This window comes from Brachyistius frenatus, unplaced genomic scaffold, assembly GCF_029030835.1.
Source record: "Brachyistius frenatus isolate BFR_SWC_R1_liver_20210118 unplaced genomic scaffold, ASM2903083v1 Contig_3, whole genome shotgun sequence".
Lineage (NCBI taxonomy): Eukaryota > Metazoa > Chordata > Actinopteri > Embiotocidae > Brachyistius > Brachyistius frenatus.
Genome location: NW_027210602.1, coordinates 7,176,954 through 7,321,132, shown reverse-complemented (window position 1 = coordinate 7,321,132; position 144,179 = coordinate 7,176,954). Strand labels below are relative to the sequence as shown.

The following is a 144,179-nucleotide window of genomic DNA, read 5'->3' as shown; positions in this document are numbered from 1 at the left end:
CATCATGCTCCACTCGTGGATGTACCTATTGTGATGAATGATTGTGATTTCCAAGGTGCACATTGTATGAAATTCAACCAGTGATTGATTTCCCCTTGCACAAGGGGAATGACAGTTGGAAGATTATCGGTTTGTTTTTCCTCTCCCTCTCTCTCCACAGGTAATTTTCATGTTGTAAATGGAGGTATTGATTCAGGCTCCATTCTGTTCGTCCTCGGCTCAGTTTATCATCTAAGGAGAAAACAGGAACGGGAACTTGCACAAGTTTGACTTCATAGCATGGGGGAGTATGATCAATGGCTCCAAAATGACGTGCTGTTTTCAGAAGGATGCTTGTTACATAGTTGTGATTTGAATTTCACTCTTCTCTTTTGATTCACTCTTTCTAGATATACTTATTTTCCCTCAGTTCCCCAACAATCAAACATATGTTTCATCCTGATGTTTTTTTCATGTGCTTACACATATAGTTTGGGTTTGTCATCAGGTCATGGGAAGTTTGTCACTGATGATTGATAGTTTGGGGTTACATACAGACTGAGATCTAGGCTGACTTTGAGAGAAGGGTGAAGCAACTGATTCAGCAGCTCAGACAGGATCAGGATCAGGTGGAGGTCAATAGTGTTGATATTGCTGATGGTAATAGAGTTACTTGCAGTACTCACAGTTAAAATAGAGAGGAGTGCATTTTATTCACTCTTTAGTAATCAGTCATTTTCTCTAATAATGACGCACGATTTAGTTTTTTAGAAACATTGGAAAAATTATATTTAAACCTATATTTAAATATTATAGTCAAATGCTAATATATACATACCAGTTATAGAAGCTTTATTAAATCCAGTGGACTACATAACCAATCTCTGCTAACATACAGTACATCCACCTATTATTTGTACTGCCCACCTTTAAATGCAGAGGCAAAATGCCCATTCCACCAGCTCAGTTTCCAAAAGCAAAAGTACATGTTTGCTCTAGATAGATAGATAGATAGATAGATAGATAGATAGATAGATAGATAGATAGATAGATAGATAGATAGATAGATAGATAGATAGATAGATAGATAGATAGATAGATAGATAGATAGATAGATAGATAGATAGATAGATAGATAGATAGATAGATAGATAGATAGATAGATAGATAGATAGATAGATAGATAGATAGATAGACTTTATTAACTCCGCAAGGGTAAACAGCAGCATTTATAGATGCAGAGTAAAGCAATAAAAATAACAGAAAAATATTAAATATAAAAATGTAAAAATGCACAATATAGACAATAAAAATAAAAAAATAAACAAATGAAACAATAGTGCAAATATTTAAACAAACCAACAAACAACTAACAGTGCAATGATGTTATTGTTGTGCTATGTGATATGTTCATATTCATATTAAAATAGGGAAACAACGCTGCTGTCTTCTCTGTTGTTATGCTTTTGCATCTAACTGTCATATAAACACAAAAAATGTCCCCCGAAACTTAAATTTAACATCAGCGAGCATTGTAAAAAAAACTTGAATGGGAGTCTATGGAGCCAGAATCTCTTCTGGCGGCCCTCGAGTCAACCTCTAGTGGCCCTCGATACTTTAAATCACTGGTCTCATTTTTCAGACCCGGAAGCTGTGTCCACTTTTATATACAGTCGATGGTTTAGCCCCACCACTCCAGCATCCACCTGCAAGATATATATTCATTACTCTTCAATATCTCAATGTTATTCCATCTGCGGGGAGCAGTGAGGCCGGACTGTAGACGCCAAACTCTTAACTCGATTCTGCTACTGACTGAACTAATGTTTGTGGTTTTTTTTTTTGCTGTGGCCATAGTACAACTTTAACTGCTAACACAACATTGCTAGTAATGCTAATATGTAAGTTTCAGAACTTATTAGCCAGCAAGACTTATTTTAATAGCGTGTCTAAAGCTTTGGGCCATTTTCGTAAATTTTCTTAAATCTTACTGAATGCCACTACTCCTTACTCCCATGTTTTCTCCATCCTATCTGCTGTGTTAAACCAACACGACCCCTACCCTCTGCTTCTTTCTTGTGTCCCGTATTTGATCTGCTGCACATCCTTTTCGTCCATGTGCCCTACACTGATCAACAGCATCGCCCTGCAGCGTGACATTTCAATACGAGCTTGAAGTGACACAGGCTTTTGATTTATTGCAGAGCAAACACATGAAAAATATTTCTGCTGGGCTCTAGATATTTAACAGTTGGACTTCACTATAAAAGCCAGAGCCAGATAATCAGACAACTGGTCATGTCTGGCCCAGCGTGCCATTCAGGACTACTTGATTGTGTCGAACGTATGCATATATTTACTTAATTTCCTTCTGAATACAACATCAATTTTAATGGGTTCTCTTATATTGAAAGCAACTACTTCTGTTTGAAACACCCAAACCAAACCAAATACTCTGTGAAACACAAACTACATGTGCATTTTCACAGCACAGTTAGTAGCATTCTGTAAAAGGTCTCTATGCTGGAAGTGGCAAAACAACAGGTGGTAAAAGGTTAATGTCATTGTTATGTATCCCCTCACTCGTTACATCCTCGCTGAATCTTTGTTTTAATGAGTTTATGTAAGCCTTTGAGGGACATTTAGTTACACAAGATATATAATACTGGTAAGTGCTTAGTTTCTTCTTGCAACATTTGTGCACTTGAAATGAAGGAAAAAAAAAAGGTGAGAGACTGAATATCTTCAATGCACATCAGCTGCCTGCTACAAAATGTGTTAAAAATGTGTTCAAAAATGAAAAAGCGATGTCAAAAGCGCAGCGAACAATCCCAGAGCTGGTGTGAGTGGGGCAGAGTGGATACTCGCCGACTGTAATGTCATGCTTCAGTAAAGCTGCCGTGGCCGAAACACTCAGCAGAAGGACGAGAAAAGAAAGGCAGAGCTGGTGAAATTATTTGTTAAATCAGTGATGTCTGCGAGATCTTGTGAAGCGCTCCCCTTCGGAATGTACTGAACCATGCCTTTAAAAAACCTTCAGGGTGGTTTGTAACTGCATGCTCATTTCAAATTCAGTCCAAATAATAAACAAATGTAATGTTTTTTTAAAGTAAAGAGCCAGCAGCTGCAAAAAGTGGAACTGCCTGTTTCCCAAGGACACTGAGTTCTGCCTCTGAACATTTTTAGTATATTGATTCCTCCAATGAGTGAAATTAGAACTGACATGTGTCTCTTTACTCATTCAGTTTGTATTTAAAGACATGAAGGCTCATCTTGTGAAGTCAGCTGCATTAACTCTGTTGTCATATTTATGCCCAGGTGTTAAAATATTTTTAAAGTTATCTTCAATTCTAACTGATCTTGAAGCTTTACTTTGGCTCTATTAGATTTACTCTGTTAATGTGGGAACATACCGCAGCAACAAATACCCAATCCAGTGGTGTAACAACCTTTCAAGAAATGAGATTTAGTTTTGGTACCTTTTTTTTTTTTTTCACTTTTATTGTGCCTTTCACTAATGCACAGCAGAATTTAATTGGCTTCTTGCCCAGGCCATGACATAATCTTTATTACTGCAGCTACAGTGTGATGCAGCATGGAAAATAGCAGCTTTCCAACAGAATAAGAGACATGAAATCATTGTGTTCCATTTAACATTTTAATATTAGACACCCTGAACATCAAATTTGTCCAAAAACTAAAACTATTTTGGTGTCAGAGAGGGCAGCATTGTATTACACATCATTTGCATGGAAATGCTTGCATCTATGACAGTTGTTCTTGTTCTTAGTGACCTCATAAATCACAATACTTCCCGCAGCCCAGCCTCAGTACAGTACAAAAGATGTGCAGATATGAATGTGCTTAAATTCTGCAATCTGATACAAAGACTAGAACTAATTTTCTCCGATATATAATTTAATAACATGCTGATACGACACTGACGATGAAGTGGGAGATTATGTCGCCACAGGTGGTGTGATGTTAGACAGAAGTGAGTTTGATCTGTCATAATTCTGTCCATAGTGTCACTTAACTGTTAATATATGTAAACCAAAATGTATTTTTACACAAATACTTAGGACGTTATATATGAAGTCGGCACATGAATATTATACCTGTGCACACATATATGCATTAAATATATGTACAGTATATTTCCATTCATACTAAAGTCACTTTCACATTTGCAGCTGAACACACGCTCTATCACAGCTGCATTTAACTGATAAGGCACTTAAGGAACGAACCCGACGGCAGCACTGAGACCAAAGACTAGTAAAATAGATTGACTGTATAAATCCCATGTGGAGCTTTCCATATCTTAATAGACCAGAGAGAGGGCAATGATTTACAACACAACAAGCGATGGTGGTCGGTTGGTGCTATGTGTGTGTGCGCGCGCGTTGTGGTCGCTCGGTGCGTGTTTGTGTGTTTGGCAAGCTCAGGATGTTCCTGCGCAGGACGTCGCATTACTTTTCCCGAGTTAAGAAATACAGCTCCTGCTCGGCACATCTGCTCAGAGGCACAGAAGGGCCCGGCGAGAAACCAAAACGAAGCTGTCGGTTCAGCCACCGCTCGCCGCCCACTCACAGATTTCCAACTTTCAAGTTTTGACAAACTACTCAGTGTTTTTACCTTCTGATCCACTCCAAACACTGACGGTGAATCCAAAAGAAAGTTGCATTATAGTTGGCAGATCAACTCTCAAGTGAATTTGATGTGTTACAGCTTTAGGATTACACAGACAATGGAGTGGTACCGTTAAAGTAATCTGTAATCTAATACTGTCATTCCTAACCAGTGGGTTTAAAGCATCCCAGAGAGTCACACAATATATCTGAGGGCTCTAATGATGATGAAAATGATAATAAAGCAGAAAACTATATTTTTACGACATGGTTTACTTTTTACAGACACCATGTTGAAGGCATCACAATCCAGACATAGACCATCTTTGATAATAGGTCAATATATAGTGCATGGTGCTTTGTTTTAGGGGTTCACAGGCAAAAATATGCAACTGAGCTTTAACATTTGCGCAGGACGTCACATTACTTAAATGTTTGGCTATTTTTGGATCCTTCTATCGTACACTCTAATAACACTGATGGCTACAAATTCACTTAATTTCCAAAAAGTAATTCCATGGTCTGATTTCTTGCCTACTGACATGGACGTTCCCAGATTTTCCTCTCACATCACCAGGACGTAGAAGTGGTGTTGAATAAAGTAACTTGATTCGTTACAGACATTCATCTTCTCTTTAGAATAAACTGTGTAACGTTGGTGATTCCTTAACTTTTTATCCCATTCAATCATCAGGCCTTTAAAAAGAAAAAATCCAAACTAAGCAAATACCTGCAGAACTAATGATATCCTCATCAACCAGCTGTAGTTTGTACTTTTAACAGTAAAGGCAGATAACAGATTTTGACATAGTTGCTATAGCAATGATTTGATTCATCGATACACTGAAAACAGCTTGGGATCAACAAAATAGTCAAAGAAGTAAAATTAAGATAGCAAGATATATACATACAATAATAATAATAATAATAATAATAATAATAATAATAATAATAAATGCAGCTCCATGTCAGTCGTGTGGCTGTTACCCAAGAGAATCTGTCCTGATTTTCGGAGACCTTTGATCTGGGATTACACTGTGTCTGCTGAAGAGAGAACTAAGTGATTGACCTGGGAGAGTTCATGGTGCAGCCTGGAGTGGCCCAGGCCTCTGAAGTCAATGGTGCTGCTGAACCTACCGAAAAGACTGAAAAATGGTCCAAGTGTAAAAAAGTAATAATCTGAAAATGGTTTAATACCGCTTGCCTGGTTTAATATTAAAAAAAAAAAAAAAAAAATTTTTTTTTTTTTTTTTTTTAATTTAGCATTTTTTTAAACTTTTTTATTATCTCTTTCGATAATCAGCATTACATTCGAAATGTAGAAAAAAAAGAAGGCATTTTCAATGAAATAAATGCTCCTATGTTTCAATCCCATTTCAAGGATTATGGGGAGAAAAGCATTAAAACAGATGTAGCACCTATTCTCATACACAGCCTCAGGCTTGACAGCTCACTGTACTTTAAGGAGATGTCACCTCCCCTCAAACCAGAGGTGCTATGCAAAAAAACAGAACAATATGTGTGTCTCACAGCTCGCCTTGGGTCTTCAGCCTGAAAGGTGAGATGCCTGCTGAGATCACCTTACAACACTGCACTCGCCAGCCTCAGTGATTTTCCTCTTCAGAGAAAAAAAAAAAATCCTCCTTCTCTAATATGAATAAAGATATAAACGTCTCTCTTATTTTTTTTCCCCATTTTCTTTTCAATTCGCCTGAAATGAACTTATTTGATTCTATTTTACCTAGATGTTTCTTTCCTCTTCGTTTCCTCTCTTTCCCCATCAAAAAGCTTTGAATCAATTTCATGCCCTACAAATGCTGTTTACCCTCTTGGGTGTGAAACATCTGTAGCTCCACTGGCTTCTTGGGTTTTCCTTGCTCTCTCTCTCTCTCTTTCTCTATCTCTTTCTCTCTTTCTCTCTCTCTCTCTCTCTCTCTCTCTCTCTCTCTCTCTCTCTCTCTCTCTCTCTCTCTCTCTCTCCCTCTCTCTTTTTTTTGTTCTTTCTAAAGAAGGTTGTTGCAGTTCAGCCCCATTGTGAAAATGGTCAATTGTGCATAATGCAAACTGAAGAAGGGGAAGGTGCAGAATAATCCCCACCTGTATTGATATATGAGTGGCACTGCTACTTACAATTCAGCCAGCAGTGTATTTCATTCTGCAATATATTCTTTATACACAGTGGATCCTTAGTGCCATTATTATGAACCTCGCAGTTGCTGCTGAAAACTTATCTCTGAAGTCCAAAGAGCCTTTTACAGTCAATAAAAAAAATCTATCATATGGGGAAGTCTGTTATGAAACACTTTTAAAATATAAATTGTATTTATGAACATCCACTAAATTTTTCTCACACTGCAGGCTGTCAGATTTGGAGGGAATTTAAAAAGCGTATAATTACTGATGCACCCAGGCTTTCAATGCAGTGCCACACTAACAACTGAAAGGAAAATGCTCCTGCAGTGTGCAGTCTTAGAGGCGATTTGCACATCTATAGTAGATGGTTTAAATGTCCAGTAATCTATACCGACACAGGAAGAAGTGTATTATTTGTGTCACAGCCTGAGGATTTATTGGTAGGTTTTGTATGGCACAAAGACATGTAGCATTAAATCCTTTAATCCATATCTTCCCAGCGTGTTTTCACTCAAAAACATATTATTAAAAATGCTATTTTTAGAGCCTGTACCCACAGTTACACCCTCAATGGGCATTATGTGTGCAATACTGATAAACAAACAATTGAAAAATATATTAAAAACACAGAATCTAAATTGTGTTTCTCTGGAAAGGTGCAGTTCACCTTTTCAAATCACGATCTTCAGAGGTGATCTTTATTCTCAGTTTCTGCTTTATTGGTTCAAAGATGACTCTTGAGATGTTGAAAGGTGGAAGTTCTCAATTCACTTTCACAGTTTTTTTTTTTTTTTCTCCAAGGCTCAGACCGGGAAATGTCACTTTCTTTTCTCACCAAGACCTGACCTTTTATTCTCCCACCCTGTCTCTCCTCTGAGTTTTCTATTACCCAGCTGGAGATTACTGAGGTTTCAAACCCACAAGAAAAATATTTCTCCAACAAGTTTGTGTTACCATCGTGGGTTCCTCGGACACAAATCACACTCCAGGCACCGATCTCAGTTCAAGGAGTTTATTTGAACCGTAGAGCCACCTGCCACCGTGCCCGCGCTCTCCTGCCGTGCCTCCGAACTCTGGTCACGTCTCTTTGTCTCCACACCTGAGGAGCCTCCTTGTACCGCTCCGGTGTCTCACTGCTCACTTCATAGGAGAGAGACAATCGGTACAAATCCGGCTCAGCTGGGCTAATTACACCTTTCCCCGGCACCGTTCCCTGGACCACTCCCCCACTCTATCCCCCCTGCAGCTGAGCTAAACCACACCCCACCACCACGATTTCCACTGTCACCACAGCCATACAGAGAGGCTGCAACCAGGGTTGTATGACAGATTTGTTTCCAAAAGATTGAGGATCAAAGTTGCAAGATAAATCGGTGTTGTATTCTGTTAATAGAAGGAGATGGTAAAGAAGAAGAGGCAAGACAGTATCAGTCATTTCAGCAAGTGCTGGAAGTGTCTGAGGTATTTAAATGGATCAACCAAACAGCAGACTTTAACTTGGGGAAAAAACAATTTGTTTCATGTATTTTTTATTTATTTATTTGGAGGACTTCTTTCTTTAGTCACACTTCCTAAACTGTAACCCTTATATTCCACATACAGTGCATGTCAATGATGTCGCGTGTGTGATGCTATATTGTTCTTTCCTTCTCGTGGCTTCACATCCCGATGGGAAGTGTCAAAGAGGCATTCGCAGAGTGTTTTGGTCTGAGCTGATTTGGTCATTTTCTTCCCCCGATTTTTGAAAAGCTTTTCTGACCGATTGACTTCTGGCTGGGTGCCACCTGTTTTGACATTGACATAGTGTTCTGATGTACGATTAGGAGGCTTCACAAGGTGTTCTATTTAGACAATTGACCGACTCTTTGTTTTTCTCTGTCTGACTTCAGCTTGTTGCGATCTCCGGCCAAATGTTTTTATCAAAAATAGATTCTGCGCACTTGACTTGAACGGCGGCGATCAGCTCCGGTGGCTGTGTTGGGAATAGCCTTACCTTTTCAACTGCCATAGCCGTGGACGGAGACATCTTTCTTTTTTTTGTCTATTCGTTCCTACCGTCCTCTCTCCCATGTTAGTTAACAGGTCTAAAGAACATCTTCATGGAATTCTCTCAAATTTGGCACAAATGTTTATTTTGTCCGATAGGCTTTTGGGGTCAAAATTCAAAGGTCACAGCAACCTGTCATCATCCCATCATTATGATTTCAATATCTCAAGAACATGTTTTAGAACTTGTAACTTCTTTGCAGCAACATTCATAATTGAAGAAATTTCTACTGTCATGGCTACAAACTTTGTGTTCTATCAAAATCAGCTTTATAGGCCAAGCATGTGAACACATACGTTTTTCCTTTAAAACCTTCACCACAAATATTTCACGAGTCTGGACAGATATGGATGTAAACTGCAGGTTGAAGTTGAATTCTATCTTATTTTAACAGTTGGACTGACCTTAATAATTGCATGCTTGCATTTAAACCTGAAACAAAAGAAAAAAAAAGAAATCCCACCAGTCATTCCATGGCTTGTAGAATGTCAGGTCTCCAGACATTATCACTCAGAATTTTTAGGATCTCATTACAGTCTGAACTTCTCCATGACTTCATAGAGACAAAGACAAAAAAAAAAAAAAAAATCACATCGCTGTTGCTCTAATATTCAAGAGGATTTGGCCAACCTTAACAAAATATTGCTGATAAAAAAAATAAAAAAAATCATCCAGCTATACCACCCTTGCACACACATACTATCTTAAAGGATTTATTTGATATAAATGTTCACTGTAATCCCAGTGATCACAGCTGTAGTGTGAAGTACAGGCGATAATGCTCTTATCCAGTAGATTGAGGTCAGATTAATAGGCGTTAGAATGTACCAACACGCTAAAGTGGATATTCCAATAGTAACACATTTACCCAATGCAAACAATGTTACCGAAAAATAACCAACATAAAAACTGTTGTGCAACTTAAGTCTGTGAGCCTTGTGTTTGTCTAGAAGGAACAATTAACCTCTGAACTTCTAAACCTCACCGTATGTTCAAGGGTCCATGCACTTAATCTTCTCTTGTTTTACTCTTTTCGAAGAAGTATTTGACCACTTCTGTATTATTGATACAAACTGGTTCATTACAGAGGGCTGTGTGCTGTGAGTGTTGTGTTGATACATCTAAGGTGGGCTGTTTCTGTTAACCCTTACCTGTGCCTTAAACGGGTCACCACTCTGGGGAGGTGATTATTCTCTCGCCTGGTTAATGGTCCTTACTGACAGCACTTAATGAAAATTAATGGCCAGCTTCAGCACGCCATGCGCACAAATAGGGCAGCAACTGTATTTCCCCCTGCTTTAAAGCTCCCATATTCAGAAAACCAACCTCAGGATGAAGGTTGATAGATTGATACAGATAGTGGTGGCGCTATAGGGTTTACAAAATCTTCCCAGTGTGTTCGTGGACTGTGCCAATGTGTGCCTATGCATAAAAGATCGGCAGTAAATCAAACCACCTTGCGGTAATACCCCAAATTTACTTGATGAACCAAAGTCTGGGATGTATTTCTGTCTAATAATAACAAATTTGAGATGCTGGCCAAGCCGCTGATGAACTACCTTGGCAGTATTTTTGCTTCATCATCCACTCATTGGTCGGCCCAGCTGGCTGCTCAGAGAAAGCTACACCCACTAGAGGAGATCATCCTCAGCCTTAAGCCTGTGAGAATCCCATTAATGAGTATTAATGGATGTCTTGGAATGCCGTGATCCCCACAACATGGATTGGATCTGCAGCCTCTTAGCCTGACTCAGTCGCAAAGATTAGGTCTTACCGGATTTAAAGGTACAAACCTTTTACTTACTCCCTGTGACACTGTATTGCCTTCAGCATTGACAGGTCCCATGTACACAGCTGATACTAAGTTGCACAAAGGCTGTTACTGTTTTGGTTAGTAGATAAGTGTCCTACAATGTGTGGCATTTACTTAAGCTGAACAAGCTGCTTCTTGTCTTCCGGACAACATTGTTTTTGATGATTATTAGAATTGTAGCTGTTTACTGTAACAGCAAAATTAATATATATGTATATATAATATGTAATAACCTGTGTGCTACAACGATTCTCTGTAACTTTCCAGCAGACCTGAAGCACATTATATTTGTGTGAGAAGCTTGCTTAGCTGTGTCTAGTGAAGAGGGAAACAAAATATTCCAACGGTAGATCTCCCTCTTCTATGTTTTGACTACATGTTTTCAGTTACAAATGTGTGACTGTATCTGTATGTGGGGTGAGACTCACCATGCACACTCTGTGATACAGGTTCAAAATCACTAAAATAGCTTTGAACTATACTGGCATGTAAAACACGGGTTGGGGGAGGAGGGGTAATTTTGTTGTCTTATATCCTTTACTTTATTAATAAAATAATTTAAAAACTTCTCACACATCTCTTGTGAGGCATCAGTAAAATGACAGGGGGAGGGGTTTATGACCGAGTCTATGACCTTGAATAAAACTCTGGGGTTCGAGTGATTATTTAAGATTAAGCTGGAGAAGAAGGAAGCTCTTGCTTCTTTAACTGCCTTTTGATAATTCTTCATTGCATCTTTCCAGATCTCATAAAATACATGTAGGCCAGTTTTTTTTTGTTCATTTTCTTTCCTTTCTCCGACAGTCTCTCTTGAGTTCTTGGGTGGATTCATTTAGCCAGGGCTGTGGTGTTCTATTTGACTTTTTGACCTTGTAGGGGGCAACAGAGTCCAGGACAGTCTGACAGGTGTGATTAAAAAGGGAGACCAGCTCCTCTGTATCAGAATGTGGATTGAAAGCAGTTAAAGAAGCAGCAGTAAAACGCTCTGAGAATTTGCTACTAGACATGAAGTTAAAAACCCGGCAACGGGCAGGTGAACTGAGATTTGTGGGAGGTCGGGATAAGACCACATTAAATAAAACTGCTTTGTGATCAGACACACAGATATTCTTCATTTTTAAGTTTTCAGGGCTGAGATCATTTTACAGGACGAGGTCAAGGATGTGACCATTTGAATGTGTGGGTTGTTATATTGCCTGAGTGAGGTTAAAAGAGTCCAAAGTATCCATCAAATCTTTGACAAGAGTCTGAGATGGGCAGCAGAGGGGTGGAGGCAAGTGTCGCGAACCATGGAGCTGCCGATGACCAGGGTGGTAGAATCCACACAGGGTGGAAGAGGGCCATCTGGGTCAGACAGTCTGGGCCGAGGGGACTGAGATGGGTGAGAGGGGGTGGGGTGGGGTCTGGAGGGTCCAGGCCTATCTGGATGCACGGGGGCCAGGAGCAGGGTGAGGTGAGTGGGACAGAGAGCACCGGCCCTCATCTGAGGTCAGTACTTTGAACCGGTTTGAGGGCTGGAGAGAAGGGTGACGTGACGAATGTTGTCCTTGTGAACTTGTTCCGTGGCGCCAGGGTACCATCTTCCAGGAGGGGGGCCGGGGGGTGGAATTTGTGGGACCAGTCGGGGTAGGTGAACAAGGGAGATGTGGGGGAGCATTGGTGATGGCAGGAGGACCCTGTAGAGCAGCGTGAGAGGTGGTGCTGGTGGGGATGGCAGCAGGAGGGTCATGAGGAACGGTGTGTGTGGTACTGATGGCAGAAGGGTCCAGAAGTGGCAAGGTAGCAGCAAACAGAGCAGAATGAAGAGGTCCGAGCCCAGGAGAACCAACTAAAACAGTGCTGTTGAAATTGTCCTGTAATTTGGATTGCTCCTTTAAAATGGCATTTTGCCGGGTTAGCAGCTTGATGTGGCCTTTCAGTTCGATAAGGAGGTCTTGTAAGTGGTTGATCTTGGTACATTTGGAGCAGATAAAAGCACTAGTAGTAAAATCTTCTTCAGGAACGATGACAAACATGTCGCACAGATCACATTTCATAACCTTCGGGTTATCGCTCTCCGAAATTTTTACCTAAACAGGTGCTGTGTTGCTCTTCTAATTATGATTGATTTTTGTGTTGTGCATTCATTTAAAACACTGCATAAATGGCTTAACCGATCTACCAAACAGGTCTGCTATTAAGCGTTCCCCAGGGTTTTCCTGTTTTGCAGAGTCAGAGAGGCTTTGGTGAATAATTAGTAAAGTGTCGTAAAAGCGCAGAGAGAAATGTCACATTCAGCAGCATCAAGCCTTTCATTCACATAAAGTAGATGCAAGAACCAGAGCGTAGGGTATATATGTATGAACAAATACTGTACATATGTACATGGATGTGTTGCATCCATGAGATGTAAAGGTAAGCAGGCTTGTGTGCATTAGTATGTATGTATGTATGCATGTTCCACCTTCTGTCTCCTGTAGAATTACAGTGTCTTTCAGAAATAACAAATATTTCTATATGTCTGTTTTTTTCTTGTGCTATTCCATTGAGGCCCAGGCAAGATATTGGCAGTCAATACTTGCATGGAGCATCTGAAACCATTGCAATTTATAGGCCTTGTTTTTGCTGATACAGCCTGGCTGTCAAAATCATCAGTGTGTACACAAACAGCGGTCCTTCTGGAGGCACGGAAATGCATACAGAGCAGACACGCCGCACATCGCAAGAATGAGCTGAGGGAAGAATTGAATCCCTCTCTCCGTTTCTCTCGGCCTCTCTTTCTCTTTTTCTCTAGCTGTTTATCTTCCCGTCCCTCTTTCAACCCTCAATACTTCATGCCATTCAGAGATTATCTTGTTTTCCTCTTCTTCCACAGCAGCAAACTCCATCAAGCTGGGATTTGTGTGGAAAGCAGTCATTCAAAACCTTTCAGCTGTTTGTTTTGTTTTTTGTATTATTTTTTTTATAAATAATCTATTGCATTAAAGGAAAATAGATGAGATTATGTTGCATATTGCATGGCAGTACTAAAAGCATACAGAAAAAAATAAAAATAAAATAAAATAACATTCAAACCATGAAGGGAGAGTTTAGTGTTGCAAGATTCTTGCATCACAAGCAGTCCATTTTCCTGTCAAACTATGGCTTGTACTGATTAAACAAAACCATGTCAGTCACAAGGACTGACATGATTTAGTTTAATGGGTAAATTATTTTTGTTTAAATATATATTTTTCACCTGTTCCTGCCTATGGTGTGTTTATTAGCAAATGGGAAGTGGGAATGTTCCGACCTCCGAGTGGGAAAATACACCTGAACGCCTGTCGAACTGGAAATATCTGACATGGAATGTCAGAGGTTTTTTTGAGCTCAGAGAAGTAGGTTTGACGTCACTCGACATGACAACGTTTGTAGTGAAAGGAAGAGATACGAGGGTGGATCAATAAGTTCACAGACTGCTGCTGTTGTGTGAGCAGAGAGCGCACATCAAAGTTTGTGACAAATTATAGGGGAACAGAAAGAAGCACCAGGGAGACAAATCAGTTGCGTAGACGTGGTGTGGAGCGACAACTGTGTTTTCAACACGTTGTGAGCGGGCCCGTTGTCATGATAGAACCAAAGTGCAATCGTGACACAGTTCCGGTCATGTTTTTGCTCAGATGCCCCAGAACATCACAGTCGAACTCGGTGTTGACAGTCTGACCATTGGGGATGAATTCACAGTACACAGCCACCGCATGTAAAAGAAAACCCACCCGGTTGCAGGCCCGACCCGATGTGCCTTTTTCGGTTTTGGACAGTAAAGTTCCGCCCGTTAGAAATGCAACTGTCTCTCAAAACACTTCGCCTGGCTCATTGCTTAATTGCCGTAGGTTTCCTGAAACATTTTAAGGGTCCCCTTAGTCGATTTCCAGAGTTTGACATGAGATTTTAGTTGCGGCCTCAGACCAGTGCTCGCAAAAATGTGTGTAACTGAAGCTGATCAAGCAACACAATTTGTAACACTTACACATTAGGGTTATGCCTTCCTCTTGCTATGTTCACGTCACATTGTGCAGCACCGTGTGCACGCAAAGGCAGCATGTTTCGTAACTTACTGATCTACTCTCATACTTTCTCAGCGAAAGAATAAGTCACTTTGTGGTTAATTTAGGTAACATTAATTAGAGGTGGGCATTTTGACATTAAACGATACTTTGCAATTTAAAAGTGTGTTGTTGCTTAGCTAATGTTACTTTGTTGCAACTGACATACAGACAGAATACAAACAGGTAACTGATCAAACATGTCGTGAGCACTGTCAAATGGGAACTTTCCCAGCTGCCTGAATGCAGCACGACACATCACTTACTGTAAATTAATTTGGATTGCCACCATTCTTTTATTCTCACTTACGTATGCCTGTTGTGGATTACTGTAAGCAACATATCTCTTCCACATTTAGAAATCATATGTTTCAATTGGCCACAGTGGATATGCCAAAACTCCTACAGAGACAGATAAAATGGAGGTGTGAGATTTTAAAGCTATCAAGGACTGATAAGTCAAAGTGATAAACCCTGCAGTGGCTCCTCCAGTGGCCTGATCTAACATACCTGTTTGTATCAGGCTACACTGTCAATGGCACACAGTGATTTGATCTCTGCCTCTGGGTCCTGTGATAATTACACTCCTAGAGCATCAATGAGGATTTATTGAGCTTCGCTCCGCAGTGCACAAAAGAGCCTGTCCTTAATCTTTGTGGGGTGAGAGCCTTCGACTTGTTAGCAACGTGTGAAAAGCCCCATCGCTTCTTTATCCTTGACTAATCATTTGTGGAAATTAGCACAGAGTGGGTGCGGGTGCTGTGTGAAGAAAAATGTGAAAGTGAGAAGTGCTCGCAAAGTACACGGTCACTCTGCATAACAAACGAGTCGCGCGTGACCACGAGAGGCAAAGGGCAAGGCAGGCGTTGAGTATGGATGGAAACATTTCACTGATACACACAATCTCATTAGCTGAATTTTGAAAAATATTTTTGTGAGGTGTGTTAAGTGTGCATTGTTTTGCATCTCTCTCTCTCTCTCTCTCTCTGTGTGTGTGTGTGTGTGTGTGTGTGTGTGTGTGTGTGTGTGTGTGTGTGTGTGTGTGTGTGTGTGTGTGTGTGTGTGTGTGTGTGTGTGTGTGTGTGTGTGTGTATGTATGTGTGTGTGTGTGCTTCTGTCTACAGCAGCATGCTGATTTCACTTTCCACTTGAAGGAAGTTTCTTGCCTTCCTACACTGACCTAATATTTCACAATTGAACGTTTCATGTTACTGTGGATTTCAAGTTTTCCGACTTCTACGCGTGTTGGGTTGTGGACACTGCATACATGGATGGATGTATTGAGACTTTGACTCCAGGAGATTATGCTACAACATTTGTAAAACATCCAGAGGAAGTATATATAAAACATAGAGCATATGTCAGAGTACTGCTTCTAGTTGAATGGGCTGACTACCAGCACACATGAAGAGCATGTATGAAACTTAGAATTTTGTATTTTAATTGAACGTAAAGGTTCAGGTTATGTTTGGAAAGTGTTTTTCAGTGTTTGACAGTGCCCACTATGCCTGGAGGTGCCTTTAGAGTGTGGGACAACAACTTCAAGTGCAGCATCTGAATGAAAATTCTCCACAGCGAACAATCGGGATGTCACCTGAAATGCATAATGTGATTGGTTGATGCCTTTATTCACAGTGCAAGAGCTGAGAAAAATTGACCTCCTTCGGTAAAAATGTAAAATGTAGTTTTATTCAAAACAAAATAAAAACGCCTCCACTCCCTAAAAGCCTTAACTCTTAAGTGTTTTCTTCTCATCGTATTAAGTTAAATCATCATCTGACCTGCTTTACAACCTCAGTCAGTAAGACCGTAGTACACATCCAAGGTTCATTAACATTACCTCACAGCAATTCACAGGAGTTTGTATAGAGATTCATCCATCTGATAAAAAGTATTTGCTTTTCTTTAAAATGTAAATAGAGCAGTTATAGACCATGTTGTTTTTCTTAACATCTGTATTATTCAAAATCAGACAGTTGTAGTAATAAAGAGATAATTGTCACCCAACTTGGCAACTCCTTTCAGCTCCCCCGGGCATTTTAACATCTTTGTCTTCCTTTTCATCCCACAACTTACTTTGACTCACACTAACCACTTTCATCGGTGTTGTTTCCTGACACAGCAGGAAGTTGTTATTGTTTTTGGCAAAATGAAGGCTCAGATGTGTTGCCCAGCAGCAGACGGCAGACAGAAAAGGTTAGCAATTAACTTGCAAAAGGTGGTGGTGAGCAAGTGTGAGCTAAAGAGAGTGAATGATGGACATGTTCACCAGGTAACACGACTTAAAATGAAGGCGAACGTTGCTTCTCTGAGTAAGTAAATAAGCATGTGTGCAGCAAGTTCGGGTGATGGCATAGTTTGTTTGAAAGAAGGTGCAGGTTTAAGGTAAAGCTTAGGTTTAGGCACTGGTAGAGGTTAAAGTGGCCTCCAGGGAAATAATTTAAGTCAACAAAATTGCTCACTAATTAGGCTAAACTGTTTTGTATACTTGTGTCCTTGTGCATCTGCGTTGTTTACTCCCATGACGTCCAAATCTAGGTCAAAGAGAGCTTGTGTTTTGTGCCCTTGGCCTAAGCGTGTGAACTCCGAGGTCTGAGCAAGGTGACTCCCACAGTGTGTAATTAAACAGCAAACTGCCTCACTAAACACGGCGCTGCCCTACTGAGCGCCTCCTCGCTCTGGCATCTGTGCCTGACATCAGACTGGCCTCCTTCGCCCATTTTTCATGGCACTATTCACACTGTCAAAGAAGTCAACAAGCAAACAGGGGGAGACGAGCTGCTCTGTGCCAACAGCCTGACAGGTTATAAGTCAAGAACTCTGGAGCACACAAAGAAAAGTTTGTTTCACCTGAAGTAACACATCTCAAAGAGTCTCATTCCACTGCATCTGCCAGAACAAAGAGGTGCCAGTTATTAGATAGCAGCAAAGAGCACACTTTGAAGTGGGGGTTTATGTATTTATTATGAATAAAAATGTCATGAAATGCCAAAAACAACAGCACTGAAAGAGTGCAGAAAGAGGAAGTGGCCTTTCTCTCAGTTCTCCTAAGGTAAAGGTAGAATAAAAACCTTATATTATCTAAGCCAAATTGCCAACATGCAGTTGATATCTTAAAATCATACTGGAGAATACACACAATTCAGATTTTTGTAGCCTACAAATGTAAAGGTGCAATATGTAAGATGTGATAGTGCATTCATGTGAATTTTTGTGAAGTGGGAAATTATACCTGAACGCTCATCAAACTGACAATAAGAAAGTGGAAGATTTTCCGGAGCCCTGAGAAGTAGGTTTTAAGTCACTTAACACGGCATCGCTTGTGGTGATGGAAAGAAATGTACAGGTTACAACAGACAACTGTGTGTGTGTTAGCCGAGCATGCTCAGTTTAGTCGCTGGGTTCAATTCTAAAAACAACAGAGCATGAAAATGTGTAGAAATATAGTGTACAAATAATATTAACCTCCTACTTTCCATTTTTTTTTCTCCTGTGTTGGATGATCTGTCAATTTTCTGACTTCTGACAGCAGAAATAGAGTACATTTTCTGGGGTGGCCATGTTGCCTGTTTATGAACGCTCTAAACTAGGATTTGGGACATTCCTCCTTAAAAAAAACCCTTCCTAATTTTCAGCTGCTTGAATGCACATTAAACCCTGATTTGTACTACCACTGTATACGTTAAGAGGTGATAGTGAGTGACAGCGAGGTGGTGTTATTAGACAGAGCAGGACAAAGCTAGCTAGTCAGCACACTAACTTCTGCAGACATCTGTGCAAAACAACAGACATCTTTGGCATAATTCCACAACTGCCGTTTCTTCACACTCTCTAGATACTTTAAGTAAATTATTTAATGTTTTGAGTTAAAAACCTTCCATATAGAACATTTAAGTATGAATGGTGTGTCGAACTATGAGAGAGGCCGAGCAAAGTAAAGGTTTTATTGGTATATTTTGCCCGCTGGAGCTGAAGTTATTAACAGTTTTCAAAAAGCTTTTTAAAGGCAATTGAGTCCAAGAGTTGGGAATATACTTTCTATTTCTATTCATATTTCTACCACTACAAATATGTTTTTTTGTTGACTGTTTGACAGTACCATTTTATTTTCTTTAATGTTGGGAAACGGCGTGTGAGGAAATCCTGGCATGGATCTTTGTTCAGAAGCTTTCATGCTTAAAGGGAAAACAGTAACAAAGGCATTTAGAAAAACCTGAGATGTTCTGCATTCATCGATAGTTAATTAACCTCTGCAGAAATCTTCTTTGAAGCCCGGCCAGGAATCGGCAATGCAGCACATGCTACAAAGCAAACAGTGCAAATTTGAAAACAACAACAACAACAAAAAAAAAAGGCCATATAAAGTGAGTTTAAAATCAAATACCCTCTCACTGAGCTACAAGTAATGAAACCTTATATTTGTGTGAGTTTGAAAATGATTCTGTGCATTGGTGTTTAACCACAGTCACCCGTATGAAATAGCCTGAGACCATCTGCGATTTATGATTCGCTCCCAGCCTCTGGCAAGCCAGGCTGAATAATTTACATTGTGCTGAGGCCTACGTGCCCAGAATGTCTGATGCCAAAAATAGAGGAATGAGGGGAGAGAGCGGGATGAGGGGACGGAGTCGTACAAGCTACCGCCACTGCTGTTGGGACGTGGCATGGAGTGGGCGTGTCGGGGGGAAAGGGAGCAGGTAGCATACTGAGTAATTGGCCAAACATGCTGAGTCACATGGAAGCGCTCTCGTGTGAGCTTTGCTAATCTGTGCGCCTCCAGCGTGTCACCATGACACGATAAACACTATGCGCAGGAAACACTCTCCACTTCTTCTTTAACACTAGAAAGAGACACTCGCACTGTCTGTAATCCACAAGTCAACAATAAAGTTGGTGGAAAGAATGAAAAGCCTTTATTTTATTTATTTTTTTCTCCAACTGTCAAATACTGTTCATTCAGCTCAGATGGAAGTCGGAAAAGGGAATCATCAAACAAACAAATTATTTAACAGTACAAAAGCAAAATTGTGTTCGGGACTTTTCAGGAAATCTGTGAGGGTGTGTGTGTGTGTGTGTGTGTGTGTGTGTGTGTGTGTGTGTGTGTGTGTGTGTGTGTGTGTGTGTGTGTGTGTGTGTGTGTGTGTGTGTGTAGCCTGTGATATGTGTACATGATGACCAGAAGAAAAAAACCAGCCTGTTTTCTCACTCTTCTCTGCCTCCTGGCTATAACCTTGGATGGCACTGACTCTTTTACAGGTGAATGCACTTTAACAAAGGTGTAGCCCCCACAGCTCACTGCCCTCTCAACGGCCCCTGAAAACTGCAAGATGGGGAGAAACCAAAAACGCAACGATAACCTTCTCTTTTTTTTTAAAACATTTATAACATGTGTTCATTTAAAAAGGTCATGAGTAAAAGAGTCATTAACACAGCAAGAATTATAGGGAGCAATAAGATACAATATGATAATGGTTAAATAATATCACCTCTCCTGTAACACAATACTGTTTTCCGTTAACATAAATTGTGTCCTTGAGGATACTTTTCTTGTGTCTTTGAACACAAAAGTAAGCAGGCAAACAGCGATTTCATTCTGCGATAATCTTCAACTTGTGTCAATCAGCCGGCCCTAATCACGTTGGGGATTTAATGAAAGTAGAGGACCACAGGCAGCACAAAGTTAAACTGAAGCAGATAAGAAACTCCAGTGGCCTGTAATTGGACCTCATTGATCTGCTGGGTTTATAGATCCTTATCATCTCACATTATGTAAATTCTTCCCTCTCGCAAGAGCATTACCAGACATCCCCTGCATCTTTACTTTTGACCCCATATGGTTGTAAAATGCTCTTTGTACACAGGAAATAATGGTCACAGAAGTCATAATGTGAGACTGTGCTCATTCTGAGTATCATTTCCACCTGGTATTGCCAGTAGGAAATCACAGCACAGCTATGGAAGTTTGTCACCTCCATTTCTTCAAGAAAACAAAACTTGAGCACTTTTTATTTTTTGCTTTCTCTTGTTTTTTTTGGTAATTTCTATTATTTTATTCTCGACATTTGTGTTGAACTGGAGACTCTCTCTTTGCCTTCCTGTGTTCTACCCATGTGAGTTTATGTCCACAGAGACCCCATGGGCAGTTGACAGATGGCAAGGCACTGCCATACACAGATGCCCACCTCTTATCTCTCACATCTTTGCCAAGACAAAACACATGACGCAGGCATGGAATCAGGCGGTCAGGGGAACAGAATCTGGGGAGAGACTCTGAAGTAAGAAAGGCACGCTACAAAAATATAGTGTCGAATCAGCATAATAGCATATCTTCAGTATTGTCTGGCAGAGCAACATCATTTTTTTCTTGTGTGCAAGAATATATTTATTCTGTTTATAAAAATTCAATAGGCGCCATATTATTTAGATGTTCTGCTTATGGATTTGCAATAGAGAAATATAAAATAAAACTCTGAATTAAAATTCACTGAAATTAAGGACAAAATACACACATTTCTAAAACACTCTGCCATGGTTTGGTAAATGTTTTTTGGCAGGATATAGATTATGATAAATTTAGTTGCAAAACCTGCATTACAGTCTTTAAAAACCATAAAGAAATAATCCTGCTCCCTCCCTGTGAGGTCACTACAAATATAAGTCCTTTATCCTGCTTGTTTAACATGCTTTGAGCACTTTACCGGTATCATGTACATCCAAGCCCAAACACCTCAGCCCCAACCTGAGCTGCAGTGTGTGAAGCAGCACTCCAGATTGGAAGCCAGCTTGGGGTAAAGGTTAATGGAAGCAACGTGAAAAACAGAGATTTACAACTACCACATCTGCTGCGGCAACCGTGGCATCATAACATTATTTGCACTAAAAACATATTTAAACATAGATGAAAAAAATGTGGGGGGTTACGAGAAAAAAGTTTTATTTTCGCACGACTCAATGTACACCACATAAGCTGTCCCTGGATATTTGCTCGGTGATTCACATTCATAGGTGAACTCGCGAAAACTCGGTTTCAGGTTGAAAATTGCCTTGAGGCAAGTTAAGATTCTGCCAGGCTTAAGATCAGAGGAAATGGAAAAAGAAAAGAACACTAGAGAGAACAAGTCCCAGTCTAATGTGAACACGGGAAGGACAGAGCAGAGCTGTCTCTCACCCTGGAGATAACCTGAATATATCCTCTGTTGTCAGATTTGCTGAGACAGAACACTATTCATTTACACATACAGGTGGGTCATCCAACCATCCACAGCCGTTACATATTTGTATCTATCTTGTATTTATATATGTATTTTTTTTTTTTAGCTCTTTCACCCTCTTAAAACCCCAGAAATTAATTTGTAAAAGCATTTATTATCAAATATTTAAGTATCATAATAGTGCCTTGACAGTTAAAAGAAGCAGCATCAATAGGCCAGTACACATATTTCTGTTTGGTTCCCAGCAGATCTACAGTCCTTTAATCATACACATTGAGCCTATAAAGACTATCTCTATTTTGAGACTCTATTTCATGCATTCGGACATTTATTAGACATATAACGCAAGCCATTTCTTGCGATGAATATCACAGAACATGTATAATTCAATGTGCACATTGCACGTCTTAAAAAAAAAAGAAGAAAAATAATATCATGAACATAATGTGTATGTAAGCATGTGCAATATGTCTGTTTCAGTTGATCCTATTAATAGGCTGTGAGAGAGCTAAACAACAATGCCATTGAAATCACTGAAGGCCTCAACATCTGCAACCAGAGAGATTGTTCAACATGTGAACGTTGCTGGGCAACAAACGCAGTTTTAGCCGGGGGAAGAGTGTTTTCGCACATATTACCTTCAAAACTCGATTTTCTCTACTGCGACAAAAGTAGTCATGAGAGTGACCGGCTACTGTTGGTTGTATATTGTAAAAATAAAATAAAAAATAAAAGAAATCTATTTTACATGAGAACACGACATAAGAGATTTTTTTTTGTCCAAGCCTTTTTTTCCAATGTAAGTGTTAAATACTACCTCCTCCATAGACACTTAACTCAACAAGCGATTCATGGGAGAGGTAAAAAGGTGAAGGTAAACTATGCAGTTATATTTCTTGAGAAGAAAAATCCCTGTCTCCCTGTAGCCTGTGGGCTGGCTCTCTGTATCTCCATAACTTCACAGGGTATTAATTGTTTCAGCGCCGTCAGCAGAATGGCCTCTACTTGTTGAACTGAATCCAAAAGTAAAGTCATCAGCCAAATTGCATGGGAGCAGATACAGAGGCTGAGCCACAGAGCAGGTTGCTGAATTGTAAGATGGTGTTGAAGAATATCTGGCGTCTTTTAGTGGTGCTCTGAAATCTGGTAACCAACACTTATCAGATGAATGTGTGGTACAATACATGCTCAGTAGGTAGGTTTCAAGGCACATTTCTAATTATCAGGACAGGATTACTGTAAAATTATGAAAACAGTCTTCACTGGTGCAGTCCTAATTGACATTTATATCACAGCCACTCTTACCAACCCGGCTCTATAAAGTAGTCACGGCTTTTGAATACAATATACAATCAGATCAGTGGAGAGTGGTATTTGGTTGGAGTCACATATAAGTAATTAGCTGTGCATGAGTATACATAAATAAATAATATCCTGTACTAGATGAAAAAGCAATTGAGACAGATTTCTACAGTATTATTCTGAAACCCACTTAAAAGGAAGGATTATTTGACATATTTAGCAATATTATTTATTGTTTATCAAAACTAGTGATCAAAAACATTTATTGTAAGACTATATTTAATTATGCAGCATTTTAATTTTGTTGCTGACTCAAGTGGTCCTACGGTTGACCTCGACTTACTGTCTCAGAGTTTAAATAGTAGTGTGTATGTTTTTATTCTAATATATTTATTATATATATATATATATATATATATATATATACACACACATAGAAACAGTAACATGCATAGGTTTTCAGGTTGTCAGTCCATCCGTCCCATTCTTGTGAATGCCATATCTCAGGAATGCCTGGAGGGAATTTGCTCAGCCTTCCATCCTTATCATTGGATAACATGGTGAAATAATGATGTTTTATATCCAATAGGTCAAAGGTCAACACATTTGTAGCATCTTAATGTTCTGCAAAAGCACTTTTCGGGCTATTATTCAACACCATAAATCAGGGACAGAGAGGGAGACTGTGACCATATTTTACATTTGGTCAGATACTGAATTGGTGACACTAAAATTGGGTGTTGACAGTAAGGATTTCCGTTGCTGTTGGTTTGAAGATGTGTGTGAAGCACCCACGTTTTAAAAAGGGTTGCTTCTTTCCAGCAACATCCAAATTCGAAGCATTATCTATTGAGCTTCATTGGCCAAGTGTGTGAACACATAAAACAATGCTTTCAAAGTCTTCACTACATATTGTATGAGTCCAGACAGATATGGACGTAAACTATGACTTGACTGGTTGGGCAAGACATACCCTGAGGTGGTAATTCTATTTCTATTTTTGTTGTTGTTGTATTTCCAAAGAAATAAGTACAGCATTTTATATTTAAATCATACTTAAGTATGATGTTTTCAATAGACATAAAATAAGCCAACTTTATATTTATTTGTTTTAACCACATCATTGCATATGTTCAAAACCTATTCTTAGGTTACAGTCACTGACACAAACGTCATTTTGAATAGATAAAATTTGTATATTTTTTTTTGCCCATCAATCAACACTTAACGATCTATAATTACAAAGTGAAAACATTATTTTTTCGAAGTTTTAGAAGAAAATGTATGAAACATCTAAAAATTCAATGATTAACTTACGAAAGCCTTCTGACTCTAAACTCTTTGTATTTTGTAGAGGTCCTTTTGGAAGCAATTACAGCTTTGAGTCTTCTTTGGTGCTGTAAGTCTCAACAACCTTCTCACACCAGGATTTTATCCTATTCTTCCTGGCATATCCTGACAATCTGGGAAACATATGTGAACTGCCATCTTTAGGTCTCTTCATAGATGTTCCCTGAGGTTTCAGTCTGGACTCTGCCTTTGCCGCTCAAAGACTGTCAGAGATGTGTCCTGAAGCCACTTGAGTATTGCCCTAGCTATTCGGTTTAGTTCACTGTCATGCTAAAACGTGAACCACAGGTCTCTGATCACTGCATTCTGGAGTAGGTTTTGTTCAAGCTCTCCATGTCCCTGCCACTGAGAGTCACCACCACAGCATGATGCTGCAACCACCACGCTTCACTATAGAGATAGTATTAGCAAGTAATGAGCAGTGCCTGGAGTTCACCAGACACAGTGCTTGGGGTTCGGCCTATAGAGGACATTTTTTTGAAAACAAATCAGACAATGTTTTTCCTCAGACTCCCTAAATACAGTTTTATATGGCTCCAGTTTGGCTGTTATTTGACTTTTACTCAAAGTGGCTTTTGTCTAGCTGCTTTACCGTAAAGTGCCTGATTGAAAGTGAGCTGCTGAAATGGTCTTCTGTAGCTCTGTTAGTGACGGTTGAGTCCCTGGTAACCTTCCTGAACAAGGACCTACTTGCGTAATTTCTCAATTTGGCTGGACGGATAACTCTGGGAAGAGTCCTTGTGGTCTCAAACTTCTTCCATTTCCCAATTATTGAGGCCACTGTGCACCTGCTCAAAGGTTGAGAAATTGTTGTATACACTTTATGCCCTGATCTGAGCCTCACCAAAATGTATCCAGAGGTCTACAAAGAGTTCCTTGGACTTCATGGCTTGATGTTTGTCCTGAGATACAGTGCAAATTGTGGGACCTTTGTATACACAGGTGTTTGCAAACTGTGCTCCTTTTATTCAATTTGCCACAGATAGACTCCAGATAAGTTCTGGAAATATCTCAATAATAACTGAAGGAAACAGGATGAACCTAACTACATTTTAAAAATCAATTCCCTGCGACCATATGGCCAATTTAACTCCATGATCACAGACCTCCCAGACCAACTTCTAACTGTCTTAACTGTTTATATTGGTGCTTTGTCTGTATATTAGTATTTTTTTGTATCATGCCCACTGTGTTTGTTTTAACTAACATATTTAAGTCTATATTTTCCTATTTTTTATTGATTCAAATTTGCACACTTTGTTTTATTGTCAAGTTTTATTAAGCTTTAATGTATTAGTTTAATTTGCTGCTCATTGCAATCTTGGCACCACTGAAAATGAGGGTATGGGATTTAAATATAGGTTGAATGAATAAACAGTTTGGAGTGCCATAAGAAAGGGTCTTAATGTTTTTGTAAATGAGAGATTTAGATTTTTGATTAAAAAAGAACAAATAATTAAATCTGCAACACAGTAATATGTCTACTATCTAAAGCAGCTGTAGATGGCAGTGCATTATTATAGCCACCTATATTCAAAGACAGGGGCAACATAGATTAGTAACCCAGTGCAGATGCATTGCACATTTACAAATTCAGCTTCCTATTTCTTCCTTAAATACATTGAAGCTTTGAAAGGCACCTGGGGTGACGAAGAGGGATACCACTGTCAATTAAGATAACACTGCATTTTTTTTTCCCCCAATACAAGTTGGTGCAGAATGTTAAGTAGAATTGTTATTGAGACGGTTTTCATAACACAGAAAAAAGGATTCAGCACTGGACAGTACCAAGAATCAGCAGGCTTGATTTCATCCACGCAGATGTGCAATTTCAGCACCATGGACAGCACCCGGCAGAAGTTTGTATTGGTTCACAGTATGTGGCTTTGCAATAGGGCCCGCTGTCTCACATACGTCCGTGTATACGTGTTTCCAGCCACAAACAATCATAAGCAAACCCAAACTGTAATTCTAAACGTAAAACTAAAACAGACTTAATCCTCAAACGTTCCTTTATATCGTCCAAGATGCCGCCACTTTCCAAAATGACCCTCGTTCTGAAGGTCTAACTCTTAATTTGCTGTGCTCACAAATATGCACGCACACGTATATACATACACAAACAACAACGCCAAAAATAATTCCTGATCATCTACAAACGTATATGTTGCTTTCACTTTCTTTAATGCTGAATTGGGAAAATATTTCTAAAATCATATGTATATCCTTAAATTCAAGCCAATGTGTTAAATTAAGAGTCTCTTGTAATACTTGGTTTAGGATTCACTGTGATGATAAATTCCCTTCTTTTTTTTCTGCGGCAACCTTCCTTCAAAACCGTGCCACGATAACATTTAACTCGTGATGCACCCTTGGACGAGCTCCTGGATCGTAGTCTCACCAGAAGAGGGCATTCCGATTCTGCCTGACAAAGTTGCTTTGACATGTAGACGTGATTAACAACAGCGTCATGCTGTATTTCAAAGCGAGCAACAGCGAGAATGAAAGGAACATTGGGATAAAAACCAAAAAAAAAGGTGGATATTTGGATATTTGACTCTCCTGTGACACTCGTTGACAGCGTTCCACAGTGAGGGGGTAACCTAACGATACTTTCCTCTGTGCGCCATGCGCGGATCGGGACTGAGCATCCTTTAAAATAGAGACGCAGAGGTTTACTAGGAATCCAACGGCGGCTCGACTTCACTGGAAAATTACGTCCTGCTTCTTTTTATGCATCATGCCACCGCATTTGTGAAGTTTTGTGACCGGATTTTTGAGGAATATCGATGCGCATGTGAGACTGACATGACTTACTTGGATGTGGCTTCGTTATTGTCTGCGCCTACTGCAGTACTCTTTTTGGCTGTTACTTGAAAAAAAAAAAAAAAAAAAAAAAAAAAAAGAGAGAATGATCCTTTGCTGCGAAGACATGGATGGTGAGTTTTGAAGCCGGATTTCTACTATTTCAATCTGGAGTTGGAAGTAAATGACATTCGCCCCGGTTCACTTGCACGGTTATAGATGCAGAACTAAACCGGATAGCACATCCAGGTCCGGGAGTGTAAAGGGCAGGTGCGCTTTGGAGTCGGCGGCTGCGCGGAGAGACCGGGCTAGTGGATTAGGACGATACCTGTCTGTGGAAAGCGCGTCATGCGGACTCGGATGTCGCGCACTAGAAGCCATTAAAACCTGTAGGCTGGAGCTAACAGATAAGCGGATATGGGTAAGTTTGCTTCTGTTTCCATCTTTTTAATAGCGTAGGCTGTTGCGAAATCTACTACAGCTGTCCTCCCTTCTCATAACACACCACAAAATACATTGTTTCTTCCGCGCACAACCTGCTTTGAATCGCATGTATGCATAGAAATGATCCGTCTTTTTTAAAACGCGCTGTTGGAACATCAGCGCGTTGGTTGGTGTCTTGCATTAAGTGGTTCGAGGAGCTTGTAGAATGTGGCTGAAACCTGTGCTGTTGCCTGTTAGTCGCAGACCTGCAATGTGTTTTCCCTCCATTCCCTGGCGGTATGGCTTATTAGAGACTGAGGATACTTGTTTAGTCTTTTTTTTTTTTTCCAACATTGTGAGGTTAAAATATTCGATCTGGAAATCACGAGCAAAGGAAATCAGCCTGTTTGTCTGAGTGGGGACTATCCGCTGTTTTCTTGACTAGTTAAGAGTGGCTGGCTCATTGACATGGACAAGAATGCTAATCACGGTAAATGTTGGAAGCCAGTCAACTTTATAAAGCGTGGTCCTGCATAATCATTTGTCTCCTATCCGTACGCACGAAGCCTATTGTCCAGTTGCAGCGCGGTGCTAACGCCTCCCCAAAAACTCTTCTGTGCAGGTTTTGCTCAGCAGACTAATTCCCATTCAGGAAACCCGTCGTATTCTGCACCTGCTATCAAGAGGCACTCTCCGAACCGACCATTAAACTGTCCGTTAATGTATCGATACTCTGCGTGCGTGAGTGTGTGGTTGTGTGTGAGTGCGCGCCTCTCCTTCAATAACGCATGATCATATATCTGTGTCTGCGCGCATGCACGTTTTATCCCATCTTGTTCTCACTTCTAATTAAAATTTGCCATCCCCCCCCCGTTCTGTCTCCCGTACGCGTGCGCAGTCATCCACTCGTAACCCCCACCAACCACCTCGTCAGCCCCCCTTTCACTTTGCCCCCTTTCCTTAACTGTTTTGTGTTTTGTATTTTGTCACCCTCTTTTCCACACATTTTTCTAATTGTCCAATGCTTGTTCTATTGCTCCAATATTAGTGTGTTAGGTAGCCGAATCTTCTCAGCCATCCTTAACTAGTATACAGATGGCCAAGTTCACTGGTGGTGCTGTGCCATTAATTGTGAGACCGCATGATATATCGACCCACAGCAGGTTACTGCACCACATCAATATAAGCTACAATGGCACACAAAGCCATACAGCACACACTGTGGGAGCTCAGATGCATTTCAGGTGTACTGCAAAAAGAGTCAGATTTAGTTTCTTATTTCTGAATTTAATAATGGCATTTGTGTCAGTGACTGTTACCTAATAATAGGTTTTAAACATATTAAAGGATGTGGTTCAAACAAATAAATATAAGGTTGGCTTATGTGATGTCTATTGAAAACATTACATTTAAGTATGATTTAAATGTAAAATACTGTACTTATTACTCCGCTGTCTTTGGAAATTAATTTAATACCTGAACTGCAGTCATGCCTTCAAACCTGGTGCACAACCCCCTCTGCCCCCCCCTCCCCCTACATTTTTTTTTTTAAACTTCTCTAAACCACATAGCGTCGTGCTTTTGCTCACAATTTGCTGATTACACGGGGATGCAGTCTCAGTTGTCCACCAGTGTAGCTGAGTGCGATGCTCTTCATTAACAGCATGCAATGCACTTATGTTTCACGGACCATATCATTAGAGATCTGCTGCTCAGGAAGGGAACAGTGGGGTAAGGACGGTAAAAAGCTACAGCTGGAGATGCAGTTACAGAACCTTAGGATACATTTAGAGTGCAAATGGCATTTCGCACATCGTCTCTGCATCTGAAAAAAAAAAAAAATTGCTGGGGGAGGAAAAGAATGACCAGCTGTCTTCAAAAATAGGAACTAACATGGTGTGAATGTTAAACTCAGACTTATATTTCCATGTCTTGTCTGTGTGTTAAGAGTAGCTCAATATAGGCAACAGATGGCTTTCTGCTGGCCCAGCAGCATCCAACAGGCAGTGTTTTTTTTTTTTTTTTTTTTAAATGTCAGGTGAAACAGGTGAACAGAGGAGATTAAAGGGCTCTTTAAGGGCAATATCTATTTTGTTTTTTTATGAACATTTTCCTATTTTAAAAGTATAAAAAAAATTCAACAGCTTGTGAAGGAATTTGGATGTGGCATCCATTATTGCAGTACAGCCTGTAATAGTTAGTAACACTGCCAACTATTAATGCTGACTAAAAACATGTAATGTTTAGAACTGTCTGATTATAACCCTGGTCAGAGGATGATCATTTTTATTGTTTCACATGACACACTTAAAACTGGATTGAAGTACAGACCACATGTAGTTCAGTCTGACAGGTCGGGAAGATGGCACTCAAAGTGTCAGCTGATGGTAGAGAGCCAGTCAGCAGTACTACAGACCCCCCACTGACATTTTGAATTACTTAGTCTCTAACCTGAAGCTTTAACACCACAACTAACCCCGATTCTGACCTTAAACTAAGTCTAAAAGTAAATCCTAAAACCCAGTTTAAATCCCAAAGTCTGAAGTAGTGTGGAGCAGAAACAATATCCTTACGTTCCAAAAATGTCCCCACTTAATGAAACACACGTCCGCACACGCACAATGTGAATTTGTTCTCCTTTAAGGAGAAACATGTGTTTTTAGTGTTTCTGCACCTTTTTTTTTTTTTTTCTTTCCAGGGATGTGTTTCATCACTTTGGATTTAATGGGTCAACTTGACCAGAATGCTTGTTTTTTTCGGGGTATCTAAGAGATAACAGGATGACATGGTAGATGAAACAAAACACAGCTTTTAAAGTGATATATATATAAATAAGGCTACAACCCTGTTTGTATTGAGCCTAAACAGATTTTCCATTCCAGCAATATATTGTGTTTAGTCCAAAAGTACTTTAGTGAGTTCAGAGCTTAGTTTTTATAATAGACTGAAGTGAGAGAGCTGATTATTTATTCTCCATTCGCCTTCATGGAACTGTTGCCACCGAGGGAAATCAGCAATCAGACAAGGAGTAAAATGAAAACAGTCTCCCTCGCTCAATCTTGCTCTCTCTTTATGTATGTAGAGGGGGAGTATTTACAGTATATCCGTATGTACTGCATGTGTGTTTGTTTGTGCATAACATTCATAAAACATACTCCCCATGGTGCTTTTCCACCTAATCAGTGTAACAAATATACAACAGGCATACCAGAACCCACTGCTTTCCAACCACTGTTGAAATGGGTCTGACTTGGCAGGCCTTGCTATCATCCAAAAGATAATTGGAGACTAATAGGATGGCTTAGGCTGATTTGGGGGACGTCCTTCCTTATGTGTTAGGCTGCTGTCCAGCCTCTCTGCAGTCAAGACTGAGGAAGGTTGCAGTTTTGTCAATGACAGGCAGCAAATAGCAATGAGCCACTTGTGTGCACTCAAAGTGCACCAGTTAGCGAGTCCATTTGCCAAGTTATTAAGCTACATTTGGTTTTATTTTAGGTCAGCAGTAAAGTGCACTCACTCTCTCTATGTGTTAGGGTTGAGAGGCAGAAATAGCCATCTTCTCGTGCTGAGGACAGCAGGGCTGCCTGCTACATAACTAAACATGACACATATGCCTTTGGACAAACTTTAGCTTTGACTTGTCTATAGGCATTGTGTGACAAGGAAAACATGATAAGCACCGATTTATATGTTGTCATACCGAACAGTAAAAAGTAAGCAAGATGAATGTTGATCATAAAAAGGTGGATCTGAAAGCAAGAAAGGTGGAAAAAGAAAGCCAGATGGGGAGTGAAAATGGAAATCAACAAGGGGAGTAAAAGGGCAGCGGAGATGGTCGACCACATACATATAAATAGACTGCATATTATAAAAACAGCCTGATGGCTGCAGGGTTCAAGGGCACGCAAAACTAGCATTGTTTCAACGTGAGGGAGCACGAAGGAGAAAATGTTCATCTTTGTAGTTACGGCAGAGGAGCAGTAATGCGCAGAGGTGCATAAGGTACACGCTAATAGAGATGCAAACCCCGTGAGTGACACCTCGGAGGGTGACTCGTGTTCCTTTGTGAATAAGATTAGAAGAGTGGTGGGGAAGGAGATGGCTTACAAAGGCATTAGCGCACGGAACACTCATTAAACCACATACAGTGTCAGTAACGGGAGAGAGGTGTCTTGTGAAGCAGCCTCAATCTCTAAGAGATGGTGGAGCCACATGTCATGATGCATGCCTTCTATGCACAAGGGAAATGAAAGCAATTGGGGGGTTGTTTCTACAAGCCTCCCGGGATACGAGTCAAACACAAACTTTTGAAAACATGCATTCATGTTCAGCAGCCCACACATTTTGTTTCCCAATCAAAATGCACATGGAACTTTACACACAGGCATTCTTCTCCATCAGTAAGCTTCTGTTGTCTCTACCTGTGTTTTGTTTTCGTCGTATAAGCCTTCGAGCCTTGGAGATGTTGACTAATTAGTTAAAGGTACATCCAGAAACCTGAGAGCAAACAACAAATGGGGAGCGCTCAGAAATTCTGCATCTTGTGATCACCTTTCTGTCTCTGCAATATTTATGTTAAAGTATTGCATATGTTGGATTCAAGATGGAGAAACATGATTGATGTATCTGCTGGTATAATCAATAGCCAGCACAACTTATCTGCACAGTTCCACGGTTCCCTCCATCTGCAAGGAATGATGAAAGATTCCTACGAAAACAAACAGTAAGCGTGTCTCTCTCCATCACACTCCGAGATGCAGACAAACACACATATAATACCCATATGGGATCAGCAGATGCTTGGCAAGGAGTGAAATGGCTATGTTAGATACCATATGCTGTATGATGCCTCTCAGCCACTCTGTGTCAGGCACTTATTTCTGACAAATCCTGCAAAGATTACGGAAAATACTACAAAACTGAAGTCACGCTTAAGGGCCTCGACTGCACCTAGAGTATCCCAAAAGTCTGCAGCTTCCATGTTTGAAGGCTGAACTTAATCATCAGTGGAACACATACCCATATGACACATTCATTTTAATGAGTTGGTGAATTCAGCATGGCATCTGCCAACACATTATGCATTTTGTTGGCTAATTAAAGTATGGGCTACTTTCTCCCCAGACATATCAGTCTTATCTCACTGATGAAGGTACTAAAGTCCATACTTGATGATATTGCCACGAGAAACACGCACGTAAGAAGTGATTCCCTTCACACTACCTCCTCAAGGGGAAATCAATGTATCTTAATGACAGATCATTAGTGGCTCTGTAAAGGGGAACGATTTTAATGGAAACAACTCTGTCTCACCTCAGAACAAGGAGTGATATCGCAGGAAGCCACAGACCACTTTTCTTCACTTTCAAAATAGTATTTAAAACACATTAAACTCCACCCCCCTTCTAAAAAAAAAAAGTAAGAATTCTACATCACGTAGAACCATTCTCCACAGACACATTTGGCATTCAAGTAGTTGTTTTCTGCAGCAGAGGTAAGTTGTGTAATTCCATAAGGTCAGGGTTACATATATATATATATATATATGGACCTATTTGGAAATCCGATGCGATGATTCACACTGAATCTGTAGTGCATTTGGTTTGGTTAAACATGAAATGGCTGGAGATGAAATTGAAACGCCTCCAGGATTGTATACACAACCATCAGCTCTTGAATGTTAATTTGTTCTGTATGGGCTTCCTCTCATAACTTATCTGCCCCTGCAATTGGTGCAATGATTGCTTATGGGAGGACTGAATATAAATACAGTTACAGATATGATTGAGTAAATTGTGTGTTTTCTTTTTTTTTTTCTTCAGCATTGTTTGTCAGTGTGTATTCAATGTAGCCTTGCACCGCAAATGACATCAAACCACACAGTGTAAGATTGTGTAATTTGGGGTAAGGAGTCCACACAAGGGAAAAATACATGGCGCAGTTCCAGAATCCTGCTTTCTTTGACTTCTTAATCTATAGATGAAATAGTTCACTAGGATTAGAAGAGTTAAGTCATTCACAGTCAGCAGCTGTTGTCTACATGTTGTCAGACTTGAATCCAACAGTAAAAACTCAGATCGTGACCTGTTAATGCAGATGAGTCTCTCCCTCACAGAAGCTTAAGGAATCTTAAATCGTTTTTGGGCAATTGCTTTACTACAACCTACATAGAAGTCACACTCATGTACTGTAGACACACACTCACTTGATTATGGCACAGCATACCAATACTGAGTAAGGCCTCCTTTTTCTCTCAAAACAGCCTCAATTCTTTGAGGCATAGATTTAACAAGATTAACCAGTCCTTTGAGATCCCGGACCGTAGTGACAAGATTGCATCATATAATTTCTGATGATTTGTCAGCTGCACTTTCATGCTGTGATTCCCCATTCTGCCACATCTCAGTGATGCTCCACTGGATTAAAATCTGGTGACCGGGGAGGCCACTTAACTCACTGTCACTTTCATGAAACCAGTCTGATATGGCTTTTGCTTTGAGCATGCCTTAAAGACCAGGCTATGTTTTTCCAGTCTTCCACTGTCCGCTTTCAGGGAGCCAGTGCCCACTGCAGCCCTACCTACTGTCAGGTAGAGCTGACAGGAGTGGAAATCGATGTGCTCCTTTGCTTTTATAGCCCTTCCACCTCAAGGTCAGACGTGTGCATTCGGATATGCTTTTCTGCTCAGCATAGTTGTAAAGAGTGGTTATTTTAGTTAACGTAGCCTTTCTATCAGCTTGAAACAGTCTGGCCATTTTCCTTTGACCTCGCTCATCAACAAGGTTTTTTTTTATCCAGACTTGCCACTCACTGGACGTTTTTAATTTTTCGCAGCATTCTGAGTAAACTGTATTGACGTTTTTGCTTGAAAATCCCAGGAGATACGCCATTTCAGATGTACTCAAACCAGCTCATCTGCCACTAGTGATCGTGCCATGATGACTGAGATAATTAAAAAATGTTCCCTTTCTAATGATTAATGTGAACATTTGCTGAAACTTCTGACCAGAACCTATGTGTTTTTGTGCATTGCACTGCTCCCACGAGTGGCTGATTGGATGATTGTAAGAATAAGCAGGTGTACATGTGTTCCTAATAAGGTGCTTAGTGAATGAATCTCTATCTGCAAATACTGTAGGCTGGATGGTGGCTTGATGAATTACTGTCAAGCGCACTATCTTGCAAATGTGCCGTGTAATAAAACTATATGTGTTAATAGGTGTACAGTAGGAATGGTGAACATGGGCAGTTGTGAGGGGGAAATGTTGACAGTGGACGTGTTAACTTTGTAGCCTGGAAATTAAAGGAATGCATGACACCATTGCTGTTACCATTAAGAGGAGGGAGGAACCTGGACATTTTGGAATTGGAGCGCCATGCTATTTCTGGCGACTTGATGAATGAATTTGACAGCCTCAGATATAAACAAAGGGAAGGTATCTGTGTCTATGTTTAAGCAATGGAAATATAGGAAAGACCTAACCCCTGAACATTAAATATGAGTTGAAAATTCTGTGATGTTAGATTGGTCTCCGCCTGACTATTTCACACTGCTACAGTCCTTATTATAATTATAAACCCTGTTCGCGTTAAGGTTTGCTCAGCCGCTCTGAAAGCCACCCACACTGGTTGATGATTGGTCTGCCTAAGTGTGATGACATTAATGTCTTTCCAACAATGGTGCCAGTGTTAGTGTTTTGGTGCACAAGATGTGTCATATGGTGGTCAGTGATGGTCGATTAAAAATTAACCTGAGATCCACGCCCATTAGGATAAAACTACTATAAACAATCCTCAATGGAGCGTAGCCAGATTCATATATACATACAGTGAATTTGGGTCTGGTAATACCAGGTTAAGTAGGGTTGGGTATTGTTCAAACTTTTTTGTTACCAGCACCGATATCTTGACTTTGATACCAGCTACCTAAACAATACTTTTTTTTTTTCCGATAGGAATCATATAATGTCCATTTTAAGAAAAACAACGTTTCATTACACATTATGATACCCACTCCTAATGGAAGAAAAATTAGCCATTTAATTGCAACACATCTTGGCGGCAGTAACACCATTTTAAAGGAGGCGAAAGGAAATCCAACTATTTCAGGTTGTAAACACACAAACAAACCAAAAATCCTGAAGAAAAGGGTTTTAAAGACATCAATTCAGGATATGGCAGCAGTTGATTGTGATTTCCTTGACTTTCATATCTCAGTGGCTTTGATTTTAAGCTTTTTTAGATTAATTTATTAAAGGAATGAATGTAATTTCCATTTAGATGCACACACGTTAATCACCATATTGAATATGTAAATGAAGTGGTTCACTTTTTGTTTCAGTATTTTTACTTGACAATAGAAAGAAAACAATCCAAATGTAGAAAATACTTGCTGTTTGCCTCGGGACACCTCTACAGAAGTTGTAAGCAAAACTGCCAAGATTGTTGGGCCTCATCTTTTCTTTGGCAATAAATCATATCTGAGTGTGTATAAATATATATTCTATCTTCTCTATCCATTTTATCTGAAGAAGAAATGTTGTTGGACTCCATCATTTCCAATATTGAACAAGAACAGTAAACCACTCAGAGTGTAGAATGTATTTGTTTTCAAAATTAAAATAGTAGAATATTAATTCAGATGTATTGAGTTTGTAATAAGCTTATTTACTTAACATTTTTCTCCATTTTCTTTTGCTTCTCTCCCTTCCCCGAACTCTAGGCTCTGCTCTGCGGCGTCGCTGGCTAGTGGTCCAACTCTTGATGCAGGTATGGCTGGCGGCAAATCCATCTCTAAGTGAGCGCCCATGCCCCAAGAGTTGTCGCTGTGATGGAAAAATTGTCTACTGTGAGTCAAGCGCCTTTCGTGATGTCCCCAAGAATCTCTCGGGAGGCTGTGAGGGCCTGTCTTTAAGGTACAACAGCCTTGTCAGTCTTCGTGCAGGCCAGTTTGTAGGCCTAAACCACCTCATCTGGCTTTACTTGGACCATAATTACATTGCCTCTGTGGATGGAATGGCCTTCCAGGGGGTCCGAAGGCTAAAAGAGCTGATCCTGAGTTCCAACAAGATCACATCGCTCCACAACACCACATTCCACCCTGTCCCTAATTTGCGTAATCTGGACTTGTCATACAATAAACTGCAAGCCTTGCAGCCTGGGCAGTTCCAGGGCCTCCGGAAGCTCCTCAGCCTTCACATACGTTCAAACTCTCTAAAAATTATCCCAGTACGTCTGTTCCAAGATTGCAGAAATCTTGAGTTCCTCGATCTGGGTTACAACCGTCTGCGCAGTATCACTCGGAATGCATTTTCAGGCCTCGTCAAACTCACTGAGCTGCATCTGGAGCATAACCAGTTCTCAAAGATTAATTTCTCTCACTTTCCTCGCCTCTACAACCTGCGGGCTCTTTACCTGCAGTGGAATCGCATCCGCTCGATGAGCCAGGGCTTGACCTGGACCTGGGCCTCCATCCAGAAACTGGATCTGTCGGGGAATGATCTGACGGAGGTAGATGCTGTGGTTTACCAATGCCTACCCAACCTGCAGACCCTCAACCTGGACTCCAACAAACTGACCAATGTTTCTCAGGAGGTGGTTGATGCCTGGATCTCTTTGACTATGATTAGCTTAGCTGGGAATGTATGGGACTGTGGCCCTGCCATCTGTCCTCTGGTGGCCTGGCTGAGAAACTTTAGAGGGGCAAAGGAGACCACCATGATTTGCGCCTCCCCCAAGAAAGCCCAGGGTGAAAAAGTGATGGATGCTGTTGAAGCTTTTGGTGTTTGTCAATCAAACCCAGCAACAACGCTCACAGTGAGTATTCCTCCAAACCCATCCAGTGTCCCTGTTCAGACTGAGCATCGCCCGGCCATTCTGGCTTCACCTACTGGCTCTGGAAAGCGAGGTGAGGGATCTCTTAGGGGCTCCACGTCTTCAGTGGTTACCCCACCTGTGGCACTTCCCCCAGAGCAAGACTTGGAACCCGTGTCCTTCCATAAGATCGTGGCCGGCAGCGTTGCCCTTTTTCTCTCTGTTGCAATGATCCTGTTGGTGATCTACGTGTCTTGGAAGCGCTACCCGAGCAGTGTCAAGCAGCTGCAGGAGCATTCTGCAGCTTCCCGCAAACGTCGCAAGAAAGCTAGAGAGACGGAGCGCACCCTGAGCTCCCCCCTGCAGGAGTACTATGTGGACTACAAGCCCACCAACTCTGAGGCCATGGATGTGCTTGTCAATGGGACCGGACCCTGCACCTATACTATCTCAGGCTCCCGAGAATGCGAGGTATGACCCACACCACCGCCACTCCTCCTAAACAAAACTCTGCCCACAGCGAGGCAACCAGAGGTAATTATTTATACTGCTTTGGTGGAAAATAAGTCTGCTTCTTGATTACTTAGCCCTTAAAAGCAGGTTAGGTAGATTATATGTACCCACGGATTATTACTGAATGAAGCAGAGTTGGTTTGGCATCACTTTGTGTATAACAGGACATCACTTGTTGTCAGATGGGTGTTTGTGTATTCGCTTAAACCCTAATCTTCGCTGAGATGCAAATGTTTGTCTGGCAGCAGCATTGTGCAGAAAGATAGATAACTAAGACTGATTGCACATCCTTTTCTGCATAATCTTGAGATCAAGCTATGCTGTTTCTGATAAGACATTTGTTCTTGTTCAGGTAGTTGTTTGCTTTTTTTTGCTTGCATATCACACGTTTTCTGCTTTGTGTCTTTGCTCGACTTCTTTTCAGTTTTTGATGAGCAGTATTGTGGAGAATAGCTGAATGATGGGGAAATTCACTTCTGGACTCTGGATGTGAATGCTAATACAGACTCTTGTTACTGAATAGAGCTTCCCCTGAGCTGATGACTTCACCCTTTCCTTGACATAGCTATGACTCAAGATAGGTGGAAACTATTTAATCTCATATAGTCCCCCAACAGCACTTCCTTTCTGCATTTTGTCCATCATTTTGATACCAACTTGCTGCAGTTACTCATTTGTTTACTCACTCACTTAATTGATTAGTCACACATAAACCAAAATGCATACTTTCACTGGCCATTCACGCTTCAATCCAAACAGGGATTGGAAGAAAATACACATTTTCTGACACACAGACAGAAACACTCTTTGATAGTCCCAAAAGGAGTGGGAATCCTTTGATATGTTTTGTACACAGGCAAGTGAATTTCTTCAAAGCAGTATTTACAGACTACAACAGTATGGGAATACCACTTTTCTCCTCTGGCTGTCAGCTGCTACACTCTTGTGTACCTGACATGCTGTACTGTTCTTGGTTAAACCTTTTATTCTACTGCAGAGTTTCCCAAGGTTTTTCAAGCTAAGTGAGGCTTCTATAGAAATGTATTTTGGATTGGTGGTTAACTAGCCCATTTGTAACAGGGGGCTAAGGAAGATCAGGTAGCCCACAGTCCAAAGCTGTAACCCAACAGGTATAAAGCATATTTTGGCTCACCTCTCTATATATTTTCACATTACCAGCCCACTCATACACACTCTAGTTTCTAGATTTTTCAGCTTTTACATGGAATGAATTTCTAGCGGAATCTCTCTGGAGGAATGACTGTAAAATGCAGAGGTTTCAACAGCAAGAACTCGATCATCCACATTCTTTTCCATTTCCCTGACTGGCCATCTGGCTTCCCTGGAGGCAAGTCTCTTGGTAATATGTAATACTTGCAGGTATAGCTCTCCCTTGTTTGATTCTAAAAAAAGAGAGCACGAATCACAGCTGCCATTTTGTTGTTGTTGTTTGCCCTGCCTTCCCCCATCAAGATTTTGAGTGGCTTCTTTCAGCCTAAAGTTCTGTTTTAGGTGTGATTTTTTTTTAAAATGTAGTACTTGATTGTTAGGGTTGTTCTGATTGAAAAAATACACACCACTGTAGTTAACGATTTTCAGAAAATGTATTTCTATCTGTACAATGCCAGGCGACCTTCCATTTAAATTATGAGGTTTTCATTGTGATTCACCACTGTATGGCTTCAAACTAACTTGCTATACTGTGTGCAAAAACATGTTATAAAAATGTGTGCAATAACAACTTATTTTTAAATCAGACCAAGGCCATGAATACAGCATGATCTGGCTTTTAAAATACAGTCCATTTACCATTTACAGAGTCTGAATATGATTAAAAGAACATGTGTTAAACACAAGATTATCCAGTAAAAGAACCTTCCAAAGATGTCTTAAAAAAATACTGTAGAAATGTGTTGACTTTGATCAATTTGAAATTAGTTTCACAGAGTTAATATCAGTCATTAGGTTGCTTTAGATTTCATAAACCTGTAAAGGTGTTCATACACTTGTTGCTGCCCCCTATAATTTAAATTATTAGCTAGTTGATTTGCAAAGTACACAGCAGACAGCTGCCCACAGACATCGTATCAACATGAAAATGATGTACTGACACTTGAAGTGAAGATTCATTTTCAAAATAGCAGGCATGTTTTCAGTATTGACTCTTAGCTTGGTCAGTAAAACATTGTGTTCATTTTGGTGTTCAAGTCACTTCTTTTAAACCATATAGCTTGCAATTATGTTTTTGTCTCCAGGGTATTACAATTAGTTTACGCCTGCATGTGTTGTGCATATTCACATGGGCATTTTAAATCAGAGAACATAATACCATATACCACTGTTTATTAGGAAATTGTTCATGTCGGCAGTAATATACTGTCATATGATGCAAACATTGGAAAGCTTTTTGCACTGAGGATCGGAAGGAATTAACAACACTGGGGAGGAGGTGATATTGTCACAGTCGGTGAAGACAAACAAAAAAGCCATTGGTTGCATTCCAGTATGTCACATCATAGGGGACAAAATGGCAGAATTTAATTTCCGACACTCACTTTCATCCCTGATACCCCATGCCAGTTGGATATGAGACGTATGTTCCACGGTCTGGGAAGGCCCTGTGAGAGGTGGTATCTATAAAAAGGTGCCTTCCACCTCCACTCTTACAGGACCCCACGCAAAATAGCTCACAGGCTCTCCATCAGTGTAAGCTAGAAGCCAGTCTCGCATTTTACCACCGAAATTATTGCATCTATCATTAGCCTTTTATCTTGACTTGACAGAACTTGGCAATTAAGCTGACTCTTTTATCCTGTTAGCAAAATAAAGCAGGAATTAACCCATACTAAGAAGGACAGAGGCCAAATCAACATCAGAGAGCCAGCACAGTGTGACAACTTGGAGAAAAATAAATTGTGATTCAACAGCAAGCATATGAAGGAAATGTCAACAATTGAATTAGGAGGAAGCAAATACTTTTAGTTATTTTATGATTTGTGGCAAAACAGTAGTAAATCTAGTAAATAAAGGAGGGTGATAAGCAGGGAGTGAAGTGAGCCAATATATACTAGTATGGATTCAGGCTATAAACTAAATACATGTTAATCTTCAAAAGGGGTGGTATATTCCTATAAAGCTGGAATATACATGTGAATAAAGCTAGTCAATGCTTATTTTTAATGGAATAACAGTATTCTATTACATAAGGTCTTATACAATTTTATTAGGAGTCTTACAGCATGTTCTCTAAAAGGTATCTGGATGTCCACATCCTCACCTTTTTTTTTCTATTCCACAAATTTGTAAGAAGAGAATACTTCATTTGGAGTATTAAAGTAGAACATCTTATATTTAAATAGAAACAGACATATAATCCATTTTAATTCATATTTAATAAACATTAGAAGTAGCAGTAGTTGTGCACCTTCTGTTATGTTCTGTTATGTTCATAGGTTTCTTTTTTGCTCACCCCGTCACGGCTTACTCTGTTCCTCCTTCCCCTGATTCCTGCATATCTGTAAGGGATTATTATTTTATAAAGTATGACATTTTGGTCACAGTTTTTGTACAGCACAGCCTGTATAACTGCAGACATGTTATATATTGCAATTAAACTATTTCTGCAAACATAAGGCAAAAAAAGCAGTGAAGGCCCAAAATTCTGATAATTCTTCTCATATTAGCACTTTTCTTTGACCAAGCTTTCCTTTATTTCCCGACTGCCCTCCGGTTTGTTTTGTTTGTTTGAGATATCCTTGAAACTTAATTATCTCTGGCCTTATCTGTCCTTCCGTCTCATCTTAAAACATAGCTGAGTGGAGACAGGAACTATCAGTCAGCGGTCCACAAAGTCCCGAGTTCATCTCAGAATGTGCGCCGATCTTGTTTCTGCATTTTGTTGCCTGCGCACAGACATAAATCACTTGGCGGCACCTGCTGCACTCTGCCCACCTCACCGCCTCACTTCCTCTGCTCAGGCTTGAGGACATAGCCGCTCAGGTTTGTTCATCCCTCCTGAGTGTGAATTGCTTCCTCATATGTCACTCTTACCATTTCTTTCATTTGAATCCTGTGCTATTATCACTATATAGCAACCCTGAGCCTCTTCACGTGATTGTCCCCTATCATCTCCCAGGTCCACTTGACATGAATGGGCAACCATTTTAGTGAATTGCTTGAAGATGATGCAATCCTAATTTTTCTACGTCACTTCAACCATTCAACTGAGAGGATTCTTTCTGTCATTTCATTTTGATCTTCTTATGATCTCTTCCATTTTCGCTGTACTCCCTCGGTGGGCAGAGGACTTCACTCAATCTTTCTGATTTCTGATTTAATGTATCTGAAGATCATTTCTTGCTCCTTGCCATTTTCTCCGACCCATTGCTCTCCTCTCAACTCTCTTCACTTTGTAAGTTTCCCATATGTCTTGCAACCCTCTCATCATCATCATTTAACTTCTACCACATATGTCTGCATATTTGTTCGATGCTGCCCCTCAGCAGCCTAAAACCGAATGAGGTACACAGACGTTGCTTTTTGCAGGGGACACAAAGTGCCTCAGATGTTCTTCTTCAAAAGGATTTTGACTGCATGCCATGCCGACTATATCAGCTTACTTTATGCCTTCCTTTTCATAGCAAGTTCTGAAACTCATTTCTTCCAGCAGGCTCGCTACATGCCCTTTTGACTCCAACTCCTCATCCCTTCTTCTGATACCGTTGCTGACCTTTTCCAAACTACAAGCGTCCACTCACAATAATGTCACACTGTGTATGGCTGCCTTTGAATTAATTAATGTTGCTGCTATTTTTAAGAAACCTCGACTTGTCTGATGCAAAGAACCACAAACGTGTATGGCACCTATCTCTTTTGAACGTATCCTCAACCAAGTTTTTAAAGAGCAGGATTCTGTGGTTGTTCTCTTTGCTGTCATTACAATATATCAAAAACAGAACTGAATGCTGGCATTAAAAAAATACTGAAATGTAATTGTTCTTTGCTGACCTGTGGTCTTGCGCTCACTTCAATATCATTCTCCCAGGAATGTCACCAAAAAAAGTATAAAATGTTGACTGACAGAAAATGTATCAATAAGTCATTATAAAGGAAAACAACAATACAAAATGCTAGGCAAGACCTGTTTTACCAACAGTTTTAGCTTCCTAAATTCAATGGTTTTGGCAGAAAGGCCACCTGGAGATGTCCCTTTGGCAGCTGACGAAATTTGATGTCCATTTTTCATAACTATCTAAAAATTTACAGATGAAATAGTTAATTAAATAAAATAATATATCCAATAATGGCTCTATGCTAATTATCTGTAATGAATGCTTGACTATTTTTACAATATAACTGATACTATAGCTAGCATATTTTTTCCTTGTGCCTTTTCCAAGCAAACATACTGAAAATGAGAAACAAAGTAAACATTGATGTAGTTAAAAGAAACCAGCAACACGTTTGGTGGCTTTAGGGCAAGAGTCACAACCATCCCAACCTCTTCCTGAAGGCTTTTCACTAGATGTAGGGTAAAAAGTCACTGCGTGACTCATTTGGAAAATGTGAATATCGGTAGTTTTAAGCAGTTGAATGACCAACTAATGTTGATGTTTTTCTGGTGTGGACAGTTTGGAGATGAGGGTTGAAGGCTTGCTTTCTGAGTGTGGCTCTGCCCAACTACTGGTGACAGCATCAATCTTGGCTGTGATCGTAGTCTGGAAGCCCAGACTACGATCTGGAGGTTGGTGTCATGGCTAAGTGCAATGTCTTTAAATAACTTATAGTTCCAACTACCAATTTCAGTACTCAACATAATATGGCGGTTGTTGCCGACCAGTTAAAGGCTCCTCCAATAGTTTTAAAATTGACCCGAGGTCTACGTCCATTACAATACAATACTCAATTGACCGTGGCCATATTCACACATTCATGAAGAGAATTTGGCGTTCATATCAGTTTGCTGAATTTGCAGTATCCACAGTGTGAATACCTATTACAACAATTTGATTTATTTTTTCTTCAGCCATCCTGGCCTGTTTCAGATTTTTTTTTGTGCATTTTGTCATAGATGTATTCATTTGAGAAATAATTTTGTAGCGTTTGTTTTATTATTTATTTCTTTATTGCTTGTGTCACTTCTGGAATTTCAGACTTGCGTCACTCTTTTTGTAAAATGTCAAAATTCATGAGGTAAATTATATTGTTACTGCACTATTTTATCCTATACCTCTGAACAGCAGTAGATATATCTTAAATGCGTCAGGCAGATTCCCTCTCTCCCTCTCTCTGCAGTCCAAGGTCATGGTGTCAGATTGTTAATTGCTCAGAAAAAGAATCAACACAAACACTGGGAGGCTAGCCAAGGGCATAAGCTATCTGTAATTCAGTGGGGAGGCTGAACTTCTCGATGCTAGTGTCTTCAGTCCACAATTAGCCATGTGGGAGACTTCAAACATGCACTGCACGTGAGAGAACATCTCTCTCATCCGCTAATCCTGTCTGTTTCACACTGGTTCCATGCCGCTGCTTTCTGCACTGCTGTTTGATCCATGCTTAATGATGGTGTTAGATCACCAATAGCAATTACATTACCTAAAAAAGAAAAAAAGACTCCTTTCTTTTTCTCCCCGTTTTTACAAAGCAACCCAAGTGCATCATTAATGCTAAGCTTCCCGATGCACTGCCTCTGTTATCTCTCTTTCTCTTCGGTGATACTCATCTTAAAATCTTTTACACTTTGAACCTGGTGTACTTGCTTTGTACCGACTTGCTCGGCAATTATTATTATTTCCCCCCTACTGGTCTCTTCTCTTTCAAAGCCATTTTTCAAAGCTGTGCTCATTTGTTTTACATAGGTCTCTTGCCTGTTTTACTACGTTGTACTTGCTTCACTATCTACTGATGAAGTACTGCTGCTCTAAACAGCTACTTCTATTGAGCCCCCCATATTGATGATGAACATAGAATGACTTATTATAACTGTTGTAAGTGGACAAAGACAAAAATTACTGACAGAGAACAAATGCCAAAGGGTAATATATTATTAGAGGCACATCCAAGAGTGATTTGTGCTTGGCTGTCTACTCATTTTTGGCGCTGTATTTCCAGCAGCAGCAACTGAAAAAAAGAAGCTCTTTAAATTCTAAACTAGTGTCTATCCCACAGTGATTATTCAATGAAACAGCATTTACAGCGTGTTCCAGTGAAAACTATCCCTATTAGAGAAACTGTAGCAGAGGTGTGGCAAGCGCATAATATAACAAAATCAAATTGATTATAAAGTTGACTGAGTACTAAAATCACATTTTTGCATAACCTTTTAAAATTTGCTTTTTACCATCATACAGCAGTTAAAGCATCCTTAAGATCAGTCATTATCTGAACTGCCCTCTAGTGGTCCATTATTGCAATACAGAAAGTATTGCCCCCCTCCTCCTCCCCCCCCCCACACACACACAACCCACCCCTTCTTTAAAAACAAAAAAACATATTCAAGATGGCCACTTCAGCATTCCAACAGATGATTTACTAAACTATTAATTTGCCATTTTATACAGCCACAACAACACATTTGGCTCAAACTTATAACTGCAGATAGATAAAGGGAGACAAATTCACCATAGCCAAGGACCAGTAAGGCAAAAGTCATTTAATTTACAAACAGCATTAAATCCTTAACCGGAAACTGTCGGAGTCGAGAAGCCGCATGGTCAATAAGAAGAAAATGATGAGGGCGAGTCTGGGTTAGCCATGCAATGAGCCGTAGGACCCGGAGTATCAGACTCCCTAAACTAACCAAGATAAATGAACTAATCTAACGGATCTAAAACCCCAAAACTGGACAACCGGGCCGCCATCCTCAAATAAAGGCAAATAGTCAGAGGGCATTGGAGTGAGAGTGCCTTCTATTCCAACCTTAAACAGGCTAAAGTGGACAGCACCATCCACTAATCACAGACCAGAAACTCCTGAGGAGACACAGAATAACTCAAAGGAGAGCACATAACAGCCTCATTGAGAAATGTGTGATTCAAATAAATGTGTTTCTACTGATCTTTGAAGATTAAAACAAGCAGAACAATTACCAAAAATATCTATACTTTATCTTTCCATAATATTATGATGAAAATGAGTGCATCAAATAATCTTCAACGGGTATAAGAGTTGATATTTCTGTAAATCCCTAAAATATTATCATTGCACATTTTATGATTACATTTCACACAGTCGTACACGGCTTTCATTTTTAAATTAAACAAATTAAAGAATACACTGTCATCTCTATACGGCAGTTAAAGTTGAATTCTGGCAATTCTTAGACTTTATAACCTTATCTGCCAAAATGGGCGCTGAAAATAATATAATATGCATCTGTGTGATAGAAAATAATGAAAAATAGGTATATATTTTTATTTATAGTAATAATACCATTGAAATAGACAAACTGCCAAAACTTAACCCCCCCCCAAAACATGAAACATATCCTCTAACCATTTATTTTATTTAAATGTTCAATAAACACCTCAATTAAAAAAAAAACAAAAAAAAAACAATTCTGATAACCATTTTTTATGTGTCAGGCTCAGAGAGGATACATATTTTTATATTTGAATCTGCGTTTTAAAATAAATACATTGTCTTGTATCACTATAATCAAAGCAAGTGGGTGGAGATTTGACAAGACTTCAGCTTGCAAATTACCTAATGAAGCTCTCATTTTTCCTCATTAACTATATGATCATTTTCAGTAAGGTTGAACAGCCTCACCACCACCTTGCCCATTAGTCACAAAATTCCAGTAGTTGTGAATTAGTATGAGGGTATGAGGGAGAATGAAGATGAGTCATTTAGGACCTGTATCTAAGTACATTGCAAAGGACCCGCAGTCGTACGTCAGCTCAGGACTAAAGTGCTATAAAATGAAGAAGTAAAAGGCAACCAAGCTGTCCCTATGATGGGCATTTTTTTTTAATCATACGAACACTCACCATTGAATGAAGCACTTCTGTTGAAGTTCTGCGGACTTGTTCACTCTCAACATAAAATTATGTGCTATTTAATGAATTGACAATGAGTCAAGTATAATTAGCCCGTCATCCTTGCATAACGCTGCTGTCAGAAGGAAATATTTTAGCTTTCCAAAGTCAATTTTATATTTTGTTTTAATAGGTTTCATGGGGCCTAGTGTCAAGAATCTTACTTAGAATTAAAGACGGCATCTTTCAAGGAACTCGAGTCTCAATTCATTACTTCTAAAGGGAGTTTTTATGGGATTCTATAGTCCTAATTAACTAGCTGCTGTAATTAAAAGGAATTCTCTCCAAAAAGAGAGAGTCGAGGCTTTGTCTTTGCAGTTCAATGTGGGTGGACAGAGTATTAAGAGTCAAAAAGATCACACAGATCTGTGCCTTCATAGGATTTCTGCCTCCCTTTGATCTACTTCTCACTAAGTGACAATATTTGGGCGTTATTCAGTATCGCTTCTATGAAATTCTCCACCATTTCACTAATCGACTTGATTTTATATGTTCGAAATTCATTTTTGAATCATCTCAGGACCTCTTGTAGGGGTCAGCACTCCAGTGTATCCTTGGCACATCCCCTATTCCCACTTAACTGATAGGAGCTCTTGTCAGCACTGCGTGGGGGTGTGCACGGCATTTTTGATTGACAGTCTGCTGGTGGATTTCTTGCACCTGTTAGGATGTGAAAATGTACCTCTTTGTCATTTCAACTCATGGACCATTTATTGTCACCCTTATATGAAAGGTCACTATCCTCCCATACAATGAAAAGTGATTAAATGTTACTGGTAAGATGCAACAGAGGTAACATTGTTCAACACAGCAAAGTGCAGATTGGGGAAGATTGTTAGAATAATATATTTCACCATCTTGAATGTAGAGCATCAGTGTTTTGTATTAGCAGAGTTCACTTCACACAAAGGTTAATGCATTAGTTAGAATTAACCCAATGACTTAACAGTAAATTCAGTTTACCATAATTTGAGGTGATTTTAGGAATGGGCTGTGTTCAAATTGGATTAATTTTCAATACATTTTGTAATTGTATTAACACCAAGCAAATAGCCCCTCTTCCCCCAAAGCCGAGGAGCTGTTTGTGCTTTTATTGGTATTGACACTATTCAAGTCATCCTGTCCAACAAATTCAACAGGCAGGGAGGATGGGGCCTGCACTCGGAGTTGAAGTGTAGTAAGACAGGTGGGCAAGTGAACCTGGCAGAGGAGCACGTTCGACATGATGGAGCGCTCGACAGGCAGACAGGAGAAGCAGTTAGAAAGCCAGCGAAATCAGGCAGTCATCCAGACTCGACAGCTAGATTGGCAGGCGTCCGTCCGAAAAGACACACAGGCCTTTGTCCACGGACAGCTGTCCATCCTCTCAGTGATGGCTCAAAGCTTCTTTTTTTTTTTTTTCTTTCTTTTTGAAAGAAGATAATAAGTTCGAGGCACAACCGAGTAGATTGGCATGTTTTCCTCAGTGGAGATCACAAACCTACAGTATATGACTGAGGACAGAGCCTTGCCCTCACAATTAAAGGGTGTATTTGATCCAAAAGTTGTTTGGTTAATTAAACGACTTGGACTGAATAATAACTTCTGAAGTGAAAACACAAGCGTGCAATTGAATTAACTAAAGAGCCAGTAAATAACACTGACGTTGCCATATGACAGAATCCTCCCTGCAATGCCCAATAAACGTATTGCTTTTATTTATATTGAAATATTGATTGATTGAGTGAAGTTGATAGATAGAAAGTAATTAATAATAGTCAACAATAATTCATATAAGTGTTGTTAAATATCTTTGGTTTTGGCACTGTTGGTTCTCCTGAATATATTGCATACTGACAGTTTCTGGCATGCAGAATAGGAATTATAAACCAATTTTCAATCAAGCGGCTTCTTGACATATTTATTGCATTGATATTGAAAACTACTAGGCAAACACTGTAAATCTACTGACCAAAAAAATAACTGTTTGAGATCTATAAATCAGGATATCCCAGCTTCATAGTCCCAAAGTGCAATTATACATTCTATACTGATGCTTGTTTTAAGTTTCAGAAAAGTAAAAGAAAGTCTAATTAGCCCACATGATTTTGCTTGTTTCAGTTTCACGTCACTCAAATCATGTTACATGCATTATTTAAATCAAAGGGCAAGTGCACATGTAGGTGTGAATACATTTCTGCATGTTACACCAGACCACAAAAAATCGTAACATGTTAGCAAGGGCAATCAGGGATCAAACTTCCGATGCAGCTGCGGGTTGCTGTCGGTCTTTTATGCTGTATACTGTATATGAAATTTAAAAAAAAAAAAAAAAATCCTATGAAGGGATGTGGTTGAGTGAAATATATTGATGTGGAAATCTAATGAAATTTCCCATGCCTTTCAAGTTTGATCCCTCTCCAGAATGTAGGTGTCGGAGCAGGCTGCCTGCATGTGCTGTATCCACTCATGCCGGCATACAAAGTAACCTTCATCTCCTCTGCTCGCCTATTCTCAGAGGTTTCAATCTGTTGCGTCTCCTGTTCCTTTTAAAGCCCTTTTCCTGTGCTCTGTGAAGCACATATTATTTTTAGTTAATTACCTGTCTGTGTCAACCTCCAGCATCCCACACCCTGGCTTCACTGCATCATCCCCGATGCACGTTGTCTTATTCTGCAGGAGAACGTACACCTCTTATGATTGATGAATTATGTTCTCCCATAGCTTCACTCTAGTATTCTGGCCTCACATGTCCAAGCTGCAAATAACATAATATAAATACATTTTCAAAGAATAAGTCACTTTTTCTTGGTGTTCCAACACAAACAAAGTGACATCTTACGACATTTGGGAGAAGAGGAGAAGACGGGGAGGACAAGTGGCTCTAGTATTATTTCCCAATGCACAAGCTCAAGCAATATCTGCTTTTGGATGCAACACGGTCCATGTAACAAATGTCATATAATTTGAAGCCATCTTTAACAGTAAAATATAATGATCCCTCTTATCGATTGGATTAGCAAGGTAATAAAAGCCCCGTATTGACAAAACTGACAATGGATACGTTGGGGATTGATTGTGCCATAAAGCTAGTGAGGCTACTTAGGGACCAGGACTCTGCGCGGTATTCATTGACTGTCCCCTGAAATGTGAAAATGATCTCAGGTAATGATGATCATAAAATGATGAGATGAAGAGGGGTGCGAAACCCAACTGAGCCTTGTATCTGTTATAGATAATAGCATCTGTTACTTAGAATTTTTAAATCCTTAGACATCTTTTAAAAGAAATACCATTGTAATAGACTGTAATGCTTTGGGAATCACCATGTTCACATAATTCAATAGCTGCAAATTGCTGTCAAAGTCAGCATTATTTTTTATAATGATTTATTTGTAAGGATACAGGCAAAAATAAGCTTTGGGTGCTTCATGACCCTTTGCTCCTGATAAGGTCTGTGCTTTGACTTTGTATACTGTTGCGCTTTAAAGAATAATTGTATCTGCCATCATACTAGAGTGGGGTATCAGGGCTAGGTCAGTAGTAACTCGTGACTATATTAATTTCCAGTATCACACACAGCGCCACTCCCTCGATATCCGACAAGATTGTCAGGAGTCAATATACAATACATTGTGGGTAACGTAGGCAGCAAGAAGAATGAATGGAGAGACATTATGGTATCGCTGGTAGAGTTACATCTATTTTGGTAATTTTTTTTTCAAATGAACCTTGGTAGTTATGGGTCTGGGTCCCCGAGGCACGTCTCTTGTTTTGAGACACGCCCTCTCCAAAAAAATGACTTCACAGATCTTTCGTGCAAGCATCTTATTATGACCCACAGTTATGTTTTAAAGTTAAACTGGTGACAATAATCTGGTGTCTTGGAGCGGTGACACACATTACGTCTGTACAATGTAAGTATATTTTCCTCGTTAGGATGAAGCGTGTTGGTTGGAAGGTTTGATACAATAGCCAATGAGGCGGGTTGGGTGGATCGTCCGATACAACAGATGACTTAAGTGCAGGAGACTGTCCCAACTTGTTGGTTGGAGACAAGAAGCAAACAGCAGTTTTTTAAAAGTCCATTTGCTGTTGCCATGATGACAAAAGTTGCATAACTTTAAGGAAGTAGTAACTTTAATGTTAAACACAACTCAAGTCATAATTTTAACCAAAACCATTATCTTTCCCTTACCTTATGGTTTCTGGGTCTAAACCTAACCAGAGGTGTGAATCCAGAAAACACTCGTGGGTCGTATTTGAAGGTAGGCACAAACAACTTTAATTGTTGTGTGGGTTGGAGGAATTGTTCATTTTTTTCCCTGGAAGGTTTTGGTATATCAGATATTTGGTCGATATATTTTTCCTATAAGGATGCTTCTTTGAAGTCCCAGTCAATAAGATGCCTGAGTTCATGTAATGACCATCTGAGAGGATTAGTCCATTTAGTGTACGTACAATGGATAGAGCTATTACTTTTCAAAATGGATATTGGACCCGATGTTGCCACCTATTACCCTCAATGAATTGCATGGTGGAAGACCGGGGGCACTCTGTGTGCTCAAGGGCAGTTAGAAGTCTTATTTGTGCCACATAACCGATGGTCTTTGACTGGCCATCGTTCATGAATTAGAAAAAAAAATAATCACTCACACTGAGCATAATGTTCCAGCTCAATTAATGAAATGTGAGGATCTGCCATAGTTCTCAAAATAACCGTATCTAAAACATCTAAACATTTTTGGTTTTGAACTGTCACTTGGAAAATAAAAAAAAATAAAAAACGGATTCATCTCTACTGAAAATAGTCTTTGCTTCCTTAATTGCAACCATTTTTGAATTTTCCAAACTCAAACTGTTCTATAGCCTGTCTGTCTTTCATCACATGTATTCAGGAGGGGAAGCCATCAAAAGAAGGCCTTTTTCATTCCAGCTATTCATTTTACCTGATTTGAGATATGATCCTTACTGCTATTTCAACACAGTTTATAACCATTAACAAGGAGTCTGTGAACAGATGAGGTCAGTGCCCTCAGCTTCACTGCATTTATCATTGAATATGATTCTCGTGGTACTCTAACCAAGTGTGAGGATTATGCTCTTTGTGCTGTTGACGTTTAAATTGGAATGTATTCCAAAGCACATCACAATCAATGCAAATAGAAAGTTTTAATCACATCAGTTTCACTCCTTTAACTCAGTTCTGATCTATTGAACTGTTCACTTCTTCAGTAAATACGTGTCTGATCAGTTTCTCCCCTGTGACATGACCAAGCCTGGAGGTATCTAAAGAATGATTCCAACCTTTACCAATGTGCTATTTTCAGAACAGAGAACCATTACTGGAGTACTTGTGTACTTGACCCATGATAATGAAATTCTGAATTCTCATATTTTTTTTCTAAAGTGATTAACTACCCACAAATTAAACAGTTAAGCAGATTTTTTTTTTTTGTCCACTCTTTTTAATCAAGGCAGGTGGATTTATTTTTTAATTTTTTTTAATTTCCTAATTTCCTTATAATAAAGGCCAGTGCAGGGCAGTAATCAACATCAGGCTACCCAGATTTGCGTCAACAAATTGATGTTTTGGACCTATGACCGCTATAGTTGATGAAGGTAGAATAATCTGCACAGTGCACATGAGTGCTTGAGCAAGATTACAGCAGTGGGTGTCAATCTGGTTATCCATTCAACCCTGAATTAAATCACCTGCCCAAAGGATAAAAGTACATACAGAGCAATGCAGGGAATCATGACTAATACTGGAAAGGTACAATAACACACTCCCGGGGTACTGAGGGGCCTTACTCTATTTTTCTGACTTTTTGTTTTCCAGTGGAACATTTTACACTGTCACCTAAATGTATCAAGTCAGCTGCAAAGAAAGGTGCGCTACAGAAAGGGCACCACAGAGCAATGGAAAATTACAAGTTGAGCCAAAACATAGGAGTAGACAAAAGGACAGAGAATGGAGAAATGGGTAGGTGGACCAGGATTGATGTAGGATATAAGGATGGAGAGAAATTGATAGTTGGAAGGGAGAGCAGGGCACATACACAGCCACTCTCTCAGCTCCCTCTGACCTGAGAGGCGCAGCATGTTTGATTTAGTGCCAATCAGAGTTTTTAATGTCTGTGCAGCGCATCATAATTTATTAGGATTATCATAAACTTGCGCTGGGAGAAGGAGCGGGGCACTTGTGCCTCCCTCTCAGAATGAATTACTTGCTGCAAGCTGGAGCGTCAATCAGACCAGAAATGGCGACACCAGCTTTTTCCCCACTTTGTTTTTCCCCAGCCTTCCCATGCAGCCCTTCAGAGCTTGGACCTACAATACATATTCCACCCTAGAAGGAGCTGAAGATATAAGGTTAAGGAGAGCGAAAGGATAAAGGAGTGGGAATGTTTGGGTTGTATGAATGAACGTATTGGTGTTAATACAAAGAATCATTTTACAACTACACCCAACCATACGAGTCCTGTACTGATTTCAGAGGGTCTCTTTTGCGCTCCCTGCTTCATTTGAACTCTTTGTAAAGGAGACGCTCATCTCTTTGGCAGTTTTCATAGAGATTGAAATGAAGACACTGATCTCTCATCCTCCACTAAGCTTTTCCACTCCATCTTGATCACGCAGAAGTCAGAAAAAAGAATGGCGAGCAATGCATTGAATATGGTTCTAAAGCTCTAAATCTATACAAGGAGCCCTCTTTCACCTACTCTTCACCATGATGAACTGGTACTGAATTACTTTACTCAGGACAAAAAAAGGCGAGTTGTCAGAGGAACAGAGGTGATGACGTTGCTTCAAAAATATATTTGTAATTAGGAACACATTTTCTTTCACCAAATATATCAAAACATAATTCTTTTTTTTTACAGTTGTGTTCAGGCAGAACTTGTTAAGGTTATGGAAGGATCATGGCCTGCTTTATTACAGAAAAGTGTTGGTTCCATCCAACCACCCCCACATGTGGATGATTCCCCACATTGATTTGATCCCTCTTTGCACCCCTGTGAATGTGTGTACTTTTCACACGAGGCGAGGCAAAACGTGACACTGACAGGGTATCCACCAGTTGACTGACCAGTGTATTACATGCTTTGGCTTAAATTTCACAGTGATTTGATGCACATGATGTTTACTTAAATTGAACTAAAACCAAAATCTTTTCTGACCTCAGCCAAAGTTTTACTGCCAAAAGACAGAATTTTGCACATGAACGCTGGTGTCTGGTGTGAGAGTCAAGAGCTTTGTACACCCACCATCCACCTCAACCCCCTCCTGCTGACTCACTTCATAAATGTGGTGCCTTAATCACCCAGAAAGCTCCTCTGAATCTAATCCAGCCAGCAATACTTAGCTCCTAAATGTTACTGTGAAACCAATTTACAGTTTTGAAATTACACTTCCATTCCAAATATGAATATGAATGTATTAGAAGTTCTGCAACACAGAAACGTTATTTTTTTGTCGATAATCAAGCATTTAGTTTTTGATTTTTTAATAAAAAAAAGGATATTTATAACTGTTTCTAATCAATTTATTTGAAACATTCTCAAAGATCAGAGTACATTCTTATGAATTATAATACAGTAACTAGCCTAATCTGCTTTTGTTTTAAGTTAGACACACCCTTCCTAGCATTTTTAAATCATTTACTTTGGAAACATTTTTCTTTAACTGCATTGGCAGATTTTGTTGTTTTGTAAAAAAAATAGCTTTTTAACAGTTGAATAACTGACATAAATAACTTGAAAAGCATAGTGCTGCAGTGCACTTTACAATGTAAGTAGGTAACATCATGAGCACTGTGTTACAAAGTAAAGGTCATGTCCCTCAACTAGACAATATGTAACCTTGTTGGAAATTTAAGCACCGGTAACCAAATGTAGCTTGCAGCACATTTCATGCACAAGCGCAATCTCGATTAATTTCTTTTGTTTAGGTGTTTACTGTAATTTACCAAATATGCAGTGTAGCTTTAAACCCCGTGGTGGCCCGCATTGATAGTGAAAACACACATTCCAATGAATGGATGGAAAATCTGTGCAACAAAAGGAGGGCTGGCTTTTGGGAGATGGTTTGGGGCCTGTGCTGGCATGAAGCTCAGTGGGAGTATGAGAGGCAGGCAGACTGGAAGCCTAATTAATCCAGCCTTCCTTAATTAGTCCCTCTCCTATCCATGATGCACTCACCAATCTTCTGATGCTCCCTCTCCCTCCTCTGCTTTCCCAGTCTTCCTCATACGCTCTCTGTTCTTTTTTCCTCCATCTATATTTCCCTGCCCCTTCCTGTGATTCTCTCCTGCCCTCTGTCTGCTTTGCCATCTTTCCGGGCTTGACCGAATGGTGACAATATGTTCCGAGGTGATAAACAAGCACATGCTGCTGCAGAGGGCAGCTTAGGCAAAGCTGTGGTTGTCTCTGCTGTTGCCTGCGTTGCCACTAGAGGACCGGACAAAAGCCCAGCTGTATGCGGCAGAGACCGTCTGCACCGTATTGTCTTTAGAGATATATCGCGTCTCACAATGCAGGTGGTCACTGTATGGCTGGATGGTGATGCCCCGGGCGCTGCAGCTCCTGCTTGCAGATTACGGCAGTAATCTGCAAACACTGGCACAAGAAATCACTGGATGCATCCCTCCAGCATTGTTGGATAACAGACCGTGGCAGGAACTGTAACTAGGGCCAAGCCTGCTATGCTCAAAGATGCTGACTTTAATGACGCTGGGCGATGGGTCCCAGCCCTCACTCTCTGTGCCCAGAATAATGAGGCACGTATTCCACCAGTGGCCATGACCATTCAAAATTACTGTACTTTGAATACTGATCAAGACTAGCTGTTGACATTTTCATGCAGCATACTGGTTTTATAATGAGCTGCGTGATTAACTCATCAGGGTTTGTTTGTCTTTCTGGCATTAAAGATAATATACTTCACTTCAAATGTGGAGATTGGCAGCAATACAAAATTTAGTCATTGAAATATTTTAATAGCTAAAACATATTTAAGTCATTTATTTGCTGTGAAAACATTGAGTCATCTATTATTGGTTTCTTACCACTTCAAGATGCCACTGCGGATGACTAACTCAGTGTTGCACTCTATGGTAGTTTGCTACAGACAGCATATCAAGTGTTCCACCAGGAACAAAAAGACACTGGACCGCTGCTGTACCGCATTAAGGGATGCATATCCTTCTGTTCCTCCTGCAGCGGTGGGACTCTGTGATCACTGACTGATTCATCTTTTCTGAACTTACAGACAGAAACTAAAATCGGCAAAGCTTGTGCTTAATACTGAGAAGATGGGCTGACGAGTCAAAGCCAGAGCTACAGTCCTGCTTTGCCTGCATTGACTGGAGGCTTTTTGAGGCCGAACCCTAAGCAACTATACTGAGAATGTATATGTCATGTACCCTCTTCCTTCAAATGTTCTACAATCCTCCCGGTCCCAAAAAAAAAACACTTTAATGACAGGACTGAATGACTACAGGCTCATTGCCCTAACGTCTGTGGTAATGAAGTCTTTTGAGAGACTGGTGTTGACCAACCTGAAGCACATCACAGGCCCCAGTTTGTTGATAATGGATGATGCAGGGTAACATGGGATTGCACTACATCTTGCAACACCTCAACTCCCAAACAGCCCTCTTCTCCCTCGGCACCAATGACTGCACCTCAGGAGACCCGTCTGTTCAACTCCTGAAATTTGCAGATGAAACCACAGTCATCGGCCTCATGAGAGACGATGATGAATCTGCATGCAGACTAGAGGTTGAACAGCTGGCACTGTGGTACGAGCACAACAAACCGGAGCTGAACACACCCAAAGCGGTGGAGATGATAGTGGACTTTATAAGGAGACCCACAGCACAGCCCACCCTCATTATTCCCAATAGCATCTGTAGATCCCAGAAACCTGAAAAATCCCACAGTCAACAATCTCCCAGGGCCTGAAATGGGAGAAACAACACTAATCAAAAAGGTTGAGCAGAGGATGCACTTCCTCCGACAGCTCAAGAAGTCAAACCTGCTCAAGAGCTGCTGATCTCGTTCTACAAAGTAGTCATCGAGTCTGTTCTCCTCACATCCATCACGGTCTGGTTTGGATCGGCCACCAACCAGGACTTGAACAAACTGCAGCGGACAGTCAGGTCTGCAGAAAGGATTACTGGTGCCAACCTGCCCACCAACCATGACTTGTGCATGTCCAGAGTCAGGAAACTGTCGGGGAGAATCACTGCAGACCCCTCACTCCCTGGACATAACCTGATCCAACTTCCCCCATCCGGCAGGTGCTACAGAGCACTATATACCAAAGCTACCAGAAACAAGAAAATGTTTTTCCCTCTCGGCATCGACCCAATGACCCTTTCAGTCAGTCACTTGTCACTGTCAAATATACATTCAAGCAATATGTACACAGACAAGCATGCATGCATACACTTCTTATAACCACCGACCTATATCAGGTAAGGTAGTATTTATTTTAGCACCCCGTGCACACTCGCATCTTTTCTCAACTTAAAGAAAATCCATAGAAACCATTTGACCTGTTGTTTCAAATATGTCTATATAAATAAATCTGTTCGCATGTGCAGTAAATATCTCTCCTGTAAGTATTATTGTGTTGTGTGTAAGCACACAGAGGCTAGACCACAGAGTCCATTTCTTTCAAGGCCAATGAGGATTGAATTAAATTCTAAAAGTAGCATTAATTAAACAAACTAGTGTACTAACAATGTCCTTTTCGCCTCTTTTAGCTAAGCATTTATTTTCATTGAAAAATGTTCAGCTCAAAAATGTAATAAACCAACTGTATACAAATCACCCAGCACAAAACATTTAGCATATAGACACAAGGGAGGCATCAATCTTCTCAACTAAGTTTTAGTCTCCAATATGTTTTTATTGAAATTATCCGAAAAAACAAGATTAATTTGTAAGACAGCATATCAGTCAAAAGTTAATGAAGTAATCTTTGATAGGATTTGATTATGCACATGCATCCTAACAGTCTCTTCCTTCTCTATGTTTACTCCATCAGGTACATAAAAAAAATCAGATGAAAAATGACAGATTAAAAGGTGATAATTACCTGAAACAGATTTGTCGTACTGCCAGTGGACCATAATGTGATAAATATCTTAAGGGATGATTTTTCATCTTTTCCTCCTTTTTTTTTTTGCCTTTAAAGACAGGCTATTTGTGTATCAAGGTCATCTCACATCCCTGCTACACTTCCACAGAACTCTTGCCAGTTTTTTCTTCTCCTTCCTTTCATCGTCACCCTCCTCTATCGCTATAGCCTAAATCTCTACGTATTTTTTTTTTTCATTTCTGAACACTTATTTCCTTTGAGGGGAGGACACAGTTTGAAATAGAGACTGCGAAGGTTGAAGTGAAGTTGTCTTTTGCACTCCAGAAGCTACAAATCCCTTTTCCTCCATGCCCTCCTCTGTAATAATGCTTCAAATGTCAAGCCTTAGTCATGATTGCCTTCGCCATATTTGATGAGGCTCTGGCTGGCATTTTGCAGTGAACTTACTTGGAGATGAGATTAAAAAAAAAAAAAAAAAAAATCCTTCAGTTATTTATTTAGGTTGTGAGAGGAAATGTAAAGGTTTACGATTGAGAAATGAATATTTCCAGGAGTGTGGTCTATCTTTGTCGAAGTTAGAGCTCCAGCATTGGGAAACCCATGGATTGGGAGAATGCGGCCAAAAACACAAGCCGTAGTAGTTAGCTTCTTGTGCTGTTTCTGTTTGACAGCTTGGTGAGTCGGCCTCTAACTCCTTACCCCTGCCTGTAATCCCAGGCTACTCCAAGGCTGTGTGGGCCTGTGATCCAGGAGCTTCCAAGGTTCTGCACTCTTAACTGGTGTATAGTGACTCACCACTAAACCACAGTCTGTAGACTTAACCATCACAATCCTTGTGCAGCTAGCATAAATCTGTTCAGTCTGCTCCACTTTGCAGCTTCTCTCTCCCACATTTCTTGTTCCTTGAAGCTGTGATTCACTGGCTTTGCATCTCCTCTTTGAGGATAGCAGAATATTATCTTTGGCGTAAATGTTTTTTTATGACCTATTCATTGTGGCCCATTTTTTTGTGTGGGTTTTTGGCTCTCTGTGTGTGTGTCTTTCCTTCTATAGCTCGCTCTTTTCCAGGCCCTACTCGGCATCATTTGCATGGCCTACTTACTGGATGGGGTTTGGTTAATACCCACAAGTAGACACTTGAGCAGTAAACACTTCCCTTGCCATGTGGGCTTTCCAGAATGAACTGATCCACTTAACTCTTATGCCTGTTTTTACCATCCAAGACGACACTTCCCTTTCAGGAAGTGGACCAAGGAAATGCACACTTCTGCACAGTCAATTTAATTCACTTCTTTCCAAAAGTGAGACACTTATATATATGTCAGGTGTTTTGAGCAGTAACATATAATTTGTATGCACGCACTTATATTACTTCTAGTGCTGCTAATTTTAGTGAATAACCCTTGGCACTACGAAGATGCAAAGAGTAACAACTCTAAATCTTTGTGATCTTATCAGGGAATAATGGAAACCTGCCTTTTTTTTAATGCAATAATTCCTTCAGAGATAAAGACTAAATAATATCGGTCCATGACTGACACAATGTAAGTTTTACCAAAATACTCTATCCTTTAAAGGGGAAAAGAACCCTCCCTGAGGCATCTCCTGCTAATTGAGGGTATTGATTCTCAGTTTTTCACCAGAGGAGAACAATGTTCGAAGTGAGTTAAGGTCCCTGAAACTCTCGGAACAGTCGCTCCCATCCAGTCTGTGATCACACCTGTCACAGCCCTGTTCAAATTGAGTTTCAGATGTGCAACAGCTGAGTCTTTTCAACAACAGACAGCTGTGCCTCTTTCACTTGAGAGGAATCTGTGTTCCTGCTTGCAAATCCATGATTTGTTTTCACTTTTGCTGATTATGTAGTTAGAATTCCTTAAAACATACTCAGAATATGACGGTATCATATGATTTACAGGATAGCTCTGTTTCTAATTCCATATTCATTCAATAATAGTTCATACACAACAAAAGTAAATATAAAAACACATAATATAGTGTGTCAGCCTGAGTGCTAGTCTCCATATACCTCCAGGGCACTTGGGTATTTCTCCTTAAATGTTCCCTGCAGAGGTGGAAAACAATCCATGTGGAAGTGTCAAATGCATAACTTGATAGCAACATTCACACATTTCCATGCACTTCTTCAGTATTTTGGGGAGAGAGGAAAAAAAAAAAAAAAAGATGGAGAAAAAGACATCTCAGAAAGCTAATCTTCCACTGCATTTGCAAGGCTTTCTGGGACACCAGAACCCCAGGAGGAAGCTGACTGTGCACTATAAACAACTTCTCCAAGTTTGTGTTGGGGTTTCTTTGAGCAAACAGGGGATAGACGTGGAGGTTTGTCTTCCTAAGATGGGAGCAACAAATACAAGCAGGGAAATGGAGGAGGGATACAGAAGGGGAGAGCTCGGGTTCATATATAATGCCTGACTGGTAGAGAATGACAATTGGCTGTTTTTCATTTCCACCAGTCGTTGAAAAAAGAAGTACCTGTCACAATGAGGGCAATGTCACCAGGACAGTGGATGTTTCCATGACAACTAGGAATCCCCCCCACCCCCAAACCCTGCTATGCATTGAGCTGTTGCACAGGATAAGGTCTTTAAACAGGGACGTGTCCGCCTTACACGGAACATAAATGAGATGCACGCTTGTTCTGTCCATGCTGCAGGAACAATGTTGTATCTTTCATCTCTTCCTCTGCGCTGCTGTTTAATTCTGCTCATATCAAGCTGCGCCTTTTGATCGTCACTCTGCTTGTTCTACATAAAACACTGGCAGTGAGTAAATTTATAGTCTGTTGTACCGCGGCACCCCTAATGTCTTACATCTGTGTTTAACATCTTGGCTAAAGTCAAAACAATCAAGTTGTCATTCTCACATTCTCAGACACTCTGGGTTTTGCCAAGAGTGTTTGTTAAGTGCTGGAAAAAAGAGACTCTTGAGAGCCCACTCTGTCCAACAGAACAAAGAGTGCACAGGTTGACATCCAAAGGCTATCTATAAAGATAACAACATCCCATCATGTTTAGGACGTTTCCTGCGCTATCCATGAAATCCCCAGGATGAAATATATCAGCGCCGTGATCCGATATAAGACACTGCTGCATACTGGCACACAGAAGTGGTTCAGTCCATCTGAGTGGTTCAATAAGTGTTGCAGGAAAAAAAAGGAACACCCTACATCCTGTGCTCAAAGTTATCATTACTTAGTGTGTCTGTAAAGGGTCGGTTTACCCAAATCACAACATGTTTTCTCATTCACCTTTAGTGGTATCTAACCATGCAGACTGCAGTGCCTTTATATCCTTAGCTTTTGCGATATCCATCTCTGAGTTTTATGTCAGCACCTGAATACAATAGAGAGGACTCAGGTGTCTTTGTGGAGCTCAAAGCTCTAAGAAAATGCATTTAACAAATCTGTTTAACCCACAAAGACTCTATCTTATCATTCATTTTCAGAGGGACTTCTTAGTAAGTAGTCCCAGTGAAAATGCCTCACAGTGAGTTTCTTTGATAAGTCAGAGGAAACTAGACATTGTTAATGTGTACACAGGTTAAATTCAGTTTTTTCTAATGTAATTTTTTCAGTGCAGTAAAAACAAATGAAGAAAAAACGTATATGCTTCCACTATGATTGTGTTGTGACCAAAATCTCAGAAGCAGATCTCAAAAGAACCTCTGGAGATAAGCCCAACATCTTCAAACTGTAATCCAAGCAAACACTTGAGGTAAATAAGAAAATATGGTCCCTTTTTATGATTTGCGTCAACCAGTACTAAGTAAGGTCAGCATTTCCGTGAGGCATTTCTATTGGGAAGAATATCAAAGTCATGACACTGATTTGGCTATGATCTCCCATTAAACACCACACAAGGTGTTTTGTGGCTCGTATTGTTGATATGTTTTTAGATTGTGCACAATCAGAACCTGATGTAGAAAGAAGAAAAGGAGTTTCTAGCAAAATCAGAGGCTACTTTTCTATTGTCACGCAGTTGGAAAATGATGAGGCCAATTTGTTCCACGCAGGGAGAGACAGTCCCCTGTAGGCTTACAGATTCTGAGACATTGCATTTACGTTATGTTCCGCCATTTCTCATTTTAGAAGCTGCAGGTGGCCTTTTTTTTGTCCGGGGCAGAGATTCAACCTCTCCATTCTCCTCTGGCCCTCCTTCCCAAGGCGCGAACAGACCTGCAGGAGCCTGCATTGTTTTCAAGATGTATTTACTTTTGGGCATCTATTGTGATAGAGGTCAATTTCACTGTCAGTGAAGCGTGTGCTATGTTGATATATTGCATTTTGGTTTCAAGAGTCATTTTCTGGATAACATATATATTTATTTATTTCCAATAGTAAATAGCATTTCAAAATGTGAGGCAATTGAATAATGGTGAAGTTAATGGTATGAACCCAGATGTGAATGACATCTCATAGCTAGTTATAAGTGGAGTCATTGTGGAAAACAAGATGGTCGGAACAAATCAGGCTCATGAGCTGCACACTAATCCCCATATGAGCCAGATATTATTATTGTGACCGCAGAGTTTCATTAACATTCCAATGTGGTATCACGCCAAACTGTGTAATACACCTCCCGGTCCACTAGAGGACAGCATCATGGCTTTGCCTCATGAGATGTCAAAAACGATGTAGTGTAGGACAACAAGAACACATTGTGCAAATACGCAAACTTGGTGAGGGCTTGGAAAAAAACAAAGAAACTTGGTTATGCATTCAAATTACATTGCTTTAAAGAAAACCTGTTGCCTTCTCCCAGACACAAATCTTAGCCTCCTGCATGAAAGTCTATGGCTGTGTTTCAAATGGCGTACTTCCCTCAGCACACTTAGACAGAGTACTCTTACATGTTAGGACTCGTAATTCTTTACATCGGTGGTCTCTCCCTTTCTGCTATGTACCCAAGATGGCGACCATATTGAGTGCTTCATCCGGGTACTTGTGGTACACTGCATGTTTATGTACTTGGCGGTGTCAACGTACTGAATTGAGTGTTAGCCATTTGTAACACAACTTGTGACTTGACTGCCACCTCATACTTTGTGTCATGACCTCCGTTGCATGACGTTCGTTAGATGACCTCCGTCATATGATCTGTCTCTGGTGATGTGTGTATCGTTCTCACACAAAAGCGACATCAGGTGTTACACAGACTACCCTCTAGTGAACTGGTGGGTGTATTACATGTTTTTCCGTAATGCTGGGCTGGACATTTTGAAAAAGTGCGATTTTATAGTTATTCAAGTTGTTTTTATACAGAAATCACTGATATTATTCGCCAATAAACTTGACATATTATAGTTTCTCACAACAATCAAGCGTGGGTTAAATTAGGCCAAATCATTACCATTTCCAAAATCAATCAATTGTGGTCCTTTCGCTGTTGCAACTTTGTTGATCAGTTTCTATTTAAATCAAAACATATATGGATTTATACTTGAAGGAACATCACTTAATTGATTATATTGACTTTAATTGTCCATACTCATTCTTTTACTCATTATTATTTTACATGCACTCACTTTTAACTCAAACTGTGCAAACATTATTGAAAACATGAACGCTTGATGCCAATTAAGTGACTTGCGGCCCTCTGCATTCATATGGACTTTACTATGTCTGCCGAGTCAGCCATTTCAGTTCATCATGCTGTCCCTAAAGTGTATAAGCAAGATTAAACCACATGGGAACAACGCAAATAAGTTTAAGAACAGCTGTTTGCTTGTGCTCACAATGACAGTGCTGTATAACATTATGTTCAACCATGTGCTAGCTTTAGTACTGTTGCACTATTGTTGCTGTATCACCCTTGTAAGAACAAGCTGGGTGGAGATGGATGTGTTTTAAGCATATTTTACTGTTCATAACAATAACTCATCACTTCCTGTTTCTCTGTGATATGAGTCAACTGATCAGATTAAATGGGATTGTCTAAACTGCTGGTAAAATACTGAAATAGTTGAACAGTGCAAATACTATATGTACTTATAGTATTGACTCAACTACATGAGTGAACATTCATGAATAAACTCCTAACATCTCTAAATGTGACACAGGCATTAAAAGAGGGTGGAAGAGGAAGAAGAGGCTGCGGTTCATGCTTCATGTGCATATGGTCCAACTGATTCATTAGTGATATTCATGTTCTTTTTGGTGATGGTTGGGATGGAGTGATGCCTAACTAGTCAATTTACTGTAAAGTGCAGTGAGTGCAGGCACTTGGCTGTCATAAGAAACACTGGGTGTATCACCTCTCTGTGTCCCACATAGCCAGCCACGCTCGACTCAATCAGTCTCGAGCTGGGTTGTCACATCGGAGGGGTCAGAGTTGAAACAAAACTCTTAATGACTCCCAGCAGAGACACCATTAAACTGTTGTCTCTGAGTTCAGCATGATGCAAATACACTGGAACTGTGCATTGATTTTCTCATCATGTCAGGACCATTCAGCGGTTCCAAATCCTTTCCCAGTCTCTCCCAATTAGCTTTCGGCCCGGGGAGCACTGTCGATCCCCATCTGCCCATCTGCCCGTCAGTGGCTTCATTCCACGGAAGGAGAGATATAGGAAAGGGGAAGAAGGGAAGGAAATGAGGGTGAGGGCAAGCAAGCAATGGATAATTCTGTGTTTGGCGGCTACAGGCGAGAAGGCTTGGCAGATCTGTCCAAAGCCACAGCCAGTAGGGGTGGTTTGGAAACGGAAGGACTCCCTAAGAGAGATACTGTTGTTTGGATGATAGAGTGAGGCACAATGCCCACTCACTCTCTGCGCAGCCATTTATCAATGAAAACACAGGACTTGTACTCTATATAGCCTCTGCCAAGGAGGGGATGTAGATTTCTCATTTCTCTCTGAGTTTTATACGTCTCAGTTTCTGTCTATCTCCCCATCTCCCCTCGGGATGGAGCTATCACTGCATGGGCTGCCCTGAAGGTTAGGGAATCTGGTCCAGATAATGGCCTGTCGAAGAAGACTTCAGCTGAGTCTTTCACTCTCCCAGCAGACCTTGGCGCTTGAAGTTGGCAGAGGCAGATGGACGTTCTGTATGATTGCTGCCTCATCGTTCCCCTCTGGTTTCCTCTGCTCTTCCCTCCTGAAACAGAAAATAGTTCCCGTCTGAACTGCAATGACTGACAGGATATATCCTCGCAGTCGCCCCGGCGTACAATGTCTGTTCATATCTATGACTGCCAAAAATTGGCGACATGCCACAATTGTCAATTTAGGAGCTTGGACGAGGAATCTGTTCAGAGTAAATGAGATTAAAAAAAAATAGTCCTGTCTGTCAAATTTAATTTGACATCCAGTTTTCTCTTCATGGGGTCTTTTGCCTTGCCCACCTCCCACAGCTGAATAGTGTGTAATTGTATTTGTATGGAAGAGCTGTTACATTCCATTGGCTATGAGATGTTTCATCCTTTGGAGTCGGCTCCTTGCTCATGACAAGGGTTTGTTCACGCACAGCTAAATGAGAGTTCATGCTGTTGTGGTGGCTTTGTCGTCCTCACTCCCTTCAATCAATGGTATTCCTCTTCCCTCTTCGTCCTGATGGGTAGTGTAATTATTAGAGCCACAGGGAGGTGGCTGGAGTTTTTGAGTTTGTGGAGCGAGCCCGCTGGGTGCTGCCGACTAGTGGGCAGGTAGAGAAATACACGCCACTGTTCTGTAACCTCATCAACCAGCAGCCGACAAAAATACCAACAAAATGCATGTACACGCACTGATATGGACACATGCCTGGACATTATCAGCCATGCACACTGACAAACACTCATATAAATGCATCCTCACACAGCAGGGCATGTCGACACACATTGTGAAAATGTAGCTGTCCGCCCCCTGCACACTAACAGATAAACTCGCCATTGGTCCGGGGCTGCAGGACGATAACACTCCCCCACCCCCACCCCACCCCACGGCCCCGACCCTCCACACGCATATCCTCCTTTATGGGGTTGTGCTTTTTATTTTGCTGCTGGGGTTTTATCTGAGGCCAGTAGCGGCTGAATCCACATATCCTGGCCGTGGCACAATGACGACTTTGCCTGCAGTGCATTAGTTCTCATATGAGGAATGAGTTTTTTGATGAAATGCCCCACCATTCTCAGGCCTGATGGAACACCACTATGGGTTTACCCACGGTGATCTAATCCAGCTGGGGCCCAGACGCCAGCTGATATACTAGAGAGAGGGCAGAGAGACAGAGAGAGATTGGAGGAGCTGAACAGAGTAGATGTGGAGTGAGAGCATGGGATTGAACCAGAATGAAAAATATATAGTCTCTGAGGAGAAACAGCGTGAGAGGATCTTCCATTAGAGAGTCCATATTTGGTATGTGAATGTGTGTATCTCACCCATCTTGCTGCCAGATAAACAACCATTACTGCAGGCTTACTGGTCAGTCAGTATGGTGTGTTTGAAGGGGGGGTAGAATACGAGAATAATACCAGTAACAACAACAGTGGCGGCGGCTGTAGTGTTGTTATGGAGATACCCAGGGCAGCTGAGCCTGTATTCAGGAGCGTGGGTATGACTCATTGGTGGGCTATAATGACCGCACATGGCCCTTAGCAAGGTGTGAGATGAACAGCGTAGGCCCCGGGCCCCTAGCGCCGCAGAGGTATACACCACTCAGGTATGACAGGCTCAAACTTGATGTGCGTCTAACGAGCCTCCTGGTAAATTGAGCTCGTGGAAAGAGCGCCTCTCCTTTCTTCACCTGCCGGAGGAAACAACACGGTCACTGCTCGCAGATTCCACACGCTGGCATCATTTACTAACCTGACACCTCCAGACTTTATTTGCAAACTGATCATCTGGCTTAGAATTACAAACTGAGTTTGTCACCATAGTCGAGTGTCTAAAAAAAATTGAATTTGAGAGAGATATTAGCGGGATAAGCACTTCTACCGGCTACACAGTAATCCATCACTTACACATTTCGAAGTACGTCACATACTTCAGGGCATTCTTGTGTCAATTTGGTGCTGCTGTTAGCATGTGAGAAATTTCAAGTTTTTCCTCCTCGCTGTAAAGAAATACAATTTACACCTATTTCCATTGAGTAAATGACATGTACCATGTAACAAAATGCCATTTAAAAAAAAAAAAAAAAAAGTCCAAGAGGATTCTAATTTAGTAGCATTTTTTCAAAGATGGTGAATTTATTTTTTTTTAAATAAATTCTGGATTCGGCAGAGAAATATAAATAAACTCTACTCTGGGGAACCTACAGAACAACAGCAATATGCTTTCCTTCTAGCTTTTCTTTTCCAACTGGCTCCTTAAATTTTAGACATCTTGAATGACCCTCCTTCTCCTTCCTCCTTCCCTCCCCGTTAGTATCATCTGCTGGGCACGGAGTGCATCAGTATGCCCCTCACCTCAGTTATGGACTCTTATTCCCCAGGTGTCTTCGGTGTAGCTGTACGGGAGGTTCTAAGCCCCTCTCCTGGGGAATGGGGGCTCGAATACTTGGAGGAGTTCTGGTGAATGTGTGTGTGTGTGTGTGTGTGTGTGTGTGTGTGTGTGTGTGTGTGTGTGTGTGTGTGTGTGTGTGTGTGTGTGTGTGTGTTGCTGCCCCCTCCATCGTTAGTGACATGTCCCACATTCCTCCCTTCTCCTCTTCTCCCTCTTCTTCTCTGTGCTTGTTGAAAATACCCACCATGTTCAGTCGGGGCTAAGCTGAACAAATCCCCGCGTATTTTCCAGAAAATTGCTTGATGGAAGTCGGGCTGAGAAAATTGGGTTTTATTTCTTTTAAAAAGAGTTGTTGAGGGAGAAGAGGGGAACAGTGCTATAATTGGATCTAACGGCGTATTGGCATACTAACATTCCATACGTGCATAAAAATCACTTTTTTTTTCTAAGTCTCTCGGTCTACCTGTTGAAATATTCTGCAACAGTGCCAGAATTGAATTGTGTTTCTACTGCTGACACTTTGCGTGGTCACATGACTTCAATGAGAGTATAACTCACACAAATTGGGAGGCCACCTTACACTGTGAACACCGCTCTGTTTCCTGTCAAATACTGGGTGAGCCGATGTAATATTAATAAGTCTGGGACAGACCTGGCCAGAAAGTGAGATGTTACAAGTCCAAAGCAAGGGCACAGACTGTAACGCATTCCGGTGTACTCCTCTTATTCAGCTTTTCAGCAATCTGAGCATTTATGTGGGCATCTTTCAAAAGATGGGCTAAGTCTATGACATACATAAGGTAGATATTAGGAGAATATAGGCATAGAACTGTGTACACTGACTCATTAGACTGAATGGGGCTAAATATACAGTATATATGTATGAATGCTCAGCAGCAACAGAAACAACAAACAAACAAAAATAGTGTTCAGATTTACTATATGTGCAATATTTATACGATGCTTGTGCTAGATTATATATAAATATAATAATTCTATGTTATAGAACACAATTTAGATTCTAGGTTTGAGATCATTTGGAGATGTTTTGCTCCAAACACAATACAATTCAACACACTGTTTCTGTTCAGGGAAACTGTAGGTTGCAGAAGTGAATGAAAAACAGTCTCACCAATCCAGGAAGCTACACTACTTAGTGTGTGTCCTCCTGACCAAGTCACTTACTCAGAAAGTATTGCCACTTTTAGAGCAGTTCAGTTACCAGAAATAGAAGACAGTGGTTAAACTGGGCAGCACGGAGGTAGGAAGGTTCAACGATATACTTCATAGCTGTGAAGTGGTACTGTTAGAAAAGAACAAGCATGTCCATTCAGCTGCCATTGCTTACTGTCTGTTATTTTTTGCCAGTGTGCCTCTATAAAGGCACAGACATTTCTAATTTTTCAGGTTAGTTAAAAGAGTCTTTCAAAACTCTTTTCCATTAGTGTCGAACATGACTAAACCTAGTTTGCACCTCGCAGGGATCAAACGCTTCTCATCTGCTGCATACGTTCTCCTGAAGCTCAAAACTTCTTCAAAGAAAAGCCGTGCAAAGCAAGACACTTTCCAACTTTTCAGACTTTGAAATGTTCTATCCTTCTATTCTTGTTAGTCAAAACAACACGGTCTGATCCCAGAGAGGCTGCTATAGGTTCAGGATGTCCTTCGTGGTCCTTTATGGTGCATCAGGCCATTGATGGAACAGCTTTGCTCAACTCAGCAGGTATCCGTCTCCAATTCCTTCTCTCGGAGGGAGCTGGACGCCAGGCAGATAGACGTGCGGAAGCCTGTGGCAGGGCTGGAGAAAATGGATCACATAAAAACAACACAAGCTGACTGTAAATGAGCACGGGAGCAGACAGGCGGGAATGGAACGGCGGCGTCTGGGTGAGGCAAAGAGCCAACAGGCCTCAGACCAGATGCTCTGATTCAACATCTCCAATCATTCACACTGCCTTGAGCCACAGCGGGGGTATTATGGGATTCTTTGGGATTGTTTTCTTCATTGACACTCTCAGTGAGTGACAGCTATCTTCATTGATGGACACTGAGGGAACGAGGAGCCTGCTGAGAGGGGGGGTGCCAGGCTAATTGACTGTCTTTCAGCTGGTTGATGGCTGGATTCGGAAGAAACGGCAGGGCTGCAGCCCACTACCGTTTTTCTCTACTAAGGCTTGAAATGATGAATTCCGCTGGCGTGTTTTGGCAGAGATGTGTGAACTCGGCTAATCAATTCTCACTTTGTCTTTTCCATAAACATCGGTTTGTGGATGTTGTGAGTCACCATCCACCAACACCACCACTATCCTGGATGTGGGGAGTTTTCTGGCCGTTATAAATACTGTCTCCATGCTCCAAAGGCAGACATTAGAATTAGATGGAGCTCAGGGGGTCTACTAAATAAAGCATTTCAGTGGTTGAATTATTGAACAAATAGAGATGTATACCTGCAGCAAAACAGCAGGGCCTGGTGGTCTTTTTGAACACAGCACCAGAATCATCCATGTATTAAATTATGTGTTCCAATTATTTGCTTCAGCTTACTACATTTGACTTGGAGGATTTTTTTTTTCTTTTTTCTTCCGCCAGAACTATGATTAGTGAATAATGGATATTTCACATACTCTGGAAGTGAAGACAGAAGCCTTAGAGAGACCAAAAGGGCAGAAAACACAGTTGTCTGCTGTAGGTGTACACTATGATGCAGGTTACATAAAAAAAACCAACACATGAAATTAGTTTCCAAATGGAAAAGTATGCATTATTATGTATCCATCATTTTACATAAAGCAGATCACCATTTAATCTGATTTATAACAAAATTATGAAAGTAATTACAACCACTAATAACAGATTATACATGTTTTATTCTGCTACTGTCCATATTTGCACAGGTAATTCAAGATAATTTTTGGTACGAGATAAAAGAACAGAAAAAAAATAAATTGCAGTAATAATTTTACCATTTTTATAAGTAATTTATTTTCTGATCTAGCATCAGGACTGTCTCCTTTCTATTATTTATGCACAACTTCAAAACAAACTTATTGAGCCAGGGGATAATAGCAGCCATGCCATTTCAATACATTTTAAATATCCTCTTGAGTAATGCTGATAAACAATATCTGATCCAAACCTAATACCCATTTTAATTTGCAGTGGATACACAATGTCTGCACTGAGGTCATCCTATTGATTTAATTTAAGCTGCCTGAATGGGAAAAATGGCATTCATTGAACCCATACACTGGGGGCTGCATTTGAAATCGATTTTTGCAAGTAGATACAGTCTTTGTAATGTTTCTGTACAGTCCAGCTGGAATCCTAAAGACAAATTGATACATTTGATTTGACTATGACTATAAATGATCAATTGTTAAGGGGACGGCTTGATGAACCATACACATGTCATTGTCAACTCTTATGCAAGCCACTTGTCATTGTAACTATCAGGTTGAGAGGCAGGAGGACATTTGCTAATGCAGCAAGAACACTTAGTTCCAAAAAAAAAGGGGAAAATGGCCAGTGTGGAATTTGGATGGGCCATCCAATTTTCTGCTTCAGTAGATGTCTGTGGGTGTTAGCTGTATGTATGGACTGTTAGGCTTTTTGTGGTAGCACACACATGCTTGATGGATGGATGGATGGATGGATGGATGGATGGATGGATGGATGGATGGATGGATGGATGGATGGATGGATGGATGGATGGATGGATGGATGGATGGATGGATGGATTGATTGATTCATGGATGGATGGATGGATGGAAAAGATGGATGGATAGATACATGAATGAACGGGCGGACGGGTGGATGGACAGACAGACGGGCGGGCGGGTGGACAGAAGGACGGGCGGACGGATAGATGGATAGATGGGCTGACAGTCTTATAAAAATAGTGTAGTGTGTGTGGAGTTCTGGCTCAGGCCTCAGCATTGACAAGCTGTCCACATCTCAATGTAATTTAGAGACCTTACCCCAGAGAGCGGGTCTGAGTTATAACATTTCTCTCTACCCACTCTTCCTCCTCTCTCGTTCCATCTTCTGCCCACCACCCATCTTCCAACCTCTCCATCTTTCTTTTTCCAATCTGATTTTGTTTACTCCAACATCCACCATACCATTTTTGTTTATTACAACTTCTGTCTGAGTTTTGCAGGAATGGCCGTTATTCCTACTAGTAGTACTGTAAACACAAAGTTGTCGAAAGACATCTAACCTGGCAGGAAAATCATATATAAATACTTTATACAATGATTTGACACAGTTTACAGACTCCCTGTTTTGACTTTGACCTACAGTATGTATCTACATATGTTAGTTATTGGCACAGACAGTTGTCCTTTGAAATTATTTTAAACATCATTCAAACTTCAATTTTACCTCTAGTTAAAGACAGACATCACGTGTCCCATGCAACTTAACAGAATGTTGAACCCAATATCAGAACACTTTTAAAGCTGCAAGGAACAAATACTATTTTGACACTTAATTGGAAATAATTGCCATGGGCTAAGAGTCCTTTTCAATGCTATTAATTCTGTCATTAATCTCCCTGCCCCGATATGTTCAAATATGCCTTCTGCACTGTGTACACTATCTGTAGTATTATTAGGGTAAGAACACTCAAGTTAAAACATGTGTTATATCACATACAACTTGTAATTGTGACTCATTCATTTGGCCCACTTTCTTCGTTATTCTGGATCAGGATGAGCCGTTCGCTCTTTCACCCTAAGGTAAAATGGTAGGTCAGTTGAAAACCACAAAGTGCAACTCAGATCAGGCCACCTCAAAGGTCATCTATCTTAAATATAATAAAAAGTTGTCCGGTTAGTGGTTTGGCTCCAGAGTATCGTAAACATACAAAAGTGCATCTTCTTATAAAGACGACGAATTTGAACCCTGAAGATCCATCAAATTTTAGACCAATCTCCACCTTGCCTTTTTTTTGTCCAAGGTACTAAAGAAAGTTGTCTTTCAGCAACTGCAGTCTTTCATGAGTAAAAAGGCATCAGCAAGATTTGTATCTACGTGTTGAGTACAGCATCTGTATCTGTGGGTCTTCTTTGTTTGTGTTTGTGTATATCCTATCTGATGGTCCCTTTCTGTCAGCATGTGTGACTACTCTCCTCTCAGTCAGCCCCTCTGACCTGCGGGGTACCTCCAGGCTCCATTTTTGGTCCAACTCTTTCCATTAGACATGCTGCCTACTGTGTCTAAATTTAATTTTAGAATTGTAATATTTGTTTTTAAGTGCTATGAATAAATACGTGATAATATATAAATAAGCTGACTCAAAATTGATACCTTAATCCCCTTCCCCCTTTATTTAGCTTTTATTTGCTCAGCATCAGTTGGTTGTGTGCTATACTCAAAATCCTAACACCAATCTAATGAGAACTTCGAATGGGTTGGGTTCGGATCCAGGTGAGCTAACAAACAAGTGTAGCATCTGAACAAATAGTCGGCACCGCAAAGAAGCAGTCACCTTGCAGTATTCCTCACCAAAGCTTGATTCAATTAGTCAGTTTATCTTCTTGGCCAAAAACCTTTATGCACTACATTACTTAACACTACTTGCATGTTAGCTGTTTTATGCTTATAGGTTGAGACTGGGGATAGAAATTATGAAATGGTTTCTGGTTATTTTGCACTGTCAATAAGATTTGACTCAGCTCTACAATGTAATATGAGACAATTATTTAATCACAGGAAGACTTGTATTAGGCAGTAAATAAGGCTACTACAATGGCATACACGTGCAACAATTACTTCTCTTGAAACGTTCTATTGTCATTATTATTTCATTAACATGTCATACTGTCGACCCCAGTGAAATGTAAAATATGAAGATAGTAAGGTATGAAAATAAATAGATATGCCCCAAAGCATATAGTTAGAAACTATATAAGATTTTCCAATTTTCCTCACAACTAAATCTCTCCTCAGTGGTTTGAACCTCATAACTTATACAAGCAGACAGTATGTGTCCAATCAGCCTGAGTCCTTCATCAGGTGTCCCTCAAGTCCTGCTAGAAGTTGGTTTCTTTACACATGACTGAAAAGAAATTACAGCAAATGAAAATGGACATCCCTCCAGACACTCAAAAAGCAGTTTATCAAAACTCAAATTTTATACTTGCAAATTACAATGTAATTTTGTCCCCACTTGCACAACAGATGCTTGTGATCAGTTTAACAGGAACTCAAATAAATGATCTAAAATTAAAAGTAAGCAAGGTAAGAAGTCAATTCCAGAGAGATTCAACGTGCCTCATCACTGTTGACATTTGCGTCTGACAGTGAAAAATTAAGAGCGGCCACTTTAGATGCTAATTTAACGGTTTAGCACATGATTTCCCTTTCTCAGTAAAGCTTTACTCCCGCCATAAAGCTGTCGTGCTGGCTTCACATCCCACTCCCTTACAAGCCGCGATACAGAGGTACACAGCAGTCCTCTTCCCCCAACCGAGAGGAACAACAACCTTCATTATGTTTAGTTTTAATCACTTAATCCGTCCTTTAATACAGAAGTAAACAAATAAAAGCACATCTAAGTAAATGAACAGTTGGAGTCGTTCTGTAATAGCTCGTGAATCTTTCAGAGTTCGTAATGAGCCCCTTTCTCCTCTGGGCTCAGCAGCAAGAAATCAGGACTTCACACACGAGTGAGAGCGGCGTGCAAGAATACTCACACTCTAAATGTGCACCATTGAGAGACGGGGGGGGATTGGATTATTTGTTTGGGGAAGTTGAGTTAATCCGCACAAACATCTTACACTTCATTTTGATGAGCAATGAATATCTCGATAAAATGGTACAGAAATATACTCTAGCCATATTTTTAGAAATGTAGTGTCATATCATCTCTAATGGCGGCTCTCAGCCATCACGGCTGGAGATAATCACAGAGCTAAAGCAGATCAGTATAATGTTTGCATGCGGGTAGTCTGCAGTGAAATGCATTTCAATATAAGCATTAGATAACAGTAAGATGAGATGACCATCTTTTTTTTCCCTGTATCTAGGCAACAAGAACACCACATAACATTTCCCTTTTCTCTCTCTTTCCTTCTCTTTTGTTAACTCCTTTTCTTTTTTTTGCTCCAGGGAACAACCGGTTTAAAAACATGGAAGGCTCACAAATATTTATTCATCCCATAAATGTGTGCCGATTTATGCAGACTTTCCCTTTAAAGGCAAAAAAAAGTATATGCAGGTGGATTCCTGCCGCATCATCCGCTGAGTAGGGGAGTAGGGTTTTATGGCTCTCCTTGAGGAGTGATGAAATGTTTACCCGTGGGTGAGGAGCAAAAAAGGGCAAGGAAGAGGGGGAGGGAGGGTGTGGGGGAAGGGTGATGTGTGGGAGGGCAAGCTCACACCTACAGAAGGAGGGAGGAGGAGAAGCAGGATGAGGTGTAGGAGGAGGAGGAGATATAAGTGGAGTTTGATGTCATCTAGGCACAACCCCCACTGAGATATATAACATTTGGGTGCAGAGTTAGTTTGAATAGTGTGTTTTTCTTTATGCATATTTGAAAACGTCTACATTTAAATGGGCCACATCGTCTTTGTTTTTTTTGCTCTCTGTCGTTGGACTCGTTTGCTTTTTCACCAGCTTCAAACGTTTTCTTCTGTTTCCTGCCAACTGGTCTTCAATTTGCTATAATTTCTGGGCATCAGACTTACATAACCTTCATTTACCCAGTGATGTCTGGCATTCAGCACTGCTGCTTTGAAATCGAGTTGCCACAGAAACAGTGCTGGATTTCTACTGCTGGAAAAAAACAAAAAAAACCTGACAGCTCAAAGAAATAATTGTTTTTAAAAGCACGAGGGGCCATTAATTGTTCCGAGCATTGTTTCTCCATATCCCATTATACAATAAGTAGTTATCAGTTATTTACAATTAATTTCTTCATTGCAATGTAAAATGACATGTCATGTGATTAAATAGTTTCATGTGATTTATACTCCCCTGCTTTCAACTTAAAAATATCCACTTTATTTCTGTATAATTAACCCTCGATAATAAGTAAAAGAGCCGCCTCTATAAATCGTATTACCCCATTTCTAAATAATCCCCTCCCCATATCAAGTTTTTTTTTATTTTTTCTTTTCCAACCTCTCTCTTCTTCTTCCATCTCTCTGACATTTTGAATATTATAAACAACCTGAGGATTAACTTATACCAGAGCTCCTGGTGCAATTTGACTATTTGTTCAATTTACTTCCTTTACTTTGCTGTGGAAGTAGTTCAATTTGATGTATTGGTGGGGTTCATTCACTGATATGCAGCACATATAACTGACAATGTACGACAATAAAATGACAGTATCAGGGATATCAGCTGACAAACCCTGAAATAAATTATAGCTAATTGTCGCTGTGTCAAAAACCAGCATCACTGCTATTTTCCCACAAATGCACCAACATGTTCTTCTCCAGTGATAATTTTGAGTATAATGGAAGTTAATAGAACCTGCAGATGCTATCAAAGTGTCCACATTTAATTCACTCTCTGTAAAATAATCATTTTTAGTTTTTAAGAGCTAAAGTATGAAGAATGCTAAGAAGCTGTGCATGTGCAGCTGTGGCTTCACATTCCACTCATGTTTTAAATTATTGTACTTGCATCCGAATAGGTGCACCTGCTTTAAGTCCCAAAGTATCCATGCTTTAAGCTTTTTCAGAATTTTTTACTTTGACAACATGGTAGGTACAGAGAACGGAACTGCGGCTACACTACATCAAATACATATATATATATATTTTTTTTTTAAATCCCTTTGCCATTAGGTGTAAGGAAAGGCTAGTATTTGGCAAATATTTATGTGATTGCTTCGGCTCTTTCACAATATTATTCTGATTATAGAGCATGCATATCAGACGTATGATGCAGATTAATGTGCCAACTTTACAGACCAACACAATATACTACTGCCCCATTGGTTGTTTAGTGTACTTAAAGCTTCAACAAACATAAATTTGATATACGATTGCCAAATAAAGCTTTTATGGCGAACATGTCAGCAGAGCTCATTCTCATTCCCATCAAATAATGTCAAAGCTATCAGAGAGAAACAAAAGTGATGCATCTTGTCTTATGCACCATGACGATCAGAGTTGAGCAAGGTCATGTGACAAAGTACAAATAGGGGTAAAATCTGCGTAAGGAGGAGGTTGAGGGTAGTTGGATGGGACAAACCGAGGACTTTTACCTATGAAACCAGGTGTTCGAGTAGCCTGGTGTTATCAGACCCAAATTCACTAAGTTTATATGGGTCTGGGTGGGCTCCATAGGGAATCATTTGCGGCCGTTGCGTCCTACTGGGTGTAGACCTCAGGTCACATTTGAAACGATCGAAGCAGCTTTAACCAATTGGTATGTGTCGTTACTCTACCACTGCTGCAACTACATTTAGAAAAGAACGCTTAATTTATTTGTCATCGTACTTAACCACCAACACTGGCCACTGATTGGTTCGTCCTTCAGAGTGGCTGAGCGAACATTAATGTGAACAAGGTTTCCAGACTATAATCACAGTTAAGAAAAGTGAAGCTTTGAGCAATAGTCTGATTGAGCCAGTCCATAACAAAGCATAAGTCAACGTGAATTACTTTTAAGTAACCTAACATATTTAACTTACATAATGTACACTAAGAAACCTACGTGGTATATGTAACGTTATGACGTTTTACTACTAAACCCTAACCAAGTGGTTTTGGTGCCCAAACATAATGCACCTTGTGTGTCTACATGACACAGAAATTACTTTGACCAAAAGCATGATAATGGGTTGGTCAGATAACAGTTTCACATCTACTGGCTGATAGTTCCTGGTGATGGATGCAGCTCACAGGTGACAATTCATGCTGACACTCCCAATGACAAAGCCATGCTTTATAGCGGTCGTCAGATGACCACCTCGTCCGGCCTCTCTGTAGACGAGGCTTGATTTCCTCTTCTGTGTAAAAATTACGTGTGCCACATGCCACCGATTCTTTGCAGGAATCCATTGACATGTGCCACACTACAGAGGTAAAATGGGGTGTTCTCTAATAATATCTTCTACCCGACCTGAGCAAGCCCATGGTTTGATTCCATCTCTTTTGGAGCAGTCTGCCTGGTGGGCACCGTTACAGGGTAAAATTACTAGGGCAGTTGTTAATTATAACTACGCAGCACTGCACAAGTGCACATTGGGGCACCTCTGTGCTTGCACCCTGAGTGTTTAAAGTCAAAGGGGGGATGTGTGTGGTTGTGCATGTGCACCACAAGTCTGGGTTTAAACAGAATCTTCCAAAAAAAAAAAAAAAAAAAACCTCTATATTAATTAGGTTTTCCAGGAGCTATATCATTAACATTAACACAAACATCTGTGGCATTTCTTGCAAACAGATACCCAAGTGAGCCAAAATCATCAAAAGATATGTTAATTACAGTTGTGTTTTGTATGGGACATTTAACAAAGTAACAGCAAACGTCTGCCTGTCAGATTCAGTATTTGGTAGATATCGTGACCTTGTTTTTTCCTTACAATTCATCCTCTCGAAGATAATCCTGCAGGGAAAAAATAAATAAAAACTAACGTTAGCACCACCAAAACCTTTCACTTTTCAATTGTTTTTCTCTCTTTTTTTCCCTCTTTGTTTTATGTGAACCATATATCTTGGCAAACAGGGACTTATTAGAGGGCATGAGAAGAACTGAGTGAGGAAGATAAGCTAAGACTCCCATTTAAGTACCTCTCCATCCATTAAGATAGAGATTAGAGCTTCAAAGCTAATTGTTTTTTTTTTCTTCCTTTCTTTCTTTCTTTCTTTCTTTCTTTTCTTTCCATGTAGAACATGCAGGAAATCAAAAAGTGGGGCCTCTTTCTTTTCAATTTCCCTCCTAATAAATTCTCCCGCTTTTATCCCTTGTCCTAATATAACGGCAAATTAAAATTCATTGAATTTCAAGATGTTCATTAGGCTATGAAGGTGAGCTCCCTGTGAGAGGATCTGGTGCTTTAAAGGTACTTGTCTTCCTTGGTGTAAGTGAATGACGGATAGAGATAGAGTGTCAGAAGTGAATCCAGAACAAGTGTGAAAGAGCTGACTGAGGCTTTGTACTTGTTAAAATATTGTGTACTTAATTCGGTGTGTCATTAAGTAGACTGCACTTGTACAATTGTGTCCATGTTGTGTTTGCCTATGAAAAAGTGAGTCATCCATTTCCATTTACTGCACTGGCTGTTTGCACATATAATCCTCATGAGATGCAAATGAGGCTGTTCAGTTGTTTTTTTTAGATGACAACAGACAGTTCAGTAATACGTTTGAGTTGTGGACATGCTAATAAAGGAGTTGATCTTGGCAGCTGTTGAGGATTCATATACAGAATAAACAATGTTAGTAACCCTGACTTCCTCACAGAGACGGCCCACCAGCAAATAGTCACTGTGTCCACAGGGGGAACCAAAATACAAGACTGTGAAAACCTTTTCCATAAAAAAACATGACTCCTGTTTCGGTAGAGTGCCGATATCGAGTGCTGTCTCATGTCAATTTAACTCATGTATGTATTTAGAAACTGGTCACATGTCAGTCTAATCCCATCCCACTACTGTTCCTCAAACATACATAAACTTGGAAAATTGTTTAAACTATTCAGTCTTTTATTTTTAGAATCTTCAAAACACCAATAGATCACTAAATTGGTTTCGATCAGAATCCAATTTTCTTGATATAATACTATTTGTACGGGCACTGATTACATAATACTTGACTGATTTGAGTGTGGTGACTCTGTGCAGGGTTTGCCCATGCACTATTACTCGCTATCTCTGTGTTTGTCCTTTCTGGTTTGCTTCTTTGGCCTCATTGAGAGCATCAAGGCATTTGCAGAACAAAATTGGGTCACTTCATAATACATCATAAGATTTACACTGAATTAAGATTAAAATAGATTGGATGGATTTTTTTTTTTTTTAAAGGTTTTTACATCAGTGGAGGATGATAGAGTTCGATCCCGATTGCAAAAAACATTATTAAATGTAACATTTAATTGAATGTTGCATTATGCTATTACATGTCTCTGGTTTTGATCACTTTTTACAAAATCAACATTTAAATCAGAAGTAAATATTTTAGATACCCTCTATTGATCTTAAAATGAAAATTGCGTGTCAGATCTAAGCATATTACCCAGATACTCGTACATTGTCTGGACGAGAGAAGGCATGCATTTTTTGGGGATTCTAGCCAGCTGTATCTCAACCTTCTCCTTCATTATTGACACTTATAAACAATATTTAAGTACAAAAATATCATCGTGCTTTGCTGGAACTAAAACTCCAGAGGAAATTAATAATTAACAATTAAAGAGTTCCATTTAATCAGAATGCAGTAAAGCAGTAATTTGTTCTTGGAACCAGTCGCTAAATATGAATGCTCTCTGTTAATGTGAATCCCCACTGTCTTTATGTAAGTTTGTAGCTGTTGTTTGAATGCACCTGTAATAATTTGCATACATCACTGCAAATGGTAGATTGATATTCAATGCATTACTCAGCATATAAATTGTATGTTAGAATCATAGCAGACTATCACAAATATACTGCATCCAATCTGGGCTAAGCTTTTCACTTTCTTATTTTGTGCCGAGACAGAGACAATGACAAAGAGAGCAAGAGCGAGATGGAGTGGGGCAGACAGAGAAAACAACAGAGTTCATCAGGTCTCAGCCTCCTGTGACGTGAACATTGGGGGAGCAGTGTGTGTGTGTGTGTGTGTGTGTGTGTGTGTGTGTGTGTGTGTGTGTGTGTGTGTGTGTGTGTGTGTGTGTGTGTGTGTGTGTGTGTGTGTGTGTGTGTGTGTGTTGAAGAGTGATGAGAAAAATCAAGGACAGCCCGCCTGCGCCTTCCCTAACTCTGTTAGGCCAGACTGGCATTTTAATAAGGGTTGCTGAATACCACTGCTTCATCCCCAGGGCTGCCGAACACACACATTCACACATCTTCGGCCACATGCGGACAAAGTACAGAGAGAGAGGGAGGGAGCTAGAGGCACAAATCATTTGTAGGTGTGTGTGGATGTTAGTGTACACAGTACGATGCTGGGTATATAAAAACCATCCACATTTCATAAAGATATGAAGGCCCATGAGTGAATGTGTTTGAACTATTAAATTACTTCAAAAGTAAATCTATAAATGGTAAATTAAGTGTCTGGCAGAGATAGCCACCAGTGAACTCCTTGCCCACATTGTAATGCCATTACTGTCCACACAAGTGCAGCGAGGGTGGGCCATGTGAATACAAGAGAGCTTTCACATTCTCGCACGTCAAGCTTCGAGCGACAGCGAGGGTTTGGGAGCGGCGGCGAAACACAGCGCCGGGTTTATATTAGTGTTCACTGTCTATCAGCCATCGACTGGAGCATAATGTGTTGCATCCAGAGGTGGCACTCCAGGCAAGGGGGAACTCATCTGTGGAGAGTAATGCAGACAGATGAATGCTGCCTCATATTGACCAATGCAGATGGAAGCAAGAGTCATACACGGTGTTCACACACGCTGCGCCTGCTTCTGCTTATCGATCGGAAGGCTGGAAGTGGTGGTGGAGATGCTGGCTTGCTGTGATGCACTCATTGGATTGCTGCTGTCACACCCTCTGCAGCGTGCGTCCCTGTGTCAAAATGTATGGGAAGCATCCCTGCATGAGAGCCAACGGGACATATATTAAATGTCATCGAGAAAAAGAAAAAGATTTCTATGTCATTTCTTTTTTTGTTGTTTTTGAACAGGGGAAGAACATGGGCGGTTCGATTGTAATATGACTTGACTAAAATGTAGTTTTCAAGTTGCTCTAAACTAATATGTTGACCTTTTGAGCTGACAAGTGTGTAATGTGATTGCATGCATGCAGCTCTGTTTCTATTTGCTTGAGATTATTTTTCGCACGGCGCGGAGTGCAGCCCGTGAGAGGGACCGGAGTGGTTGTGATAGCACACGCCCTTTAAAGCAAAGGAGAGATGAAACAGAGCAACGTCCCGACCGAAGATAAATCTGCCTTGATTAGCTTTGCCGTGCTCCTTATGCTGTTGTTTCTCCTTCTATGTGTCGTCTTCAAAAACATTTTTGGATGCCTTTGCTGAAGTGCAAAGTCCGTCAAAAAAATACCTAATTAATTATGCATTATGATTTACACATTTTCAACTAATCCGCATTTTGTTGTGCTCTTCAAATGCAAAAGAAGCATTTATTTCCATCTTTTCACAGAAAAGTGTGAATTGTCATGCATGCATATGGAGTCATAAATAAGACATTGGATATTAGCACATTATGTAACTTCAGTCCAATTATTGTTATCCCCTCAAGTTAGAGGGACATATTATTGGATCTCCCTACTATGCTTTGATTTATACATTTTAATATTTTATCAAACAAAATGAGTGTCTTTGCTTTTTTTTTTTTTTTTTTTTTTTTACACACATGCTATTATTGGCCCTGTCTAGTCCTTATATATATATATATACACCTATGCATAACCCCAACATGTTTAGGCTCTGGCTCGTCCCTTTACATTATCGGAATTACCCAATGGGCATTGACAGTGGGAGTTTAATGAATTAAAGTGGACATAGCTGACTCAGTTCAATCGATAACTGGTCCCCGGTGGAGCCCTCTGCTCTGAGCGCCAGGAACAGCGGAGAAGGAGAGATGGAAAGACGGAGACACAGCGACAAAGAGAGCAAGAAAGAAAAAAATGAAAGAGGGAGAGACAGCAGAAAAAGAGCATACAAAAGGAGAAAAAAAGAGGAGGGACTAACCCGAGAGAGAGAGAGAGATGATGAAGGGAGTGAAGCAGGGATGGAGCTGAATACAAAAACGGATGGAGGCGATGAATGAGATCCGGCCGATGAAAGGGTTAAGTGTTTTGCAGTTCTACACCGTAATGGCTCCTGAGGCTTCTTCTCAAGAAGGCTAGTTTGCACTATAGCCCCCCAAAATCCTGAGAGATATACACTGGATTCCTGCTTCTTTTTCTTTCTCTCTCCCTTTTCAACAGCGGCTTGTTTGTACTTTACAGCACTACAAACAAACTGGGACTTTATAACACATGTGACCTCATTCAGTCCAACGCACATAGAGGCAACATTCGTCTTGCGCTTCATCGCAGAGCTGAAATCATAATTGCTGGGGCCTTTTGAGCAATAAACACTTTCCACTGGTGTGCTTTTGTTCCAACATGCAGTCTAGCAGTGATGAAAGAAAAAAAAAAAAAAGTGAGATTTGTTTTTGTTTTGCATAAGAGAGAGATTAAAGAAAACTGTTGGCCTGGAAAATATTTACACAAGATGAAATGCAAACCATCTCACCAGGCTGAAGAATCGCTCTGTCCAGGGTCCACAAGGGTTTATGTCAGGGATTCTAAACACCCGCTGTTGTTCTATGGTTTAGTGGTATATGTGACTAAATCAGGACATAATGGGTGCTCAGGCAGAATGCAGATTTTGGAGGCAACACAAACAGATTAAAGTCTGTGTAATGGAAATTCACATATTTGCCTAAACACAAAATACATGTTCAAGAAGAATTACTGAAAACAGACCGTGAACTACTGAATTGTTGAGTGATACCAATTGTCATCGTTATTCTGCTCAGGATTTTTCCGGTAAGCATGGCTTGATGGCGAGTTACCAAACCTGCTCCGGCTTATCGTTTGCTCGCCAGCTATGCCTTCGTCCCACAAATGCATCTCTTATTTCAGAACAGCTCCGTCTATTCATTTCAATATTTAAAGGTAGAGGTGGATAAATTGTGTTAATAGCAACACTGTTGGAGATCACCATACTGTATCCAACAAAAAACAACAATAACAAAACCAAAAAAACATCTAGTTCTTTTGATATCTGAAATTTAACCCAGCTGGTCGCTAAATTCGCTTTTGCAGGTCAAGTAGCTTGCAAAGATTTTATTAGAGCTCATTTGCTAAAAACATCTGCTTAAAACATGGTTGATGAGTACAATGGGGTATAACCATTCATACAATGTGCCATTGGAACAGAAACAATGAGCTAAAGTGCTCAAAAACAAGCTGTGGCTTATATTATATATAAATCAGGGGAGCTTTAATCTTTCATTTTATGACACACAGTGAAGAATTATGTATTTTATTATGTATGCGGACTGCGGGAATATCCAGGTTTCTTCTAAAGTAATAAATCATGTTTAATATTCCTCTATTCCCATCTTAAATCAGTGCAAAACATTTCTGTCCAGTCTGAAATGATTGCCTGTATCTTTGCCTGTTCTGAGCATCTCCACTCCTTTCAATCATAATTTCTCTCTTCTCCTATTCTATTATTTTAGTTTTTGGGCTCTTCCCCACCCCATGCTCTCTTTTCATATTTTTCTGCCTTGACAGGGAACGGTTTCGCCTGTCATGTCACACTTGTGACTGACTGCGTGATGGATGGGATTCTGGTTAGAGCTCTGCTCTGTTTAAGGCGCACAGTGGGGCAGGAGCACCCTGCCACCTCCCACTCTACCTGTCACGCACCGCACCCTGCTCACGTCACCCTGGATTACTTAGAATTTCTCTTCCTGCTTCTCCTTTTTTTTTTTTTTAAAGCGACCTCGCTCTGGCTCTCCATCCATTTTTTTTTTTTTGGGGGGCTTTTCACTCTCTTCTGGCATTATTTGTCTTTCCGCTGTGCATCTGCCTGCTGCAGACAATCCATTATCGTCTTATACTTTACACTTCTCCATATTTGCATTTTGCCATTATTTTAGCACTAGGTAATATATTGTAGTAACAATCTCCTCCAGGAAACCTGTGCTGTCTTGTGTTTATGGAGTTTTTACATTTTCTAAAACTTCTCTATAGTTTAACATTCCTCTTTCTGCACTGTTGCCTTTCAACAGAGACAATGTAATCTAATAGCACCCTTTTTTACAATGTTTTCCCCATTAGGCTCTCTGTACTACCGTCTTTTTTTGTCCCAATTATTTCCTCGCAGTAGCCTGTCCCGCTAATCATTTGGTGCTCGGATGGACAAAGTGTTCAAATTTAGTTATGCTAACAAGGAGCAGGGCAAATGCAGCCTTTTCAGGCACTGCTCGGGTAATGGGTCCTTGACTGATTGACAGGCCTATTCTCTGCTCCTCCTGAGTGACAAGTCTGCAGTTGCCGCTGCAACGTAGGAAATGAGAGTGGAATTACAATACCAACCATGTCACCTCCTGAGGGGACAGGAGAAAGGAAAATACAATCACAGTCCCCATCAAACACACACATCTGCACACACACACTCTCTCACACACACACACACACACACACACACACACACACACACACACACACACACACACACACACACACACACACACACACACACACACACACACACACACACACACACACACACACACACACACAGCTTCAGTCTCCATTTAGCTCCACTCTGGTGGAGATAAACACTCATACATGCACACACACCGAGACTCCAGCAATGTTTTTCCCTGCCATTATTCCGGCTTGTACTTGGGCTTTACACGGCATCCACCCCAGCTGTTTAGGCAATAAAAAAAAAAAGTGAAAAGCTACATGTCTCCAGACCCATACTCTTTAGATCATGCTGCTTTTATTTTTGTAAGCCATTGAACTTGATATCAAGTATGACTTATTTTTTTTTAATTTTTTTTTTCAGTTTGGACACATTTGAGGCTTCAGCTTAAATAAGATACAAAAATAAATGTGTACTCATGAATAATAAGATTAGTATTATTTTAAAGGAAGTGACAGTGTGACTACAGTGGGAAGCTAATTTATTTCAGCCTTATCCTCCTGTAGGGAAGTCTGTGAATGAGTGTGGTTTTCTTAGAAAGGACTGCGAAAACACCCTTAATATTTTAGGGTGTCCCAGGGATTTGTTTAAAGAAACTATGAAAAAGACTCTCTTTCTCTCTCACTTTGAGTGTGTGTGTGTGTGTGTGTGTGTGTGTGTGTGTGTGTGTGTGTGTGTGTGTGTGTGTGTGTGTGTGTGTGTGTGTGTGTGTGTGTGTGTGTGTGTGTGTGTGTGTGCATAAAAACAAGAGACACCGATAAAAATATAACAAATAAAAGAGTGCCACTGTGCAGGAGAGCAGAGGTATGCCTGTTTACACCACATGAGAAAATGCAAATTCAAATCTGCATTTCTCTTCTGTCAGTTAAGTTTTAGATTTCTAAATCCCTGTAAGCAGGGGAGGGAGAAAAAAAAGAAAAAAAAAAGATACTAAGCAACAATGACCGATGCATCAGCCACTGAGTGGACTCACGGGATGAGGCTTTGCGGCCTTTGTCCGTTTCATGCTGCGATTTCATTCCATTACTCCGTGTCAGTCATTACCAGGTCTGGTTAATACGATGCCTGGGTGGATTAAAGTTTAAGTGGGGACATTTCCTATTAAAAGCTTTCTATTATGTCTGCTTTTACATGGACAACAGCCACTGGCCCAGGAGCCTGTTTGTGCTGCATTTACTGTCGTCCCCCTGTCGCTCTGCCTTTACTGCCTGTGGTGCAAGCCGGGATGTGTGTGTGTGTGTGTGTGTGTGTGTGTGTGTGTGTGTGTGTGTGTGTGTGTGTGTTTGGCAGGGGGGTTATGAGTTTATAAAGGCTCATGATGCATCATCACGCTTTCATAAATTCAAACGCGAGAACTGAGACCGGACGCACGTCCCTCTTCCCCTCCCATCGACCCCCTGCATCTCCGAACCATCCCGGCACACTCATTTAACATTGTTAAACCCTCTAAACCAGGCCTCTCAAGGGCTGTTACATGCCACAGTAATCTCTAACAGGGGATCCATTTGTGTCACAGTTAAAGGGGAAAACGGCTCAGCCATATATAATTTACAGACACCACGATCGAGATATTTAGAGGAGGAGGAATTGATGCTACTTGAAGATGTGGCCTAGGGTAGCAGAAATAGAGACAAGAGGCAAGAGGCCTGTTAGTGCCTGAAAAAAAAAAAAAAAAAAAAAAAAAACACTGGGGGGCTTTTTGTGGCATGACAGGCCCAACACGAGGTGAAATGTTAAGGTGCTGCGCGAGGACAAGAGAGGCAGCAAGTGGAGGCCGAAAGACAGATCCATGTCTTTGGTGTTAAGCAGCAGCTGGATGGGTGCACAGGCACTCATAATGAACCCCATTGAAGGTGAGCAGGATCCAGGTGGCCGGCCTTTCAGGGGTGGACAGAAGGCAATCAGCCCTGTGCCCCCTTTGTTTGTGTGTGTGTGTGTGTGTGTGTGTGTGTGTGTGTGTGTGTGTGTGTGTGTGTGTGTGTGTGTGTGTGTGTGTGTGTGTGTGTGTGTGTGTGTGTGTGTGTGTGTGTGTGTGTGTGTGTGTGTGTGTGTGTGTGTGTGATGAACACACTCATGTACTGGTGAAAAAGGGGATCAGTCAGAGAATGGAATTGTGTATGGCATTGAGAATTGCTTTCAGGGGAGCTGGACTGTGCTGCTGTAGATGGACTAGTGTTACAGCCTCAGCAGACATCTATTGGGAAAATCCCCTCAGAATGTGTTGTGGTTAGAAAGTCTCACTGTCAAGCATAAGACCGGTCAATAATTCTCTATTGCAAATTGATAGTTTTGAGTGTATTGCACCTCACTGTGTCACGGGCTTCTGAAATAGTTTTTTTTATTGAGCTATAGGTCTGCGATCCCGCGGTTAATGATACCTGTATTTTATTCTTCCTACCGCAGCCATATGTACTCTTGAGTTTCAAACTGGGCTCATGAGCGCACCTGTTTGAATGAATAACAGCCGGCGCAATATCGTGCTATTAAGGAGCGTCATGTGGGGGAAAGAAATGGTGATTGTTTCCTTCCTGGAGTGTTCGCCGCCTCGCAGCATGGGGCCCACTCCATAGATAAACCAGCAGATGTTTCTGCGCCGTAGATTTAGCCGTGAATCTTCTTAACGGCGGCTCAACCCATGGATGACAGAACGAGTATATGGTCAAATCACTGTTTGTGACAGCACCCCACAATTTCTGCTCTCCTAACAACCACCATTGATGGGTTTCCTTTACTCATCCCCACACTTTAATTCACTGCCTCCTCCTCACATTTTCCACAGGGTTCGGCTCCTGCGGCACGTGGCTATATTTCACACGGCACTGTTTGCTTGCGCTAATGCATTTAGTATCAATGGCTAATTAAAACTGCAAGATCACTTTGGTAAAACATCTGTTCCACTCTTAATAAGCAGGGCTGTCTTGAAGCGATTGCGTTAAGTGTCATTAAGTGCTGATCAAACGATGCCGCCTGGTCAATGCTGGTAAACGTTGCAGAATGCTGATTTGTGCGTGCCTTGAATTTAAATACGTTTTGTAACCAACAATCACAGCATCTTTTATTTTATTTTATTTTTCAGTGCTCTATATTTTGCCCTTTACCTTTGCATACAGGTTATTGCTCTGCATCTTTAAATATGTTCACCTTGTAACCATTGTACTTACTTTAATTTAGTTTTTGGGTCCCTGCTAACAAAACCAAATGGAGCCTTCCTGGCTAATTGGGCCCGTTTATGCTGTTTCTATTGGTAAATTGATATTGTCTGTAATAAATTAAGAACAATTAAGGGAACAAACAAAAAAGGAATAATTTTATGATCCTCATAGTTTCTTTAGTCTTGAAATGAACTTAAAATGTCAAAGACAAATTCTTATATTGATTTAGAACATCTTCATAAATGATGTCAATATTGTTATAATGAACTGGTTCAGACCCTGACAGAAAGAAAAAAAAAAAACATGTGTTTCTGATGTTTCCACATGTGATTACATGTTTGACACGTGTTGCAACATATGATCACATGGGGAAACATGTGAAAAAATGTTTGATACCATGAAAATGTTCCAAAACCACGTGTCCCATGAGCAAATTACACATGCGCACAATCATGTGTCATGTGGTCACGAGTTTTTTCACGTGAAATTAATGTCGTTTTTCTGTCCAGGTGGCTGAAACTAACAGTTTAAATCTGCTCTGGTATGTTCTGTGATGAAAAAAAGTGGGTATTTCATCACTGTTTACCAAATTAAAACCTTAGCAGAGAAGTTTATTGTCTAGTTTTCTATGTGGTGTGATGACTTACCCGATATCAGTAGATGGAACAACAAATATGGGGCACTCATTTACATACAGACAAAAACGAGACAGGGAGAAAGACAAAGAGAAGAAAGAGAGGGAGATAACTGAAAATTATTAATCTCAAAATCTGGGAACAGAAAGAACAGAACCTCAAAAGGGAAGGGATTTTTAAGTATGACGCAGGATACTTCAGAGTGACTCATAAGGTGTCTCCTTTCGAGATCAGACAAAGGAACCCATAACATTTGACTGACCTTAATGGTAGATATGGTGAGATAATGTTGACGAAGGTCTGAAATCCTTTATATAAATGTTCATTTTTACAATATGGAATCAATTTAAAAAACAAGAAAAAAAGATCAACATCACCTGTATATCCTTACGGATGTATATCGTGACGCATGGCAGAGGATTTTCACAATGTCTAATGTGGTCAGGAAGTAGAAAAAAAAGGTGTATACATTCAAGATATTTTATAATATTTTATTTAGATTCCAATCCACAGATTATCTAGAGGGTAGTTAAACGTACTTTGTTAAACCATAAAAAAAAAAAAAAGTGAGGCATGTCAAGGTTTACTGACTCCATGAAGTTTATTGCCCTGGCTATAGTCTTTTTTATGAAAACTTAATGGATTCGGCCGGCTTGGGCAGATCTCGAAGGCTTTTGTGTTTCTAAAGATTCTCTCTTTTACCTCTGCTCTTTTCGCTCTTGCACCACCCTGCCTCAATTGCTCCACTAAGAATTACTGTATTTCAGCTTTTTCTTTTTTTCTTTGCATCCCTCTATGCAAGTGCTCTGCTGTTTGTCGCCATATAATGTCTGAAAGGCAGCGTTCCAAGTCCTATTGTGTAAAGCATTGGTGTGCATTGCTGAACTAATGGCTTTTAAGATGTCAAAGGGAAATGTAGCGCACAGAAGAAGAAAACTCCTTGCCCTGTGTGGGTTTTCATCTAAAATTGGTTCCTGTGCACTGTGCACACGGACAGCTCGCCATCTATTCTGCAGGAGACCTTACCCTATCTCTCAAAGAATGGTTACCAGCAGCAGGCAGCGATGACGATTCAAGTGGATGCATATTGAATCTCTTAATGTCCGCCCTGCTTCACGTGTTCGGAAACATGGCGTACAAAAGATGTTCCTGTAACTAGTTTTTGCAGCGAGTGCCTCTGCATTTTTTTTACACTTGGCTGTGGCACTCTGAGGTGTGTAAAACATGAGTTGCTGACTATGAAAATATGGCACAGGGATGGAGCCGATCCCATTATTTTCACCCTGGCTTGTGAAAACAGTGTCCAGTCTGCTGTGCAGGTGAGCAAAATAAATCCTACATCTGCTCCAGTACCAGAGAAGCCATCAGCTTGTACAATGCTTCTTTGCTCTGGCAATCTTTTACTGGGCAAATAAAGGGCTGTGTGAGTTTTATCAGCACTGCAAGGCTCCCTCTGAAGGTTTCCTCTCAGGAAATGGAGGAGGAAGTGAGGGGTTGTGCACCGTCAGTTATCAGATATACAGTAGTTGCTCTGGGATATTACTCGCTGATAGATTCTGAATAAGACATCTGCCAAAATGCTTGGAGAGTCACTTCTCGCATAGGTGCTTCACAGAAGAGCCATTCGATTCCAAGATTGGAAATGCTAAAGTTGCAATTGTTCCGCTTCTTATCTGTGCAACATAGTGAAATTGCATACAGACATACTTACCTTCTCACACACACCCCTCTAATTTACCAAGCCATGTGGGTTAAGAGGATGTGCAACCAACAGAGAAGGACAGCTCTACTATATCCACAACAACACACAAGCGACACATCTGGAAGGTACTAAAATGCAACATAAGGGCTTGTACAGCCAATACACGGAGAGCGAAGGGACTCGAGAAGCTGCAGATTCTGAGATGCCACCGTCTTGGGCCATAACCCTGACAGCATCACTATGTACCATTTGTCTTCGTGGATGTGACAGTCCTTAATTATATCCAGGGGAGGCTGAATGATTTGTATTTCAGTCAATGAGCTACAGGCCTTTTCTTCATCTAGTGTCAATGATTTAACTAAGTGCCTCTCGTGTGCTTTATCTGCATATGAATTCTGTTAACTATACTTTTAAACTCAGCATATTCTCACTGATAGCTATATGATTCTCTGGCTTCTGTTTAATTATCATTTTCATTACAGTATAAAGTAATTGTATTACCACCGCTGCTATTGCTCTAATTGGCTTCATCACGTGGTCCACTTTACTGTGTTTTTTTATTTTTTTATGATGTCCTTCAGTCCACCGTATGCTAATGAAATTCGTTTTGAAAATCAACCTGTGAGCTTTGAAGCTTTGTTTCTCACTTCATTCTGTGTTCTTTATTTTGTTTGTTTGCCTTGTACATTGGTGAAATCTTTCCTGAAGTCTCCCCCTTTTTATTTTTTCCTCCACAATCTCTTCTCCTCCTATTTCCCAAGACATTGCCGCCATAAATATATTTACCTTTCCCCATAGCAAAGTCCTTTTTGCATATGTTTTCCCTCCACAATCAAGCCTTTGATCCTTCACTATCTGCCTCTTTCTTCCCTAATTTGAGACTAAACCGAGGAGACGGATTGATTCAAGGTGTCACGTTAATAACAGTCTGTACTGTCTCAATGTTGCCGTTAAGTTTGGTTCCATTTATATTTCTACACCATTACGTAGTGAAGCCTTCAATGTTGTTTTATCTTTCTTTTCAATTGACTATTTCCCTTTATTTCATTAGAAAGAAACATAAACAAACCAGATGCAGAAAAAAAATGTGTATGCATGCACCGAAAATTAAAAAAAAAAAAGAATCCTGTACTGATACATGCACACTCTGCCATCATTAGTGTCTTGCTAAACTGACATTGTAACATTTCTATTCATAATATTTAAATCGTACTGCCATATGACAGCAAACAATGTAGGTGTGGCTTCCAAAAATCCCCGGCAATCCATCTTTGCAGTGATTACTGCAAGAACTGGCTCTTAACTGCTTGTGACAGCCAACATGAAACGCCAAGACAGATGTCATAAGTTATTGTCGTTGGCAGTCAAGAGGCATTATGCAACTTTAATGATGACTTTCATCAAGCTTCACAAAGCCCCGTCGAATCCAAACGAGGATACCGTGTCGCCCTGCTGCGCGAAGTCTCTCCAGCCCGAGTGTGCACCGTTCAGGACCCAGAGCTGCAGCTCGAAGAGCACAGCTCCCAAAAGACTTACTGGAGCATGGCCTCGAGCCACCTTGAACTATACCACTGCTCCTCAAATAACTCAAATGGAGGTAATTTCGTATAGTGAAGTTACTGTATGCACAATACATGTACTCGGCATCAGTGGCCTGAGGAGTGTGTGTTTCAGTCTTGTCCTTGTCTCATTTGTGCCCGCGTGCGCAGCATGCCATCTCCTCTCTATTTCTACTTCTCTGCTAATGGTTCGTGTCTTAGAACAATTTACAGTGACTGTGACAGAAGCCCTCAGATTGTAGTTGACGCTCAGACCATAGACTGTATATAAAAGTGGACGTAGCTTCCGGCTCTGAAAAATTAGGCTGATGTGGAACTGCCTTCAGGTGCAATACCAACGAGTGTCACTAGAGGTTGGCTCCAAAAAGCATTCAGCTCCACAGAGTCCCATTCAACTAGTCTCATAAAATCCTCAGACAATAAAATTTCTCCACGAGTTATCTCAGTTTTGCTAACTAAAGTCGCTCCTTCTTAATAGTTATCTGGCTGTCCATCTGAAAATAATCCCGTCAAAAATGAGGAAATACGCCTCAATAATATGCCCCACTGTCTCACATTACCCTCAGTTAGCCCAGCCCTGTTTGAGTACCGCATCATGAAAACCCTTCATCTAGCAATGTTTCCTTTTTCTTTCGGCATGGTTACCAGCCGGCCGCAGAGACATAATCCTCTGCCTAACTCATCAGGCTGCTAATAGTTACTCCTGCCAAGGCGGCCAAGAGATCGGGGCAGAAAACGAGGGCGGTGACAGGGGGGGGTCCTCTTTTAGGACGATCTGGCTTCTGAACTGAGCAAAAAAAAATATATAATTTGCCAAAGACCACCTTGTGCAGTCTTAATGAATGGGAATAGCAAATGAGGGACTGGCATATACAAACACAGGCTGTCTGAATAATTCCATTAGAAAACAGTCAATGTTCATTTGGGCTGTAATTAGGCCCCCTCTCCCACAGACATGCTGGCCTGATTGATAGTGAAATTGCAGGAGATTGTGTTTACTTCTTTTTTTTTTTTTTATCAAATCTATTAGGAATTCTTCCTCTATCTCGTGTCTCATGTTCTCTCTTTCATCTTGCCTCCAACCCCCCCGTCCGTCTCATGAATAAACCAACAGAATGGCTGGAGGTTGACTCTTGGAAACAGGAAACACAATTATTGCACACTCAAGGTACACCTCTCTGAAGGGGGTAAGGGGGCAATAGCAGAATCATTTTATCTCAGGGGTGCGTGCATGGATTTTTCTCTGTATCCTTACTAACTTACTACATTGTAAATGTTATTCATCTCTCATTGCTTACAAAACTGTCTCACTGTTTCCTTTCAAAACATTTCAGCGTTACAAAATTCCTCCAGTGAAACATTAAAAAACCCTTATGTGATTGTCTTACGGTATAATCTGTGCTAGAGAAGGGGTATGGCATCATGGTGTCATCATGACTCTTGAAATTGTTAGCCTTGGGGCAGCACATAGTACTCGCTGTGTTCCAGAATTTTTTTTTTCTTCTTCTTCTTTTCATTTGTGGAGTGTGCCTTCCAGGGCAGTGTTTTGTACACTAACATACAACACATTGCTTGATAGCAGCATTTCCCCCCCTAATTTTGCACTAAGTAGGTGGTATTGGCTTCACAGCTATGGTTGATGACATGGGCTATTCTAATAGCTCACCACATAATGATCCCAGGTTCGCAACAGTCTTAAAAATCCGGTTAGAGCCTGATTGCATCCGGTTGCAAGTTGAGTCAGTCAGTCAGTCAGTCAAAATCAAGTGACTGTAATAAGCTGCTGCTTGTGTATTTTTCTTTGAGACATTGCTGGTGTATTTTTGAAAATGTATCCATCTTACATGGCTCCCGACCGTTCGTGGTATAAAAACGGGACTAAAACTTAAAGGAATGATTTAGCATCTTAAACTGTTCTGTGGCTATTCCATTACCTAAAAGGCCTGTGCATTTTGTAAGTGCCCACGACAGCACTTTTGTTTTTCTTTATTGTGTGCTCAGGAGGCCGCACTGATGAAAGCGCCAGCCGGCATGATCCAATGGCAGCGCACTCAGCCTGGCAACCATGTGCGTGATATCGGAATGTGCTGGCAGCGTCTGCAGTAATGACTTAATATTAGTCCTCCCACGGTGGAGCAGATGAGAGCACAGGTGTGCAGATTGTCCCCTGTCACATGGCACTGTGGGGGTCATATGCGCCATTCTCCTATTATTAACCCACCATCAGGCCATGACATACAGCATACAAACCGTATTCATGTGTACGTTGACATTCTTCCCCTGCAGTAGATCGTCTTGGCCGGATATACCATGTGGCCTCAAAAAGATCCTACCATCAGGACAATGCATGCACATCTTTGATCCTTCCTTAACTTTCCTTTTCTCTCTTTCTTGTTTCTCTCTCCTTCAGTCTGTATCTCATCTCTGTCTCACTCTCACACATCCACGCTCCTACACGTACCTATACAACCGCGCTGTCTCGAACAAACGCAGCGGGGGATAGTGGTGGTGAATGGTGACGAGTCGTGATCGGGTCACGCTTTGGTGTTTCAAAGCCTGCCGGAGTCACTCCAGCTGCCCCGAACGAGGCAGACGGACCCAGCTGTTATCACAGACGCGCATGCACGGCTCTATCTGCAGGTCAGGGTGCTTCACTGCCACTGATTTTGCTCTCCCCCACTAACCGTGTCAACATTTGTGCTCCATGACCAAGCCAAATTTAATCTGATTTCACTTCTGCTCTGTTCTGATCTACTCAGACTGAAACCCAACCCAATGAAATTTCGTTTAATTTGTAGTGGTTGGCTCCACATTGGAGCAAAATAGCTTATTTCATTCTTTCATTTCAAGCAGGTTTTAAAGAGTCGTTCCAGTCTATCACAACTTGAGTCATATTTCATTAGTTCTGGCCATTGTTTCCTTCACACCATGATAGACACATTTTTTTTTATAAGATCTCAACAGTTAATTTTGTGACCACAGTATTATCATAACTGACTGAACAGATTTTAAATTCTGTAGGAGTACTAGTAGTTTTAGTTTTTTTGGGTTTTTTTTTCTTGCACACTCCATGGGAGAAGTGAGAAATTTAAGGGGCAAAGCACAGACATTTCACTTCAATCTTATCTGTATATTTTTGTTTTGTATGAAGCCCATTACTTGTCATACAAGTTCAAATAAAACAAGAAAACCACCTCCAGCTGATCTGACTGGCTGCCACCGGATATAAGTATATCACATATCGTACCATATGACTCAAAACCTTGGAGAAACAATAATGCATCATAACATTGATGTGTCATTTGGGTAATTATATGGCTGAGAGAATATCATCCATCTGTATGAGGTGTAAGGCAGAGTGTAGGTTTCTCCTTTTTGGTCTGCAGCTAATGAAAGCAGCAACAACGTCTTGGTTTCTATTGACAGTTTGAAGAAAACACATCAAGGCAGTTTGACTTGCTGCTGGACACCAAAACACTTGCTGTGTTTTGTTTTTTTTAAAGACTCTAACAGTGTGCTTCTGGCTTCACAGCTGAAAAAAAATATCTAAACCTAATGTGAAAAAACAATAACTGCCAAACCATTGTACATGGATATGATAGTAGTTGGCTGGAATGGTTTTAATTGTATCTCACAACAATAAAATGATCAGAAGCAATGGAGTGCAGCATAAGAATGTATTGCGACACAAATTTGTCTGCATGGCACGAGCATAAAAAGAGCAAAAGGTCAGCTCTGAAGTATTCTCCAGGAACATAGATACTTCATTTCTTCCTTTGATTTTCTTCTAACATCTTAATTAAAGATGTATGCAAAACTATTGCATTTTAGAATGTGTTTGAAGTAATTTGCCGTGTCAAGCTGATTTTCTAAGCAGGAAATTTCACCCATCATAAGCAAGTGACTCAGCCAGGGAGTCAAGAATGGAAAAGTTCAAAGCGGTGGCTGTACAGTTCTGAGAACTATTTTATTTTGAGGTTGATGGGTTTGTATACAGGTTGACAACAGAAACATGGTTCGTCTCCAGTACAGACGAAAATTCCTCTCTGGCAAATGTTATGTTAATGGGACGTCACAAGATCTATCAATTAGAATTTCAAAAACAAAAAGATTCATGTTGGAAATTGATAATCAGTTTTGTAATTTTGTGCTACAGCTCATATTTATTCTCAAAACAGGACGTTGGTGTCATATTTCCAAGAATAAATCCTTTGATTTTATATTTTAAGCATGTCTGATGACATTTTGACAAGCAATTGATTTCACTGGTTGATGAAAACCACATTTAGTTGAAAATAAAATAAAATACATCTTTTAACTCATCAGTCATTCTCACAACATGAAAACACTAACAGGTCCGCACTCTGTCAGTGCTGTTTCTCCTTTCTCCTTGTAGATATTACATCGAGCATTTACTTCAAACAGGATTCCCTTCCATTACTCAGAAAAAGCAGTAAAAGGTCAACATGCTATTTTCCTGCAACATAGCTTCAAAGAAGTGTTTGGCCATTCATAAACAGGCATTCTCTTTGAAGCCGGTTCAAACTAGTCTGATTGAACAATGCCTGTGTGTGTGTGTGTGTGTGTGTGTGTGTGTGTGTGTGTGTGTGTGTGTGTGTGTGTGTGTGTGTGTGTGTGTGTGTGTGTGTGTGTGTGTGTGTGTGTGTGTGTGTGTGTGTGTGCCTGTGTGTGTGTGTGTGTGTGTGTGTGTGTGTGTGTGTGTGTGTGTGTGTGTGTGTGTGTGTGTGTGTGTGTGTGTGTGTGTGTGTGTGTGTGTGTGTGTGCGTATGTAGCTGACTGCTCGCTGACTGATGCTCTAGCCTTTGTATTGTGATGTTGCTTGTATTTTTTTCAGACAAGATAAAAAAAACATTTTTTTCTGTGCATGAATAGCACAAGAGCACACAGTTTGCATAAACTTGTATTTAATCTAGGAAATAAAAAGAAGCATGACTTGTGTTTTTAACACAAACACAAAATATGCAGAAGTTTTATAACAGAACAAATGTTCCTAGTTTCCAAAGACATGTTACACCATGTGTAAAACTTTAAAGTTAGTTTGTGTTTCATTTTCTCATGATCAGCATCTGTGCTGTGTAATGCTGGATGTTGAGACTAGTATCAGAAATAAACAATTTTGATTCAAATTGAATTAATACAAAAAAAAATACTTATTTATTTCCTTTCCCTAGTAAAGGTAAAAATAAAAATCACTGATAAGAGCCTCCTTTCCGATCACCCCATCTGTACAAGTAATGGTATTAAAATATTAGCTGCTAATTTGGCTAAACTTGCACTGAACATGTCAGTTCAATACCTCACAACATCACATATGAATTATTTATATAATTCGCAGCAGACCCGAGTGGATCGTGGGAGTGTGAAATTAGAGATAAGCTAGAAATATGAAAGTTTGTGCCTGGGGTTCGTTACTGGTCAAGGTACGCATTCAGAAATAGCACAAAAGCATCAGTAAGACAAGCTACAGATACCTGCCTTTATTATCTTAGCTTGTATTCAGGAGTATGAAGACATATAATTGAAGTAACACATGAATAAAATTGCATAGACTAAAAAGAATGACTAATGATTGAAAACAAAACAAAAAATGTATCTTTAAGGTTTCCATGGGACTTATTAGAATTCACTTTCATTCAGTATTTATTACTTTTTTTTGTTTGTAGCCGCAGCGTACTCTTTGTTATTCAAAGTATCCAATACAGATCATGGCTATGAAAAGGATCATTGTTTGAGGACTTCTCTGTAGCCACCAATTTCTGAAAAGTGACATTAAACCAGTTCCAACTCAATGTATTTGCAATTAAATAGACTGGCAGGATGTATGGACAAGGCACAGGGTAGGTTGTCATGGCTCAGTGCTGAGCCACACTCCCTCCAGCAAGGGTAATGGGACCCGTTCATTTGTTTTTGTTTTTCCCGGCAGAAACATATATAAAAAAAGAATTACATTTTTTTGTTACAGCCTTATTCCAAAATGGATGAAATATTTTTTCCCCCTCAAAATTCTACACACAATACCCCATAATGACAAAGTGAAAAAAGTTTGTTTCAAATTTTTGCAAATCTATTAAAAGTAAAGAATGAAAATATAACACGTACATAAGTATTCACAGCCTTTGCTCAATACTTTGTTGAAGCACCTTTAGCAACAATTACAGCCTCAAGTATTTTTGAGTATGATGCTACAAGCTTGGAAAACCTATTTCTGGGCAGTTTCTCCCATTCTTCTTTGCAGGACCTCTCAAGCTCCATCAGGTTGGATGGGGAGCGTCGGTGCACAGCCATTTTCAGATCTCTCCAGAGATGTTCAATCGGGTTCAAGTCTGGGTTCTGGCTGGGCCTCTCAAAGACATTCACAGAGTTGTCCCGAAATCACTCCTTTGTTATCTTGGCTGTGTGCTTCAGATCGTTGTCCTGTTGGAAGATGAACCTTCGCCCCAGTCTGAGGTCCAGAGCGCTCTGGAGCAGGTTTTCATCAAGGATGTCTCTGTACATTGCTGCATTCATCTTTCCCTCCATCCTGACTAGTCTCCCAATTCCCGCTGCTGAAAAACATCCCCACAGCATGATGCTGCCACCACCATGCTTCACTGTAGAGATGGTATTGGCCAGGTGATGAGCGGTGCCTGGTTTCCTCCAAACATGACGCTTGGCATTCAGGACAAAGAGTTCAATCTTTGTTTCATAAGACCAGAGAATTTAGTTTCTCATGGTCTGACAGTCCTTCAGGTGCCTTTTGGTAAACTCCAGGTGGGCTGTCATGTGCCTTTTACTGAGGAGTGGCTTCCATCTGGCCACTCTACCATACAGGTCTGCTTGGTGGAGTGCTGCAGAGATGGTTGTCCTTCTGGAAGGTTCTCCTCTCTTCACAGAACAACGCTGGAGCTCTGTCAGATTGACCATCTGGTTCTTGGTCACCTCCCTGACTAAGGCCCTTCTCCCCCGATCGCTCAGTTTGGCCGGGCGGCCAACTCCAGGAAGAGTCCAGGTGGTTCCAAACTTCTTCCATGTACGGATGATGGAGGCCACTGTGCTCATTGGGACCTTCAATGCTGCAGACATGTGTCTGTACCCTTCCCCAGATCTGTGCCTCGATACAATCCTGTCTCGGAGGTCTACAGACAATTCTTTGGACTTCATGGCTTTGTGCTCTGACATGCACTGTCAACTGTGGGACCTTATATAGATGGTGTGTGCCTTTCCAAATCATGTCCAATCAACTGAATTCACCACAGATGGATATGTAATAGCTTTTCAAAAATGTAAAAAAAAAAAACCAAACTTTTTTCATGTCATTATTATGGGGTATTGTGTGTAGAATTTTGAGTACAAACATGAATTTAATCCATTTTGGAATAAGGCTGTAACAACAAAATGTGGAAAAAGCAAAGCGCTGTCAATATTGTCCGGATGCACTGTATTATGTTGATTTTATCAACAAAATGGGAGAATGTTGTTTACAAAGCAAAGTGTTTCAAGTATTTTCTGTTTACAACAACTAAAGCATTATGAAAGATTTGTATGGCTATGTTTAGACGCTCAGCAGCTCTTCATTTAATTCTGAAGAAAAGTGGAAAGCACAAATGATAGAAATATCCTCCAACCCAGGTGAGGGTGAGGTCATTTTTCCTACCCTCCTAAACGGAGGTGCTAAAGTTAGCACAACTGTTTATGTTTATGCACAAAAACTGCTTGGGTTATTGAAAGCTGATGGTTTGTATTAAGTTGATTACTTGAACCATGTTGTATGTTAAACTTTTCTTAAAGTTACGCAACCTTTGTCGTCTTGGCAACAGTAAATGTGGTTTTAAAATCTGTTTTGATTTGTGGTTGGAAACTGGAAACGACATCTCCTGTTCACAGGTATTGTTTTATTGTTGTTTCAAACCATCTGTTATGGGGTGGTGTTGGTAAACGGACCCAAATGCAAACACACAGCAGGTAACTTGAAAACAGGAAGTTTTATTTTCCAAAACAGCAGGGGGGAAATAAAACTAAACGTGCTTAAACACAGAAATAGTCCAGAATGGCTGGAAGCCAATAATTGCCTCTCTCCTGACTCGGGATCCTCCTTGAGTCCGGGCAGGTACTCAAACTAGTCCGGAAAGGGAGAGAGTCAACGAGACTCGTGTAGGTAGGTGAGGGTGTTCCCCGTAATTCTCACAGGGGCCGAGACAGGCGAGTCGAAGTGGGCTTGAGGGCGCGTCCCCGCTCTCCACACCGGGCAGCGTGGGTTCGGGCGGAACCGCAGCGGCGGCAGTCCAGCAGACAGGTGGTCTCCGAGGACCGACGCTGAGCAGGGGGCTGGATACCTCATGATCTCCGTGGACCGACACAGGTCAGCTGGACTCCTGCAACCTCTACCGGTTCCCCATCGCCCATGGTCCCACATTGCTCTGGACTTTATCACCGGCTTTTTCCCGTCTACTGGGCCCACTGCAGCACCAGGGAGCGGACGGGTGGATGCGCACGGTGTCCCATACAGTGGATTCCACCTTCCAGGTGAGGGCCCCTAGCACACAGTAGGGCGGGATTATGGTATCGGGCACGAGTCTTCGTCGTCTGGAGCAAGCTGACGAGAGAGGGCGTCAGGTTTAGTGTTCTTATGACCAGGGCGGTAGATGATGGTGTAATTGAAACGGGTGAAAAACAACACCCAACAGGCTCGGCCGGAGTTGAGGCGTTTGGCTCTGTGAATGTATTCCAGGTTCTTGTGGTCTGTCCAGACGACAAAAGGGTGCACCGACCCCTCGAACCAGTGTCTCCACTCCTCCAAGGCTAGTTTGATTGCCAGCAGCGCTCGGTTTCCCACATCATAGTTCCTCTCAGCTGGCGACAGTCGGCAAGAGAGAAAAGCGCAGGGATGAAGCTTAAAGTCCGAACTAGAGCATTGAGACGGCTCCGCCCCCCCACCCCCGTGTCCGAGATGTCCACCTCCACAATGAACTGATGGCTGTCGTCGAGTTGGATGAGAATTGGTCCCAAGCAAAACATTCCTTAAGGGAACGGAACGCCTGGTCAGCTTCTGGAGTCGATGTGAAAGCTATCTTTGAGGAGGTGAGTCTGGTGAGGGGGGCAGCCGTCTTACTATAAACTGACGAGATGTGGAATTTTCACTTCTCAGCCTTTACGAACAGTTGGTTCTCCAGGAAGCGTTGCATGACTTGACAGACATGGTGGCGGTGTTCCTGGAAGCCAGACGAGTATATCAGGATATCGTCGAGGTAGACTAAGACAAATCGGTTGAGGAAGTTGCTGAGGATGTCATTAACCAGGGCCCGGAACACTGCAGGAGCATTGGTTAAACCGAGTGGCATGACAAGGTAGTCAAAGCCGGTCTTCCATTCGTCCCCTTCACGAATCCGGACGAGGAAATAGGCATTACGGAGGTCCAACTTGGTAAATATAGTGTCTCAAAGGGCGGAGCTGATGAGGGGCAGCGGATACTTGTTTTTAATGGTGATCTGGTTTGATCCTTTGTAATCTATGCAGGGGCGGAGACTCTTATCCTTGAGGAAAAGGGTGATTGGGGAAAACAGAGGAACAACAAACAGAGACAGGTGGAGATCCTGACACCATCCATCCAAGACTCTGGATGCAAACTTCTGTCATATTTACGAGACTTATGAGACTCAAGTTGTATTCTTCATAATGTGGAACCGTCATCCACATTGGCCACCTGCCTAAAGTCTGTGCAGTAAACAAACATTGTTGCCACGGAACAGAATCCACACAACAATTACACATTTTGCAATAAACAAAGATTGTGAGAGACAGTTATCACAGCTTGTAGGTATTTAAACTTTCCATTAGCTTCCTAAAGTATCTACAATATTGTTTCATTCATGTTTGAAAACGTGTTTTATTTAATCTTTCTCCTCGCCTCTGTCTATGTGCTTTCCTGTTTCCCTTTCCATCACGGGGAACACACTTCCCTGCTTTGAAGTAACACACAAACCGTATCTTATTTTCTTGAAGAAAAATGATTGAGACAGTCTGTTTTCTCAGAGTGTAATAAGATTGACTCAGATGACACATCCGCTTCATCAGACTAATTGCCCTTTCTCACAACAGAGGGATTTGTGAGAGCCCACGGGACATCAAACACAAGCATCGTCTGCTCATCCCTATATCCTCAGTCTCTTTAACATCCCCTCATATAAAAACACTGGTCTGTTTTAATTGACTTGGCCCCATCCAGAGTAGCTCTTCCATATTACTGAAACCTAAGCTGCTTGTGAGTGTCATGAGGCAAGCCAGCAAGGCCCGGGTAGGAAATATTCTGCGACAGCTCCTCTCCCCTGAGCCCTTATTGTTCTTCCAACAGCACCATTGGCTGAGAATGGAACATGTGGATGATTAAAGGGATTTGGTGGTGCGCTGTGTCATGTTCCTGTAATCTCCCAGATGATGGATTAGGGGTCTGCCCTGTCATAGTCCCCTAATCTGGCCGCTATGACGTCTAGCCGCAGGTCCCAGATGCCTTGACGCCCTCGCCGTCTTCCCAGAGGCCTCTGCTGCCCCGGAGGAGTAACAATCTCAGTTTGACCCGGTCAGCTGGATTCCCAAATACAATAGCCGCTGAGGCAGTGAATGCCTGGCACTTATCTCTGCATTCCGAAACCGCAGCATTAATAGAAGCATTGCTACATATTCTTGGTCCTTCCTCTCGTATTTGATTTATATTTATATAATTTCTCTTGGTGACCAGAGATAAAGAAGCTGGTGATACATAGAGCGAGAGAATTACTATTCAGATTAGCTTTAAACCCGAGGGAGTGCCACACTTGCCATCTGTCATAATACACATTATTACCTGACACCAATGACTCAACTGGATTGTCTCACGGGATTTTTGAATTTGATAAAGCGGAATGATATTGAAATTAATAAGGTGAAATGCACAGATGTGAGCCTTGGCCTTTGCCTTTTAAGTGGCTGTCATCGCTTTTTGACAGGTTTCATAAGGAGAACGAAATAGAACAAGACAGAAAGAGAAATAGAAAAAAAGGAGCGACAGGGCGGAGGCAAGAGAATAGCTCTCGCCTACTGCCGCCCCCAACAATAGCCCTGTCATCCCTCTCCAAAGAGCAGATGCCCAGGTTCCCGGTGGCATCTCTAGAGAGAATGTCAGGGGAGAAATAAATCTCCCAGCCAATTTATGTAAGGAAGGTGAACTTTTTACTGGCTTTCCATAGTAAAGGCGAGAAAGGAAAATCACTGACAGCTCCGAGTGGAGATTTTCTTTCTTCTTTCCTCGTTGACATGGCATTTTTATTCATTGGACCTCCAGAACGCACTCTTGTGCAACGTGGGGGTGAGAGAGAGTCAAAACCAGTCCATGTGAAAATCCCTTGGCAGCAGGGTGAAAAAGTGAGACATGTTTCTTTATGCCAGAGAGCTCAGAGCCCCGCCGATCAGTAGACTCCTTTTTTTGAAGCTGGATCCCATTACAGGCACGCTGTAAATACTCATGCTCGTGGCTGAGAGAGAGCACGTTGCATTACCTAGTTGCTGAACAAACATGTGACCATCCGCACACTTATTTTTTTTTTCCATTACACGTAAAAAAAAGTACATGTAACGTGACATTTACCTCGAGCAAGCACACTAAGAAGTAATTCCAAAGCCATGCAGCACTAGAAATTAGACAATGTTTTTTTTGTTCTCCCTATGAAGCCTTCATCAATATGATCCTGGTAAACTGAAAAAAAAATACATAAACATAAAGCCAATTGGTTTCCTGTGGTAAAACACATATTTGGTTTATGCGGATATAACTGCCTTTCCCATGTCTTTGCTCTTAAGAACAACAACAAAAAAGATTTTAGGATTCAGTACATGTTTGATCCTGCACATGAAATGTACAGAGTGAAAGAGGACAAGAAGAGTTTGCAGAAATGGAGTTTGGATTCATATAAATACCAGTTGGAGAAAAACCCCACTAGAGGTTACAGCACACTTTCTCCAGAAAAGTACTTTGGAGCAAGAAGAAGAGTGTACAGCCATGCTAGCAGCTCTGTGTGGCAGCATTTAAGTACGATAGAGATTTGAGCTACACGTGAGCATGCACACACTGAAAATACGAACATGCCAATGTTTAGCATGTTTGCCACGTTCACCAAATTACTTCACTCATCAGCATGCTAACATTTGGTAGATAGCACTTAACACATAAGTGCAGCCGAGGCTGATGTGACTCATAAACCAAAGTGAACAAACTTAAATTCATCCATTCAATAGGTGTCAAAACGTGTAACTGAAAACCATAAATGCCAACCTCATGATCAGAAGTCATAAGGCTTAATTAGGCACTATATAAATGTGCCAATCCAGACAGATATTTTACAAGTGAAACGTCGATCTTTTTGTGATGCTACAGAATGAAGATCACCAGATATAAGGATTTGTCCTCTAGGAACCATGAATGGACAACATTTAGTGGCAAATCAGTTGTTGAGGTATTTCAGTAGTTAACATATAGAGGTGTGCTTGGACCTGTGCATATTTAAATAGCATTTATCACAGAATAAAAGAACACCAGAGAGCCATTAACCGGTACAATAAGAGTAAACATGTCAAGTAGGCAGCCGATGTTAATGCAAGTTTCATCAATAAAAGTTAAAAAAAAATGATGTAAAAGTGGGACTTTGTACTCAGAAACACACGGAAGCTCATGAAAGTTCCAACAAATCCTAAACGTGTGTAAACTTTCCTCTAACAGCCTGCAGCCATTTTTATGATTGGGACGCATACGTGTATTTGTGTGTATGTGTGTGTGCGTGCATGGGGGTGTTTCAGTCCATGTCTCTGTGTTTCCTATGGTGTAAGCCACAAGGCTGACAGCCTTGTATCGTACCGCAGGGGTTCACACTACAGAGGTCAGCGACTACTTTTACTTGTTCAGCGATGACGAGATTTTGCACTTAAAAGCACAACTCTCAGGTCTCACCGGGCAGTGCACTGAAGATATTTTGACAAGTCACTACAAGACTATGTAGCTGTAGTGAGAAATTTTAATGAGAAAAATGCTTCCTCATCTCCCTAGGTGATGACTCAGTGGCACTCAAAGCCACAAAAAAAGGAATGCAGTGGGAGGTGAAAGCTGTTGTCCCCAATTTATTTACAAGAAGCAGGGAAACCTTTTTTTTCAATTGCTGTTGTTGTTTTAGTTGTTCCATTGAAAACTGGATATGAGCCTGAGAAAAGTCAAGAATAATCCAGAAAAATATCTTTCACCTGTGTGGCACTGTGGCTCAGAGTTCAAGTGGAAAGCTGGTGCGGAGGAGGTCTTACTCACGTCCATCCTGCTCCGTCTGTCCCCCCTGAGAGGAATTTGCCCACTAGCGTGGTGTACACTCGGTGCAAAGATCTGCAGTGCCGGCTGGTTGCCGGGCAGAGTCCAAATCTATTTCTGTCTGTTGTGGCGCAATATTTTTGGGGTGGCTCCTCCTCAGCGGGATGTCAGATGTACCTGTAAGATGTACCGGGATCGTAACACAAGATACCAGAAAAGTCCTTTCCCCTTCTGTTTTAATGAGACCGGCCCATAAACAGACACATCACCTCCACTATCTCGGCATGAGAAAGCTCATTAGTATGTGCATAAAACATAAGGTGTACAAATGGTATGCTGTCCCTCGATCCAAGGTGGTGTTATTATGTGCATATCATTCCTTGCTCGGACAATATAGTATATAGTATTAAAATGTACTGTATATAAACCTACTTTTTATCAGTCACTTTCACCTTCTAAGACTATCCATGTGAAATTGCTTATAGATTTATTTATTTTTTTTGTGTGCTTTATCTGTTAAAGACCATGGCAGCATGTTGACAGTGAGCCAGGGGTTGTTTGGATGCTCACACAGTATGCCAGGATGACAGGCTCATTCTTTCTTACCTTTCCCCCTTTTCACTTTCATGTTTCCACAATGCTGTTACCATGGAATTCACTGTCATCATTGACAGAAAGCGACTAAAAGCGTTCGATGGAGCAAATGCACTGCCTACTTCATGTTAAGGTCTTCTTTTTCGAAATACCTTAATGTCAACATGGGTTATTTGTCAGCGGCTTCTAATATGACCCATTGGACGGTTACAGAAGTGACTCATTTGAGCAGTTTAAGACCTGTAGGGGAGAGATCAGGGACATGGTCAAACGACTGTTGACTGGTTATACAAGACCGAAATTACAAGAGATTACAAAAGTTGCGGCTACTGGTGTCTAAGCGAGGTCTATTATTTTAAAGTCTATTTTTTTTTTTTTTAACGGAAGCTGCTCAGAGACCACAACAATCTCAACCGAGCAGATCAGCTCTGCAGGAAATGTGCAGAGAAATTAAAATAAAATTCCAGTCAATTTTCAAAATAAAACACCCATGAGCAAACTCAAGATCATAAAACACATCACTGCATCACCGTCTACCCTCGTGGCCTTTCAATTTGGAAAATAAATGCATTCTCCTCCTGCTACAGACATGGCATGTGAAATAGTTTACTCCAAAAATAGGAGGATTCATGTTTTCAATGAAAACACAGCAAGCTGTATTAACTTTGTCGGCTCCAGCACAATGTAGGAAATGACAAAACTGACAAAAAAGAAGCTGTTTAACAATGTTTACCCGTGATAAAAGCACAGGAATCAAAGAAGCATGTCCAAATCAGGAAGTAAGACAAAACAAGCAGATAAAACACTCTGCGTCTGTGCCAGCGGAATATGAAGCCATTCAGAGGACGGAACAAAATCTCCGGCGCACACGCCACGTGATGGACACGTCTTCAGTGGAATATGCAGGTTATAACCAAAGTATATGGAGCGCCGTGTCCTCAGACACATCGGGTTTTATGGGTCCTATTCCCAGGCTTATTCTCCTCTGTATTCACACAATGCTGCAACCATGGAATCCACAGTCAATATCCATTGAACACTGGAGGAACATTATAGACTAAGCACATTAGACATAGCAAATTTGCTCTGTGCCGCATGTCCAGTTCTGCTTTCTTCAGCTCCCTATTTTAATAATAGTATTACACTTAGCTTCATGTCACACCCTGTATTACAGGGGCAATTTCTTCTAATTCAGTGTATTGTTTGCTCGGCGGTGACATGCTCTTGTTGCTGGTACGTTGTTCGTACAGTTTAGACTGAGTTTTATCCAGTGTATGTGTGTGTGATGTGTGTGACTGTACGTGTCTGCCTGCGAATGAATGTTTATATGATTTTCCGTTTCATAGCCTCCGTGTGTGTATACATGTGTAAGCGTGCATGTCCACTGTGGGACAGAGCTCTCCTCTCGACATGCCAGGGGGCAGCTGGGGTGATCGGATACACTGCCACTGTCGGCCATACTTCTGAGATAATGTCATAATGGCGGTGTGTGTGTGTGTGTGTGTGGGGGGGGGGGGGGGTACAGCTGGCAGCTTCGTTTCCTGTCAGCGCAAATTTTCTACTACATCAATAATGAGTACCACAGCCCAGCCATGAGCGCCACGGCTCAGTAGGCGCATGACTGTATTCTCATGTGCCCCCCCCCCCCTACCTCCCCATCTTCTCCCCGGATTTCTCCCACTTTTGCTCTTTTTTACCTTTCCCCAATTTATCTCCCCCCTGTCTCCTTCCCTCTCCTTTATTTCTCTCCATCTCCATTCTCATTTATACGTATTCCTCTGCATATCAATCTCCTCCTCCTCCTCCCACGCACATCTGTTTGTCCTAATTTTTATTCATATTTCCGGATGCCTTTACATGCTAAATGAAGCAGAAAAGCAAGTGGGGTTTTACTTTATCTCAAAACACAGGTACTGGTTTTGGAAGGGCTTTCCTGGACTGCTCACTTTTCCATTTTTAGTCATAGTTTTGGTCTTTAAGGGCAAATGCAATAAAGCTCCCAATTAAAAAACAAATGATTGAACTTATGTTTAGCTGCTTCTTCGGCTATCACCTACAGTAAGTGGTTAAACACAAGCAAAATAGAGGAAATTACCAAGGATACCTGAAAGCAAAAGGGAAAATGATCCATTTTAGTTTGAATTTAAAGTGGTTGCTTTTGGCATGCTTGTCTAATCTGCAATTTTCTCACTTTCCTAATATAATGTTGCCTGATTTTCTTCAGCCTTGTGAAATACGTGCTGCATAATCAAACACAAATTAAAACAACATGCCATTTTAAGGTGCATTTTGCTCTCAAACTGTTTTGCATAAACACTAACCAAATGACAGACAAATGTGGCAAATGTGATTGTTGACATGTCACAGCATCGGGGACCAATGGGTGGCCTGACAGAGTGGCACAAAAGTACAGCACAGGGTTTCTTGAGGACACATCAAAGCTCAGTGATACTGTATGTTATAGTAGCTGTCTGTCAAAGAGATGGAAGGAAAACACATAATCGTGATTTCTTCTTCTTCTTCTGCATCCTCATATGACCACACGGAGGTGGTTTCACTTACATTTTCTGCAATATATTCTTCATTGTGCTATATCATTTTCACATATTTTACGGCAGGAACACATGCTCAGTTGCATCACATTTATTGAACAGTTTGCCACACAAACAAAAGAACAAAGAAGAAAAACGGCACTATCGCTGTGACGGTTTCATCTTCAATCTTCCTCATGAGAAATAGACTCTGTGTAACCTTTCAACTTAAACCCGCCATGATTGGAGATCAACTTATGAGACATTTGAGAGAGAGGAGCATTATTACAATCAGGTCATCAATTATGCACCAGTCAGCAGGGGGAAGCCCCCCAACCTCTACTTCATATCAGAATTTTAATGGAGGTTATTGAATGGCAACAAACCCCGTACTCCAATTAAAACTTAGAAGCATGCAGATCCCTGTCATCAGTCGACCTTACGCGTGGTTTCAAAATACAGTTATCATTGAGGCAGCCTTGATGCATTGCAGAACTGTTACTGATATATTTATCGTCATTTATCTGAGCTTTACAACTCCCAAGTGATGGCACAAAAAAAGGAACACATCACTGGGTGATAATAATATGTTGATCCCGAACAGCAACTTCTTGTGTTGTGATTGGTATATACATTGGATGTATAATATAAATTATGCACATGCTTCTTCCTTGCTCCCAAGTGAATCATTATTGTCACACTTTTCAACCACGTTGGCTGCATGGCTTTATGGCTGGCAATGTCATTTTATCAGCTGATGCAAAGCTTTGGTGCACACTGAAATATCTCAAAAACTATTAGATGAATTTGATTGGAAATTTTCTAAATACATACATGGCCTCCAGATGATGACCCGTAATGACTTTGGCAATCCCCTGAGTTTTCTTCGAGCACCAGCAGCAGTTTGACATCTCTAAGATGTCGTGTAGATAAATTATGGTGAAGTTAGTTCTTTGTTTTCAGTTTTGTTTTTCTTTATATACTTGGCTTTACTCTCTGTCGTAGCTGTGGTTAATTCCTACTGCTTGAGTTTTGTCTTTTAGTTTTTAAATGTTTTTTACACTTGATATGTCAATTTCTCGTCAGCTTAATTAAAATAAAGGGCTTTTAACACCAAGTTACAATTATAGTTAGCCTCACTTGGTCAGTCCTCGATCAACACTTAACCCTCCCGTTGTCCTAAGGTCAAAATGACCCGAAGCTGTGTTCAACCAAGTACTAATTTATTTTATTTTATTTTTATATTTTTTATTTTTATTTGTATAGGAGGCTGTGAGGGTTTCTTTGAAGAAACCCTCACAGCCTCCTTGTCACCAATGATACAAAAAAATATGAAAATAAAATAGAACTTAGTTGAACACAGCTGCAGGTCATTTTGACCCAAGGACAACGGGAGGGTTAAATTCACTCTGTAACCACCTGACAGAACACTTTATTAATGAAAACAGAAATGAATACAGCAGACTCAACAATATAAACCAAGTGTGCTTGATGAACTTGCTGGTCAATGTTTTCCATCACACACTTGCCAGTATTCTGTGGCTGGCTATGTTGCTAGTTTTTTGTCACAGTTTTTAGGGGGAACATTTTAACATCCAGGGGAGAGTATAAGGAGACAGAGCGGCAGCCAAAACCTGCTCGAACCAATGGTGGAATTGGCGGTGCCAGTGTTTTTGACTGATGTTGTTTTCATTTATTAAATATAGGATACTAAATACTGGTCCACTGCTGATATGATCGATATATATGGAGATACTTACCACATCTGAGAATGTGGAGAAAAATAATGTAATAACATTTAAAAGAAGGATTTAAAATTTCAATGTATTTCCTTAAATAATTCATCTGTATTATGTATGCTGTTTCATACACCTTTTTTTTTTTGTTGTCAAAACAGACTTTTTGCCATGTTATCACATGGCAACGTAGCATTTTCTGCAAAGCACATTCATTGCTTTTGAAGAACAAAATCCTATGAATTTATATAGGTATATTTCTACTTGTTACAAGCTATGACTTATCTTGTTCAATAACTACAGTATAATGCAATCCCACTCCTTTATATTTAGTAACCAGTCTAAATGAACATTGTCGAACCATGATCCAACTGATTGAATTGTTCAATTGTTTGGCCTTTTATTTTAACACTTAATTGTACTGTCTCTGTTAGGAGAATGATTTAGCATTCTGATATTCTAATATGAAGACCTGATACATCATACTAAATGCAGCAAATCCTGACTGTAGAAGCACAGTGAAATCTGAGCATTTCCATCACTTGCAATGCTATAACAGTGTGATAATGACAGCTACTCCAGGGTGCCACGCTCTGATTTCAAACAGCATTTTGCAGCCACAAATGGCAGATATCATTACAGTAAGATGGCAGTAAAATCCCTCTTAACAATTTGTCCAAGACATTCAAATGAAGGTAATGTTTTTGTCATTTATTGTATTAGAATATGATTTTTTTTTCCAGTTTCCCTGCCATTAAGATAAACGTAAAAAAAGAAGAAAAAAGAAGAAAGATATAATTAAGTATCCCATGTTTCCATGAATTGTATAACACTGCGGTGATTTCTGTGAAATAATCCATGGCTTCTGTGATGGCAGGAAACTAAAACACGGAGCATTAATTGAGTTAAGTTTGCACCAAACACTTGCAAGAACTTTTTGATGTGTCCCTGGAGAAATTGCCATGGAAACGGTTGTCTTAATGCCTGGGACATGACCACGCAATAAGACCACTTAGCAGGCAAGTCAGAGGAAGGTGATTCTTGGCTCCCTCTCCTCCCTGTAATTCAGTTACCACTAGGCTGTCATTTAGCTCCGCCAGACTGGCAGGGCTTTAAAAGTAAGGAAGAAACTACAATTACCCGGGAAAAAACGCAGTAAAAAGGCAAAAGCCGTCAGGCTGCTTTCATGTCTTCACTAACATGCATCAGAGAGCTGAAGGAAGTGTCCTCAATCCTTTGTTTCTTTTTTGTTTTCTCCATATAGCACAATGTGCAGCATTTTGAGGCTTTTAACTGTGATGGGACTCTTTTACCATCATCAGTAGACTACATGTCATGTACACCAGCGTGCTACACATCAAATACAGCCAGTATCTGGCATTTGATAAGGAGCTGATTCAAACACAGAGATGCGTCTGACACATTATGTACGGCTGATGATATATTTTGTAGCATATTTGTCTTTGGAGCTTTCACATCACACAATGGACCTTTGTAACGTCTCACTGTAGACCTGTGTTTCACGTCAAGCTGTATTTACTGTAGGTCAGTGTTTAATCCATGTTGGCAAGCTACCACCGCAAGATACACTGTGGCATTCATTCTTAGCACCAGACTGATGAGTTAGCTGTTCAAAATTACACTTCTCAGTTCAAACTGAAACACATCATTCGCACTCTGCTTAAATCAGGAGAACTTACTCGTACCAGTCTTGGATGGTGTTTATGTTTAATGGAAACAAAATGTCCTTATATTCTCTCAATAATTAGACAAAAAACCCTTCGGTATCAAAAGTATTGTTCGTTTTTTTTTTGTCATCTTGTAAATACAGCTCACAGGAACTGGCTGATTTAATAATTTGTTATCGTAAAAACAGATTTATTTTTTTTATTTCAGAATTTCCTTTATCAAAAATGTTTGTACTTAAATATCCAAATGACATCAATTTCATATGGGGTCATATTTTCTGATGCCCAATCTTATAATTACACGTTTTAATTCATGATGTCATTGTTAATTTTGGTGATGTCGTCACTGTCCTCTCAACTCTGTCCATTACCTACCTCTTAAGGGAGAAAGCTCAAAAACTGCTACCATGTTTAGCGTGTTAACTCCCTTTACAACAACAGCAATGTAAAGTAATATATAATGACTCCTCTTTTGCATGCAGTCATTATACAGAACACAAACAGTATGGTACCACTTACATGAGATCATTTTAAGTAGCCACATTCAGCTTTACAAAGATATAGTAAGACATGTTGTGCTATTAGATTGTAAGATAAAATGAGTGAAAATTGGGCAAGGAAAAGATATAGCAATAATGACATCAATCATAATCCAGCATTTTAGTCTAATTTGGTGTTTTTGTAATTACCTGTACAAATATATATATATTTTTTTATGTGTTAACTAGCCCTAGAATTGAAACTAGGACAGGAACAATAATGAGCTTGAAACTAAAAACCAAATTACCCTGAAATAGGCACCAACCCCCGCTCCAACACAAAAAGGGAAAACACTGGAAAACTGTTTTTTTATTTTTATTTATTTTTCATTGGGGGAGACAACGAACTGTTCTGACAAGGACACCCAAATCCACTCAATTGGAATTATGAGTTTCAATAGGGTATGAAGCTGGGCATTAGTATTTGAGTACAGCATGATCACGCCCTATCAGACAGATCTGGCTGTATTAATGAATTTCTATACTTTTCTAACATCCATAAAGATAGGACTTTATCTGTGATGCCATGGCAGAACGATAACTGACTCCAGGAAGGACAGGGGGAACCCATAAACTCTTTACAGTCAGAGATTTCTGTCACTTGCTCTGTTACAAATGCTGTTCCCACAGATTCAAAGGCACAAACAGATGTGGAGAATGTTTAGTAACCAGGGCAGAGCAAGCCACTTATTTTACATCCATCAGCTTCAAATTCTGTTGAGGTACATGCCAGGATGAAAATCGAGCTCGCCTGCTTTGGTTTGTTTCTGTTTCTTTGGAGGATCTGCCAGTCATTGAAATGTCATTTTGAGTAGAACTAAGGAAAGGTTATGGGTCATGGTTGGTCAGAGGAGGAAATGTAAAGCCAGAAATGTACCAAAACAGACTCTACAGTATATGAATCTGTTTTGAAATGAGTGACTGATTGTGTATTGACAAACTTGGTACCATCGGCAAAATGGACTGACACTTTACTCTGCTAGGATTGTGGTAAAATGCCCACAAACAGCAGCTCAACCACTCATTGTTTCCAGCACAAAAGATATGACAAAGTTTGCTCACTACGGAGCCACTTTTGTATCTGATGTTTCTTAGTAATATGTCTGTTGTGTCTGCAGTCTACCAGCTCATTAGTCAGCTAGTCAATTGAGTCGAAAAAATGTAATCATGACGAGCATTTACCTCCTGATGAAAAAAATACACTGCTGTCGACTTCAAATTTTGGTTTGCTTAAAAGCGTGCTTTTTAATATCTGCCTTGGAAGGTTGAGGTTCACCTCTAATAAGCAGCGGTAAATCTTCTCATAACACCCGTACTTAAAACATTTGATCAAAAATAGTGGTGTAAAAAAGAAAATGAGGTTGTTTCGTGAAGCAGCTACAGGGAGCTTGATATTAGCATTAACAGAACAGGGAAACTCCACTGATAGTCCAGAAGATCTTTTTGATTGCCATGATAGCTTTACTAAGTTCATTCATTTATTTTTAGCACTCAAAGGCATTGGAGAAGAGATCATGTGGCACATGGATGTGATGCCACAAATGACATGAGAAGTCTTTTGATTTCTATAATAGATTAAAAATACTATTAGATTTCCATTTCTAATGTGCAAATCAAAGCATTGACAGAGAGATAATCTTTTCAGAATAACTCATTTGGTTTGGTTTCAATCAGTTTTCCTTTCAAATAGAATAGATACAAATGAAGTGGTTACTTCCTCATTAAAGCTTTGCATAATCTTTTCCTGGATTTTACTGTAGCTGTGTGGTTCACTTGTGCACCCTGAAAGACCAATAAAAAGGAGAAAAAGCAGGTAGACAGATCCAGAGGAGGGAAATAGTAAAAACAAAAACGTAAGATAAGAACTCAGAGGAAAAGGAGCAGGGCAAGACACAGTGACAGAAAGCCTGACGGTGCATGGAAACATATCGCTGTAGGCTTGGACAGACTGCTGGCCAAAGTGCACCAGACTGGGGTATTTTGCTGTTGAAAAACTCTGTCAGGTTTGAATCCCCCCCCCCCCTCCCTCCTCTCTCCTCTCCCAGATCACCCTATTCTAGTTGTGTAACCTCATCTGTTAACTCTGTTGCTCTGAGACCCTGCAGTGCTCCTGCATAAAACTCCTCCGGTGGTACAAGACTCATTTCATGGTTTAGAACTTAGAGGGGAACTCTAATATTAAAAAAGTGATGTGAGGTTAAGGATGAACACAGCAAGAAATGTGACTTTTCTTCATTTAAACTGACAGATTGTACATTAATGTGACATTGATCCCATCATTTCCAATGCACTCTATTGAGGAGCTTGTCCTGCATGGATTCGGACATGTTTTTAATGTTTTCACATAACCTGGGTGTTTCTTATACCTCACTTCTAACTTCAGCCATCCAAAACATACATGCCGCATGTATTTGCCTTTAAAGCATATATGTGTGTGCCTCTTTAATCCATTGTTATTTATATTTGTTTGTAGGTGCATGTAAATATCCGTGAATTCAAATTGAAATATTACCAAAATGGTGCTAAAAAGTGTGATTGTTTAATTTTGTAACAGCGACCAGAAGCTTCATGTGAATGGATGTTTGTGTTCAAGTAGTGTGACAAGCACCATTACTCACTGTAGGTGTGTGTATATGTCTGTTCAGTACATGTATGTACATGCAGGATTGTGTTAATAGATAGTGCCAAACATGTTGCTGCGATCAGAGATCATCTGTTTGTTTGTTTTTGTATGTGTTTGTGTACGTGGGAAGTTGAGTGGTTGAGCAGGTGGGGTGCAGTGAGGATGGGGTGTGGTGCAGTAATTTCACTATAGGCAATTTTAATATTGTTGCACCATTATAATAGCAATCACCAAGAGCCACCTAATGAAATATGTATCAGGGATTTGAGGATTCAGGTGGTTTTAATTACAATTTTCTAAACAGGCAGATATAAAGCTTTTACTATGGTGCCACCTGTTCTGTCGTTCTATATTTGCTTGTCTCTTGAGCACAGCAACATGTTTTGCTCTGTTTCCAGTGCGCATTACAAAGTTGAATGAACTAACAAAGGAATATTTGTATTTGTCTTTTTCTCGTTAAACCATCAGACTGACTTCTCAGCCAAAAGCTTGGTGATGAGTCACAGTGCAACAGGTCCAAGTCATGTCTTCTAAAGCCTTTATACATCTGACTCCATTTATTCTTGGACCTCCAATTCAGATAAGGAAAAACAAAAAAATGTAAAAACACACTTCCTCTTTCTCCTCGGCAGACAGGTGTGCGTCAGGTCTCACTTTTACAGTGTGGGCAGAAGTACCAGTGGTAGAATTACAGTGCAGGGAGCTATAATTGTCACATATAACCGTTACAGCAGCTACAAGAAAGCAAGAATACAGAACGAGAGTTACAATATACTGACAGAAAAGTACAAGGCAGCAACAACACAAAATAAGACTGACTGCTGAAGGTCAGGTTGGAGAAAAGAAAATGAAGACGGTGGGAAGTGAAGATGTAAGGCGCGCTGGGAAATGATTGATGGGTCACAATACGAGCCGTGTCGTTCTATTCTAATGATAACACTTCAATTAAGCCTATACGGTAGATAAATAGTGACAAATATAGATAGACGTATTAATAGTCTTAGATATGGAACGGCATTTCCTGTATCACAGTAAATGAAGCGGGGTGAAACAGCCACCAGACTGCACTTCTCGTCAAACAATGGGAAGGTGATCAAAGAGGCCATTTGCCACAAATTCTCAGAATTTCAGATGACTGTGTCTCGGTTCCGTTTGCACAGCTTCTCATTAAAATTCAGACTGGAGATGTAATAGCCTCAAAGGAACTGTCAGGTCAAAATTTCTCCGCCAAAAAGGTTTTCCCTTGAGAGATTTGCTCTGCCGCGAGTGTATGCAAAACTGTCCCCTCAGGGACTGCCTGTAACGACCTGGATTTTTCTACGATTACTTTAGACCTACGGCTAATTACCTTTTCAGATGAAAACATACGCCTCCTCATTAATTCAACCCTCAGCAATCTATCATAATTACTACCAAATAAGTTATTGTTATCGCTTTAATTTAAGTTAGTGGCTGTGATTTTGCCTCAGAACCATGTATGTGCTAAAGAAATTAAAATGTAGACATTTAGCTCTGGCTCATATATATATTTTACAAAGAAATGTTATGTAGAATACAATTCAAGGAGATGATATCATATAATACTTTAAAGGCTGTAAGTGCAGGGCATGAATACCTTTTCTCCAGTTTCTAGCAGCTGCATACAAGGTATCATTACAGTGTGTGCTGCATCTGATAGTCTAATCAAATCTGTCAATCATTTTACAAGTATACTCCAGCTTACATCAATGTATAGCATTATGATTTAACACCATTTGTGTTTAAACGGGGGATATATGTATTATATGACAGAACAGTCAGAAGTGTGCATGCAGTGCATTTCCTAATACCTCTTCTCTCTCTGTCGCTTTCTCTCATTTTCTTTCCATCTTTCTCTCTAATCAAATACCACTCAATCAAAGCAGCTGCCTCATTGCAAGGCCTTCTTACTCATTCAATCGTCCAGAGACTGATGAGTGAGTGAGAGGGAGCATTTTGCCAAGCAATAATTAAAACCAACTTCACACGTTTCATTCGGAAACAGAATGTGTGGATTAGAAAAGCTCGAAGTGTGTTGAACTATTCAGAAAATTAAAGGAAAAAAAACAAGTTTTTGACCTTATCTTAACTTTTAAAACAGCCAGACAAGGGTAAAAAAAAATCTGAGGAGAGCCAAGAAAGGAAGGGAGGAAATGATTAACCATGAAGGCCACATGCTGCTTTGAGATGCTTTGCGTTGTTTGTTTGCGTCAGTGATTATCCAACTTTGTTAAAAGGCCATCTGTGTCCGAGTGCTATGGAGGCTGTGCGTGGTGGAGCAGCATGGGAGGCAGAGAGGGAAGGTCTGCATATCAGTTCTGGCTACTGCCCAGCTCCCTTTGACATGTCTTATTAGTCAGGTCTTTAAAAGCCTCGGCCTGCCTTCCCAGGCACACTCCTCCCCAATATCCCTGATTAAAGTGCGACTGACGCTCCCAGTGTAGAGCCAAGTTGGCCACACAGCGTTTATGTTGGGTCATGCTCATTACTCAGACTCGCTGCCAGTGCCGCGGCGACTGGAAGGAGCACGTAATGGAAGACATCACAAGCCAAGAGATTTGGGAACTTTGAATTCGGTTAAGGACAGCAGAAATGAAACTACAAATTGTTCTCCTTTGACACAACCTGTCATTCTGCCTTCTTAATTTGCATTTGGGCACTCTTCAATGGATGCAGGAAATTTACTGTATAAATGGAGCTGGAAGCAATCGAGGGCCGTTTGTAGGCCATGAAATAACATCAGTGTGCCCTGACTTTGATCATTTGCATGTATATGGATAACATAAAAATAAAAGGCCATAGATTGTTTCTGTTACGAGTTGGTGATTATAAACGGACCCAAACGCATACACGAACAGCAGAATACTCCAACCAGGAACCTTTATTCTCTCAGAATCGAGACAATGAATAAATACAACACAGAATGTTCGAGTTCACAGGTGGCGAGGCGCCAATAGTCTTTGATAGTCTTTCTCTCTCCTCCTGAGATGAGGGAAAGCTCGACCGACTCTCACCGGGGTCTTGTCTCTCTCTCTCTCTCTCTCTGAGTTGAGGGAAAACTTGACCGAACTCTCACCGGGAGGAAAGCCGGCTGGTGCGGCCACGTGAGCCGGAGGCGCATCCCCGCGCTCCGCTCTGGTCCGGGCAGGATCAGGGAAGGCCGTGAACGCAGCCACCAGGCAGGCAGACAGACAGACAGAGGTCTTATGTAGTAGGAGCAGATCCGCTGTGTGGTTCCCCAAGGCCCGACACAAGAACAGCAGACTGGAATAACTTGTGTGGATTCCCGAGGTCCAACACAAGAACAGCAGACTGGAACAACTTGTGTGGATTCCCGAGGTCCAACACAAGGGGGCAGGCTGGGTCGCTGTGTGGAAATCCTGAGGTCCGACACAGGATAGCGAGGCAGGGTCGACTGTGTGGTAACCTGAGGACCGACACAGGATTTCTAAGATATCAGCAGATGAACACCGAGGAACGATACTGGACGTCTCCTTTATGCAGGTGAAACCCGAGGCTCGACACTGGACGGCAGGTAAGTAGGAGACAGACAGGGAGTCAGAACCGGAACTTCTCACTGAATGAACAAACAGACTTACGAGGACGAGATACCAGGCAGGTAAACGCACGGACTGACAACGGAGGAGAGAATGGTCGGAGAATATATACCAGCTGGTGGTGATCACTGAATTGCCAGCCACACCTACATAGAGGTGCGTGGCAGAGGAAGGAAAACGGAGGCGGGTACTGCAGGAAGACAGGGCACAACAATAACAGACAGGGGAAAGACAAAACACATGAGGAGAGGTGATCGGGGGAAACAGAGGTAAAACACACTAGGGTCAGACAGGAATCCTAACAGTTCAGCTGCACAAGGTTCCTGCTGTATGTTACATTATATTCTATCACCCAGATGTAATGTCAGGGATAGGTCATATATTGAGACTCAGTTAGAACTGAAGCATTTAATGACTGAATCACTTGAGTGATGGCAACAAATACATATCAAAATGATGATCACTAGTTGTTACTATGTTTAATCTCTACTCATTATAATGCTCAATCTGTGCTAAAGATAAAAACCAAGGGCATACGTTTGGTTCCAGATGTGGTGAGAATGAAGCAATGATTTAAATGAAACAAACAAATAAACGATCAACTCTATTTAATGTATTATTTATTTGTATAGATACTAAATATTTGTAGACAATAATGTATTTACATTTTAAATACAACAATCTTCATCCAGCACTTCCTTATGTGTGATTGGTGATTGATTCTTTTCTGTATTTATTTTTTGGAGAATAGTCACAACATTTAAACATAATTATCTTTCGAATATCATTGTAAATTAAATATCTTTGGGTGTTTTACTGTTGGTCAAACAAAACCAGCTATTATTGAAGTCACCAAGTCACACTAGGCTGTAACCATTTTTTTTTGTCATCTTAAAAGGTAAAGGAACATTCGAGAAAATGATTAACAATGATGATAATTGGTAGTTGCAGCCCTAAGCTGTGCTGAGAGGAGTAAGACTGAAACAAATAACAAGTGAGCACAGACTGTACAATGCAATATTTCTGTCTCATTTCCATTGTTCCAGAGATACTCAGCCCTCCGCCTTCATTAGTTGCTGTAAATTGCGTATTGTGCTCGATGTGTGCGTGCGTGTGTGTCGGTGAAAGCAAACCAGGCTGAGGAACGTGTTGAGCATTAAGTAACATTTCATGGCCCATTTGCTGTGGTCTGCAGAAGCCCCGTTACTGTACATACCGTAGAGTGGGAGGAGGCTGTGATGAGCCGACAGTGGGCACTCATCGGTGCGTGAAGGGGCCCGCAATCCCGCTCTCTCCTTTGCTGTTTTTCTCCCAGTTTTCTCCCTCACTTTTCGCCCTCTAAACCAGCTTCCCGATTGGTGCTGTGCATGTTTTTGTCAGCGTGTCTATCTCTGTGTGTGTGTATGGTGTCGGAGACCTGTAATCAAGAGTCACTGCTCATAAAGAGACCTCCAGTCATTAAGGAATTAGTAGGAGGCTAACGGCTTGTTTAGAGAATCAATTAGTTTAAAATGTGGACATGTGGGCTCATTTTCTCACACAGCTCCACGAGGGAATGTCAAGGTTGTATATTCTCCCTCTGAAGTCCACTGACCCTTTATGACTCTAAAGCTAATATACGGTATTGGGGGGCCTCTTTAGTCCCAGGCAATGGGTGTTGATCGTATAGACAGTAGAACAGCAGTTAAAGCATCTCTAGCTCCAGTAATGTTACTTATTTCATAGAAAATGCGCCTTGAACTTTTATCCTCTTGGTCATAGCCGTTGTGATCCGTAGCGTGATATTTGAGGTAAAAACAAAGAGGATGCAATTTGGAACGAGTGCTACACTTAATGTTACACTTCTTCTTAATGCATCTTCTTAATCTTCTTTCTTTTGCAAATTGCAACCTGGTGGAGCACTCGCGCCACCAGCTCTTTCGACTGCTCAGTAGATGTGATATATCTTCTGCTGCTGATTGTAGGTTAGAACAGCCAAAGTATGACCAGATGTAGTCCGACATCCTGGTATTTTTGACATGCTGCTTTTCAAATTTTTGTTCTCTTTACTTTCAGTACGTACTGCAGTCACCCTTTCAAAGTATGTGCTGTTGTATGTACTGTGCTTGCAATTGGGACATACTGCATCATAAAAATGCACCTTGAATCTGCAATCTGTAGCGCGACATTTAAAGTAAAAGGGAAAAAAATGCAATTTGGAATGAGGACACTTCCTTTGCCTTTTCTCCTACTTCCTTACGAAAATTGAAATTGGACAGAGCATTAGCGCCACCAACTGTCTCAGCGCCTCAGTCGATATGACAAATCATTTGCTGCGACGAATTATGGGTCTGAACAGACTCCCCTGCAAAATACGACCAGATGTTTTAGAAAATCCTGGTATTTTTGGCATACTTCATTTCACATACTATGTATTTGGACATACTAAATATTTTTCGGGCATACTAAATAGTATGGTAGTATGGGTGTTGGAACACAGTGAATGTAACTGTAAAAAGCCAACTTACAAATGATATAACAACAAATCACCAACAGGATGTGTTCGTTGCTTACCTACATCGTGCAGCTTAATTCAATCCTGTTTAAGCAAACTATAGTTTATCATAAGTAAGAAAGAAGTGTGTGTATATATATATATAATAAATAAATAATTGAGGTTTTTTTTTCATGCGTCCTTCTATTAAGTTAATTACCACAGATGTTAACGCTACTAATATGCACTACTCAGTGCACAGGAGTATATTGCACTTATACACAAAGGCAGACACACACATACTTACACATGCAGCTGGGAAGTCTTCCTCTCGGGATGTGCTGTCTGAAAACAAACTGATGGTGTTTAGCTTCACACCTCCTCAGACACGTCCATGCACACTGCTCCGCTGAAAACCTGACTGGTGGGCTCCGTGTCATTGACGCCCGCCTAGCAACATCTGTGCCGACTACCCCCGCATGCAAGAGCAGCATACATTTGAAAGGCAACACTCACCCACACAGCGACACATAGTCACAGCCACAAGCGCACATGGTCTTGCACTTGCAAGGTGACGTGATAATGGTTTATTGTTTAAATTAATAGAGGGCTTTTAGGGTTAATCTGCTGGGTTATTGTTTCAGTCACTTTGTTCAAAACATAATAAACAGCTGAACCTGCAGACCTGTTAATGCATATGCACACATGCTGTATGCACAGATTTACACACCTTGCATATTAACACGATGACATTTTGCAAGCTGCAGTTTTTCAGAATGTTAATTGACAATTTTTGTCCCCGCTTAACTGTGGAAATCTGAGAATAAGGTGCTGACAAAGCCACAGAACAATAGTGTTTTTATTTTTGGGGGGGTTATATTGTTTTCATGTTAATGCCTACCACTACTACTATTGCAACTATAGCCCCTACTACCACTACTGCTAGCCATCCAACAGTAAGAGTAGAATTGGATTGGAGCCAATGTGGTGAGAGTAGTAAAACATGATAACTGTACTGACTCATTATTCCAATCTTCACCATGTGAACAATGTACAACAATGACTCTGTGATCACATAGTCATTTAGCAGTTGTTATGGGGGAAATGTAATATTATTCTCATCTGCAATAAAACAGAACTGTAGGACATGGTTACACTGAAACAGCTCCAGTATAAACACTTAACTTCTACATCAAATATGCATCCCAGCCAGCTTTAAAATAAATGGACCAAAATTAATCATGGTAATACAGTATGTCTCTAGACTTCTACAAAGAGGACAAGAGGGATAAGGAATAGACAAAGAAAAGAGTAGTTAAACTGCTGTTTCCAGTAACTTGGCCGTGGTTTGTTTCAGTAATTCCCCAAAATAAACTGTGAGCCTCATTTCTTTTTACTTAATAACAAAATAGAGACAGATGCACACATGAAAACAAGAAAAACAAGCAACAACAATACAAAGCATTACAGGGAATATTGTGCAATATTCATAAAGGAGGACAAAAAATAATTCCTCACTCAAATTGACACAAAAACTAACAACTCCCAAAATAATTCATTGATTTACAGAAATGAAAATGAAAAACATAAAAGAGTATAAGAAAAGTAAAGCCAAAGCAAACATTTTAGTGGGAGTCTTTTGCACCTCCTCTTCACTTTGTTATACTTCTGTGAGCCACAATACAGTGACTTGAGAGGATCAAAGTGTTTGACTGGGAAAGCGGCAGACTTTTGAACCGTAATGCTCCTAAAGCCCGGGGAGGCATTAGCATTGTGTGCCTGTGGCACTGTTACTGCCTCCTTAGCTGCTCATAAAAGCATGAATGCAAAAAAGAAACAAAACTTCTAAGAGGCACTGGAATGCTGTAAAAATGAATTTATGGGATTTGGAGTTGTTGTTTTTTTTTTATTTTTTTTTTTAAATTCGCTGATGACTCCTCTAGCAAATTAGAGCTGTTGTGAAAAAGTAACATAGAAACCTACAGTGGGCTTAGGCTTACAGAGATAAAGATCTACTGAGAGGCAGGGTGCCAGTCATTGTCAGTGGAAACGCATGCAGGTAATGGTGGCGGAGATCCAAAGTTGCACAAATCCATCCAGCAGTGCACCATGGGGAATTGAGAACGTTTTTGTTTTTTTTGTTTTTTTCTTTATGCCAATACCTTCTGACAGGTAGAAGCTGCAGACTACAATATACAATGAAGGGGGCACCTCCACCAACTAAGTATCTCAGCATAGAGTATCTGCCCCCCTTCTATGGAGACATCAAACCTTGTAGCAGTGGTCTATGGTGTATTGCGGTTTCAAAGCAACTTCAAATAATTTCCAATTTCACCGTGACCGTTCAATGGGATGCCAGCTGTCCATGATGTAACCCAAATGTCACTATAGATGGACAAAAATTAAGAAAAATGTTTTGTGCACCAAAACCCTTCATCATCCTTCTATGTCTTCTCATAAGTAAGATAATTGCCAGTGCCTGGTTCTGTCTGAAATTGAAATACATTATTCATAAATGCCGGGCTGATTGTTTTGCCTTTTAAATGTCCTGGTACTTTTGTGCTATACCAGACACATGGTGATGTGACCTGTCCTACACTCTGTGTCTTTGCTGTACGGTGGCCCTGCAGTTAAAAAAAAAAAAAACACATGCAAATCAACAAAATAGGCAAACTGAAAAAACATGGAAAGCAGAATAGAATTTAGAAATAAAATGCTACATGATGACAAAACACATTGAAATACATCACAAATACACGCAAAGACTGAAAACACAGTAAAATACAGGACCATGCTGCAAATGTAGAAAACAACTAAATACAGAAACATGCTGCAAATGCACCACAGTTCATGTGTGGAAAGCCAGAATCTGGGATCAGGACCAGTCCCATATCCAATATAGCTATTTTATGTTTAAGTAATACTGCAGTATATGTAGCAAAGTAAAGAAAAAAAAACATTTGTTAAGCATCATAAATTGTTATACTTTATCTACTCTGTCTTTATGCCCCTTCAGTAGGAACATAATTGGGCACCCATTCAGAGTTGAACATTTAAATTATGTGCTTAGGTCTCAACAAGCCGAGAAGCTACTGACTTAGTGAGTGAGGCAGTCTGCTTCCTTTTATCAAACCATGAAACTACAACATGGTTTACAGCAATTTAGTACAAAAACAGAAAAAAAAAAAAAAAAAGATACGTATCAAAACTGCCAACTGCATACATGACTGTTGTTCTCAGAAAAGCTGTACTTCCCAGTTGTGTACCGTTAAGATGCTGAAATCTGAATAGAATGAGCTGGCATACGAGTGAGAAGCTTTTCAGGTTAATATGGCACAACACAAAACACCAACTACTAATAATTTATCCTGACAAACTCATGTTTTGCTGCATGTAATTTAGATTAAAAGTACCATTTCTGTAGAAATTTTGGACCAACAGTGAAATGACGAATTCACTATTTAATAAATTGTCATTTTCCAGTTGTAATTTAATGTGATTTGTTTTCATACAGGGCTCTAACTGTTTGTTTTTTTAACTTTATATAAAAACATATGATAGCTGTTTACCTATCAGGCAGAAAAGGATGTCAACATTGGATAAAGGGTCAAACGAGCCCGGATCAGAAGTTAAATGATTAGGATGTATCACAAAGAATTGGCTTTGTGATGTTTTCAAATTGTGAAAAAAAAAAGAGCTTGAACTTATCCACAGTAGTGGTGGTTAAGCCTTATCTTAACACTATTTAGTCCCACCCAAAGCACATATTTGGAGAACATTTAGAAAGTAAACTGAAGTGTCTACTTTGTATTTTTCTAAGTCTGACCAGATGTTATTCATTTACATATTTGGCTGTCAACAGACTGAGTGTGAGGAATTACTAATTTCCTAATGCCGAGAGGCACAAAGAAAAGCTGATAGCATTCCTAATGAGCGAGATAAATCTCACAACTATGGCCGGCGAAATGAAATAGCACCTTTTGTTTACAGAGGCTGGTGTGAGGAGCATTGTAGGGCAATGACTTTGACTTTAACAAGAGTGAGGCTGTTTGATATTTATGAATGTTTCAAATCCAGTGCTGTCTTTAGGTAGAAACATGCTCTGTGTCTGTCATCGAACTTGTATATTAACTGCATCTGTTGCCTTTTTCTCTCTACGTCTGACTGATTTAGTCTTTTTAGCTTCTCTTTTTTCTGTTGAATATTCTCACAGACAGGCATCCATGTACAAATACGCACACACACTCACACATATTCTGCACAAGGCCAGATTTATGCCCTAAAAATTTGATAGAATCCACTGAAACGGTTAGGAGTTAATATTGCTTAATTAATTCATTGGCCATGGGCAGGGAGCAGTAAGCAGAGCTGAGGTGGACTGAGGTGTGTGACGGGAGATGAGGTGGTGGTGGTGGTGGTGGTGGTGGTGGTAGCGGGGTTGGTGAAGGGTTTAAACTGAAAGGGGAATGAGGGGAGTAATCCACTGAGTGCCTATAATGTAATGAGTCAGCCTCGCTTAATGGAGTACATTTGAGGAAGAAGGAGTTATAGAAAGTTGGCAGGGTGGTGCTTCTGGAGGTGCACAGAAGTGGTTGAAAGAAAGGCTGGGTGTGGGACTGAAAGGTGTTTAGTGAAAATATACCATGCTACATTATCTCCAGACCAGATGAACATGCACTCCGACACTTTTCTAATGTGAATCCACAGCTACAACTTTGTGCAGTGGCTGAAATCTAAAGCTGCATCATAAAAACGTGTTACAGTACAGCTCAAGGCTACAAATAAAACTTAAAAAAAACAGAGCTGGTGTTAATGCTCGCAGAGTGGCTTTATCTTAGCCCCATAGTTCAGGGTAATTCCTGAACTGCCAAGTTGCATTCGCCCAGACTGTTTCCATTTGACTTTGAAATATATGCTTACACGCACACACACACACACACACACACACACACACACACACACACACACACACACACACACACACACACACACACACACACACACACACACACACACACACACACACACACACACTTTATTCCCCCTTCTCTTCCAGCATATATCTGCATTTCATTGACACAGTCGGTCGTCTTTTAAAACATCCTGTCCTGAATTGTGTTACCTCAAATATGATTTCTGTTATGAAAATGTCTTTATATGACAAGTTTAATAAAATTAGCCACAATTATATGAGAGACGCAGTTTTTTAACTGCTTGTACAAATGACCTTCTTATTGTGAAATTGACTTTGTTTTTTTGGAACGACCATTAGACTGTCAGTTGCTTTCTGTTTATACCTGTTTCCCTTCCACTTCCAGTTAAAGGGTCAGTATGCCCAAATTAGCTCACTGTCATCTGGCATAACCGAGCAGTTGGTTTTGATTTTAGGTGCCAGTTGTTTTGAGGTACCTGCATCTGAAATGTCTGTTGCCAAGCATTCTCTTTGGGACTGTTTTTTTTTTGGGTGAAATGTCTGCCTACTATGTATGTGGTCACCAGACCATTTCTAGTCGGATGTTTTGAGTTTGCTTTCGAGAAGAACAAATGAAATAGAATCCATATGCATTGGATGGGACTGATATCACACCCTTTAGAAGTAGAACTATACATTTCTTAGTGCTTAAAAGCAATACTGTATGCCTGGTTACATTTCACGAGGAGTAAGGTTCACATTTTAGAGTGTCTCTCCTCTAAATGACATTTTTGTCAAGCACTGGTTAAGATCTCATTCTCAAGATCTGGTCCCAATCACTGACTAACGTTAAAAATAGCACATCAAGGATGTGCAAGGAAAGCCGGTACGGTTGTGACACTTGCTCCGCTTCCAACGCCTCCTCAGGAGTCAGGGGTTGTATTATTCATGTTTTCCGTGTTGGTGTCATATCGGTGCGCTCCTGCAGTTGTTGTGTGCCTCTTGTCGCCTGCGTTTGCGGATCTGATTATCTGTCTCTCTGCCAGGCTGCGGTGTTTAATCCAGGTCAGCTGCCGTCTTTACCGTGCTGTTTTCAAGGCCTGTTAGGAATCACTTAATTGGCGAATAAGTGTGTGATTTAAAGTTAGGGAGACAGAGTGTCATGGTAGTCTCATCTGTTTGTTTGGCACGGTGTGGATGTCTGCGGAGGAAACACGAGACCAGACACATGGCCAGATGTGATGAGTGCTCCTGGCTGTTGACACAAGTGACATGGCGCCGGAGAGAGCGCCAGCTTATGTGCTCCAACACTTGCACCAAAGGTTGTGCACGTCAAGCATCTGTGGTTTGTGTGTCATTCGTACAAACACACCCACCCATCCATACATGCAGATGCACTCCTTCTTTACAGTACAAGTCATGGGCAGGAGAAGTGCTGTGCTTTTTACAGATGTGAGAAACATCCTCCGTTGAAGCCAGCTTCAACAATATGTTCTTCGCAGCACATATTTCGAAGGGTCTTTGCAAGCAGACTTCTTTTTTTTTTTTTTATTACATTTTGTTTGGGGTAGGTGGAGGCTCAGGTGGTCACCATGTGAGGATGATTACAGAACCAGCAATGAGCTGCCAAACTAACTGAGCTGTAAGCTTTGGAATCACAAAGGCACAATAAAATGTGGTATGACAAAATTAACTGCAATGGGAAAATGAAACATCATTTGAAAGTATGTAATGAATATTCATATTAATGTTTCAGAAAACAGCTGTGGCTGTTCTAGCTGGAGTATACAGAGGGCTAGTTTGTTGCGCTTGTTTTTTTTAGGGACCTTGGTGAACAACAACAACAACAACAACAATGGAGCGAAATAGTCCCAAGGAGAGCTCTTAGCAAGTTGTATTAGTACTGGCTATCAGGACATTCTTTCTGGATAGACATGTTGTAACTCTGCTTTTCAAATGTAATTTTTTTTTAATATCCTGAAATTTGATACCATAAAAACAAAAACATCCAAAATGGTCAGTAAAACCGATTTATTAGCACATTTGCATTAAATATTGAAAATTTGTCAGACAAAAATCTCCTATGCAAAATATTGGGGTAGTTTAACTGTTCCCTAACTTTTGACAACATTTTGCTACACAATCATTTTGTTCATTTACTCACTGCAAGAGAAACTTCTTAACTCTACTCATATGAGCAGGAAAAAACACTTTTTTCATGTGTGAGGATATAAATGTTTCTTAAAGAATCTGTTCTCCCTCACACAAAAAAACCCCAAATGAGTTCCTGTGTTTTCCACACTGGCCACATGTTGTATGACACGTTTACCACATGTTACCACATATAGTAACGTGGAGAAAATATATACAAAAGTTTTCACATGGGAATCTACATGGGCTTTACACATTACACCATTACAATTTTCCAACATCACGTTTCCCTTGGGAAAAAAAAATACATATTTTACATGTGCACAAACACGTGATCACATGAGTTTCAGCACATGTGAAATGTCTATGTTTTTTCTTTAAGGACTGTGATATATCTGCAGTTTGCTGTTAACCTATATGTCTAATGTATTTTATCTCTCTCCTTTTGTTCCCTCTTCTCCTTCCTGTGTCTCTTCCACCCTTGTACAACCCTCCCCATGTGTCTTTTCCCCCCTTCCGTCACCCTGTCTGTCTGCTCCTCTTTGCTCTCTGTCTACCCAAACAGGTCCCCCACCAGATGGGTGCCCTGACCTTCTACCGCTATGAGCAGCCTATTGTAGACTACTGCCAGGCCCATCAACCCCTGCGGCTCAACATGGGCTATGAGGGACCCCCGCAGGGCCTGGAGGGCCTGGAGGATCTGGGACCATGCGATAGGGGCACTATACAGACAGTGGCACTGCCTGCCGTGCCCTCCGCTGCCAGCATAGGTGCCCCTGTGCCAGGGCCTCGCTCTCCTCCGCCACCCCTCAGACCCCCAACTGAGGGTCCCAGCAGCGGTCCGTTTCCTACTTTGGAGCGCACGGGCACACTCAAATTTGGACGCTAGCAGGCCTGGTTGTTCGAAGTGGGGCGAGGGCCTCTGATTCACAGCGACTTTAAAATGAAGGGGCAGGCGAGCTGGTTATTCAGTCGGGCCTTGTTTTTAAAACATGAGTATGAACTAGAGGACAACATTTTCAAATTACGTCTGGAGGGATTTGGCATCTGATACACACAGTCTCGCACACAGTAGGGTGAGCCATCCTCGCTGATCATTTTGATTTTATTTCCAAAGCACCTCTGAAAACCCCTTACTGCTGACTCATGGGAGGCAATTCAGCATATGACAGAAAAAAAAAAAAAAAAAAAGTATTTCTTTGTTTCCAAATCTGGTCTTTGCCATATCACATGTCAGCATCATAGGGCACCTGTTCACAGCAAGAGCAGTCAGCGTGCGCTGAGTCAGGAGTGAAAGGGAAAGTGCAATAAACACGAGTTCTCGATCACAAGAAGTGGGAGCAGGAACAGAACAAAATCTAAGAGTTGGAGGTAGACGTCATGTGAAGAGCAGGAGGCTTCTTACTGTGATTATTATTACAATTTCTACTCACAACTTTTTAATCCTTATTTCATGAAGACAAACAGTTACATAACGATTCTGTTTCTTTTGTTTCTTTGGATGTTGTATCTCGTTCTGAATTCCATAAATGTGCATGTTAAACCAAAGAGTTTACTAATAGTTTTTTTTTCTTTAATGCACATAAGCTGCTTTAGCGAAGAGGATTTTTTAAAATGTCAGTTGTTCTACTAAACTAGCCTCTGCCAGTTTACACTCACAATTCCCACCAGATCCTCTGGTGATGTCAGATGAACTTGGATTATCCTCACAGATTCGCAAAGTAATCAAGCATTACATACAAGTTAGTGTAACTGAAATTTTAAGGAGATATTGATCATAATGATGTATCTCACCCGATCCTCCCATTGTTAGGTCAGTCGTTATCCATGATCTTATAGTGATGCTAACAACATCAACCACAGCAGCATAAATTGTATGTTATAGATTTATTAGACATACAGAGCCCTTTACACAGCAGAATAGCGAGTCACTGTATATGAGCATATCCCAGCTAAATGCTTCACTATGCTTTAAAAAGGCAATCATGGGGAATTTATGTGAAAATAAGTACATCTGAACGAAAAGCATTGTACATATTATTGAAGAGGTCCACTTTACTGAAGGTCAAACCACTCTCACTGCCCCAAACAGTCATTTGAAACATTGTTGAGTCGATGTTTGACTTTCATCACACTGGACTATTTGAAGAGCACCATCTTGCTGGGTTGGCAAAGCTCAGGCCATGTACTCCTGCCTTCCCTACACCGCAGAGAGCGACGCTGCCTAGTGGGGGCATGTTGAACCAGCTCATTGACTTCTCTTTGACCTGCATATGAACCCACGGACTGTACTGGGAATATTGCCTGACATATCCTTTTTTTGTTCCAGAAAGCGTGCCTGCAGTACTGGACTTTATTGCACTCGGTAACCCTTCAGCCACCGTGTCAAGCACGGCTACTCATTGACTTATGGAGCTGTTGAGGACTTCAGATAAGGCTGTGATAGCCTGTCAAATATCATCTCCGGCTTAATCCAAGCAGTGCAACGGGCGTCGTTTTCTACATGTCAGTGGTCATCCCCCAGGGAGATGCTGGGTCCTCCCACAGAGCAACCGATTGATCCACAGATGAAACTGCGAGGGGCCAAAATTTCCCATGAAAGTGGGTGTATCCTCAAAATAGGAGAATAAATAGGGAATTATTTTTTTGTTTTTTGTTTTATTTTGTCTTTTTGGCTTGAAAACAAAAGAGACAGTTTTTGAGGTGTTCACAGATGATGTCAAGAAATTCTATAGGACTAATCAAAGGACAAAATCAAATAGAACTTATTTATCGTGTAAATAATGAGTCTTTAAAGAGGAAAAAAAAAAAGTATGAACTTCACTTCTTCTGAAACACAAACTGCTTGTGAACAGAAGAGGAGCCTTATTCACTTTCCAGTGGGAATATATTACCAAGACGAGTCGGTGAGGAGGTTCCTACTGTTACGCTCTTGGTGTTTCAGTGATAAATATTTTTCTATCTGCTCCCGTCACTATTCTGCCATTCTATCATTAAACACCAATTATGTTACTGAGATCATCTCTCAAATCCAATAATTTTACTTGATCACATGAAGAGGGGAAGATTGGGAGCCCTGTTACCACGATGTACTTCAAGCGCCGAACCTCACAGAGATCAATATTTTCTGTTCTGACATGTTTTAGGAGCTCATCTCGCAGGTGGTGGTCGCATGATTTATTGTTAGTTACATCCCAATCTGCTCCTCTTGTTTGAGAATTTCAACACTATCTACCATTTCAAGGTCTACTCGGGGAGAAGAAGTGTGCTATTCTTTATACCAAGAGTTTAACTTGTGAAGGATGTTCTTTTTTAATGTGCCATTATTTTGTTAAATGTTTTACCAAAAACCAGACCCAAAACAAGTGACCCAAAAAGTCTTCATGGTATCAAGACGAAGAAGGGTAAAATCCCCTTCATGTACAGGACATTGCATAAAAAAGCAGTTGTTTCGCTCAGTACGGTTGCTTAATAGTGCTGGTGGAGTTTACTTTGTAATAGCAGCTGTACCAATGTCTTTATAATGGGAGCTCTCTCAATTCTATCCATGTATTGTCTTGCCTTGCTCTATATCACCCCTGATAACTCCTTGGCCTGAATTTCATGTCTGCCGCTTGGTGACTCGGGTGAACCTGTTTAATGATGTTCTATTTCTGTCCGCATGCTGATATTTTGGGAAACTATGCCCGGTTAGGGGGGAGCGCTGAACCGAAGACAAACAGAACGGGAGAAATCTGCTGTCTGGAGTGCCCTAGAACCAGCAGCACGTGTCATGGACATTGGTTTTTTTTTTAAGCAACTTGTTTGCTGATCCATCCCTGCCCTCGTCTCACCTAAAGTAGAATTCCCCGGCACTATAGGCTGTTAAACAGAGAGAGAGAAAGAGGCTTGTGTCGGGCACTCCACTCACTCAAGGGACAGACTTTCCCTTTAATCGTCCCCTGCTGAAGCCCAGTACTCCAAATGTAGTAATTACGTCAGGTTTCAGAGCAGTGATAATGGTTCAATTCAGTCCGAACACAAAGATCAAAGCTACTTTGCCCTTCATGTGTAATTAGAAAAATGCTAATAAAATCTTTGTATGTTCACAATTAAATCAGCTACTAATAAACGATTGATTAATCATGACTACCTCCCTGATAAAATCAGATGTGTTCAGCGGAATGTTCGAATCCTGCTGCTAGTAATTATTTCATCTTTTGTCCGTTTCTTTTTTGCCATCAGAGAGCTGGAAGCACAAGCGCTGCATGCTAATGATGCATGTTTGAGCTGAACTCCAGGACCGTCTGCGCTCGCCCCGCAACGCCAACAGGCTTTATTTTCTCTGCTGCTTTATTTGTTTATGGTTTTGTACACCCCAAGCCCCCCCCCCCCCCATTCACTCTTAGAATTTGGGCTCAAGTCCCCACTGGGAACATATCTTACTTTTTTTTTTTTTTTAATTCTCCTCTTTTTCTTTTTTAGCTTTGGGTAGGGTGAATAAAGGTCTGAAGAATTGCAGTAAAAACTTGAATATTTCAGTATTTATGCACAGAGGAAGAGCTAAACGCACATCTCTAAGGGGAGAGGGAAAGTCGAGGAGGCCAGAAGGGGGAAGACAGAGATGTTGTATAATAGGAAGGATGTAGAGGACCAAATGGGTAAGCGAGAGGACATTATATTCTGTTACCATGACATCTTTGAGATATTTCTGAATGTCCCAGGCAGCTTTATTTCCACTGTAAGAAATGACACAAACCGCTTTGGCCAAGCTCCAACACAAATCACACACATAAGTATGCTGTAGAGTCCCATATGGCACACAGATGAAGCAAAAGGCATACTTGCATTGTCTGAACTGTATGTATTATGCATGCTTTCATATAAAAGATACACTTTATTTGAAAAGCAATTATAATTTACACTATTATCAAGAACCCACTTTGACTTGTCAGTCTTTAACAATAGAAACAATCACGCATAAATGTATACATATAAAATAGAAAAGTAAAGAAAAGAAGAAAAAAAAAAAACAAGCGACACACATGCCTTGATAAATGATATTAAAGTACTGCTGGTTGTGACGCTCCTATCCATTCCAGTTCACCCAAGGCCATCTGCGACGGTTCAGTAGGTTTTAATCCATTACCTGATAAATAGATTTCAAGAATTAATTCCAAGCCAGACGTGGATTTGCAGCTTTTCTTCATCTGCCATACATCTGTGTCTTGGCAGCAGGCAGTGCTGGGGCATGCCTATACAGCACACAGTCGTGACTCTTTGCAGACAGCACGTATACACATATGGATAGGTGGGCGAAGCAGGAAAAAAAGAAAAAAAAAAAAGAAAAGCTAATGCTCTTCATTTGCCACTTTCTCATTTGAGTTTTTGTTGTTGTTAGTGTGTCATTAGTGTATGTTTACAGACTGAAAAATGGTTAAAATTAATAACTTTGTCACGCAAAACAAAAAGAATGGAAGCGATGCCAGTGAGTTAGCTACCCTGCATGTGCCCAGATGGCCTGTGTGTGTGTGTGTGTGTGTGTGTGTGTGTGTGTGTGTGTGTGTGTGTGTGTGTGTGTGTGTGTGTGTGTGTGTGTGTGTGTGTGTGTGTGTGTGTGTGAGTGTGTGTGTATCTATAGCAGCACCTACTCCTCTACCTCCTCTGAACCAACGTCACCATTACTGATGTTCAGGCCAGCCCGGTCCCCATTGATTGTTATTGTTCCATGCTGTTTTACATTAGCAGGAAGTTTTTAACCTCTGATCCGCATTGTCCTGACTCTGTTTTCTGCCATTGCTCATGTCAGAGGGGACACAGAAAGGGAAGGCATAATCATTAACCTCTGTCGGGGAAACACACATTTTCGTTTGTCTGACAAAGCCCGTTTACGGCTCTAATTGGATTTAATGAGAGCACTGAAAAAAAGGAAGGTTTTTATTTAAATGGCTGCATTCTTCTCCTGCGGTTGGCTTGAGAGTGCAGCGAGCATAGGGAACCTGACAGAAAGCAATATCAAAATTAGTATTTGTTTCCTTGCAGGCTCAAGCACTTCCCCGATTTTTTGTTTTTTTTGCTGCCTCTTAAATGCTTTCCACATAGACCACGGGATCCCCGCTGTCTCCTTCTCATCCATTTCCTACAGAGAGCATTGATTTCTGTAGGGTGTAAATATGCGCTGCATTGTTTTCTTTGGTAGTTGGTTTGTTGTTAATTTTAGTTTTTTTCTTATTTGGAATTTTTGTTCTTTTTACTGTATTCAGACCTAAAGCATTTTTGTGGAGACCTGGTCCAAGCGCAAAAATATGGCTCTTCTTTGAGTATATTATTGTCAGAAAATGTTTTGTAAAAATTTTGATGATGATATCAGAAATAAAACATCTAAAGATGGAAGTTGTGGTGGTTGGTTTATCTTGACATTTTGCATTTGAGCCGACAGTTAGGTGTTAAAATTTTACATGTTAACACTTGTTTAATAGTTATGAGCAGCACTAAATCTGTAAACACGGTTATAATACAATATAATAGTACAATTCAATGTTTCCTGAGGAGTCCCTAATCTGCTTTCTGGAGGAGCAAGACTGGAAATCCTGAGTGGTAGGAGCCGGTGTTATGTTATGTTATTGTTAATTGTGCAGTGCGCTCTATGTTTGTTTCTAGGTTCGCAAATAAACACAGACAGAAAGTGAATCAAATACCTCTGGGACGAGGGTACTTTTAAGGGTAACAGCTTACAATAAAAGCTGGCGCTGTAAACACTGATGGTAAAATAAATGGTCTCATCACTTCATTTTGCACTTGTTTCTGTGACTTCAGCAGGATTTTACAAGCTCTGAGATTTTTAGAGACTCCAGCTCTGGCAGTTCAGAATGGTTTTAAACATCTTACAGTTGATTCAGTTATTTATTTAGCCAGGTAGCATTCTCTTCGCTATTCCTTGCTGTAATTTAAGGATTTATTGAGCCCATTATGCCAGAATTGTGTCCGGGGAGATTAATTTCAGTCATGGTAAGATGTCCAGAAAATATGTAATTTCTTCTGGGCTGCACTTAACCGACAAGTTACATTAAACACTCATTCAAATTTGAAACAAAATTCACAGTGATGAGTGTAATATGGACTTCTCACCACCTGAAGGACTGCAATCACAGCATCCAAAGAGAGGGGACGAAATCACCCAGCATGGTTTGACAGCCTGTGGTTAGACTGACTGGGGCTTCCTCAAAATAGCAACACAACCCACAACGATCACCATAAGAACAAGAAACCACGATGTGAGAAACACTGTGATCTGTGATCACGTTGTTACAATACCCTCATGATGTGTGAGAAGATTGTCATCCCCTGTGTGCAATATACTGGTGTTTTTGAAACCTGCCAACAAGCTGAGAAAGTACTGCAGGCTCATCTGTGGTCTACTTACCAAAACATAATCTGAGCTGTCGAGGCAATGATGCTTAAGCTCAGTGAGGAACGCACACGAGAGTGAAACAGACACTTTAGTTAGAGAAGACATTTGTTTCACAAAACGTGTTAAAGATGCCTAAATGTTAAAGCTGGACAAACAAATTAATTCATTGAAGTGGCAATAGACCAAACCCGTTTTCATTCTTGGAGCGTTAAATACTGGCATTTTCACAAAGCAGCTAGTGTCGCAAAGATAACCACAAGGTGCTCTTTGGCATCAGTGCCATGACCAACCAATTGGAAGAAGCAAGTCAGGGCTTTGACAAAATGGTAGTATTTAATGCCCTGGGATGAGACCAGGTTGTAAAAAGGTTTTTGTTAAAGTCTTTGACTGAGGACGATATAATGGCTTGAGAACCCTGTCAGAAAGAGCAGCCTGAAGGCAAAGTAAAGCATCCAAAATATGTCATACATATTGTTTATTTAAACTAATACAGATTATTTCATTATTTTTGTTCACAACATCCAAAGCAGTGCATTGCCTAGCCTCCATCCCAATACAGCTGCCTACATCACCAAACTGACCCAACCCATTCTCATTCTTAAGGTGTCAAATACTGGGGCTCTCTCAGAGCAGCTGCCATTGCAGAGAAAAACCACAAGGTGCTCTTTGGCATCGGTGCCACAACCAACCGATCTGAAGAAGCAAGTCAGGAGAACGATGCCCGAGTCTGTGAGAAAGCAAAAGTCTCCATGGGCCAATTTTGTGCTTCGTGAGTGAATTTACGTAATGAATGTAACTTATACGACGTAGTGTAATTTGTCTACATAGATAGTTGAATCCAAACCATTATCCTTTCCTAAACCTAGCCACGTTGTTTTGGTGTCTACACCTAGGCAACTGACATGAGATGCCAATGCAAAATACCAGTATTTGATGCCTTGGGATGAGAACATAATGGTAGACCAGCTCCTATGTTCTGTGTTGTAAAATTGTGTAAAACGTTTTTGTCAGAGTTTTTGGATTTTAAGAGTGATTTAACGACTTCATGACTCTATTGGAAAGAACAGTCTGGCAGCAAGGTGAAGCAGCAAAAATATACTGAATAGACTGATACTGATTAATTTAGGGGCTAAAATATATTTTCTGCCTGACCCTGTCCAGAGGCAGTTCATGACTGAGTTTCCGTCCCAGTTCAGCTGCCTGCATCACCAAACTACGGATGTGCCTACCTCCATCTACTGCAGGTAATACACCTCACACAACCCCACCTCTTACAATTTGAACTATCCCTTTAACTTTTCCCCTTTTTTTTGCAGTGATGTAAAGTTGTACGTTAGGTGCAGTGGAGCACACTTAGGACCACAGAGACACAAAGACAGAAAGATGCTTGACGGCACAAAGCACAGTCAATATTGACTTTAAAATTGTAGTACCTGTATTGACAGTGACATTCCTGCAACTATGCCTATCCTTCAACTGAGGCGTGCAGTGAGTCACCAGAATCCTGAACAGGCGTGGAGTAAAACCTTAGAAAATGCAGAGACAGTGGCCAGACAACCTACATTTTAGAGTTTCTGTGGATTTTACAAACTTTGGAGAGACAGCGCTGGCACACAAACAATCAGGAAGTAAACTTGACGAATGCAGCTGACTTGTTCGGGGTGAACCGAATACCCACGGCAAAGGAGTACCGTCACAGTGCCACAGAGATGGGAGATCTGTTTGCTTCAGCTTGCTGTCACTTCAGATGCGCACATCATGCCATCACCGCCTTGGAGGAACATGACAGCCATGCTCACAGTCCAGATCACAGCGGTTTTCAGGACATGCAGGTCTTGCTATCTTTTACTTTTCTCCTCCAGTGATCACAGACCCTCTGGAGTAACATCAACACAAACGTCAGGAGATTATCCAGTATTTAATCATCAAACATTGAAGCCTGTAGTCAGGTGACCATCAGGTAAGTGACACACTGGACATAAAACTAAACTTTTGCTAAATGCTAATGACATAAGCCATGTTAATTGCTAATTATACATGTTAGTCATTGGTTTCGAAAATAAATGAATAGATTGTTCATTTATAATGCAACACTAGTTATTAACACAATTATAATTCAACATTGGTTATTAATACAATTGAAGCATAAAGACAATTTTCAAATTTCTTATGCATTACACTGTACCATGGTGGATATTCACTGAAATGCTGTGATCAGCATCATATCAAAATACACCAATTTGCTACGCTTTGGAAGGGTACCAGTTTTTCCTTAGCAAAAGCACACCTTATCTGGAGGTTAAAAAAAAAAAAAAGGTCTGACATGGCTGAGGGGTCAGTCTCTTTCAGCTGATTGCACACAGCCCACCTCATCTAAGTCTGTGTGAAAAAGCCAGTGGCTGGTGGTTGATTGGCCAGGTCAGGAGGCTTGATAAGTATGCAGTGTCTGATTCTCAGTGACCTTTAAAGTGGCGTGATGGGGGCGGTATAGGGCTGAAAACTCTCTGGTGGAGGAGAGTGGAGAATTCATTGGTTTGAGATAGTCAGAGGTTGTTTCTCTGGGTTTTTGCAACCGTTCGTTCACTCTCTCGCTGTCTCTCCCTCTTAAAACCAGGCAAAGATTTCTATGGCACTGTTAGCCCTATATCCACGGTAAGTAACGGAGCTCCTCGGGGATGTTAAAGGGCTTGTCCTCATACAACCTACACTGACTTTATCTGTATCCTGTCACTGTTTGAATCCAACTTGAGTCAAATTCATCCGCAATTGTTGCCCTCTGTGGTGGATGGCCAAAGAGAGCCCTTTCCTTCTTCCCTTTGGCATTTTCTTTTTACACACTGTACCATGTCTTCCCCTTGACCTGAAGTGAGCAATCAACATTTAAAAATGGATTGTACATTTTGCTCCACTTGCTCTTTCTTTTAGATCTTGTACCTTTATCCAGTCTTCCTTTTGGTGTTTCCCAGTATAGATGTAGTTCTGAAAAGATGTATTCAGATGTTCTGTGAACACTTGCTGTTTTGAATTTATTAAACATAGCAAAAACGTAGGGATAGTCAGAGAGCAAACACATTAAATAGTTAATGAAATGCAATGCAAAGACAATTAAAATGATCCTACATTTAATGAGCATCTCAGCTTCTGAAGGTTTAATATGACAAACCTTGGAGTGCAATTGAAGTCAGTGTAGATTAATATTAATATAAGAAATAATACATAAAATGTTAAAAAAAAAATGTTGTAGCTCCCACAAAGGTAAATGTTAAGATAACAACTCATCTAGATTTTGTAACTGAAACTCTAGTAGCTCTTCTTTTCATAGAAACACAGAGGGCAACAGCTGACTATTAGATGTCAGCAGGGAAGCTTAAAGCAAGGTTTTACCACCACTATTAAACGATTCAGTAGAGGCATAGTCCATCCTCCCTGTGACAGAGCTGAGCAAAGCCTGGCTGCTGGGCCTCAGACACAGACAGATTTGAAGATGCACATTCAAGGTCACCAAGGTTTCCTGGACAAAATCTTAAAGCTCTCACCTGACAGATGTTTATTTCTACCAGACACCTGGAACAGCAAGTGTAATGCAAGCAAAGTAGGGATGCAATGTAGCACCCTTAAGGCAGAGTGATGAGCTCAAGCTTAATCAGCAGCCTCCCACCTGTGCTACAGAGTCACATATTAGGAGGAAAGACAGTAGAGGCAGCTCTTCGGAAGAGGGTGTTGATACTGTGCACGGTTTCCTCATGAACGAAGATGTGCAAAGAAGAGATGATGATTTCAAAGCCAACATTGAGCTTGACAACCTGGCTTCTTGAAGTGCCATGAAATAGGTGTGATTCATAGATGTGCACACAGTGCTTTGTGCTGAAATGTGAGAAAAGAAAATCCCCAAAAAACTGAGATAATAACAATGGAATCACACTTGGTGAGCATCTGTTTGTCTCTGCTTGGGGCACACTGTGAAATGGGAAAATTTGTAATCAAAACCCACCGTTTTGGTGTGTTTTCTAATGTACTGTCTGTATGACAGGATGGACACTGGAAAAATTGTTTATTACCTTTAATATGTGTTGGAGGAGTAAGAGCTATCATCTGTTCAATCAACTTGTGGTGTTATCCTCTTCCTGTTTTTTTTTTTTACTGTAAAGTATAAACTAGACAGAAACAATACAGATTTCGCTTCATTTTTGATTTTCAGTATTGCCTGCATTTTACAGGGACCATGTTATTTGATCACCTGTGCTTGGCCATACTTTCATATACAGTGCATCCGGAAAGTATTCACAGCACTTCGCTTTTTCCACATTTTGTTATGTTACAGCCTTATTGCAAAATGGATTCAATTCAATTTTTTTCCTCAAAATTATACACACAATACCCCATAATGATAACATAAAAAACGTTTTGTTTTTTTTACATTTTTGCAAATCTATTAAAAACAAAAAAAGGAAAAAAAATCACGTACATAAGTATTCACAGCCTTTGCCATGACACTCAAAATTGAGCTCAGGTGCATCCTGTTTCCACTGATCATCCTTGAGATGTTTCTACAACTTGATTGGAGTCCATCTGTGGTAAATTCAATTGATTGGACATGATTTGGAAAGACACACACCGTCTATATAAGGTCCCACAGTTGACACTGCATATCAGAGCACAAACCAAGCCATGAAGTCCAAGGAATTATCTGTAGACCTTTGAGACAGGATTGTATCGAGGCACAGATCTGGGGAAGGGTACAGAAAAATGTCTGCAGCATTGAAGGTCCCAATGAGCACAGTGGCCTCCATCATCCGTAAATGGAAGAAGTTTGGAACTACCAGGACTCTTATTTATTTATTATATATTGTTTATTTATTTATTTATTGTTATTTATATCACGTTGGTCCCCAACAGAGTTTGTGCCTATCATTATGTCACAAATGTAACATGAAGAACACAAAACCAAAAACAGGCACAGGTGTTAGTATTTGTCTTGAGACAATATTCACTTAGCTTCAGGTAAAAGTTAAAAAAATATATATATAATCCAAGTTGTTTACTGTTTACAGGTCTTGAGGACTACAACTTCATATGTGAAGAGCTGTGTGAAATTTGATAAATTGCCTCAAGTTATGTCGCTTAAATCTGTGTCAGTTGGAGAAGAAGACTACAAGTTTAAAAAACAAAAACAATCTAGAGGTGTAAGGTCAGAAAGAAGGCAGCGAACTGTAGCTGTAGACTAGCAGCTTGAGGCTACATTAGCTGCTACCAGCGTAACGTCCCCCCAAATCTCAGATGGAAATGTTGCAGGTCATGTTCCACTGCAGGTTATTGTAGGTAAAAGGAAGGAAGAAGAATGCTTGGAATAAGAACATAACTATTGCCGTGAGTCTGACAGTGCAATGATAAATTGTGTAAGGGTCTTTTAATAGGCGCATTAAACGTAGATATGGTAAGCAAGTGGCAGCGTATTGTTACATCACCCATCTGTTTTGTGAACTGCTGTTTTGAGGCCTGGAATCTGTCATTTTGGCCATCGCTACCTTGTTGTTTTGGAACTGGAGGTGACCATATTTGGGGAGGAGTTTGAGGTACATCTGACAGAGGACCAGACGACACTATGCACGCCCGCCTGTACTGGCAACCTCGCAAGACTACTGGAGGGGTCCTGGGAGTTTGCCCATCCAGTCTACATGTGCTTTGTGGACTTGGAGAAGGTTTCCGACCGGGTCCCTTGGGGGCTTTTGATGGGGGTGCTGTGGGAGTATGGGGTGCCAAAGCCGTTCCAACGGGCCATCTGGTCTCTATACCACTTCAGTAGGAGCTATGTTTGTATTCTCGGCAATAAGTCAGACACGTTCCCAGTGGGTGTTGGCCTCCACCAGGGCTGTCCTTTATCACTGATCCTGTTTGGGCGTCACAGGATCGCCTCTCTGCTGTTTGCAGATGATGTGGTCCTGGCACACACCCATCACCTCCGCTCTATAATTACACACAGTTTTACAAAGACAGCCACTAGTGGCCCTCAGTGGTATTGTACTTCCGCATTGACTTCACTTTTCAGAGCCAGAGTCTATGTCCATTTTATATTGACTCTATATAGTTTTAATTCACAGCAAAAAGAAACCATCAGTCTTTCAGCGTAAAAATATCTCTCAGTGAAGGATGGACATTTGCCAAAAGCCTTTTTATTTGGTAACATAAAAAGAAGAATAGTGAAAAATGACAAAAGTCCCCAGGTGATACATTTAGTCTCATCTTTCCATGTTGCCACAAAGTGTCTTTAACTAACTGAGCCCATCTGTGGAATCAGTGTTCCATAGCAAAACCATGCATTTACATTTACATAAATATAACAATAGCGATGGTAACATCTGAATCATAACAGCAGACATAAAAGTCTTCATGCTCAGTTCAGAACATTAAAGGTACATTACAGACAAGAAAAATAATTAACAGTTAATTTATCCCATTTGGAACCATGCTGTTCAGCACATTCATCCATTTTCAACTCCCCTTGACTTAACCATCTGAGGAGATGGAAACAGTGTGTCCAATTGATACTACTGGCGTATAATGTAATTCTTTGTGAAACAAAGTACAGTTTCGGACTGTGGGTCCACTTTCTTTAACTGTCTAATCTTTCAGAGATCAGTGTGTTCAGATGGACTGCTGGTTAGGGGTCAAGGAAGAGGAAAGGCAGCATTGCTGAGAAGAAGAAGAAGAAGGAAGGAATGAGAGAACTAATGGCAAGAGGGGTCAGAGTCATTTGAATTGGTTGAGTGCCCAGTACACAAATCCATTGGCAGTATGTGTGCTACTGTTGTTTATCTCCTGTTTTTATAAAGCACTTTAAAATCAATCTATTTGTTGAAAGCTATCTTTAGGGTACTTGACTTGCATTACAGATAATAAAACGATAAAGGTTGGAGGCACAGAATATAAGAGGATAGGAAAGGAGAGGAACTGACATAATCCCGACATGATAGAGTAAGATGTGCGTTTTTGATAAATGTTTGACCTTGGTGTAAGACGGAATTCTCTGAAGCCCCAAGAGACAGATGAATATTTTAAAGTTACTATTCAGAGTTTAGTTGGGTCCTCACTGTGAGAATTCAATGAGACCTATCTAGTGCTTGTATTAAAAACATGTTTTTTATTCATGGCATTGTGTGTCTCTTTTGCACCAAGATGTGTGGTTTGACCTTTTCCAGAACTACACTGTAGAGGCATATACCTGAATCAGTATTTGCAAGTTTAGCCAAGTGGTCTACAGGTAGATCTGAATGAAAGAGAGTTGAATTGTCTGCATGTATGACACATGATTATGCCAGCCCAGTAACATGCCAAAGCATGTTTTACATCCATCAGTCCACTTTAGGATGCAGTGTCAGTGTCACATTGTGCCTTGTTTAGGTGTGAAAAGTGTATGCAAGTATGACTTGCCCATTAAGGAGGCCTAGTGATGAAGTACAAAGATTGAAGTAGGCAGGAGGTTAAAGCTGGTTGGATGGAAAAAATATCACCTGGGAGTCTTGTGTTCAAGTCAAAATGGATTTCTTTTAAGTAGCGTAAGTATGTTACTTGTATAACATAACAATTAACTTAGGAAACTTACATTAAGTGCCCAGCGACATACGTTACTTATTGAAACCCAAACCAGGATCTTTTCCTAACGCTAACAAAGGAGTTTTGGTCTAACTAAATTTTAACACATTTTTAACCCAATTTAACCATGATCATTTCCTAAATGCAAACAAGTAGTTTTAGTGTCTGAACCTAAAGCACCTTAGTTTTCATGCCAAGGTGAGGCAAAACGTGGCACTGACATTGTACCCACTAGTGGGCTGATGAGTGTATTATTAGCACAAATAATGCCTAATGACATTATTATGCCTAATGGCATTATTAGGCACAAACAATGCCCTTTGACAGCATAGTTGTTCAATAATAAACATGTGGGTCAGGTTATAAAAGGTTATAAAAAGTTAACTGTTGAAAAGACCAAAATCTCTCATCTTAAAGTCCAATATTTTGTTGACCTATCCATCCATCCTGACCTCTTCCATATATGGACACTGTCATTCTATTATAACACCACCTGGTTTGCTCCCGTCATGATTACTATGCACTCAAGAGAGCTATTTTTTAATACTTGCTGAAATGACTTTTGGTTTTTTTCTCTCAGGGTGTCATTTTTCTAGCAGTTTGAGCCGTTATGTTTTGCTAGGGGTTAGGTTAGCCACAAACAGATGCCCGTATTAAATTCCAGTGGTTTTTTTACCCTTCTATTCACCCTGACCTCTTCCCTACATGGACACTGTCATTATTTAACAATGACACTTATGTTTGTCCTTTGCTCCCATCATATAGCCAAAAGAGAGCTTTGTTATTTCAACCTAAACATATGCTGTTTTTGAGTACTTGCTGAAATGACAGTGTTTGTCGTTGTTCTCGGGAGGACAGTGTAATTTAGCTCCCATTAGAATGAGATATTACTCTTAGCTAGGGGTTAGGGGTAGCTACAAAAACCTGCTCCATTCCCTTGTGTTTGCAGTTTCATGCCAGAATGTGTTATGAGGTGGGTGTTTTTCCAGGACCCAAATGCAAGCTCACAGACTCAAG

General features: G+C 40.6%; 1 protein-coding gene across 2 annotated transcripts; it reads left to right on the top strand.

Moving 5' to 3' along the window:
• The first annotated feature begins 26,928 nt into the window (after positions 1–26,928).
• LOC138624582 (leucine-rich repeat transmembrane neuronal protein 4) lies at positions 26,929–134,554 on the top strand. Of its 2 annotated transcripts, none has more exons than XR_011311164.1 (3): positions 26,929–27,756; positions 36,481–38,105; positions 128,748–128,837. XR_011311164.1 is itself a non-coding variant. In XM_069704893.1 (3 exons), exons 1-3 carry the CDS (start codon positions 27,753–27,755, stop codon positions 129,069–129,071), a joined length of 1,890 nt encoding a protein of 629 aa, XP_069560994.1. In that variant the 5' UTR covers positions 26,929–27,752; the 3' UTR covers positions 129,072–134,554. The 2 variants fall into 2 exon arrangements, 1 of the variants encoding a protein (XP_069560994.1); XM_069704893.1 differs by having other exon boundaries at positions 36,481–38,042; positions 128,748–134,554.
• The last annotated feature ends 9,625 nt before the right edge of the window (positions 134,555–144,179 follow it).

Bases quoted from the DNA above. Each gene is read 5' to 3' on its own strand.
- LOC138624582 (XM_069704893.1), top strand. The intron at 38,043-128,747 runs GTATGACCCACA...CTACCCAAACAG, and splicing joins CAGGCTCCCGAGAATGCGAG to GTCCCCCACCAGATGGGTGC.